General features: G+C 43.3%; 1 protein-coding gene across 1 annotated transcript; it reads left to right on the forward strand.

The window, feature by feature from the left end:
* The first annotated feature begins 61023 nt into the window (after positions 1-61023).
* On the forward strand, positions 61024-120419 carry RBL10 (RHOMBOID-like protein 10). The gene is made up of 10 exons (XM_086485466.1): positions 61024-61345; positions 116344-116636; positions 116763-116817; positions 116922-117002; positions 118438-118534; positions 118632-118699; positions 118783-118881; positions 119707-119748; positions 119834-120062; positions 120176-120419. Exons 1-9 carry the CDS (start codon positions 61181-61183, stop codon positions 119966-119968), a joined length of 1035 nt encoding a protein of 344 aa, XP_086341592.1. The 5' UTR covers positions 61024-61180; the 3' UTR covers positions 119969-120062; positions 120176-120419.
* The last annotated feature ends 16145 nt before the right edge of the window (positions 120420-136564 follow it).

Raw genomic sequence — 136564 nt, forward strand, 5'->3', positions numbered from 1 at the left:
GAAATAGCGAGTAGATCTCCACGGAACAAAAATTCCACAAAAGGTTTTGCGACATTTTCCTCTACTTCCTCGCATCAAGCATTTCTTCGAATGTAATTCCATGGCCGCCATAGCATCATGGGAAGAGGAGAATAAATGTTCGGATGGTGTGCTACGGATTCCTGCAGATTGTGCAGCCCGGAAACATATAGATGGAACATGGACGGATTTTGCCAGGGAAGCTCGAAATTTGCGCTTAGGCCTGGCTATGGATGGCGTAAATCCATTTGGTCAAAGATCAACATCTTACTATGTATGGCCCGTTGTCATCGTCAACTACAACATTCCCCTGTGGTTGACTACGAAGAAGGGGCACCTATGGCTAAGCTTGATTGTGCCGGGGCGATATAAAGTGAAGAATATGGATGTGTATCTTCGTCCACTATTGGAAGAGCTACAACAATTGTGGATTGGCATAGAGGTGGTGGATATGAGCCGACACACAGGTCGACGGAATGCTTTGATCAGAGGCATTCTAATGTGGACCATGCATGACTATCCCGGACTAACAGAATGCTCAGGTGATCTATTTACACTCCTCACTCAGACACTATAAATCTTGCTTTTTCTCAAGTTGATCTATTATCATGTGTATACATGCAGGGCTTCAAACAAGCGGATACAGAGCATGTGTCACATGTGGACCTAGACTGAATGCACGTAGGGCACCCTCACTGAAGAAGAAAATCTACGAAGGTCATCAAGCGTATCTTCCAGAGAATCATGTGTTACGCAACGGCTTTTTGGGAAGAGAGCCACCGAGGATGTCTGCACAAGCATGGTTAGAGCAGAAGGAGATGTGTGATGACGGATTGCCCCCCAGGGATGAAGAGACTATCTCTATGGTATGAGTTACCATATTGGCCCCGACTCATGATCAATCACTTGCTCGATCCAATGCACATATTCAAGAATGTGGGTAATCTACTATGGGACCATCTGACCGGCAAGAAAGATACTTTGGGAGCCAGAGTTGACCTTAGAAATGTGGATCGTATGGAGCAATATTGGCCACAAACAGCGTCCGATGGATTGATAAAACTCCCTAGTAAAGCACCATGGATTTTCACAGGAGCCCAAGAACGCAAAGTAAAAGAGACCATTCGATCTTTGCGGACTCTCACTGGCGTAATGCACTCGCTCCGAACGTATTTTACTAAAGAAGGAAAGCTTACCGGTTTGAAGTCACACGACTGGCATAAAATGTGTCAGGTATGTTCATAGTGGAGTATATCATAGTGAGAATTTCGTAACAAATTCGTGTGTGGACGTACTTTAATATCATTGTTGCACATGTTTTGCAGTTTATTTTACCGGTTTCCATTGAGGGATGTCTGTCTCTTGACATCCGTAACACAATCATGGCAAAATTTGAATAGTCTAGTCAACGACGGTCCTCTGATGCAGATCCTGTGGTGGTGGAACTCACTTACTTCGGCATGCTATAAGAGATTTTGAGGATCGATTATAGAGGATTTTGTGTCGACTTGTTCGACGTGCAATGGTTCAAGATAATCATGGAGGGTCGCAACGCTACTGTGCGTAGAGGAGAGTCTGCTTTTCTTGAGGTGGATTCAACTAAGAAATGGACTGACCTAAGAGACACTTTCGTACTACCCGAGCATTGTGAACAAGTAAGTATGTAAATAGTTAATGTGTGTTTTAGAATTTACGTGCTTGGAAGCTCTCATGTAAGTTATGTGGCTCTAGCAGGTGATATTTCATCCCACAAAGTCTCCATCAAACTGGTGGTACGTCATAGAGGTAGCCCCTCGCAGTGCACGGACGTATGAAGGCTACCATGTGTCAATCACAGCGGCATCAATGGAGGAGATCGGAGAAGATGCCCAGTCAGAAGCCGTGGAGGTGGTGCCAGACGAACATCAAGCTGCTACTCTCTATGGGGTGCATGCAGAGGATCTACAAAATGAAACAGAGGACATCTGTTTAAACGGAGAGCTCTATATAGATATAGGAAGTTATGCTGAGCTATGCGAGGATGAGAGAGAGATCTCTTAAAGCCATAAATATTGTATTTGAACAAGATGGCTCCGTTTTGTAAATTCAGAGTTATGCACTTGCCTCTTTCATCACTCAAGTTGAATAGAAGAAGAACGCTTTCTGTTGCTGCTAGCCTTTGAACATTCCAATGCTATATGCACATTCAAGTTCTTGTACAATTCTCCGGCTCATTAAGTATTTGCGTCATTGCGTCATTGTATTTATATGCATCATTGCGTCATTGTATTTAATGGTCTTTGCGTCCACTCCAGGTACGTATGCTCTAGGTATGTTCTCATTAGCAAAGACGACGAGCACCTCCTCCTCCTCTCTCTCTCTCTCTCTCTCTCTCTCTCTCTCTCTCTCTCTCTCTCTCTCTCTCTCTCTCTCTCTCTCTCTATCTATCTATCTATCTATCTACTTGTCCATGTTTTCTACTCCAATCATTCAATATTAAGTTTAAATATTCGTGTGTTTAATGCAGGTATGGATGATGACGAGTTTCTTTCTTCTTTGTCACCCCAGCAGAGACAGTGGTACGTGGAGCGTCATCACTCTAGCGCACCATCATGCGTTCCTACTCCATCCGCATCTCCCTCTGTTTCGGAGTCCTCGGCGCGCTCCAAAGCTTCGGTGTCGACGAGACGATCTTCACACTCGTCTAGGCACCGGTGCTCTAGTGGTGGCGGTGGCGGTGGCGGTTGTTGTGGGGGTGGCGCCACCGATGCTTCGACACCGCCTCGTGTTCGACGAGGCTCTTTACCCTCCCCTTCTTTGCTCGTCCCGACACCAGCCACGGCATCGCCATTGACACCAGGTTTTGCGCGGCTGAGTGCCGTTCCCCACAGCTACACACCACTAGCTACTCCTCCAGGAGTCACTCTAGTGGACACTCCTCGATTCGGGGCTCAAACTCCAGTGGAGACACCTGGCGTCCGTACCCCCGTTGACATGCCACTAGAGACCCCTGTCAAGACACCCAGGTTCACGCGTCAGTGGCGAGAGGGCTTGCCTTACTCCGTCGACTTCAGTGGCGGCATCATCTTGGATGATGACAGCAAGAAGGTGATTTCGCGCATGCGCGGTCTTTGCTCTCAGGTGTTTAGACACTACATACTAAACACCTAGAGTGAAGTACCAAATGAATTAAAAGACAGATTCATCATCATGCTTCATGACGAGTTTCTCGTTCAAACACGGGATGACCACTTCAATGAAGATGTGATGAAGGTTCGAATGGGCGAATACTGCAATCATAAGCGTTCCGAAGTGCGAAAAGCAATCAAGCATGGATGGAACAGACCAGATTGGCTGGCCAAAGAAGATTGGAAGCATGCGAAGAAAGAAGCGGGCAAGAATCCCGACAAGTGGAAGCAACAAAAGGAGGCAGCCAGAGCGCGAGTAGAGGCAAGGAGCTCGCACCACTTGGGGAGCGGCGGGTGGGCATCATTTGAGGCTGATTTTGTAAGTGTTCGTATCTATGTTCGATAGTTTAGGGTTTATGGGATTTGAAATTCTAACATAATGGATTCTTTGTATGTTTTGACAGTGGTCGTTTACAGGACGTAATCCCACTCCGTACGAACGTGAGTACGCAGGCAGGAAGGGCTTAAACGCCCTTATAGACATCCTGACTTCTCGCGGCGGCATGGTTAATATTAGGGTTTAATTTATTCTTTTCTATTTATTGTATTGTTTTATAAACGTCGCTCGCTATATGTTTATACTTACAATGGGCTATCTTATTGTTTTTTTTTGCAGAATCCGACAGATACGCCGCTTGGACGCGATGAGACGTCTAATTAGATGACGTCGGTTTAGCCATAGCTAGATAGCATTAGTTTCTTTTTGTCCTAGCTTATGTATCATGAGACCATGTAACTATGTATTTTTGAAAACCATGTATATTTTTTAAATAATGACAATGGCCAGTTTGTAACTATTACATTTGCAATGATTAACAATCAAGTGATTTTGCTGTTGTGTACAATTGTCATTTATTTACTTCCATCAATTCACGCTTGTCATTTTTGTATCTTTATTTTGCAAACAATACGTACTATGGATGTTGGAGTTAATGACTATATTGTCTTGTGGGTGACTATTTTGGGTCTATATTTACCTTTGCACTTTTTTTCAAAGGTAAATAGACCAATGAAACATTCAATATGGTTGATGGGTGAATGCCCTGCCCCCAAAAAAATTTAATCTCGGGCGTCGCTATATTAGGCTCTACAGCGTCGCTATCTATGCCTCTACAGCGTCGCTATATAGCAACGCTTATAGCGACTGCAATTGCGACTACTATAGCGACGTTCTCTTATCGACGCTAATAGCGACGCTTTCAGCGATGCCGGGGGTTTAAAAAACCCAATGTATTTTCATCTCTATAAGCGTCACAAGAGCACACAACCTCTCTCTCTCTCTCTCTCTCTCTCTCTCTCTCACACACACACACACACACACACACACACACACACACACTTTTTGTTGTAAATCATGATTTAATTTACAACTGGAAAAACTCTAAATGAGGAAAACCCACAGTAAAAAAGTACAATAGACGGACCGTTGTGATGCTCAGAAAGCTAGAAATACTCAAAGAAAATCATGTAAGCTTCAAGAGAGATATCTCCCACATCATAAACATAATGTAGGGCTTGTCCAAGCAAAAACTTGAAGTAAGGAAAAGGGTCAATTTTTAAGGCATGAAACCCACAAAACCCAAAATCTGACCCAACTGAAGAAGATCTCAAATGGAGATGTGATGGTTGAGGAACTTCAAAAATCCAGAAGCAGATTTTAGATGGGAAACGAAGGCGCAGAGCAGAGGACACTTGCCTGGTGAAAGTTCGAGAGTAGTGGCAATTCATAAGGAAATGCCTGACAGGCTCGTCAGCCGGTAGGGGTGTGTCATACATGCAAGAAAGTACCAATTGGTAGAGTACACACCATACATCTCCACAAGAAAATTTGTTCCTTGAGTGGTAGGTGATTCTTCCAAATGCAAGAGAGTGTTTTTGGCCACCACAATCAAGATCTGCAGACTGACCAAAATTGATATCCATGAGCCACAATCCACGCATCAGACTGCAGCGAGGCATAAACAGACCCAGCGGATATGCAATCCATCCTAATATGGCCTAGATGCCAATCAGAAAGCCGAGAGTCCCCATGTAGTGGAGGCACTGGAGAAACTATGCAAGTAGCTGCTTAATTTGTTGCCACAAACGTCGATAATGAGCTCCCAACTCATAACGAAGAGTAGCAATGAAAAAGAAAGAACCTGTCTCGTAGTATCCACCACCTGATCAACCTGGAAGATCCTTTTTTTTTAAAGAAAGTAAGCTTGTCGAGGAGAATTCTGAACCAAAGTAAAAGAGAAGGCTTTGGTCCAATGAATGCTCTCCAACCGAAGTGAGTTTCCTAGAGGAAATCGACAATCATGCCAAGATAAGTGCGAGGTAACAACCTTCCAATCCGCAACAAGAGACAAAGTGAAGGGACAACCCGGAATATGCATCCAGCTACCCAAAAATGACATCCCAATATGAAGGACGTCAATGAGCAAAAGATTGTGTTTTAATGCCACCACATAAATGTGAAACCATGAGTGTCCAAGGCTGTCATTGATTCACCAGCATGGGCAAAAGCAAATCTTTTTGAGCCAAACATGCCGATGTAAATCTAGAATACTAATCCCTTCTAGTCGCTTAGGCGTGCATAACTTATCCATAGATAGAAACTGCAATCCTTTTTTGTGGGAGGAAGTACGCCAGAAATGTTTCAACATACATGACATAAGAGACCCAAGGCACAACTGGGGCTAGCATAAAAGTGGAAAATAGAAGTGCATAGGGCATCATTATGCATTGGACAATTCTAAGTGGCACATGCAATGGCTAAGTTGACAATTCCAATAACTAAGCTTCAAGTGCATTCTTTGGAGCACCCATTCAAGTTTTTGCACTATGGACACATACCAACCAACCAGATTTCCTAGACGGCATACTATGGTCTAAGGGGGAACAATCTCCCCTCGCCATAGAAGCCTATTCCAATCGTATTCCTTCAGAGGCATCAACTTGGATTTACAAAAATTAACATCCAGTCCAACTGTCAAGGCAAATAAATGCAGAGCATGCATAATTTGTTCTACATCCTCCTTAATGTTTTTGGACACGAAAAGAGAGTCATCAGCATATGCTTGGATGATAAATTCCTTTCCAAAAGGTAGAGCAAGACCATGCAGACGACCCAAGGAAGTGAGGGCCTTATGATGTGAAAACAAGGGGTGCAAAGAAATTGCATAAAGCAAAGCACTTAGAGGACACCCTTGTCTGACCGAACACACGTAGATTCCAAGCATCTATGATAGAACCACCCAACACACCTGTAGGAGAGCTCTAAGCATATAGGAGGAAGATTACCCACAAAATTTTCAGCCCAAATCCCAGCCTTTGCATTGTTTCTGCGATATAATCTCATAAAGCATTATCAAAAGCTTTTTCAAATTCAACTTGCATAACCAACACATCTTGTTGAGTGTATCTCGCATATTCCATGCCTATGATGACGTTCGCCAAATTGTCAGTAATGTGTTGGCAAGGTATGAAACCATACCCGGATTGATGAAGTCCTTCATGCACGTAATACTTAATATTGTTGACTATCAGTGTGGCCATCAATTTGTAGACTATCGGCATAAGGGTGATAGGTCGCCAATGAGAAAATTGATCACAAAAGACATGCTTTGGCAATAGCTTGAGAAGCCTCTCCTTCCAAGAAAGGGGTACATCCTGCTACTCCCAAGCCATCTTCATCATCACCAATAAAGGTTCCTTAAGGTGTTCCCAAAAGGAGAGGAAGAACTCAACAGTAAGCTCGTCCCAACCAGGAGATTTCCATCTTCCTAAGTCTCGCAGACTTGTATGCAACCCTGCCTCAGTAAATGCAGCCTTTAAATCTAGTTCTTGTTGTACAGAGATAACTCAAGTAACATGAGACAGAAAGAGATTGTGTGCATGTCTAGCTTCTTGGGTAATAGGGGGCGATGCTTCAAAGATCTTTCCATAGTGATCAACTAAAGCCTCTGCCAACTATTGGGAGGAAGATCTTCATTCGCCAGGGGGAAGCTGAACGCTTTGGATGTCCGGAGATCGACAAGAATGATGAACGTGCTTGAAAAACTGTTTGGAAGCACATCCTTTATCAACAAAATCATGTTGCCTTGCACGCGTCTACCATTTAGCCAATTTCCGCTCATCATTATTCCGTATAGTAGTACGGCTTGAAATCAACGCAATAAGTTCAAATTCTAAAATTATGGAGGAATTAGCGATATGCATCAATCTTTGACAAGTATCCCTTGCCTGCTATACATCTCCCCTCATTTGAGACATACATTGCTTGACATAATCGTTGAAAACACTCTGAATCCGCATAAAAAAGCGGAACCACGCAGCATCCATATCTATGTTCATATGGGAGATCAAAGGCAGGATTATATCCACAATCATCCCACAAAAAACTTCATGCTTCAAATATGCATTATTGACTAGTAAAAGTCATTTCTTGGGCAGAGAAGTAACATCCGTATATGGACCAAAAGTGTAAAATCAAACATATAGGATCACGATCCAAAAGAAATAAAGTTTAGTCAACCCTCATATAACACACAAAAACATCACACTGCTCTTTGTGAAAAAGATACCAACGGTCAAGGCAAGCTCGATAAGAGGATTGAACATTATGCTAAAATGTAAATTCTGGATCTCCATATGCAAAAGTGGCCACAGATCCAATGCATTAGAGGAGCGCATCATATAATCCCATGCACGACATTCCACATGCAACATGTGCGACTGACAAGTAGTATTGTCTGCAGCAACTGGTGCATCATTGAAATCTCCACAAAGAAATATATCAGAATGCCAACTGTACATGGAGATATCTCTCCATAATCTCGCACGATCATTAGAACCTGTAAAATCATAAACCCCTCCTAATTCAAATTCTTCACCATTAACAGTACATTGAACCATTGTCCATCTTCTAATTGGGTCATTATAAGCAATAGTTGGATGTAACTAATGCCGAACAAGCATAAGCACTCCTCAATAATTGGCATTGTCTACGTAGGCAACCCAATATCCCACAAAATAAGAAGCCTGGCCGGAAAAATGATGTTCATTTTTCTCTTGAATAATTACTACATTCGCTTTACATGTATGTACATAGTGCTAGGTTAGCCTCCACTTGTCATGCTTGCCTAACCTATGCACGTTGAAATGCATCGCAAAGAACCATGCATCCTATGAGGTATATACAGAGGACAAAAAAGAAAGAGAATCAAGTGGAAGTGCCCATGAGCACATCCACATCTGTTGCAGAAGCAACCATGGGTGGATCATAGCCATGGTTATCAGAGAAAGTCTAAAGAGCACCCGACAAAGAAGCCAATTCTTCTATAACCGCTTCCTTATATGATTGGACCACCTTATCCCATGCCTCCATCAAAGACTTATGAGCATTATAAAGAAGCTTCATTTGAGATACAATCTTCAACAAAGGCACATAATTTTAAGAAGAGGCCGGATCTCGAACCTTAATCATCTTTTTGGGAACGATACAAGCATCCCTCATTGTGTTCTTGTCTTTGACCTTTCTTATCTCTTTTTCATTTTTCATTTCTTTTCCCCTCTCTTTTGAAACTGTGGAAGGAGGTGCAGTAGGCATCAACACCTGTTACCCTTTCCCCTTATCCACAAAGGGTGGTAGTACCAAACTTGAAGCACCACTGTGTCTAAATTTTGGAGGGGACTTTGGGGGTGGCGAAGGTTGTGCAGGGGGTAATGCCGAAGGAGGAAGCTACAAATGGGGTTCCGGAGATTTTGATTTCATCTGACCAAATTTACCACATCGAAAACAAGAGTTGAAAATTTTTCCCCATTTCAGCTTAAAGGTGCATTTTACTACTATTGGGTCACCTGAATTCATCATTATGCATGTTGGTGTAGGGATGTATGTCTCTCAAAAGATGCAAGATCTCTTAGTATTTGCATCCAACCTGGGAGGACAAACCACTTTTCCCAACTGGGTAGCCAAAAGCGGAAGAAAGTGACGCTATGTACGAGGAAAGTCCACCACCTCCACACGTACTTGGCATTTAGGTCGAATGAGACTCTGATAATCCTTAGTGATAGCATAGCACTATTGATCATCTTGTCACTCTTTGTGTTCTCATGGAGGAAAGTCGGTTGAAAGGCAAGCAATTGTATTTTTGTTTTGTGGACTTTAAGAAAGCCTTTGATATGATTCCACGTAACAATTTGTGGAGAAGGATGGAAGAACTCCCAATTGCCAAGTGAGTTTATGCTTGCAATTTCTCGAATCTATGAGAAGGTCATGTGTCAATTGCACATGGGAAGAGGAATTTTAGAAATTTTTGTAATCACTATTGGGGTTAAACCAGGATGTCCGTTGTCACCAACTCTCTTTGCTCTATGCATCAATCAATTGGAACAACTCGTACTTGACTTTATGCAAGAAGAAGGCATTGAAGAGGTCACTATTTTCAATGTGGTAATCATGATTTTCTTGTATGCGAATGATGTAGTGCTTATAGCAAAAATTTAATAGGATGCACAAAAGCTTATGGTTGTCCTTGAGAGCTTTTGCTGACATAGTGGGCTGATTGTGAACGAATCCAAAACAAAGGTTATGCTTGTGAAAACCAACCTTAAGGAGAAGCCATGCATTGTGTACAACAATGAGACACTTGAAGTTGTTGAGATCTTTAAGTACCTTGGCCTTGAGGTTCCATCCAATCACAAGTGGCATGAATGTGCTATGCATCATTTGGAAACGGGAAATAGAGCATATTATGCATTTGAGAACATGTGTAATGCAGGAAACATCAAGTGTTGGGTTCTCAAGGAGTACCTTTTTGATGCATTGGTGACACCGGTTCTTCTTTATGGTTTTGAAGTGTGGGGCGGGAGCATCTCAAAGTCTACTTGGAAAGAGTTTGAGAATGTCCAAAAGCGTTTTCTTACAAACTTTCTCCAAGTTAAGACACAAGCACCATATATGCTCCTACTTCTTGAGTCGGGATCTCTTCCAATTGAGGTTATGGGCATGGAAAGGGTTGTGGAGTACATGATAAAGATGCATCAAAACCCCTCACATCCACTTCCTACAATTGCATGGGAAGCAAGCAAAAAAGTTCAAAAGACGCATAAAAGCAAGATTTTGAGCACGGGATGGATGCAAGCCATAAAGAAGTGGTTTGGGAGATGGGATGCATTACACTTGCTACATGATGCTTCAATTGAACTCCCAAGTGAATGAAGCTTTTCTACAATGCCAATGTATTATGGCTTGGGAGAAATCCGGTGGGTCACGCTTCTCACATTACACCACCCATATTGCACCCAACAACAAAACCATGTTCTTCGTTGAAAGAGGAATCCGGTGGGTCACGCTTCTCACATTACACCACCCATATTGCCTGCAACTACAAAACCATGTTCTTTGCTAAAAGAGGAAACCGTACTCACACCTACATGCTTGAGCCTATCACCTTGTTGGCGATACGCACTATCGGAGCCATTCGGCTTAACTCCCATTCCCTTTGATGCGAGACAGGGCATTGGGGAAATGGAGAAGAGTCAAATCAATTGTGCACACTATGCTCACTCTGCAAGTTCGAGAGTCTGAGTACCACACACTACTAAAGTGCTCAACTTTTGGTCACATCCGTGTTGGAATTAGGGTTGCAGAGAAACGCACACAGCTTGGAGAAGACAAAGGAAGCTCAAGGCACACAATAGAGAGTGTGTTACATTTGCACACTTTGTCCTCTTGTCCTTTTATGGCAAAACCGTGAGGCTGTGTTACATAAACTTCTAAAAATATGTCACCATTCAAGAAAGCAGTAACAATGTCTGATTGATGTACGTCCCAATCAAAATGAGCTGCCAATGCACATAGGAAACAAAGGTGCATCCAATTTACTGTCACGCAAAGTGTCCACCAACCATTTTGGCATACCTCTAGCCTCCTCATTTTTAGCCCTTTCCTCATCAAGTACATCATGTACATCTTGTTGGGGTATAAATCCCAATGTGGTCGCCCAGGTAAGTGGGCAGGCCGCCAGGTATGTACACATACTCTTTTGTAAAAACCTAATAAGAACTCACTATGCTCTACACATTACAATAGAGCGAGTTCACCACATCGTCGTGCTCTTCTTCTCGCACACTCTCTCTCGCGTCGCACTTTCGCTCGTACTCCTTCAACAGGTATCAGAGCTCAGATCGAGGCTCGGGGCAGCACTGCAGGAGGCTAGAGTCACCAGCTCAGATTGGAGTGAAATTCAACAGGCAAAGACACGGCCCCAAATCTTGTGGGCAAGCCCGTAGGGCTTGCTGTGCTCAGAATTTCATTCTGAGGTCATCTCGGTCACCGTTCGGCTTCGACAAAGTTCTGTGCAGGCCATTTTCGACTACGTGGTCTCGGGGGTTTAAATCCGACACTGCAAATTTGGGGTTTTTCGGCCTACGACTGCAGGTGCTGAGGATATCGACACTCCCAGAGTGTTGATTTGTGGCCGTCTACACATCGAAGGACGGCTCACAGTTCTTGGAGGCGTATCACATACGACACGGGCACATCTACACACAGACTATAGGCGACATCCACTAGTCCATCAGGTAGCTTTTGTTTGTTGCTTGATATTCCAGATTTCATCCTGACATTGCAGGTACTTCCACATGGGATGTATTGTCAGAGATTATGTATGTCTGTTGAGCGTTTGCTGGCTGTGAATCACGCAGCAAACAACCGCCGCAGCGGTTACAGTATACAGTGGGAAATTTGTGGATGTATGACTTTGTGGGAAGTCTATGTACTGTCAGATTTACTGCAGCCTTTGTTGAGGGTCGAGTGAAGTTTTATTGAGCTGGGGGATTCTCGAATGTTGAGATCCTTTCATGATACAGGTCTTGGAGCGATCCCTCGAGCACCCTTAGATAGGCAGCTAGGATGTATTGACTGTGAGGTAGACAGTTGGGATTGCATCTTTGCTTTACTGCCGTTGAGTCATTGTCGCAGTCTATGCTTACAGGACAGTGACAGGACAATCAGAAACAGTACAGGTGCAGGACAGGTTTACCCACAGCTTACAGTGTTAGAGAGACAGTGGTTTTTTGAGCTGTTTTTTTGTCTGTTTTTAGTACACCAGAGCCATTAAACAAAGGAGACTCTGCCAAAATTTTTGTAGAATCTGAAGCTTTCTTGGTTCATTTGACAGGTTGATATTGGTTCAGAGGTAAGTTTACAGGGGAAACTCTGTCAAATTTTTCCTAGGAAAGTAAACTACTGTGAAGCGTAGCTATGGCTGGATCACAGGACACTGCTCTTTACAATATCAAGAATCTGGATGGAACCAATTTCCCATTGAGAAAGAAGCAGATTTGGCACATGTTGGTACAAAAGAAGCAGATAAAACCTATAAAGCTCAAGGGGATAAAACTAGAAGATATGGACGAAGATGAATGGAGCGAAATGGATGAATTGGCACTTTCTACCATTATGCTGACTTTGGCAGAAAACGTTTACTTCAATGTAGCAGACGAGATGTCGGCTTATCAAGCATGGTTAAAGCTGAGTGATCTTTATGAGAAGCAGAGTGCAGCTTCACAGGTATAGTGGCTTAAGAAGCTTGTTGACTTGAAGATGAAAGAAGGGACACCTATGTCCAATCATCTGAATGAATTCAACACAATCTATAGTCAGTTGTCAGCTCAAGGTGTCAAGTTTGATGAACCTGTTAGAGCTATGTTCATGTTGATCACATTGCCGGAAAGTTGGGACACTTTTCGCACAGCTTTGAGTAATTCTGCACCTCCAGATGGTTTGAACATAGCAGGTGTAGAAGGAAGTCTGCTTACTGAAGAAACCAATAGAAAGACAATCGACAAAGGCAAAGGAACAGCCTTCGTTGTCAGGGGAAGGACCAAAGAAAAGTACAAAGGTGGAAAGAGGAATCAGTCTCATAGAAGGTCCCGCAGTGCTAAAGGCAAGAGTGACATAGAATGCTACCATTGTGGCAAGAAGGGTCACATGAAAAAAGACTGCAGAGAATGGAAAGTAGAAAAAGGCAAAGAGAAAGTTGAAGACCATGGTGAGAAGAACAAGTCCTCAGTAAAGATTCAAGAAAAAAATGTGACAAACACTGTTGCAGAGGATGACAGTCTAGTGTGAGGAGACATCTACTTCTTGAAGAATACAATGGACTCAGCTCTTCTTACAGCATCTGATGAAAATGCACTGAGTGACTGGATTATAGACTCAGGGGCATCACTTCATGTGTCTCCAAACAAGGAGTGGTTTACCTCTTATGTGACCACTAAAGATCATGTTCGGCTAGGCAATGGGCAGACATGTGAGATCTTAGGTGTTGGAGATGTTCAATTGAAGTTTCAGAATGGCTCTTCTTTCACGCTGAAGAATGTGAGACATGTTCCCGCAATTACAAAGAGCTTGATCAGCACAGGTTTACTTGATGATGCTGGCTACGTCACCACTTTTGGACAGAACATGTGGAAGATATCCAAGGGTTCTATGACAGTAGCACATGGAGTAAAGTCTAGAGGACTTTACATGATTTATGTATCAAATGTCTCTAAAAATGTAATCAATGTAACCGAGCAGTCGAACGTTTCTTTGTGGCATAGCCGGTTAGGACATATGTCCAAGAAGGGAATGGAAATCTTGTCTCCTTCTGGTTATTTGCCTGGCTTTTCATTTAATGATTTTGAATTCTGTGAACATTGTCTGTATGGTAAGCAAACACAGCAGCCACATAAGCATAGAAGCAGTAGAAGAGATACACAATTGGCACTTGTTCATAGTGATTTGTGTGGACCTATGCCTAACCTATCTCTAGGGGGAGCTTCTTACTTTATGACATTTATAGATGATTACTCGAGGAAAGTATGGGTTTACTTTCTCAAGCACAAGGATGAAGCGTTTAGTGTTTTCAAAACGTTTGTGACACTTGTGGAGAATCAGAGTGGCAAGAAGCTTAAATGCTTACGCACTGACAATGGTGGAGAGTATGTTTCAAAGGCCTTTCAAGACTTTTGTGAGTCAAAAGGTATAAAACGTGAACTTACTGCTCCTTATAATCCTCCTCAAAATGGTGTTGCTGAGAGGATGAATAGGACCATACAAGAGAAGGTCAGAAGTATGTCGTCTAATGCACAGCTGCCAAATGGGTTTTGGGCTGAAGCTGTATCAACAGCTGTTCATCTTGTAAATAGATCTCCTAGCAAGGTTTTGCAGAAGGATGCAGTGCCAGAGATGGTATGGTCAGGAAAAATGCCCTCATACAAGCATCTCAGAGTCTTTGGCTGTGAGGCATATACTCACGTTCCAAAGGAATTTAGGAACAAACTTGAGCCAAAGAGTAGAAAGTGCATCTTTCTAGGCTATGGTAATTCTAGTGAGATGGGGTACAAACTTTGGGATCCCGAATCCAGAAAGGTTGTCCGCAGCAATGATGTTCACTTTAATGAATCCAAATATCATTCTAAACCAGAGAGGGTTGAGGATATTAGAAGAGTTGTCTTCCAAGAAGATGGACCTACACGTGCAAGACAGAATGTCAAGGCTCAAGAGGAGCAAGGACAGGATAGAGTGGAACCACAGGTTGTGGCTGAGCCTGAGCCACCTATTGTGCGTAGATCTGGACGTGTCACGCGACCTCCTGATAGGTTTGTTCCATCTATGAACTATGTCATGTTGACTGATTGCAATGAGCCTTCATGTTACAAGGAAGCAGTGCAAATGAAGGACTCCGGGAATTGGCAATTGGCCATGCAGTCAGAGATGACAGCTCTGCATAAAAACAAGACATGGAAGCTAGTTAAATTACCACAGGGAAAAAAGGCTCTACCTTGTAAATGGGTTTACAGGTATAAGATCACCGCTCATGATAGTCAGCCAAAGTACAAAGCAAGGCTTGTTGCCAAGGGCTTTAAGCAAGAACAAGGCATTGACTTTGATGAAGTCTTCTCTCCGGTGGTCAAGATGACTACATTGAGATGCTTTCTTGCATTGGTTGCCATATTAGATTTGGTGTTGCACCAAATGGATGTCAAGACAGCGTTCTTGCATGGTGATTTAGATGTGGAAATTTACATGCAGCAGCCAGAAGGGTTTGTTGAGAAAGGCAAGGAAGATTGGGTATGCCACTTGTTAAAGAGTCTTTATGGCTTAAAACAATCACCGAGGGCATGGTACCATAAATTCCACAAGTTTATGCTTTCTCAAGGCTACAAACGTAGTGAGTTTGATCACTGTCTATATACAAAGAAGGCTAAGGATGGTAGTTGGCTGGTCCTTATTTTGTATGTGCTGTTGGGGTTAAGGCCTATGTGCCTTGACCGGTCGCCCAGGTCATGGGCGCCCGCCCACTGTTACACTATACTTATAGTGAGTATACTGTATAGGGAGAGCTGCCACTTCACAGTCTCCCCACCCACATCGTGTGTGTGTCTCTTTCTCTCTCTCTCTCTCACTCTCCGTCTGTGGTGTGCTCCCCGATCCCCTTCAATTGGTATCAGAGCTATGGTGACCGCGGAGAGCACGACGGCTTTGACAGCTTCGAGACGATAGCTCGCTCGCTCTCGACGGTGGAGTTCGATCGTGGAGTTTCACGGAGAGAGATTTTAGCTTGAGGAGCATTGTCTTTGGAGCAATAGGAGCTTGGTGTGGTCAAGCTTGGTCGAGGAGGCGGTTGCGGCTTCCTTGGTGAGAGGAGCTTTTGAGCTCAGTGGAGCTCGTTAGAGAAGTGCTCGGCGGAGGAGAGCTTGACATTCGAGTGCCTGGATGCTGTTGTGGCAGATCTCTTGCGATGGAGCTTGCATTGAGAGGACATTGCATCACGCAGAGTGGAGCAGGAGCAGGTTCAAGACTGTGTGTAGCTCGTTTTTGCCATTTTCGGGCTCTAAAACACAGTTTTTTGCGTAGCTCCGTCATACAGAGTCAGATCTACATGATCCAGGAGTCTAGGTCAGGGTTTTGGCACGCTCCGGACGCGATGGTGATGTTTATTTGCTGAAATTATTCTTTGAATTACAGCAGGTACAGCAGCAGGTTTATTTGTGCACTTTCGGGTCCCAAAAACACTGTTTTTGGTATATCTCACACACACGGAGTATTTTCTGCAGCAACCAGCAAATTCATAGGTGTACACAGGTTTTTGGATATGAATTTGTCCAGAGAGCCACTCATGCGAGAGTGAGCTATGTTGCCATGGTCTTGGCGGTTTATGTATGCCATATATGGATTTGTGTATTTGTTTGTGGCTGAGATTATTTGAGATTTGGCTCAATTTACGTATTGCTTCTACGTATCCGTAGGTTGCTCTTTGACAGTTTAGTGGTTGAGTTTACTCCCACTTTGACAGGTGATTTTCAGTCATCATTTGGTTGGAGTTTGGAGTCACTTGTGTATGCCCTTGTGTGCCGTATTTCGCATTGTGCATAGCGACAGATCTTGCAAGGTTTTGCGAAATGTTGCTATAGTTATCTGGCAAACATTTGGTCATCGATTGAAAGGTATTTTGGCATCAATCATCACTCACATGTATGTCATTTGAGGTGCCGTTGAGTGGTACTCCGGCAAGAGCGGGTATGCTCATATGTATGACTTTGTGAGGTGATTCCGGTCGAGTTTATTCCTGGATTGGCCATTGTGGCATATATTATTGTCTCTTTGAGGTTTACTGTTGAGATTTTGCTCCAGTTACAAAGGAGACTCTGCCAAAATTTTGTCAGATATTTATGCGCGATTGAGTCATATTGACTTGTGATTTTGTGCAAGGTTTTGCACAGTTATTGGTGCAACTTTGCATCAGGTTTTGAGCCATATTTGCAGACTTTTGTTGATGCGATTCGAGCCAGTTTAGGGCTGACTTGTATTGACATTGTGGGAGCTCTATTTTGGAGTGTGTCTCACAGGTTTTACATTGTGTTTCTGGCCATATTGGTAGACAGTTTTCAGGTGTTGTTGGTGAGGTGGTTTTGCTTTCTAGTTTGCTACATTGTGCTCATGGCAGAGACAAGTGATCGATCAGATTGTGACCTCTCACAGATGCGCGTGTTTGATGGATCAGACTTTGCGGCATGGAGAGAGTGTATGCTTGACGCATTGACACAGCGAGGGTTGCATGGACCATTGAGTGGTGATGCAGGTAGACCTTCATGCTTGTCTGACGATCAGTGACAGGAGCTAGAGGAGATGGCACTATCTACACTCTCTTTGCACCTTGTGGAATCTGTATATACTCTTGTTATGTATGAGACTACTTCGAGAGCACTTTGGCGCAGATTACATGATATGTATGATAGATCTGAGTCATCAAGGACTCGTGTGAGACATGTACATTCACGAGCACGCCAACAGGTGACATGTTGGTATTGTGGTCATTCTGGACACGTTAGACGGTGTTGTTTTCATCGTATGCGACATCGTAGGAGACATGGCAGTCTCAGAGATGTATGTAGTGATGCCATGGACTCAGTTGCTTTGACAGCTGAGGCAGATGTAGTGTCGGAGTATACTAGTGACGGGGATGTCACTTTTACCTCGAGCTATGCACGAGATGCTATACATGTGGATAGTGCACTCCCTTCGCAGTGGTTGCTAGACGCAGATGCTATGTTTCATGTCACGCCGCATCGTGCATGGTTTTGTAGCTATTCTAGCGGGATGCTTGGCAGTGTATGTTTGACCGATGGATCAGTGCATGCGATGGCAGGTGCAGTAGATGTGAGACTGTCATTACCGAGTGGTGCATCTTACTTGTTACGACATGTGCGCTATGTACCAGATTTGACAGTGAGTTTGATCTCGATTGGTCAGCTTAAAGATTGTGGATGTCAGATTTCGCTACGAGAGCGAGATTTTGTGATGCATTTGGGTTCGCTAGTGATTGCGAGAGGTGCCAGGAGTGGTACAGGTTACCCATTGCATGTGGATCACGGGAGAGACGGTGTTGTCTCTATGATCATGCAGCCAGGTAGAGAGCGAGAGAGCAGGCGAGTCTCTTTTGCTTGTGGGTTGCAGGATGCTTTGCATGGAGTGCAGAGCAGTGACCTTGTTGTGCAGGTTGCGTCTACGGATGCACAGGTAGAGCGGGACAGCTCTAGTGAGTCACAGCAGGATGAGTCATCAGAGGTGATGACAGAGATGACTCACATGGACGCTGAGATGTCGGCTATTGTGGAGTCATTTCTTGATATGCTTATGCCAGAGCTTGATGCAGATTCAGGACAGATGGATACTCTTGGTACACATGTGATATGTGGTGGGCACGAGGAGTCACTCCAGAGCTCGGAGTCAGAGTGCCATGCTCTCTATGATAGGGGACAGGATTGCCATGAGTTGAGTTCTGAGTTGGAGGTGGCAGAGGTTGCCAGGGTTGCATCAACATTCGGTGTCCTCATGTACGAGATGCTGATCTCGAGGCCCGACATAGCAGCTGCAGTGGGAGCATTTGCAGTAGGGTTGATTAGTTATTCGATGACTGATCTCGGCATAGAGCATAGGGGAGGTTTGCAGGTATTGGACCGATACTTGCAGGAGTGCATGAGCTCTTGTAGACTCTTTGCAGAGCTTGGAGCTAGCTCTGTGTGGCTTCCACAGCGGGATGTTTGTCTATCAGTAGAGCCGGATGCACTAGCTCATCGAGAGTCAGTGGGCATAGCTTGAGAGAATATCTCACCTTCTCTTAGTTGTACACTAGTAGATCTTGCTTAAAGGCACATTGGCCTTTAAGTGGGAGGTTGTTGGGGTTAAGGACTATGTGCCTTGACCGGTCGCCCAGGTCATGGAGCATAGGGGAGGTTTGCAGGTATTGGACCGATACTTGCAGGAGTGCATGAGCTCTTGTAGACTCTTTGCGAGGCATAGAGCATAGGGGAGGTTTGCAGGTATTGGACCGATACTTGCAGGAGTGCATGAGCTCTTGTAGACTCTTTGCAGAGCTTGGAGCTACCTCTGTGTGGCTTCCACAGCGGGATGTTTGTCTATCAGTAGAGCCGGATGCACTAGCTCATCGAGAGTCAGTGGGCATAGGTTGAGAGAATATCTCACCTTCTCTTAGTTGTACACTAGTAGATCTTGCTTAAAGGCACATTGGCCTTTAAGTGGGAGGTTGTTGGGGTTAAGGACTATGTGCCTTGATCGGTCGCCCAGGTCATGGGCGCCCGCCCACTATTACCCTATACTTATAGTGAGTATATTGTATAGGGGGAGCTGCCACTTCACAGTCTCCCCACCCACATCGTGTGTGTGTGTGTGTGTGTGTCTCTTTCTCTCTCTCTCTCACTCTCCGTCTGTGGTGTGCTCCCCGATCCCCTTCATGTGGATGACATGTTGATTGCTGGCAAGCACTTGGAAGAAATTTCAGCTTTGAAGTCAAAGATGGCAAAATCGTTTGACATGAAAGACATGGGTGAGGCAAGTCATATACTTGGTATGCGCATTGAGAGAGACAGATCAAAGAAGTTGATTTGGTTATCTCAAACAGAGTATATTGACAAGGTTTTGCAACGTTTCAATATGGAGAAGGGAAAGGCATTGAGTGTTCCATTGCCACCATATGTGAAACTTAGCAAACAAGATTGTCCTGTGTCTGAGGAAGAACATGCTGAAATGGATAAGATTCCATATGCGTCTGCAGTGGATAGTTTGATGTATGCAATGATTGCTACTCGCCCAGACATTGCATTTGCAGTGGGATAGTAAGTCGATACATGTCAAACCCAGGCAAGAAAGATTGGGAGGCAGTGAAAGGAATATTGAGATATCTGAAAGCTACAAAGAGTATGCGTATATGCTATGGGAGTCAGGAGCTAAGTGTAAAGGGTTTTACAGACTCAGATTATGCAGGTGACTTAGACAACCGAAGGTCTACGTCAGGGTATGTCTTTACATTGGCTGGTGGAGCACTATCATGGCGTTCTAGATCACAAGATTGTGTTACTCAGTCTACTACAGAGGCTGAATATGTTGCAGCATCAGAGGCATGCAAAGAATCAATTTGGATTAATCGACTAGTAACAGATTTGGGAATCAAAGAAGAGATGCCTGTGTTATATTGTGATAGTCAAAGTGCTATACAATTGGCTCTCAATCCAGTTTATCACTCAAAGACAAAGCATGTGGATGTGAAGTATCATTTCATCAGGGAAATGCTCGAGGATAAGCAACTTCAGCTTGTCAAAGTTCACACCACAGAAAATCCTGCTGATCTACTTACAAAAGGACTTCCCTCAGAGAGCTTTGCGCATTTTCGCAAGCAGTTAGGTGTAGGGTAGTACATCACTTCTCTACATCTCTTGTATATTAGCTTGTATAGTAGCTTCTCTCACACTTAAAGTACCACATTGGACTTTAAGTGGGAGGTTGTTGGGGTATAAAGCCCAATGTGGTCGCCCAGGTAAGTGGGCGGGCCGCCAAGTATGTACACATATTCTTTTGTAAAAACCTAATAAGAACTCACTATGCTCTACACATTACAGTAGAGCAAGTTCACCACGTCGTCGTGCTCTTCTTCTCGCACACTCTCTCTCGCGTCGCACTTTCGCTCGCACTCCTTCACATCGGCATCAGTAATAGGTTGATCTAAAACATTTTCAGAAACCCCCATAGGCTGTACATTTTCCTCATTGGAACTTACATTCATATTTCCACAACTGAAAAGAGGCAACAAAGTGTCATAAATGTCCTGTGAGCTTCCATTACTGTCTCTAGTACATGGCAGCAAGGGCTGAACAGAATCTTCCACAAACACCACATCCCGTGAAACTAGAATACATTTTGTTTGTGGATGATACAAACTGTAACCTTTGCTTTCAGCACTATAACCAACAAAAATACATTTGATAGCCTTATCATCCAATTTTATGCGCTGCACTTGTGGCATCAAAGCATATGCCAAACAGCCAAAAACACGCATGTGCTCAATAGAAGGCTTTCTATCATGCCATGCTTCATATGCAGTAATAGACTACAAAGCTTTCGTAGGACACCTGTTAAGTACATAAGTGGCACACATGATGGCCTCAAGCTAAAAAGAATGCGGCAAAGCTTGACTTTTGACCATACATCATGCCATTTCCGTCAGTGACCTGTTTTTCCTCTCAGCAACACCATTTTGCTAAGGTGTATAAGGCACTGTACATTGGTGTTTTATCCACGACTACCCAGAAATGCATTAAATTCATGAGACATATACTCCCCCCCTCGATCGGAACGGAGGGTGCCCATAGTACATTTCGAGACATTTTCAGCCATAGCCAGAAATTGTTTGAAGCACATAAAAACTTCGGACTTCGCTTTAAGCGGAAATACCCATGCATGCCTGGAGTAATCATCAATGAAAGTCACAAAGTATAAGTAATTGCCCAAGGACGGAGTTTGCATGGGCCCACAAACATCACTATGCACAAGCTACAACCTGCATGTGGGCCCTAACTGAACCATCCTTTGGAAACTTAGAACGCTGCATTTTACCCAGAATACAGCCTTCACAAACATGTTTGACAGGTGCTTCAAGAGGCGGCAAAGAAGAAACCATATCAGATTTCTGCAAACGCAGCAAACTGGAAAAATTCAGATGACCAAAACGTGCATGCCAAAGTTTTGCATCTAAAATAGCCCTTGAATCTGCAATTTGCAAAATTTTGTCCACACTTGTCATACAAAGTGAGCTTATACAGCCCACAGCACAAAAGCCTAGATGCAACAATTTCATCACCAAAATTGAGATCATGAATTGTACATCTGTCATCCACAAATTTGACTACAAGTCCAAGTCTTGCAAGTGCGGATACAGACAAGAGATTCTTCTTGATCCCAGGTACATAAAGTACATCAACAAGTGTGAAGGAGCTGCCATTAGCGGCAGTGAACTGGATAAGAGGCTTTGTTGGCACAAGTGACTGAATTCCCATGAGGTAAACAATTCACGATGTGAGGTAATGTGCTTTGTAGCACCACTGTCGAAATACCACACATGACAAGCATGCATCATGGACAGCGGGATTGTAAGTGCACTCTGCGCTAAAAGCCCATTCTCCATCAACATCAACATTACAGTCTCCTTTCACACAAGACTCAACAATGGCTGCATTTGTAGTGGAACCAGCATTTGCAGTGGAACCACCCTCTTTCTTCTTAGCCTCTTTGGCCTTCAACTTAGGACACGACTTGATCAAGTGATCATTAGCTTTACAATAATGGCAACGCATCTTCTTTTTGCCCTTGTCACCAGAATTTCCAGAAGAATTTCTGCCAGCAAAAGCATTAGGAACAGAATTTTTGCCACTCGCAGCAGAACCATAAGAAGTGGCTACATTACTGTTACCACCCTTTCTTTGAGAAGCAATAAAAGCATGTTCAACTGCATGCTGCCTAGTCCTGTTTTTTCTGGAAAGTGACTCTTGCAACAGCAATGTGCATAATGCATCAAACTTGACAACTTCTGGATTTCCTTGGGTCATAAGTCTCCAAGTACTAGCAAAAGTCTGGTAAGAATCTGGTAAGGCATCAAGAACAGTCTGCACAAGGGAACTTTCTGAAATGACTTCTCTTTCAGAAATAATTTGCTCATTGATATCCTTGACACTAGCAAGGAAAGTGTCCATATCATCTTCCTCATGCATAATTTTCTACTCCAACTTTTTATGCAGCAAAGCAATTTTAGCCTCATTGCGACTTGCATAAAGACCAGCCAAAATATCCCAAGCCTGTTTTGCAGATTTTGCTGAACGGATGTGAGGAACAATGGTGCGCTTCACAGACAATGCAATTAATGCATGAGCCTGCGCATCCTTAACATCCCAACGAGCTTGTTCTGTCGTAGGCAAAACAACTCTAACAACAGCAATCCTTGCAGCAAGACCTGCAACATCCTCAACATCGCCTACATCTTCAGAACCAGGACGTACATCAATGCCCTGCACAATGTTCCAGACGCCCTTTGACACAAGAACATGTTGCATCATACAAGCCCACATAGGGTAGTTGTCCCCATCCAACCTGTCCTCAGTAGCAAACATCTTGAACACGTCTGTGTTGTTGTTGTCAGCCATGGTAAATGCTTCACCTGATGTGAAAACTGCCCGAAAATAGGAGAAATGGAGCGGGAACAACACGTGCTATATAGCACAAACCGTAAAAGACTATAAGGCACCTGTTATGCAGAAAACGGCACTGACAAAAATACTGCACAAAATGACGGAATAGCCTATGCAATACTGCTTGTAGTGGAAACGGAGGCCGAAATGAGTCCAAATCAAAAATCTGAGCAGACCAAGCTCTATGAGTTTTCCCCAAGTATTTGTCAACCTGCGAACACTTGCCAAACCTCACTGAAATCGGAGAAAGTGAGCAGGCGTGTGCTGGAATAGCTGGCGACTAAGCCCGGGAGGACGCAACCTGCTCTGATACCAATTGTTGGAATTAGGGTTGCAGAGAAATGCACACAGCTTGGAGAAGACAAAGGAAGCTCAAGGCACACAATAGAGAGTGTGTTACTTAGTGTGCCAGCGTCAGAGTCCGACGAGTTATAATTGGCAACAACTCGATCTATAATAGATGGATCGAACTCGCCAAATTCGCGAACGTGCTGCAAAGAAACACGTCTTGTCCGTCGCACAGCATGCTTGCATTGTTTACAAGGACATAAGACCCTCGTTGAGAGATAGGTGTTTCGGTTGGACGGTCCCACATCCTCGTCACTACTCATAATGAGGATAAAAATCTTATAACCTGGACAACAAATTTAATATTCTATTGGCATTCTTCGTCTTATCTCCTCTCTCTCTCTCTCTCTCTCCTCTCTCTCTCTCTCTTCTCTCTCTCTCTCTCTTCTCTCTCTCTCTCTCTCTCTCCTCTCTCTCTCTCTCCTCTCTCTCTCTCTCTCTCTCTCTCTACCTCTCATTCTCTAGTCATGTCCAATCCCTGCACACCTCGGTCTAGAGGTGCACGGAGATCAGAACCACCGGGTTATAATCTCGTCTTTATTGGTCAATACCTGTATTTGTGGGTACAAGAAATCTACAAACCCACGTCTACATGATACTGCATGTAGTGGGACAAAAACCCTTTGCCTCTTCTCTAGCTGTAGCGCTTCACAGCATCTTAACATCTTTTCACAGTAGATCTTTTCACTGTTCGTCTAACTCTAAACCCTAAACCGTAAGTAATTCTTTGCGTGGACTCGATCTAACGTAAATAAGCGTAAATCTAAATAAACGTAAATCTAACTAAAAATAAACCTAAATCTAATTTAACGTAAGTCTACATCTAACCTAATCTTTAACGTCTTTTGGGATAGTTTCCTACGACGTTAAAACTCTCTTCTTCTTGTGTGTGTGTGTTGTGTGTGTGTGTGTGTGTGTGTGTGTGTGTGTGTGTGTGTGTGTGTGTGTGTGTGTGTGGGTAAACCTAAATAAACCTAAGTCTAATCTAATATAACATAAATCTAAATCTAACGTAAATTATGTTATATTAAAAACAAAGAACTAAACTAACAGGGATTATAAGAACCTTAAAACTGATTTTAACACATAATTTTTCACATAACTCGGGAAGAGTTGGCATTCTCATCACTAAAGATGTGAGAGTTAACTTCCGGCGGTGACGCTGCCTCATCTCCATCCACATCTGACGACAGCAATTGGCCCTTTGGACCGTTCTTGCTCTTGTTACTAACTTTGAAGTTGCTGTTGAATGACTAGAGGTTGTCTAGATGGTCATTGTCAGGGATGTAGTGACTCTTGCCGCCCTGAAGATCCACCTTCTTCCCTATCTTCTGAAGACATTTCACCAGTACTTTTGGATCGACGGAGCCCACCATGAGTGAAGGCAGCAATACCCTATATTCCATTGAGGGCTTTCTTCACCCGCTTCATGCAGGCATCGCAGTCTATGGAGACCTAAATCTAATCTAATATAACGTAAATCTAAATCTAGCGTAAATAAACGTAAATCTAACTAAAAATAAACCTAAATCTAATCTAATTTAACTTAAATAAACCTAAATCTAATTTAACGTAAGTCTACATCTAACCTAATCTTTAACGTCTTTTAGGATAGTTTCCTACGACGTTATAACTCTCTTCTTCTTGTGTGTGTGCGCGTGTGTGGATGTGTGTGCCAATAAAAAGAGATAAATGGTATAACCTTTCTATCACCCATGCCAAGTATGATAGATTGGTTATGCCATTTCCCTCTTGAATAATAGGTCTTGAGTTCAACTCCTCGACGGCTAGATCTTTAGGTCTTTTAATTTTAATTAGTTTCCTACGACGTTAAATTAGTTTCTCTCTCTTTCTCTCTCAATGTGTGTGCGTTTTTTTGTTTATGCATGTTTTCTCTCTCTTTTCCTCTCTCAATGTGTGCGTTTTTTGTTTATGCATGTTCTCTCTCTCTTTTCCTCTCTCAATGTGTACGTTTTTTGTTTATATATGCTCTCTCTCTCTCTTTTCCTCTCTCAATGTGTGTGTGCATTCTTTGTTTATGTATGTGTGTGTGCATTTTTGTTTATGTTTGTACTCTTTCTCTCTCTCTCTCTCTCTCTCTCTCTCTCTCTCTCTCTCTCTCTCTCTCTCTCTCAAAAACACTATGTGTGTGTGTGTGTGAGAGAGAGAGAGAGAGAGAGGGAGAGAGAAAGAGGGGAAGGGAACATGAGAGTGAGGAGAGGGAAGGAGCATAGCTGGCTCTCCTTCCTCTCCTCGTGTGTGTGTGTGTGTGTGTGTGTGTGTGTGTGTGTGTGTGTGTGTGTGTGTGTGTGGAGAAGAAAGAGAGAGAGAGAGAGAGAGAGAGAGAGAGAGCGTTACCTGCTCCTTGCTTGAGGGTGCCGAAAAACTCAGATCTGAGATCTGAGTTTTTGGGCGCTCTCTGTTATTTTTTTTAGCCCAGCCGGCGTCGCTATGAGCGTCGCAAATTTACTTGTAAATTTGCGACGCTCATAGCGACGCCGGGAAAAAAAAAATTGAGCGTCGCTGTGTGAGCGTCGCTAATATGAATAGCCTCTTGTAGTGGATAGCCCCAGAGTGATGGGCGTATATACAATGCACGGGGGGGAAAACCTCCTAAAGAGGGAAAAATGCCCCGGCGGTCCTAGCATGTTCACACACATCACTACCACATGTATATGGCAACAATCCGAACTTGCTTCTCTCACATTTTCAGCATGACTTAGACCTACACACTTTCCTCTCCCGGCCACAGTGTGGGCTCTCCATTGCAACTCTCATCACCACAATTTTGGAGCATCGAGGGTCACTCATCAGCCATACACATGCTACATCACATGTAACTTTGATCCCATAGGTCATATTTGACCTTCGAGGATGATAATAAAATCTCTCTCTCTCTCTCTCTCTCTCTCTCTCTCTCTCTCTCTCTCTCTCTCTCTCTCTCTCTCTCTCTCTCTCTCTCTCTCGTTCTAGGTGTGGACTGTAGTGTGGCAAGGTCCTCAAAGAACATTGTTGGGAGTTGACAAAGTTGTTCGAAGGGCAAAAATGGTGACATGTGGTAGCCTGTGCACTCCGCCATTGTATGGTAGTATAAAATAATAATAAGATATCAAGCATAACTCTTGGAGAGAGAGAGAGAGAGAGAGAGAGAGAGAGAGAGAGAGAGAGAGAGAGAGAGATGGTGATGAATCTAATTGCTTGTGCAAAAATATGGAAACAAAATTCCAAATAAGGAAGATACATAATTCATATATTAAATAGATTATTATATATATAGCATGCTAATGTTCAGTTGGGAAAACATAAAAAGGATATTTTTCTATTATTTTGAGAGCAACGTGCAAGTACCAACTCACTTTGATTGTTGTTGTGCTCTCTCTCTCTCTCTCTCTCTCTCTCTCTCTCTCTCTCTCTCTCTCTCTCTCTCTCTCTCTCTCTCTCTCTCTCTCTCTCTCTCACACACACACACACACACACACACACGTGTCACGCACACACACCCAAGCTTTTGTGCGCACACGTACTCTCTTGGCTTTTCCTTCTACGCACTTCCCCACTTTCCAATACCACACACCTCCCCCCAATGTTCAAGAAATATGTGTCTCAGCTTACATTGCTTCCTTTTTAAAATCCAAAAATGCCGGTTCTTAGCAAAGCAAAAGGGAAAAGGCCACGTTATACTAGCAAAAATTACTCTTAATTATAGAAAATATAGTATATGATATAATTCCTCTTTTATCAAGGGGGAAGCAAATTTGTGTATGCTTGGAAAATACCATTTTTCCCAACAATGCTCCCCCTCAAGCTCTCCACTTAAATGGCCACAGCCCACAACACCACTTCGTGGTGCTCCCACTTTAAGGCAGGAGCTACTAGTCATTGATCAATGTGGATCTCTGCAAAAATGTTATGTACGTCTCAAAATTATGACACCAAGAAGAGCACCCATTTTTGTAGCCAACTGCTACATTCCTCATCATGATTCCCCATTTTATTCTTGCATGGATAGAGATCATCCATTTTTTTATTTAGAGGAGGACATTGCTTAGTTTAAAGACAAACATGATGTTATTGTATTTGAAGATATGAATTCTTGCACAAAAAAATTACAACAAGATACTCAACAATATGATATGCCATACATTTCAAGGGAGTTGGAGTAAGTTCACTCATATGATCGTACTTCAATGGATGAGAAAGAGCCAGATGACTATGGAAAGTTACTTTTACACATGAGCAATAGCATGGGTGTCTCGGTATGCTCATTGCCATTGGTGTATCTTTGTGAAGTGGAACCAATGGATTTACATGTAGAAAATATAATCGGGATAGTGTGATTGATTATATGCTACTCTCCAAAGCCATCATGTATTGCATGAAGAGTTTTACGATTTGCCAATGGACCCTAGAAGCGGCCGCGTCGACAAGAATGGCCAGAGCAGTCTTCTAACTAACTGACTTTACTCCTTGAATAAGCTAACTCCCTGTAAAGCTAACTGTCCTTGTATCTAAACCTGAATATACTATGAAGAAATTTTGCAAGTCAACTGTTTTTGCTGCTGTTAACTGGATTGGGTGTTAAGTGTTGGTTAAGTGGTCAAGTGGTTCGTAGTGATGTCCCAGTGATACAAAGTACTTAAAAGTGCTAGTCAGGTGGTCCAAAGTGGTCCAAAGAGCTGGTCAAGTAGTTCAAGTGGCGCCCCTCACACAAAAAATGTGTGATCGGACTATTGGTCAGCTCCACCTACATGCATGTACACTAGCCGATTTTCAACATTACAGCCAAGTCGCACCCAAGTGAGTAGGGGGAGTGAAATGCACAGAGTTGCACCTAGCCTCCTTCTAACGCAAAAAAGACTATCAAAAAAGGGACCATCTTGTGTGCTTTGCTTTGATTTTCTCACAAATTCCTATGTTGATGAATGACACAACTCACCCTTAACCCTCGCTTAATCCCTCCCTCTCAAAGTGATTGTAGGGTAGGAGTGTTCAGATTTTTTGCAAATCTTTTTGGAGTTTTTAAAAATGGTGAGTATCTTCCCCCCTCCCCCAACCACCTAGCTCATAGCCCTATGTGCGCTACCCTACATTAACATGAAAATTGTGGCAACAAGCATTTGATTGCCACATAAGAGTTTTTAGCGACTGCAGTTTACAAAATTCTGCACGATTCCATTGGTTGTTTCCTTGTTTTGGTTTTGTCTCTCTTGAAGGAGGCAAGTTTGGAGAAGCAACTAAGCATGATAATCTCAGCCAAAGGGAAGAGAAGTTATCACTATGTATGGATTTCAAACAGGCACCAATGTACATTGAAATGGTTGAGAAAAAAATTTGAATGACAAAGCTTCAACATGATGCACCATTAAAAACTAAATGGGAAGCTTTCAAGAAAGGTATTTATTCTTGTACCGAAGAATTCTTTTCCATAAAGCATGTCCATGGTATCAACAAAGATAGATCACGCAAAAGGTGGTATGATAAAGAAGGTCAAGATGCTGGAAAGTCCTTGATAAATCTTGATGCAACTACGGACAAAGAGTCAAAGACAACTATGAAAGTCATTTGTATCCATATAAGGCATTGATTCAAAAGAAGAGAAGAAGATGGGAAGTAAAGCATCATTTTTTTCAATTCCAAGAAAATGCACGTGCATGTGGAAGATTTTGGAGAAACTTGAGGGGTAAGCGGGATAAGAGTTTTGGTAACTTGAGCCTTGTGGATATGTACACACATTGTAGGCAACTATATGAGCAACCAAATGCTGAAAAATTACCATTTTATGGTTCACTCACATGTATACCCTCTTTCTTTACTATTGAGGATATGTGTTGTGGGCTTAAAAAGTTGGCCACTTGCAAAGCGGGAGATCTTCAAGGTATCAAGCTGGAAATTATTAAATGGATGGGAGATTTTACACATGAGTGGATGTGTGATATGTTCAACCTTGCACTTCAACATGGTATGCCTTGTGATTGTAGTACTAATTGGGTCAAGACTTTGCATAAAGGAGGGGATGTAAAGAATGTAAATAACTACCGGACTATAATGATTGGGTCTCTTATGGCAAAGTCGTTTGGCTACATAATGGAGATAAAATTGAGTTATTGGGCTGAAGAGAATGGCAAGCGTGAAAAATGACAAGTTGGTTTTGTTGGATCATCTTGTTACTCTTTGTGTTCTCGTGTGGAGGAAAGTCGGTTGAAAGGCAAGCAATTTTATTGTTGCTTGGTGGACTTTAAGAAAGCCTTTGATATGATTCCACATGGAGAAGGATGAAAGAACTCCAAGTGCCAAGTGAGTATATTCTTGCGGTTTCTTGAATCTATGAGAAGGAGATGTATCAATTGCACATGGAAAGAGGAATTTGAAAAACATTTGCAAGCACTATTGGTGTCAAAAAAGAATGTCCGACGTCACCAAATCTCTTTGGTCTATGCATTGATCAATTGAAACAAATTGTACTTGAATTTATGCAAGAAGAAGGCATTTGAAGAGGTCATTATTAGCAATGTGATAATCATGCTTTCCTTGTATGCGGATGATGTAGTGCTTCTAGCACGCACATAAGAGGATGCACAAAAGCTTATGGTTGTCCTTGAGAGATTTTGCTTACATAGTGCACTGATTGTGAATGAATCCAAAACAAAGGTTATGCTTGTAAAAACCAACCTTAAGGAGAAGCCATGCATTGTGTACAACAATTAATTACAATGAGACACTTGAGGTTATTGAGAGCTTTAAGTAACTTGGCCTTGAGGTTCCGGCCAATCACAAGTGGCATGAATGTGCTATGCATCATTTGGAAGCCGAAAAGAGAGCATATTATGCTTTTGAGAACATTGGTGACACCAGTTCTTCTTTATGGAGTTGAAGTGTGGGGCGGGTGCATTTCAAAGTCTACTTGGAAAGCGTTTGAAAATGCAAATGCGTTTTCTTACACACTTTCTCCAAGTTAAGACACAAACACCATATATGCTCCTACTCCTTGACTTGGGATCTCTCCCAATTGAGGTTATGGGCATGGAAAGGGTTTTAGATTACATGATAAAGATGCATCAAAACCCTCGCACATCGACTTCCTACAATTGCATGGGAAGCAACCAAGACACATAAAAGCAAGATCTTGAGCACGGAATGGATGCAAGATATAAAGAAGTTTTTTGGAAGTGAAATGCATTACACTTTCTACATGATGTCTCAATAGACTCCCAGGTGAATGAAGCTTTTCTACAACACCAATGTATTACCGCTTGGGAGAAATCCGGGAGGTCAAGCTTTATATATTACACCACTCATATTGCCCCCAACTAAAAAACCATGTTCTTTGTTGAAAGAGGAATCCGTACTCACCCTTACATGCTTGAGCCTATCCCCTTGTTAGTGATACGCTTTATTGCAGCCATTCGCCTTAGTTCCCACTCCCTTTGATGCGAGAGAGGGCGTTGGGGCAATGGAGAAGAGTCAAACCGAGTGTGCACATTATGCTCACTGCAAGTTTGAGAATCCAAGTACCACACACTACTAGAGTGCTCAGCTTTTGGTCACCGTTCGAACTTGCTTCCCTCACATTTTCAGCCATGACTTAGACCTACACACTTTCCTCTCCTAGCCACAGTGTGGCTCTACATTGTGACTCTCATCAACACAGTTTTGGAGCATCAAAAATTACTCATCAGCCACACACATATTGCATCACATGTAACTTTGGTCCCACAGGTCAAATTTGACCTCCAAGGACGATAATAAAATCTCTCTCTCTCTCTCTCTCTCTCTCTCTCTCTCTCTCTCTCTCTCTCTCTCTCTCTCATTTTGGTCATGTGTCACCATGGTTGGGAGGTAGTGAAGTAGACATGGATGTAGTCATAGCAAAGCTACCAGAAGCTGTGGTCACTTTGGGAGGCTACCACAGTGTTGTGTATACCACAATAGCAGCTCTGCCTTTCCCACCCTTGCTGCCTTGCACCCACAACTAGCATGTGTGTGAGAGATAGAGTCTCTCTCTCTCTCTCTCTCTCTCTCTCTCTCTCTCTCTCTCTCTCTCTCTCTCTCTCTCTCTCTCTCTCTCTCTCTCTCTCTCTCTCTCTCTCTCTCTCTCTCTCTCTCTCTCTCTCTCTCTCTCTCTCTCTCTCTCTCTCTCTCTCTCTCTCTCTCTCGTTGAGCTCTTAGAAGTTGCTTCATGCTAGCTAAGGATTCTTTATCCATTACCTTCTTGTAAAGTAGTATTCGGTGCCTCTAGCCTTGGAGAAGTAGATGCTCTCAATATCACCACAACCTAGTCTCTTCAACAATCCAAAGTGATTAAGCCCTATTCTTTCATCCTCTAATTGCACATGTTGTATCACCTTCCATTTTTTGTCATGTGCATGATGTGGTTTATGTGTGGATCTTACAAACACACTACTATTGTTGTTGTCATTCATGCTAAGGCTACTCTTGGATCTCTTCGCATCCACATCGGTTTCATCTACTGCTACATTCATCTCTTTTTCACTGCAACTATCATGAACATTGTAAATTGTGTCATCCAATGATGATAGTAGAAAACATAGCTAAACTCGGAGAGAAATGGGGGAAGTAGAATTGGGTTGGCATGTCAAAGGAAGCTGATGATAGAGTGTGTGATTGCGCTAGATGTGAAGAGCATAATATTGAGGTTGAGAAGCATACCATGTGTTTGTGGATTCCATATGATGAGAGGGGATTGCCGAACTTGAAGTGCAATTATCCGGATCCCCCCCCCCCCCTTCCCTTTGCCCCACCCTCAAAAGAAACAATTTTCCACATGGATATCATGTTCCCATGCAAGGTTCCCGTGCCCCTTGCTTGTCCGTCATGCACCTAGAGCCAATCAAGGTTCTATGTTGCACGCCTACCTTGTAGCTACCACCATGCACCTGTGGGTCATCCCTTGCAGACCAATGCATGTCTGCCTTGCAACCACCTCCATACCCCTATAGCTTAGCACGATCATCCATTTCCTCATGTATAAGGAGGTAGTCATAGCATTGGCCAACTCCAACAAAATCATCAATCCGAAGAGAGAATCACCTGGCTAGGGCATGGAAACATCACACAACTAAGAGTGAGAGCATCATTGGACACAATGAATAAGAGGATTTAAGAGAATTTCTCTCCAATGCAAGTAGAGATTTTAGCCATGGCAAGACTAACTCTAATCACACTCTTAATCATTAATCAAGAAACTCCTACACGCATCAAGACCACCAAAGTCTGACTTGCCAATCTTATTCGAGTCATAAGAGCACATCATAAGCACAAGCATCCAAGACCAAAGCACACACAAATTACATTGAATTTGGCCTCTCCAATCATCACATTCCAACCAAGGTACTCTAATCATATCACACACAAATGGCATTGAGCTCAAGGCTCTCAAACCTTCACACACTTAAGCACGTAATTAGGCACAAACTCTAATCACATGACCAAGAGTTCACACACACTACACTAATCAAGAGAGTTAGAGAAGTCATCAACTAATTGAAATACTTGTAATGGAAATGGCCTATGAACTTTGAGAGTAGCAGAATTAGGAAAATTAGAGAAAGCACTTTTGTGAGATTACTTTGTGATCATAGAGGGTGAACTTAATTGATGGTAGCAATGGAAACATAGTACTTAGTTAGCTTGGCATGAACAATACTTTTGCAAGAGAGAGAGTTTAGAGAATATGAGAACAGTTGAGGATCGAACTTATGTGGAGCCGATTCCCCCTCTAATAGGCATTTTTATTATAGATTCTTCCATTAAGAGAGACTTGGTACAATACAATCTTTGTGTTTCTTGTGACCTAGGTGATGCAATGAAGATGGAAAGATTCATGCATCATGAGCATAACATAAAATTTGTAAAAAGCATTAACTATCCCAAGGCTTCAAACACCTTCGAAGGTGGAGAGAGCTAGCGGGGAATGAGGGTAGGGAAGAGGAAGAAAAAACATCCCATAGGAGAAAGAAGCAGCTCCTCACTTATCATCAGTCTTCTTGCTAGTATACACAATAGCTTAGTAATGAAGATGGAGAAGATGGCAAGCTTAAGCATTGAAGTATGGCTCTTGGTTGGATTTGTATTCCAAAGCCAAGAGTGTGGTGTAGGCTCTCAACTTCTCTACTAGCTTGGAGAAGGAGATGGAGCTCTTGCACTTCACACAATGAGAGTGTGTGTGAGTGTGTGTGGGAGAGTATACCCCCCAAGTAGCCCCCCTTCTTGCTTTGGTCGACCCCCTCCCCCCCTTGTAGCTCATGCTTGAAGCTCATTGGACCCTTCCAAGCCTAGCCAATCACATGCAAGAGGCATATCAAGAAACAAGGGTAGCCTTAGGACGAGTGTCCCCCTTTCCCCTTTGAGAGAGAGGACTTGATAAATGAAAAGAAATTAATTAAATTAACTAATTTATCATTGGACCCCTTGGGAGGCCAACCAATAGGCTTTAGGCACACCATGAGGGCAACATGGGTATGGGATTGACATGTGTCCTTGCTTCCTCTTGAGGCTTGGGCTTTCTTTGTGTGTGTGTGTGTGTGTGTGTGTGTTCTCTCATACCCCTAGCTTTAGGGCTCACCCCCTCTTGAGTAGGGATTGTATTTGACTTTTATAACACCTTACCCTCAAGCACCTTAGTCAGCAAGCATGACAAAGCACCTCAAGCTTGGGTAGTGTTCCCACAAGCACCTCAAGCTCCCTGGTCAGCAAGCATGACAAGCATCTCAAGCATCTTAGTCAACAAGCATGACAAGCACCTCAAAAACCCTAGTCATCAAGCACGACAAGCACCTCAAGCATCTCAGTGAGCAAGCACGACAAGCACCTCAAGCTTGGGCTCGGTTCCCACCTCAAGCTCAACCCTAACTTACCTAAGGTCAAAGGACTTTTAACACTAACCTTTGGAGGCTTTTAGTGAAGCTAACCCTAAGGTCTTTAAGCTCCACTAGCTAACCTTGCTCTTTAACAGATCATGTCTCATTTGGGCCCCTTTACCATTGGCCCTGTGTTGAGATAGACCCGAAAGCACATGTCCATATTCTAACCCTTGTTCTCGTCTATTCTCCCACAATAAATGATCAGTTTAATATGAGAAAGTCATTTGGGTTGGTTAGATATTTGATTTTATGACATATTACCTCTCTCTTGAAATCATAGTCGTCCTCGACTATAAGGTAGGAGAGATAAAGCCTTAGTCGTTAGTCAATCTTGCTTAGTGGGTAGAGGATCCCTTTTTACCCTACGCCATCTTTCCAAGATGGATGACTAATCCATTTGGTGCTTGGGAGACATAGCTGCCCGCAAGCATCTTGGTCCTTTAGTCCATTTCATTCTCCTAAGTAGAGTGATAAATTCTACTTGGTGTTTGAGAGACGTCGTCATCACAAACATGATTCTAAGCATGCACGCTGCTTAAATTTGTGCATAATAAAAAGAGAATTAGTCTTATAATACAAAAACATTGGTCATTTAAAAGAAATTTGTACACTTGCTTAATCTAATGTAGCATTGTAAGCATTGACAAGGTTCATACTATCCTTAAGCTGTATTCCTTGCATCCATCTAGCATCTTCAAAAGGATAATTTTTTAACTTAATAAGATACCGTTAGATAATCTTACCATGTCATAGTACCTTGTCTTCATGCCAAAGAAGAGCATCGGGTTGTAGCACCTCTTCTTGGTCTTCGATTTTGGGAGGGTCTTCAATAATTGGTTCACTTGGTGGCTCTCCTTTGTAGGGCTTAAGTAGTCTCACATGAAAAGCATTGTGTATGAGCCAATGGTTGGGAAACTTGAGTTGATAAGCCATCTCATTGATTGCCTTCAATATTTGAAAAGGACCATACTATCTTTTGCTAATTTAGCATAATACTTTTGATGGCCCGTAGGATTTTTGTCCGTCGTTTGCCTCAATCGCACCTTGGGAAACTTAAGTAAGACCCAATCATTTTCTTTAAACGTTAAGGCCCTTATGTGCTTGTTAGCAGCAGCTTTTTGCTTTTGTTGAGAGATGGATATGGCCTCTTAATCTTTTCAAAAGATTCTTGTAGGTCACGGCTATACTCATCGGCGGTGAAGATTTTCCCATGTACTTTGAGTAGCAAGGGACTTTTAGGTCTTCCCTCAATGATTTTGAAAGGTGCTTTTCCCGTAGAAGTATGGACAGTATTATTGTATGCATACTCTACAAGAGGTAAGTATTTTTTCCATTGTGAGCGTTGATCTACTTCGATAACATAAATCTTTAGTAGATCGAGTATTCTAAGATTGGCTATCTCACTTTGGCCATTCGTTTGTGGGTGATAGGCCAAAGAGAAATTCAATCTTGTACCTAGATTTTCAAAGAGAACTTTTCAAAAATTACTAGTCATTCTAGGATCTCTATCTAACATGATTGATGTTGGTAATCCATGGTGTTTGAAAAATATGAGATATGAAGAGAGTTGCCATTTGATGTGCCTTAATAGTCTTTTTGACAAGAATAAAGTGTGCTTGCTTGCTAAACATGTCGACTATTGTCCATATTCCCGTATTCCCATGGATAGACTTGAGTAATCCAAAGATGAAATCCATGGATATACTCTCCCATGGTGAACTTGGGAAAGGCAATGGCTGGAGTAGTCCAAGTTGCTTGCCTCTATCATACTTGGTCTTTTAGCATACTACACATTTTGAAACATACTCTTGTATGTTCACTTTCATGGTAGGCCAATAGAAATACGTCTCTACTCCTCGGAGGTTAGGTTGAATGCCTCTATGCCTCGCATAGGGAGGAGCATGTGATTCATACATGACTTTCTCACGAAGGAAGTGGGTAACACATAATCTATTGCCATGGAGAAGATAACCATTCTGCAAGGTGAATGGTTCCTCTTTCTTCCCCAAAGCAAGGGTTGACATTACCATCTTTAAAGTCACGGTTCAGTGGCATACTCATCTATCATAGAAGACATATCATTGTGAGTTGCTATAGACACCGCATTAACTTTTGGTCATCGTGAAAGTGCATCGGCCACTTGACTGTGCTTAGCAACAATGTAAGCAATATGAAAATAAAATTGAAAAAGAAAATTTGACCACCTCGTTTGTTTTTCGGAAAGCTTGGCTTGCGTCATGAAGGAAAAAATTGCTTTTCTTTTGATTGATAAAAAGCTTGTTCTCCCTCAATGTTTGAAAAATCACTTGGAGATGTTTCTTCTGTTCCTCCAATGACTTGGAGTAGATAATGATATCATCAAAGAACACTCCAATGAATTTGCGGTAGAATCGATTGAACGTGGCTGGTGCATTATCAAGCCAAAAGGCATGACTAGATATTCATAAAGACCAAACATTGTGCGAAACGCGGTCTTTAGGATACCTTCATCCACTCTCCTTATTTGATGATAGCCACTTTTAAGGTCAATCCTACTGAAGTAGGTAGAGCCTTGTAGCTTATCAAATAGATCTTCTACCTGAGGCACGGGAAATCTATTTTTGATAGTGATATGGTTTAGTGCTCACCGATAGTCCACACACATGCGGTATTTACCACCTTTCTTTTGCACTAGAAGGATTGGAGAACAAAAGGGAGAGGAACTAGGCCTCACCATCCCTTTGTCTACCAATCCTTGTACTTGCCTCATGATATCCTCTTGTTGAGCTTGGGAAACTCAATAAGGAGGCTTATTAGGCAGTGAGATTCCTGGTAGGAGCTCAATTCGATGGTCATCATCCCCTCGTTTGGAGGTAAGTCCATAGGGATATCATCGATGAACACATCTTGGAATCCTTTTAGAAAATTAGAGAAATCTATTAGATGGTCATCATCCTCTCGTTTTGGAGGTAAGTCCATAGGGATATCATCAATGAACACATCTTGAAATCCTTTTAGAAAATTAAACAAGTCCAACTCTTCTTGATTCCTACCATTTACATTTGATGAAACATTAGGATCTTTTAGGGACTCTTTGACAGAAATCATGTACGTAGAAATTGAGCTCTTCATTGATTTATCAAAACCAGGTGAATTTACAAGTGGTATAGTACGACCAGACTCACTAGCATCTATATACATGCTCTTTCCCATGTAGGTGAAGTAGATTCTCCTTTCAAGGAACTGCATGTTGGCAGCCATGCGGTTGAACCATGGTGCCTCTAGGATAGCATCCTCATGTTGAAGAGGAGAGATGAAAAATTCTTCTTTGTCAACATAGCTTGTTTCCTCCCTCTTTGAACTTCTTGAGCTTTTGTGACCTTCGCCAAGCCGGGTAACGTTTGCGATGTCCTCCCCTCTTGTATTCTCTAGGAGAATAGCCATAGCTTTCTCGGAAGAGGAGGAAGGTGAAGAAGAAGGAAAAGAGGGTGACCTCTTTCTTGCCCTTTTCTTCCTTTGTTGCTCTCTTCCCTTTTGGAGTGACAAGGAGAAGGACTGTGGGTTGACCGTTTCCTCTTGGAAGGAGTTGGCGATCGTCTAGACCGCCGTCTTCATGGAGCGACATCTTCAGAGGAACTTAGGGATTCATTACTTTCCCATTCTTTGGATTCCTCCTCTCGTATGGGAGAGAGTCTTATTTTGGGGGTCTCATCAAGAGGCCTCCGAAGCTCTCTCTCCTCTTGGAGAGGAAGAGAAATCCCATAAGCAAGAAGTTGTTGAGTAAATTCAGCTTGCAAAGTAGGGTTGCTCATAGCTTATTACAACCTAGTAACAAGATAATTGACAAACGTGGGGGCATCATCATTAGCACCTGCATGTGCAAAACCAAAGTTATCAATGTTCATTCTACTCTCTTAGTTATTGTCAGCCATGTTACTAGACTTTGTGTGTTTACTTAGTGTATTATTTGTTTACTTAGTGTATTATTTGGCAATTCAAAACCTTAGTTTCTACTCCTCTTAGCCTTTGAAAATTGGCACTTAGGTATCTACACCCACGGCTCAAATTGGTTAATTATAGAAAGTAGGAGTGGGTTTAATATTGCAGTATTGTCGAGGGCTAGCTCCTTTTGGACTTCTTATGGCTCAATAATGGTAAAGCCATAGGCAAGTCTAGAAAGACCTCATTATTACGACCAAATCTCCCGAGGTGTGCACCATATCCCACATAGTGGACTCAACAAAACCGATAATACATCCCAATCCCACTTACCCTAATATAATTACCAAAATCAACATTAATAGGCTACTTAAGGACCTCTTATTAAGCAAGAAAAGAGAAACCAAATGCTCTGATACCAATGTAATGGAAATGGCCTATGAACATTGAGAGTAGCGAAACTAGGAAAATTACAGAAAGCACTTCTGTGAGATTACTTTGTGAGCATAGAGGGTGAACTTACTTGATGGTAGCAACATAAATATAGTACTTAGTTAACTTTGCATAAACAATACTTTTGCAAGAGAGAGAGTTTAGAGAACATGACAACAATTGAGGATCGGATTTATGTGGAGCCGCGGTCCCCCTAGGAATTTGTATTATAGATTCTCCCATTAAGAGACACTTGGTACAATACAATCTTTGTGCTCCTTGTGACCTAGGTGATGCAATGAAGATGGAACCTTCATGCATCACAAGCATAACATAAACTTTGTAAAAAGCATTAACTATCCCAAGCCTCAGTCCCAAGGCCTCAAACACCTTCAAAGGTGGAGAGAGCTAGTGGGGAATGAGGGTAGGGAAGAGGAAGAAGAAACATTCCATAGTAGAAAGATCTAGTTACTCACTTATCATCACTCTTCTTGCTAGCATACATAATAGCATAGTAATGAAGATGGAGAATATGGCAAGCTTAAGCATTGAAGCATGGCTCTTGGTTGGATTCGCATTCCATAGCCAAGAGTGTTGGTGTAGGCTCTCAACTTCTCTACTAGCTTGGAGAAGGAGATGGAGCTCTTGCACTTTGCACTTCACACAATGAGAGAGAGAGAGAGAGAGTGTGTGTGTGTGTGTGTGTGCGTGTGTGTGTGTGTGTGTGTGTGTGTGATTGAAAAATCCCATCATTTAGAATCATATACTAAGAGAACTTAAATACTGTTTGCATTTACCATGTTGTGTAGAGACCAAAGCAAAGTACAATCTTTTTTATAAAAAACTTATTACAAGATACTTCGATACATGAAAAAGTAGGAGCTTTTAGCCGGAACTCCTAGTAGATGAAAGTGGGGATCTTTACCTACCAACCAACCACAAGTACAATTAATTAGAATTAATTTTCACTAAATGGGTGACAAGTATATCAAGCAATCCCCACTGCTTGTTATCGTTGTCACACCCTGGACCCCAACCATACTCCTATTTATATGATATGTTCTCCTTGGCTTGTCTATGTAAGTAGGGTCGGTCACGGTCTGTGAAATTTTTAATGGGTTTACAAGGTTTGGAGATGGGGTCTCTAATTGCTATCGGCTTGGTTCGCTTTTTTCCTTTATAGGCTGCCATGAGCTTGTCCCGAATTTGTTGTAGCTTAAATTCATCTCGAGTGATGCTCATCCTAGCTGTCTGCCTGTATCCCTATTTGTCACCAATGGTTACATTTATGAGTTGAGCATTCTTGGATACTATACCAGATGTTGCCGTAAGGGTAGCCCTATCTTTGTGGTTCCTAATTATGCTTTGCAAGTTATATCTAATTTGTGAAAATTTTGGCAGCATTTCGCTTGAAGAACCGTTCCTTTTCCAAAAAAAACCTTCTTATACACTGCTACCTGTTCTCATAAGGTTTGTCATATATCCCAATTGAAATCATTACCCCATTCTTAGATAACACTCTTAAAGAAAAGTAGCTAAAAACTACTTCTTGTTTACAAAAGCCATAAATTCACAGAATTTAGCATATGAAATCTATTCACCAAGGAAGTTGGTATATACCTTCCTTCACCCTCTTAAATGCTATGTAGTAATAAAAACACCAGGGTTACACACATGAGTTTAGTAGTCATAGATCTTTACACTACCTGTTGTACTTATGGGCATCCTTAGCTCTATGGCTCTTAATTAAGCCTTATTTTTCATATCTAGTTTGTGAAATATTCGGAAGCCTTCTATTTGTATACCCACTCTTTTCTCAAAAAAATCTAATCTAATGACTTATATCCTTACAGGAGGTTGTCCTATATGCATCTCAACTCTTTTACAATGTTTAGACCATAATCATCAAACCCCCAATGATTACATACACGAGCTTATGTTTTTTGGATTCTCTACTATATGCTGCCTTCGGGTAGTTCATATCTCTATGGTTTGTAAGTTATCATTCCAATTTGTAACTAAAAACCAAAAATTTCAAAAATTTTGGCAGCATTCTGTTTGTAACTCCTTTCGTTTTTCAAAGAAATCCCGTTTTACATCATGACATCTAACCTCACAAGAGGTTGTCATATATCCTCTTTCAAACTTTTGATACATTTTTATGCAATATAATACTTCCAACAGAATGATAAGGAAAAAAAGGAAAAACCGTTATATCCTTACAAGCGATTGTCCTATATGCATCTCAACTCTTTTACGTGTCGAATGTTTAAACCATAATCATCAAACCCTCAATGATTACATACACGAGCTTATGTTTTTTAGATTCTCTACTATATGCTGCCTTCGGGTAATTCATATCTCTATGGTTTGTAAGTTATCATTCCAATTTGTAACTAAATTTCAAAAATTTTGGTTTGTAACTCCTTTCGTTTTTCCAAAAAATCCCGTTTTACATCATGACATCTAACCTCACAAGAGGTTGTCATACATCCTCTTCCAAACTTTTGATACATTTTTATCAATATAATACTTCCAACAGAATGATAAGGAAAAAAAGAAAAGACGGTTTTTTGCCACCACTGCTTATACTTATTTGTATGCAAGGCTTTGTGTATCAAATCACCTGGTTAGTGCTTGCAGTAGCCATCCGTAGTGATACGCCTTTCCACTTAATGTTCAAGTTACTGTTCCAGTTGAAACTGCTTCTTCAACTGTCAAATCATTATGTATACCATATGAGTAAATGTATGCTTATGGTTATGGCCATCACCATACTTATGGTTCCGTGTGTGTACCTTTTGATGTTGGTTCTATATTTGAGACCAACTCGTTGGTATTTACTTATGATGCTATAATGTATTTATATGCTTATGCTTTAGTATACACATGCCGAGTCGTACACACATACTTATGGCAAACCATATGCGTAAGTGCGTGAGTATGGTCTTGACCATAACTGTATTTACCGTTTAGCGTGTGTACACTTTGATGTTGGTTCCCTATTTGATCCTAACTCAACTGTATTACCTACTCACATCTGTGTATTTAGCAATCGTTTGTGTATGCAGTTTTACCTTTATCTACTATGTGTATGAGTTTTCAAATACAAAAACATCACAACCATTTTGCTACTGTGCATGTAACTTGACAGAAATGAAGGAGAGCCATTGACTATGTATGCGAAAAAAGCTTCAAAGAACCTTTTACCTGCTTGCTTCTTTTGCTGCGAATATAAGGCGGGTACGAGTGTCCACCCTTTGTCGGACGATGTTGTTGCGCAGTGGTTTGCCGTTGGTGTTGGTTATGATTGCTGGCGCTAGTGCTTCTCTGTGGTGTGTTAACACAACATGAGATTTAGCGCAAATAAGTGTTGCTTAATAATGCAACTCATAAGAAGAATGCCAGCGCTAGTGTTATGCTGATAATAGCGCAGTTTTTAAAAAAAGCAAACTGCCTTAGCAAAGCTTCTACAACAGTGTGTTCTAGGCTCTGCTTCACAGCAATAGGGTGTATGCCGTATCGTTCTTATATAGGAAATGGGTATGCGGTGCCTTAAAGGCACTTGTGTGGGTAGCCGTAAAGGCTTGCAGAGCAACTTGCCAGCGCTTCTCTATATCGTATCCAGCTTGGATACTTAACGACCTTAATTCCCAGATTTTGCCAAGTATAGACCTGTACTCCTTTATTGCAGTCTTTTCTTCTCTTTTTATATTACCAATATAAAGTTTTATGCACCAAGTGGTATAAAATGATGAAGCTACTTCCCATACAGTGAGTCCTCTTGACACTGAATCCAGCGATTGTGTCGGTACAAAACATGTGTTCATACACCCCTTAATTTTACGGATAACAATACATTTAATTTGTTATTGTCAGTGAATCCCGATATATGCCAGGTAGACTTGATATATGCCAATTATTTACTTAATGTTGGGTAAACCGAATACAATCAAGGGTGCATACATGCTTTTGAAGATTCAAAATCAGTTACAAAAAAGGCTTGTACATGATAAAAAAGGGGGTTTTTTTTTTTTGAAATCCATTCTAGTTTTAGAGGTAGTCGTCCATCCATTACTCCTCCGCCAATGATGTCGTAGCCTGTGGCATGGTTAGTGGAGGCATGTTAATAACCTTTACTTCAGTTATTTGCTCAGTACTTCATGAGTATGTGTGTGTTTTGTGTAGTTGTGTGTCTATACTATCCCAAGGTGTACCTTAGTCTGCACGATGTGTTCTACATATTATGTGTGTGTGCGCATGTATGTGTGTGTGTATACAAAGATGTATACCTTTGCATATGCAATCTATGAACCGAGTATGGTAAACAAAGGGCAGAACCAAAAACACCGGGCTTGAAGTGTCGAATCATATGTCAGGGTTGACCATTCCCATCATGTGTGTGAGAGAGGTGAGAATTTGAGTGGGTGTTATGTGTGTACCATCCCAGAATGCTGTCATTATGACTATATTGTGTGTGTGTGTGTGTGTGTGTGTGTGTGTGTGTGTGGCCCTCTCCCATCCCTCAGGAAAGATGCACTTGGTGGAGGATAGGCCACCAAGTGGACCTATCCTCTACCAATTCTTTGTTTTAATGTATTAATGGTAAATCTAATGCCTGGGAATTGATTTCCCTCGATGAAATTAGTAATACATGTAATTATCTTTTCTTTTTTGAAACCATTTTCTACAAACATAGAGATTAGTTTATTTAAATCTGTTACCGCATACGATTCTTGGGATGCATTATATAATATGGGAAGAACCTGTGAAATGCATACATTATATGCCATCTTTTTTGGCCGATTACTGGCTGCATGAATAAATGACACATTAGGGCTTGGTAACTTATCTTTTTTCCATGCGGTGTATGTTACATATCCTCCTTCAACTGAATCACACATTTGGATACGTGTATTTAAATATGTGGTTTGGTTTTTCTTATGTGTGGCTTTAATACCAATAATGTCCAAAGGGTAAATTGTAAAGGGGTCCTCTTGGGACAAGGGTTTTTGGTGATCTAAACATTGTGAAATAAATGGGTTATTAACAAACAGCAAATCATCCATATATCTCCATGAATATAAGAATGCCTTCATCATTTCATATTGTGTAAGCCGAGACAGCTTTTTTATGTACTCAATTTCATACCATGCTAAATACAGATTACGCCATAAAGGTGAACAGTTATATCCCATTGGTATACCCTTCTCTTGGCGATAAATATGTGTGCCTAATTTTGTAAAGCAATTATCAAGAACAAACTCATTGATGTTGTGTAAATACTCAAATGTCCAGACCACTTCTTTGTTCTTTTTAGTGAGCATAATTTGTTTGCGGTGTTTCTTAAACCCAAGATATTTCATAGTTTTAATGAGTTTAACAATGTTGTTTAGAACCTCGAGCAGACCATGCGTGCCTTTATGAGGGATAGCTTCATAGCAAGATGTTATATCAAAGGAATGAATGTTCGTAACATGCTTTGGTAGATTAATCAAAAAATCATATTGATTATTAATCATCCAATATCCATTAGTTTGTGTTCCCGAAAACAATTGTATCTTTTTATGTATAGTTTCTGTGTATTCTGTAAACCCTTGTAGTAATCCTTTGAGTAATTTTGTGATTATGGTTGTAGTAGCAGGCGTAAATACGCAATTATGCGCATTAGTAATCCATCTGAAATTCATTTTATGGATTTTAAAATTTCCCGTAAGATATGGGAGAGAGGACATAGAAGGTGTATCTAACCCAATCTCTTGGGTATAAGATCCTATGGCCTGGCAGATTTCCTCCTCTTGCGAAGAAAGAATACAGAATTCGGGGCTTTCCAACCTTTTCTTTGCTGCTTCCTGAATGAGTTTCTTACATATGAATACTGGAGTCTGTGCAGATTTATCGAGTCCACTTATAAATAAAAATTGTAAAATATATTTTATTTCATCCATCAAATCTGTGTTCTTGTACCAGGGGGTTTGGTTCTGCCTATAAAAGGGAAATCTTTGGGAGAACATTTTAATAACTGTACCTTGGATGTAATTGTAATGAGATTTACTATCATCACATCCTAAAAGGTTACATAATGTCTTCCACACCTTGCTAAGTTCTTTTATTATTGACTTAGGGTTTACTGGTATTAAAGGTATATGATTTAACCCTTTCTTGATAAACTCTTGGAAAGTTTTATGTCTAGCTATGCTAGGGTTCGTGGTGATAACATGTCTTCCAAAAGATTCTAAGTCAACCAAAAAGTTGGAAAACCTTTTATGAGTTAAACACCCACATGCTTGTGTTTCATCAATTTCTTGGGCAAACACAGAAGATGGTTTGTATAAAGTATGGTTCAAGTTTTTGGTATACTTCCAACCAAAGCAAATCCTCATCTCATACAGGTCTTTATTGATATGAAAATCATTTATTAATGTTTGAAAAAACTTCTGAGGATTGATAAAGTCCATAAAGTTGTTACAAAATAATATGTAAACAAATCTTCCATGCATCTTAGCAGTGCGTTCAAAATGTAATAATCCATTATTTCTTGTGATAAGTAGACGTACCTGGTCTTCAGAATTTGGGTATTCAAGTGCTTTGGGAGTATCCCCATAATCTTCAGATCCTCTGAATTGTCTTGGCTTCTTGTTTGTTGACGCCATGCTGCTTGGTGTGTGTGTGTGTGATCTTCTTTAGTTGCTCCTTGCCTTTGGGAGGTTTGAGTAGGGTTTCGATTGTATTGGACATGGGTGTGTTGTGTAGTTTTTGAAGAAGAGACATCCCAGGTGTGTATAGGACCAAACCTTTGGCTGCTTCTAGCATGTATTCATGAAATTGATAATAGATGATTAACCGCATGCCTTAATTCAGTTGGAAACGAAGCAACCCATGCAATAAAGGCATAGACCTGGGCAGGTCCGGATGAAAATTGAAAAAACCTTGATAAATTCTGGAAGACGTACCACAAAAACTGATCAAACCAAATGATTAAAGAGGAACAACTAGACTTGGGATCCACCCTTTTGCATTGGCATTTAAGGAAGGGTCTATATGAATTCCAACAGTTTCTTAGAAACCTTTTCTGATCCTTAGCTCTGTCCGTAAGGGAGAGTCCCTTGGTGCAAGCAATAATTGAAGATCTTGGGCATTTTTTGCTATCCACATCGGATAATTTGACCTGCTTGAGCTCGAAGAGAACATCTTGTGCCAAAAGGTGCTTGGAGTGTAAGGCCAAAGTTTTACACTGCTCCACAACGTTAGTGGGAATACTACACAATAACACTAGAGAGGAAATTGTAAAAGGTGCTCAATGGTTAAAATTTCATAATCCCAGAGCTTATGTTCAAGTCGAATAGCATCCAACTCAACCTGCCTGGGTGGTAGTAAAGGGATTACCTCGGAAAAGAGTTTAGAGACTGCTCGTTCGAGGGATACACTATTTGAATCAGCTAAGAAGTTGAGAGCTTCCTTCTCTTCTTCCTCCAATAGCTCTAGATCAAGAAGGGGATTAATCACCTTTTCTGAGTGCTTGATTTCTATAGGCACTGCTGGAAGGTTATTGATAAAATATAACTTGTTTACAATAGTGGGTAGAGAAGTAAAATAAAAATCAAGTTCTGAACTATCTTGTGCGTCAATAATGGGTAGCTTAGCTAAGAAGGTATTAAAGGACTCTAAAAGCTTATCCTTCTCTTTTCTGGAAAGAATCAATAAGGAGAGCCAGTCATTTATAGAAGCAGTGTTTAATACCGATATAGAGTGGGTGCTCAAAGCTTGTTTTTCAAAGTCCAACAATTTTTTGTGAAATTCAACACCTTTGAAACAAGAAATAATACACTGTGTACCAACAGGTGGAATAGGAAAGCCTTCTTCTATTCCATGTCCCAGACGGGTAAGAGATGGAATCCAAAAAGCCTGAATAAATCACAATACACCAAATAAGCGAACAATTATTTTTCACAAAACAAACCGTATTAAGTTTCCTTAGTATATGATGGGTACCCGACCAAAGGTATCCTGGGAAACTTTTGTGTGTGTTTGATTGAAAAATCCCTTCATTTAGAATCATATACTAAGAGAACTTAAATACTGTTTTCATTTACCATGCTGTGTAGAGACCAAAGCAAAGTACAATCTTTTTTATAAAAGACTTATTAAAAGATACTTCGATACATGAAAAAGTAGGAGCTTTTAGCCGGAACTCCTAGTAGATGAAAGTGGGGATCTTTACCTGCCAACCAACCACAAGTACAATTAATTAGAATTAATTTGCACTAAATGGGTGACATGTATATCAAGCAATCCCCACTACTTGTTATCGCTGTCACACCCTGGACCCCAACCATACTCCTATTTATATGATATGTTCTCCTTGGCTTGTCTATGTAAGTAGGTTCGGTCACGGTCTGTGAAATTTTTAATGGGTTTACAAGGTTTGGAGATGGGGTCTAATTGCTATTGGCTTGGCTCGCTTTTTTCCTTTATGGGCTACCATGAGCTTGTCCCGAATTTGTTGTAGCTTAAATTCATCTCGAGTGATGCTCATCCTAGTTGTCTCCCTGTATCCCTGTTTGTCACCAATGGTTACATTTATGAGTTGAGCATTCTTGGATACTATACCAGATGTTGCCGTAAGGGCAGCCCTATCTTTGTGGTTCCTAATTATGCTTTGCAAGTTATATCTAATTTGTGAAAATTTTGGCAGCATTTCGCTTGAAAAACCGTTCCTTTTCCAAAAAAAACCTTCTTATACACTACTACCTGTCCTCATAAGGTTTGTCATATATCCCAATTGAAATCATTACCCCATTCTTAGATAACACTCTTAAAGAAAAGTAGCTAAAAACTACTTCTTGTTTACAAAAGCCATAAATTCACAGAATTTAGCATATGAAATCTATTCACCAAGGAAGTTGGTATATACCTTCCTTCACCCTCTTAAATGCTATGTAGTAATCAAAACACCAGGGTTACACACATGAGTTTAGTAGTCATAGATCTTTACACTACCTGTTGTACTTATGGGCATCCTTAGCTCTATGGCTCTTAATTAAGCCTTATTTTTCATATCTAGTTTGTGAAATATTCGGCAGCCTTCTATTTGTATACCCACTCTTTTCTCAAAAAAATCTTATCTAATGACTTATATCCTTACAGGAGGTTGTCCTATATGCATCTCAACTCTTTTACATATTGAATGTTTAGACCATAATCATCAAACCCCCAATGATTACATACACGAGCTTATGTTTTTTGGATTCTCTACTATATGCTGCCTTCGGGTAGTTCATATCTCTATGGTTTGTAAGTTATCATTCCAATTTGTAACTAAAAACCAAAAATTTCAAAAATTTTGGCAGCATTCTGTTTGTAACTCCTTTCGTTTTTCAAAGAAATCCCGTTTTACATCATGACATCTAACCTCACAAGAGGTTGTCATATATCCTCTTTCAAACTTTTGATACATTTTTATGCAATATAATACTTCCAACAGAATGATAAGGAAAAAAAGGAAAAACCGTTATATCCTTACAGGAGGTTGTCCTATATGCATCTCAACTCTTTTACGTGTTGAATGTTTAAACCATAATCATCAAACCCTCAATGATTACATACACGAGCTTATGTTTTTTAGATTCTCTACTATATGTTGCCTTTGGGTAATTCATATCTCTATGGTTTGTAAGTTATCATTCCAGTTTGTAACTAAATTTCAAAAATTTCAGTTTGTAACTCCTTTCGTTTTTCAAAAAAATCCCATTTTACATCATGACATCTAACCTCACAAGAGGTTGTCATACATCCTCTTCCAAACTTTTGATACATTTTTATCAATATAATACTTCCAACAGAATGATAAGGAAAAAAAGAAAAGACGGTTTTTTGCCACCACTGCTTATACTTATTTGTATGCGAGGCTTTGTGTATCAAATCACCTGGTTAGTGCTTGCAGTAGCCATCCGTAGTGATATGCCTTTCCACTTAATGTTCAAGTTACTGTTCCAGTTGAAACTGCTTCTTCAACTGTCAAATCATTATGTATACCATATGAGTATGCCATACCATATGAGTAAATGTATGCTTATGGTTATGGCCATCACCATACTTATGGTTCCGTGTGTGTACCTTTTGATGTTGGTTCTATATTTGAGACCAACTCGTTGGTATTTACTTATGATGCTATAATGTATTTATATGCTTATGCTTTAGTATACACATGCCGAGTCGTACACACATACTTATGGCAAACCATATGCGTAAGTGCGTGAGTATGGTCTTGACCATAACTGTATTTACCGTTTAGCGTGTGTACACTTTGATGTTGGTTCCCTATTTGATCCTAACTCAACTGTATTGCCTACTCACATCTGTGTATTTAGCAATCGTTTGTGTATGTAGTTTTACCTTTATCTACTATGTGTATGAGTTTTCAAATACAAAAACATCACAACCATTTTGCTACTGTGCATGTAACTTGACAGAAATGAAGGAGAGCCATTGACTATGTATGCGAAAAAAGCTTCAAAGAACCTTTTACCTGCTTGCTTCTTTTGCTGCGAATATAAGGCGGGTACGAGTGTCCACCGTTTGTCGGACGATGTTGTTGCGCAGTGGTTTGCCGTTGGTGTTGGTTATGATTGCTGGCGCTAGTGCTTCTCTGTGGTGTGTTAACACAACATGAGATTTAGCGCAAATAAGTGTTGCTTAATAATGCAACTCATAAGAAGAATGCCAGCGCTAGTGTTATGCTGATAATAGCGCAGTTTTTAAAAAAAGCAAACTGCCTTAGCAAAGCTTCTACAACAGTGTGTTCTAGGCTCTGCTTCACAGCAATTGGGTGTATGCCGTATCGTTCTTATATAGGAAATGGGTATGCGGTGCCTTAACACTAGGTTGGTAATGGGACACTTTTATGTCCTGGGACACTTTTATGTCCTGTTAAGTGACCATTTTCCTTGAATTATGTCAAGAGTTTCAAAATGGATTTTGAGGTGCTATCTGTCTAGAAAGTTGTCTCATGAGCTGAAAAAAACTCGACATTTTTTTGTAATCTCAATTCCATCTTTAACCTTGTCCTTGCACAACATTTCACAACCTAAACTATGTGGAAAAACGGCTCCTGTTTTTGGCTTTTTTCAACTTTTTGCAACTATACCACTCTAGAATTCATGTTTGTGAGGTCTATAATGCTAGAGAACTATCTTTAGTAGTCCTCAACATGTCATGATGCTTCCAGGGAGAAAGAAATGTTAAAGTTGTAAGTTATGACCAAATTACAAAAATTGTCAAATCCTGTTTTTTAGCCAATTTTAGCTCTTCTATGATTTTTTTGGTGGCTTTCATGATATCCAAATGCAGTTTTGATTTTCTATGTCGCATATTGTAACATAAAGCTAATATTCCTTGAGTTTTGGGGCACCTAATACCCTATTTTGCATAGTAGACAACAATGGTTGATTTTTTCAATTATAGAAGAAAACAAAACATTCTAGTATATCAAGTATAGCTTTTTCCATATTGTTAGTTTCTTGTGACAACTACATGCATTTTGTAGGTAGTAACCATATCTAGTCATAAGGATCAAATTTGGCTACATATTGAATAGTTTCTATGGGATTCTACAACTCATAATGTTGAACCCAGTTTTTTCATGTTTATTGTATTTAGCACTTCATCTTTGTCCCCAAGATTCCCGTTAGTAAGAGATGTATTATTCTTTTGACATGCTCCATGGCTCCTTATGAGCCTAAAGGAAAATAGGGAACTAAGAAAACATGCATATATTATTTGTATTGAGCGTGGCTATAGAAACTTTGATGATAGGTTTGCAGAATGGTAAAAATTCAACTTTTTTGTACCTATTTCTTTTGGCAAAACAAAAAATAGTGAGTGAGAAGCAATCATATGTTCTGATCACCAACCCATTGAAGTTAACTAGGGAATTTATCTCAAGTCCTACAAAAATCCCTAATCTTATTTTTATGCAATAAAACGTAAGAAATTACTGTTTTGATGAAAATGTACTGGTCCATCAACTTTGGAGGCTTGGTGTGACCAAAAGATGAGAAATTTTACAAGTTTCTTATTTTTTCCATGTGTAGTAGACCTTGAACTATAACCTCATGAAAGGATTTTACAAACTGAGTGGATCTACTATGGTTTTGGAGGTTTTTTTCAAAACCCTGAAAGGACACTTTTATGTCCTATTAGGTTACCAACCTAGTGTTAAAGGCACTTGTGTGGGTAGCCGTAAAGGCTTGCAGAGCAACTTGCCAGCGCTTCTCTATATCGTATCCAGCTTGGATACTTAACGACCTTAATTCCCAGATTTTGCCAAGTATAGACCTGTACTCCTTTATTGCAGTCTTTTCTTCTCTTTTTATATTACCAATATAAATTTTTATGCACCAAGTGGTATAAAATGATGAAGCTACTTCCCATACAGTGAGTCCTCTTGACACTGAATCCAGCGATTGTGTCGGTACAAAACATGTGTTCGTACACCCCTTAATTTTGCGGATAACAATACATTTAATTTGTTAGTGTCAGTGAATCCCGATATATGCCAGGTAGACTTGATATATGCCAATTATTTACTTAATGTTGGGTAAACCGAATACAATCAAGGGTGCATACATGCTTTTGAAGATTCAAAATCAGTTACAAAAAAGGTTTGTACATGATAAAAAAGGGGTTTTTTTTTTTGAAATCCATCCTACTTTTAGAGGTAGTCGTCCATCCATTACTCCTCCACCAATTATGTCGTAGCCTGTGGCATGGTTAGTGGAGGCATGTTAATAACTTTTACTTCAATTATTTGCTCAGTACCTCATGAGTATGTGTGTGTTTTGTGTAGTTGTGTGTCTATACTATCCCAAGGTGTACCTCAGGCTGCACGATGTGTTCTACATATTATGTGTGTGTGTGTGTGTGTGTGTGTGTGTGTGTGTGTGTGTGTGTGTGTGTGTGTGTGTGTGTGTGTGTGTGTGCGCGCGCATGTATGTGTGTGTGTATACAAAGATGTATACCTTTCCATATGCAATCTATGAACCGAGTATGGTAAACAAAGGGCAGAACCAAAAACACCGGGCTTGAAGTGTCGAATCATATGTCAGGGTTGACCATTCCCATCATGTGTGTGAGAGAGGTGAGAATTTGAGTGGGTGTTATGTGTGTGCCATCCCAGAATGCTTTGTCATTATGACTATTGTGTGTGTGTGTGTGTGTGTGTGTGGGGGGGGGGGGGAGAGTATACCCCCCAAGCAGTCCCCCCTTCTTGCTTTGGTTGACCCCCCCTTGTAGCTCATGCTTGAAGCTCATTGGACCCTTCCAAGCCTAGACAATCACATGCAAGAGGCATATCAAGAAACAAGGGTAGCCTTGGGACAAGTGTCCCCCTTTCCCCTTTGAGAGAGAGGACTTGATAAATGCAAAAACAAATAATTAAATTAACTAATTTATCATTGGAACCGTTGGGAGGCCAACCCATAGGCTTTAGGTACACCATGAGGGCAACCTAGGTATGGGCTTGACATGTGTCCTTGCTACCTCTTGAGGCTTGGGCTTTCTTTGTGTATGTTCTCTCTCATCCCCCTAGCTTTAGGGCTTGCCCCCTCTTGAGTAGGGATTGGATTTGACTTTTAGAACACCTTACCCTCAAGCGCCTTAGTCAGCAAGCATGACAAAGCACCTTAAGCTTGGATAGTGTTCCCACAATCACCTCAAGCTCCCTAGTCGGAAAGCACGACAAGCACCTCAAGCATCTTAGTCAACAAGCACGACAAGAACCTCAATCACCCTCGTCATCAAGCACGACAAGAACCTTAAGCATCTCAGTTAGCAAGCACAGCAAGCGCCTCAAGCTTGGGCCGGATTCCCACCTCAAGCTCAATCCTAGATTACCTAAGGTCAAAGGACTTTTAACACTAACCTTTGGAGGTCTGTAATGAAGCTAACCCTAAGGTCTTTAAGCTCCATTAGCTAACCTTGCTCTTTGATATTTCATCTCTCATTTGGGCCCCTTTACCATTGGCCCCGTGTCGAGATAGACACGAAAGCACATGTCTATATTCTAACCCTTGTTCCCGTTTATTCTCCCAAATTAAATGTTGAGTTTAAAATGAGAAAATCATTTGGATTGGTTAGATATTAGATTTTATGACATACTCATGTTAGAAGAGAGTTAAGATCAAAGCAAGAATTCGTTACCTCTCTAAAATCTAGAATAATGAGAGTATAAAACTACTTCAAGACATAATAAAATGTAAAGAAGATAAGGCTGATGAGAAAAATAGAGATTAGATTAATCAAGGAGAGATTTCATAATTACCTAGGATTAGCACTAGCCTTCTAAGCATGGACATTAAGCTCAAGGTTAGGCCATCCATAAAGTGAACACTCAAGAGTGAGCTCTCAAAAATGAGTACTCAAGAATTAATTCTCTTTACATAAAAGGGTTTCTTATAAAGCCATGCACTACAAGACTTTCTACTATGGGATTAAGGTGAACCCTTTAGCTTATACAATTTGGAACTCCTGAATGAGCCCAAGACCTCATACAATGTGAATAGGAAATATTATGCTTACCCATAGCACATCCCTGTTTTGGTACAAAATTGGTGTAGCATGTGTTAGCAGTTGCTAACATTCCCCCCTTCCTAATTTTTCACACATCCTCATGTGCCGTTGAAGCAAAGCACTATGACATGCTGGAAAGCACTTCCTTGGAGGTATGGTGAGATGTCAAAACATAAGAAGAATCAAAGGCCAACAAATAATAATAGAACATGAAGTGCAATGATTAATCATGCAAAGTGAACTTTTGCTTCCAAAACATGGGGCCTTCATAGCCAAAAGTTAAACAACATAAAGCGAAAAAAAAACACTTGAACTATTATGAAGATTAAACCACTAAAAATTTCAGATTTATGCATGTAACACAAGCACCCTAGGGTGATGCAAGTTCATAAACCTACTAGCCTAAAAACCATATGATCATTCTTAATAATGCATGCAAGTCTATCATGTCTATGGATACAAAGAAGATCCTAATCTATTAGTACACTACCCTTAGGATTTTGAATCTCATGGACGATTGTTTTTTGGTGTTTCATAGAAAAAAGTAAAACACATCACAAGGCGACCACCCGAAGGCAAGTCAAGCTACGACTCTCGGCTCCTTGAACCCTCAAGGAGGTGTTCCAAAAGTCTACTAGCCTACCAAGGATATTGCTAGCCCCTATTAGCCTAGGGAATTCATTTAGGGCCTTGACCAAGCAATTTGAGGTGGTTCCCCTCACCTACCAAGTGCCAATAAGGCACTAGGCCTCACGTAGATAGAAACATAACATATAAATTTCATTTTCATGTGTCTACTAGCATTTGTGCTACTCTTTTTTGGACACCTTTTTTGCTTCATTGTTCATTTTTGGCATTGTTTATTTCTTCCATAATCAGGGTGCTTATGGAAAATGGACCAAGGGACTAAAAGCTGAATCATAGCCCTAGGTCATGTTAGAAATGAGTGATTATTAAAACAATCACTAGGAGTCTAGGACTAATGAGCAATGATCCTATATTAACCTAAGGTCAAAACCAATTACCTATGATAAGCACACATAAAACCAAATTTCTAATGAGTTTAATATTCACAAAGCAAAAGTGTTGAAATCTACATGTATGCTTAGCTTTTGAAAATGAAAGGAACCATAGCTTAGAAGAAAATTCGCTTAATCAAGCAAAGAGAAGTAAAGATAAGAAAGAGCATAGCATGGAAGGATTTTACATATTCGTGCTTTTTGAGCATCCTTAAGCAAAGCATCCACTCTCTTGTAGAGGCCCCTTTATTCCTTTTATTTGCAAGCCAAGCTTCTTGAAGCTAAGTGTTAGCAAACACAAGCTCCAAAAGGCATTTATTGAAAACCAAGAAGAACACACAAAAACATTATTGAAATCCTAATGCTAGGGTCTTAAATACCCAAATATGCAAAGGGAAAAAACCCTACGGAAAAAAACTACCTTTGGTTATGTACGTTATGCTCTTTAGTAGCAAATTTATGCATACATATCAAAAATGAGAGAAGTAATGCTTCTAACATGCACATTTGCAATGTGAAAATAAGTTGAATAGTAGTAGCTTAAATGAAATGTGAATTTTTGGGTCAAGCCAAAAATCTTTCAGCTTTTAGCAAAGTGGATTGGCTCTAAATAGCCACATATTGCACTCATAAAGATCCAAAAAACTTGGCTAAACTAGCTCACATGAAATGTGAATTTTTTTAAGCAAAGCGGTGAGATAACTTTTATACGACCTTAATCAAATGAAATAGGATGGCTCTAAGTAGCCATATATTGCAAGTCAATGCAATGCCGACTCCCTTTGGATCATTAAACGCTCATGCTTATTCTCTTAAGCATATGGTCATTCAACACAAGAACTCAAAGAAATCACAAACCCAAAAGATTCATGCTATATAATGGTCGTCCAAACAAGCTCAATTTTAGTGCTATGTAGGGGTTTTGCAATCAAATCAGCACTAAAATACACAATCAATGCCAAGCCCAAACTTTAATGCAGAAGACTCTTGACCAAGCATGAATGCATCATCAATGTAGCTCTCAAATGAATCTCACATGCACGCCAAGAAGGATTTTTCATTTAGTGCTAGGAGAACTTTAATCAAGCCAAGCACTAAAAATTCGCGTTCATTCAAAATTTCCACTTTTTTTAACGGACTCCATGTAAAATTTACAATCACGCAATGGATGCACTCACATTCTTATAGCCCACATCCTTGCTCTTTAACTAGCAAATCATATTAGGAGAACTTTGGACTCATTTTTGGGCACTGTAAGAAGTTCCACGCAAGCATTCCCTCCAAAAACATAAGCTACAAAAGCTCTATCAACTCTAAACATGGGACTATAGTGATTTCAAATGCAAACTTCCAAGCCTTTGCTGCCAAAACTTGAGATATTTCGTTAGTCATAAGAATGGAAAACACTTCTTTTTTTAATGAAAACATCAATTTGAACTTGCAATCCTCAACCCCTTCACTTTCAACACTTAGCCAAAGAAACAACACACATCATCTTCACGTTGATGCACACCATTGCAAAACATAGGAAGGAGTCTTTCTTATCCCAATGGGAGAAAGAACTTAGAAGGACAAGCAAGGAACATCATTTGGATTTGTGGACCGATGGGTCTATCTACCCAAAGGATCCTACAACAAATGCACCACCTCCCTTTGCTAATATCACTAACCTTTTACATTTCACAGGCGATGGCAAGGATGGGTTGCTGGGATACATTGAACATTTGGAATTGCGAGGATTGAATGCGGAAAATCAAATAAACCTCCTAGCGATGGAGAACATGCAGCTGAAGAAACTTAATAAAGCATGCGCTCAAAAGATTTCATCAAACAGAGAGACAATCCAAAGCCTTGAGAAGAAGACACAAGTTTGCGTATGAAAGACGCCATGCTTGGGAGTCGGAAAAAAAAACAAGATCTATGTAACATAGAGAATATGAAGATTGGTAGTGGAGGCCTGAAAAAATGAATACAAGTTTCAAGGTAGCTCAAAGTTTGGTTCTGCTTTTGTATCATATATATGCTTTACAATTTCTTATTATTACTGATCATGACGCAGGATGCTTTCTTTGTAGGTCTTTGCTACATCCAAACTTGAACAGAGTAGGTTCCAATGCTGGAGTAGGGTCCAATGCCAGTGTGCATTATAGTCGTCTAGTTCCAAAACATGTAATTGAAGAGATGATAACTCAAAAAAATTTTGATAAATTGAAAGGGAGGCTCCTTACCTCCTTCATGAAGAAGAATCAGTTGGAGCCAATGGAAGTGCAAGCAATACTTGATAAGAGTGGCATCTCGTAGATGGGATACATGGCTCTCTTCGAAGCATTAGCTAAAAAGTCTCAAAATAAATTACAGAGAGGATCATTCCAAAGCCATCACATGTAAATGTTGCACGTCGACATGTAAATGATGAGGTGTCTCAAAAACTTGGATCACCATTCCATATTGAAGCAACATTCATTGGCAAGGGGGGGGAGAGGTACACTATAACGAGCATAACAACCTCTTTGTTGATCTTGAAGCATTGCAAAGGTATGTAGTTCACTTCTTTGATATGAGTCGAGAGGAGTGCAATGGGTTTCTCAAGTTTTCTTTGAATCTTGACAGTTGCAAGGTCTTGAAGAACAAGAAGCTAGAGAGAGTCACCATTACCCTCATGAAAAGAGCTTTGGATCCATCAATAACCAAAGAGGACCCACGATATTTCAGTGTGCAGTCCAAAAATAATATTCTGACGCTAGGTTCATTTGAGGTATACTTGGTTCAATCTATAATAACAAAAATATTGCATGTATGGTTCTTGGCTTTATGTTCCTTTTTTACATACACGTCGATAAAGAAGATTTTGAAATCCTCCATTGGGTTTTTAGTCAAACCCATTGGTGACTACAAAGTTGAATGGCACATGGCAGGTGACTTAAAGACTCTTAAGTGCATGTACAACATAACACAAGGTGCATATGCAAAAAATCCATGTTTATATTGCATGGAAAATGCACAATCTCTTGAGAGTGTGCAATGGAGTAGATCTCCCAAGAGACATCTTCAAGATAAATCTTTTTGGTCAGTGCTTGATATTCCTCTGTGTAGAGTTCATGTTTGTACACTCTGTGCACTCTGCAGAATAATTGAAAAGGTGGTTCATTTATACACATGTTTTGCATGAACCTTAAAGCCAGTGAGTGAGTCATAAAGATTCATCAAAGCATTAGAGGAAGTGCTCTTAGACATTGGTTTGCATGGAAACAATGTCAAAAACAAAGAGGACCCTAATATGTCTCAGGTCGTTACGAGGTACCAAGGAAAGCGTCGACAGGCGGCATGAAGGCCAGAAGGTTTCTTGGGTTTAGCCTCAAAGAGTCTGATAGAGAGGAGAAGAGAAACTTGTTCAACAAGTGGAAACAATTTTATAGAGTGATTAAAGACAATGTTGGTGGTGGGGCAATCGAAAATCACAAGGCAAACGTGTGGAAATCACCTGATAAAATCTTCCACTACGTTGAGCAACATTTGTGGTACGAAAGTAAGCTCACATAATTTCAAGCAGCCTTGTTGGATTGGAAGAAGGCATACCTGGTAGGGTGGGGTGGGCAAAATATCACTCATTACATGGTGAATTAGCATGTTCCATATGCAAACAGTATATGCTCCATAAATCCCTACTCTACTCACCATTTTTTTTTACTCCAATGCAGCACATACTGCTCAACCATGGTCCATATTTTGCTAAAACATACGGCTTGTTGTCAATATGGTCCACACAAGGCATGGAAAAGACCCACTACATGGCAAGAACGTATTACTTCAAGCACACCAAACATGGGAGAGGCAAAGATAGAGGCAATAGCCTATTAGAGTTACACCAATGGACTTATAGACGGCTTATACATAGAGCAAGGTATAAGGAGCTTCTTAAGAGCTTAAAAATTACATGTTCTTTACAACTCGTCCACAAAGAGAGGAAGCAAAGGGCTTGGGGAAACTCAAATGCAGGGGAGCACCATGCGAGGTGGCGACAGTCATGAGTCCAAAGCGGGAGAAGATGGGATCCTGTCATTTTTATTCTCTTCACTACACCCCCTTCTTCCTCACTGTGTACCTCTTCAACATGCAGGCCTCTCAGCCAAACTCTTTCCTTTATTGATTGCAACATCCCCGTGGGCGTCAAGCGTCTTCTACCCTTAAAAATATCCTTTATCTTATGGATCCAGGGTCTCTGGGCCTTTGACTCCTGCCACCAGGGCATGAGCTGTGTACAAATGAAATAGGGGGCCCTGAATTCTTGGCACCCATACACAATGCCAAAAACGCATAGAGAAAACTGTTTCGCTATCAGGATTATCCTTTTTGCGTTCAATGGCACAGGATACCCACCACATAATTTTTAATAACTTTCATTGCAAACAAACGGAACTTTGCATTGTCCTTGGAGTCTTCCTTGTGTTATATTATGATCTACAAAACAATATCAAAACATTCATGGGTTTTTATTAAAAACTCACATGTGTGCACATTTTCACATTGCATAGTTTTCCCAACTTGATACTTAAAAAATCAATATAAAGGAAGCACTACCCTTCATCAATTTGAGGAGCGCTAGCAGATCAGCCCCACGTTTTCTATCCTCAACAAATCCCTAGCATTTTTTGTAAACACAAAGCAGGATCAGCCCTAGAGAGCCCAATGTTTGGGATTTTCAGCCCCTTTTCTCATCTCAGAAAAGCCTTTCGTTTGCTAATGCAAACTCTCCGTTGTCACCCAAACCTTTGATAGCCCATTGATCCTCTTCTCTACCATTCCCTCACTGCATCAAATGCTCCCATCGATGTCCATCATTGGCTATGTTTTCAACCTTGGTTAATGCGTCAGATCTGCTGCATTTTTGTAGCCAGCCTTTAGCCCTTCTTTTCTCTCACATTATGAGCACAAATCAGTCCCAAATCTACCCATTGGTGGCCATCAAGGACCCCTCATCTAGAAGGATCCAAAGGTGCATCAAATCAGCTCCGAAGGTGCTTCATTTTAAAGAGTTATTGTGGCAACATTCCCCATTTGAGTCAGTAGAGTATGCATTTGAGATATTGCATGCGCGTTCATTCTATTTACAAAATCAAAGCAAATATCACATCGGCAATGGTGTGGGGGCCCCTTGAGAGGGTTGGTTAGGACCCCATTCAGTGTTGTTCTCCTTTTCTCTTTCTCTCTCTCCCTCTATACATCTTTACCTCTCTCTCTCATTCTCTATCTAAAAGGAACCATCAATCCTATTAAGTAGCACACAGTTAAGCAAGGAAAGAAGTAAAGATTTTTGGAAGTGTAAAGTCAAGATCTTGTCACACCATTTAAATTCCATTGCACCTGACAAGAGAGGATGAGAAAAAGCAAAAGAAGCACAAAAAAGCAAGAAAAGTAAACTTTTGGAAAAAGTATAGAAAAAAATGAAGAATAGTGAGAATTGGCCTAAAATGTTGATTCTAACTAGGAGAAATCTAATTTGTAAAAATCTGCAACCTACTCTACACGACCAATAGGCAACTCAAAATTGGTGAGGATTATAAGAAAACTTTCTTCTGCAAACTTGAAGAGCACAAAAGATTGGTCAAGAATTTTAAGAATTTTCTTGAACAAACACCTTTCGACATACAAAAATAGATTGCAAAAATGTGCTAAAGTTTTTGTTTTTTCTCCTGCTTCCATGCCAAGCTCCAATGGTGCTCTCCAATTCTCAAGCTTTGATATTAATTGAAGTGCGTGAGTGAGAGTGTGTGCATGTGTGTGCAACAATGGAGAAGAGAGAAGAAGAGGAGACATAGCTTGTGGACTCCTATCATAATATGTGATTAGGGTTATGAGTCATTATTGCTTTATGTAGAAAGAATGGTTAGTGTCAGTTCTCGACGGACGCGGCATGCAGGAATCTCGAGGAAGATCGATGTTCAGCAAAAAACGCAAGTCAACGCGGTTCAAACCCACAACCTTGGCCACAACAGCATGGTGAGCTCATCACGCATGCGCGTGCATTTCATTATCACCAAAGCGAGAAATAAATTATATAACATAAACTCCTGCGGATAAAAGTAAACTAAGGCAAAAAAGTAAACTCGGACACGTCCGTTTAAAAGAGACGGCTGAACCTACCTCGTGGTTTGCAAGCATAGCTGTGGTGTTCTTTATTTAGTTGTGAGGCTAGGGTAAAGGGGCCAATAAAAAACCACCCCCCTTTAGGAAGACTGCCGGGGCCAGTTTTTTTGTGCACTTTCGGACCCATTGTGAGACACAAATGGGTGAGAGTTGGGGTGGACAATGTAGCCAACTTGCAATCGTGGCCATTAGATCTTGGGTTCAAGCCTTGTTGGCACAATGGCTCTAAATGCCCCCCCATTCTGGTTTCTTATTTACACCCATTTTTTATACACATAAAAAATGTTGTGCGGGCATTCTTCGCCTGTATAAATGAAACTTGATTCCGGATTTTTGCTGCTGGTAGAGACGATTTCGATCTTCATTTTGAGCATCTAAGCACTCGATTCTGTCTAGCGTGCTTTCCAGAGTGTGTGTTTCCTCTTAGGTGGCCTTAAGTTGGCCCCTTTACTCTAGATCCCAAGGCTTACACTTCATTCAAGACCCACTGTTAGATAGTGCTGAGGCATGCCACCCTTACGATAATTTCAAATCTGTCTCTCTTGCACGCAGTGTCCTAACAATTTCACCAGACTGGTTATGCGTTGAGAGCGGGATGCGCATTTGAGTCGCCATGAATTTGCTTGGCTTTGGAGATGGCGGTTTAAGCGACGGCCTCTTCCTTCATCACAACATACTCTCTAAAGCCAACTCTAACAGACTTCGCGCCTTCGCAGCTGGCTCTCATATGCACATCACCCACATCGTCTTTTCTTGTAGCTTTTTCAATCATGTTCAGGTGAGAGAGAGAGAGAGAGAGAGAGATTGTGCAAGTCTTCAGTTATAATTTCAAGGGAGCTTGTAATTGAAAATTTGCTTTGACACTGCGTATATTGGCATACAGAAAGCTGAGTTCAATTGGTAGTGTACATTTATGTGTGCTTCTTTTGCTTCCAAGAATGTAACTAGGGTGTCTGTGTTTAGAAATTAGAAAATGCTTGAGTTCCACTGATGGGGCTCCATGATGAGTGATATTGATTTCACTTGTGATGCCACATGTACACGTAAAGTGACACATGCTATTGCTGGATGAGGAATTCTGTCACTTGACCGAACTACTGTATGCATTAGATAGCTTAAATCATTGTGGCTAACGATTGTGACTACAAAAGAGATATGAAAATGATAAAGAGAAACATGGTCATTCGAGATTCATTTTTCTTCTTTTAATGGTGCTGATAGGGTTGTATTGGCCCTTCCTTTGGATAACCGAATGTGGTATTGTCACCAGCTTCTACCGCTAGAGAAGATGGTTAGTATTTGTGACGGTTGAATGTGGTGAAGATGGTGTGCTATGAACTCTTGAACAAATTGCTTGAGCAACTGGGACAACTCGGATAATTGAACTTAAAAGGAAAAAGCAAGGTAGTGTGAGAGAATACCACATAGGGAACATAAATTGCTCTTGCACAAGGGAGAGTTGGTGGCACAATCAGAACATTGTTAGATTTTGGCATCTTTGTGTATTTGTCCACATGGTCCAAGTTTCTTTCAGGGGCTGGGAATGGGGAGAGAGGACTGTTTTGTGGCTGTGCCAAGCCTGAGTGAGGTATGTTTCTCGTTTCTTCGTCATGGTTGTGTGACTTACATTACTCTGATGCTTCACAGGTCTACGACATACTTGTACGGCTAGTATGTCTCTGGGCTGGCCACCCATGTATAGGTTGCACCCTTGTCCGTCATGGTTGTGTGACTTACATTACTCTGCTGCTTCACAGGTCTACGACATACTTGTACGGCTAGTATGTCTCTGGGCTGGCCACCCATGTGTAGGTTGCACCCTTGTCCGGCTGCCCGAGTTTGAGGCCGGCCGCCCACTTGATTTGGGCGCCCCCTTGGGCACTCCTATATATGGGGCTAGGGGGGTACTCATTTCACATACAGATCATCATCTGGCATTGTACAAGTCTTATGCTCTGGTAGTTATGGGGGGCTGATCGCCCCCTCTTCCCTACTCCAACGTTTTGGTTTGTGTGTGCTCTCTCTCTCTCTCTCTCATGCTTCCGCACATGCGCACTCTCACATGGTATCAACAGCTAGCTTTCCATGGTCTTGAGACCAGCGCTTCATCTGCATGAGGTTCTCCTCCCAAGGGCTGGATCAGCCATGCAGTGTTTTCAGGCATCAGACGCCAGAAAAAGGGAAGCGTTGCAGAAGAAGGCAATGAATATTCCTTGTGTATCTCAGCCGTCTAGGGGTTGAAATGAGAAAAAAAACAGCAGGTAACAATGGTCATGAAAAGTGTCAGATGACGAGAAAAACCACCTGTGAAAGACAAAGATGCCTAGAGGTAGCAGAGAGGAGCACACGTCTCAGCGTTTCTTTTTTTGCAAGGAGAGGCCAACGCTCAACCTCTAGTAGCGTTCCATCGCGAAGAACCTGCGGTTTCAACCCACCTGCGTTTTGGGCAGCAGAGCCTAGCGTTTTTGGAAGGTTGTTGCGTTTTGCTTTAACAGGCTTACACAAGCTGAGAGTGCTTGCGTTATACAGCAGTTTGGAGGTCTCATTGCTTGCACCTTTGCAAGGATCCCTCCCTATCCCCTCTCCCTCATTGCCTACACCATCGGCTAGGCATTAACCTCTTCTGGAGCAGAAGTTCTCCATGCCGCGTTTTTAGGTTTGCTGCATTTTTTTTCTACAGCATACGAGGTGAGGATCTTTGATCTGGTCCTTTCTGGTACCCCCACCTTGTTCGGTGGTGTACAAGCTTGCTGTTTTTTGCTGTATAGCGCAAATTCAGCCTCTTAGCAGTTGATTTTTGGGTTGACAGCAGGCTGGACATTCATCCATTACATGCTTGTCAGGACACCATCCGGTGGTCGTCTGAGCGGTTATTTGGACTGCTACAGCATTGGAATTACGGTATCTTCGACATCTGCTTGATCAGCTACGGGCGTATGATCCTTGGGAGATCCACTCATGTGGTGGTTACGCACTCTAGAGGGGATGGTGACTTGTGGTTTGTTTTGGACGCACCTATGCATCCATCAGAGGAGTTCACACGAGATATGGCCATGCTCATGGCATATGGGATTCCGACATTCCCAGAGAAGACACCACCATCTATGGTGGACAGACACTTACCACTTGACACAAAAGCATCTACATGAACTTAGGGAGAGGATCTTGGATCTCTTCTTGGACAGGTTCATTCCTTGGATCTACTCGGGTTGTCGCGTTCATCAGACTGTATTTGGCCCGCATGATCTTCTCCGCGCTAAAGGAGGGATCAATGGCCATGCGGTGACAGTCTTATTCGACAATGGCTCTACTCATAATTTTATTTCTCCTTGTGTGGTACAGACACTTAAGCTCAACACGTCACCCCCAGACCATCCGTATATGGTCCGTTATGCGGAACATCGGAGCAATCAATGGACTGAGGTTGTGCAACGACTCAACCTCCGAATCCAACGTTACCACGAAGTCTTGGACTTCCGCTCATGGGCCTTGAGCATGTAAATGCTACTTTAAGCATGCCATGGTTTTATGATAAGACAGCTTCTCTGTCTATCAATTATGCATCGCTTATAGTTTCGTTGAATTTGCGGACGTCTCTCCGCCGGATTTACCATATGGGCTTCCATCGTCTCATGGGCTTGATTTTGATCATAAGATAGAGCTTTTATCCGGTAGCCATCCCGTCTCTTGGCAACCTTATAGGTTTAGTCCGAAAGAGGAAGACGAGATCGCTAGGCAGCTTCAAGCCTATCTTGCTAAAGGTTTTATTGAACCTAGTAAGTCTCCGTGGAGCGCTCCAGTTCTTCTCGCAAAAAAGAAGGACGAAGAATGCGCTTCTGCGTAGATTACAAAGGTCTCAATAAGATCACCATCAAGAATAAGTATCCGTTAGCTCGCATGGATGACCTTATGTATCGACTCTTGGGTGCTCGTTATTTCACCAAGATCGATCTACGTTCCGGGTACCATCAGATACAGATACATCCGTGTGATGTCCCGAAAACCGCATTTCGGACACGGTATGGACATTACCAGTTTTTGGTTTTACCCTTTGGGTTAACCAACGCTTTTGCCCCTTTCAACAAATGATGAATGATCTCTTTCGTCGGTATTTGGGAAAGTGGGTTGTTGTGTTCCTTGAGGACATCTTGATTTACAGCAAAACACTCGAGGAGCATCTGCAACACCTTCGTCTCGTCTTGCGTGTTTTGAGGCGAGAAAAGTCGTATGCGAAGCAAAGCAAGTGCGAATTTTTCCGCACTGAATTGCTGAATCTGGGTCATGTCATCTCGGTTGATGGCATTTGCATGGATCCCGAGAAGGTACGTGCTGTGTTGGATTGGCCCATTCTTTGCACGATTAGGCAAGTAATTTTTTTTTGGGTTTTATTGGCTTTTTTCGAAAATTTATTAAGAGCTTGTATTGCCTGCCAAGCCCCTTACTCGTTTGTTAAAGGGCGTCAAAAGCAAAAAGCGTAGTGTTAGTCCGTCGGATCGATTGACCGATGAGCTCGATCAACGCTTCCAAACATTGAAGCGACTTGTTACCACTGCACCGATGTTGCAGATTGTGAATCCGAATAAACCCTTTGTGGTGGAAACGGATGCTAGTGATTATGCTATCTGCGTTGTCCTATACCAGGATGAGCGACATGTTGCATTTGAAGGTCGCAAGCTCGCTGACGTGCAGACATGCTTTTCACACAAGAGAAGAAATTGTTGGAGGGCATTCATGCCTTGAAGGTTTGGCGCCATTACCTCTTTTCGTGGTATGGACAAACCACCATTCTTTGAAATATCTCTGTGATCAACCCGACCTTTGCGGTCGAAAGGCAAGGTGGGCCGAAGCTCGACTTTGAGATTCGCTACCGTAAGGGTGCTACCAATATAGTAGCCGACGCCCTTAGTAGAATTCTGGAGGTCAATACTTCTTTTGCTATTGACTTCTATCTTTCTCTCAAAGGGCGTTGCCAAAACAATGGTCACTTTGGTGCAATCTGGCAACGGGTCCAAGAGGGAATGCGTAGCCCAAAAAGCTATGGCGGTTCGATCGCCTCTGAGCTGGCTATGGAGAGAAAGGTAGCGGAGAAGTATTCCATTTGTAATGGATTACTTTTCAAGCAAGGTAGAGTGTGTGTGCCAGTTGATGAGGATATCCGCAAGCAAATTTTTTTTGAGTGTCACGATGCGCCTAGTTCAAGATACCCTGGCATACACTGTACTTTGGCCTTGGTTGACCGGTATTTTTATTGGCCGCACATGAAAGCTTTTGTTGACAATTATGTGTGGGAATGCGTGCAATGTTAGCTCACCAAAGCTGAACGTCAAAAGCGTGCCGGGTTATTACATCCTTTGCAAATTCCCGATAGTAAAAATGGTCAAGCATTTCTATGGATTTGGTAGTCGGATTACCCCGAACCAACCGTGAGCTTTTTGTGGAACACTTGTACAAACTATATGGTTTGCCCGATGAAATTGTCAGTGATTGTGATCCGAAATTAACAAGCAATTTTTGGCAAACGGTCTTCTAGAAATTGAGACCCGTCTGTGCATGTCGTCCTCATATCATCCTGAAACTAATGAATAGACCGAACGCACGAATCAAACTATGGAGGACATGCTGCGAGCATATGTCTCCCGACATCAATCTGATTGAGAACGTTATCTCCCACAGATTGAGTTTGCTTATAGCAATACAAAGCACTTTGCTATTGGCTATAGCCTGTTTATGCTTATGTATGATCACGAGTCGAAACCACCAAATGCCACCGGATTCAAAGGGATCAAGATGTGATCAGTAGCCGATTTCTTACACGATATGCAAGAAATGCTTCGGATCGTGAAAGAGAACATTAAAGTTTTTGAACTCTTCAAGAAGCCTTAAGGAGAAATCTTCTCCTTTATGTCTCCAAACTTTTGACTTTACAACGCTATACACGAAGCTAAATTTGGAGGACCTTAAATTTGGAGTCAAGTCTCTTATTACAAAAGTTTTTGCGTACAAGCTTGAGAAGGATAGGTACAAGGCATTGCTAATAGAAAAGTCAGCCTTCAACTTTGACTTCTTATGGCTGAAAAATAAGAATGTAGATGTAGACAAAGGAAGAAAGAGATTCACCAGGATTGTAGATGACATTGACATCATATCTTGGTTAGATTTTCTTTTGGACAATTTATATATAACCATCGGCGACTCTCTTTTCAAGCAAACAATTGGTATCCCTATGGGCACAAATTGTGTTGTTTTTCTTGCTAATTTCTATCTTTTTACTTATGAGTTTGATTTTATGGAGCGTCTTGTCCTTGCTAACACTTGCCAAATATTTTTGCACAAGTTATGCAATGTAAGACGCTTTGTAGATGATCGTTTTGTCCCTGACGTTCCTTCTTTTCAAGATTTTATGTACTTGAATTCGAGTTCTGTAGGCGGAGGAATTTATCCCAAGGAGTTTTGTGAACTTAACTGTATTGTTGTGCCTTTTTAGACCTTAAGATTTTTCAGACTTCTTTGGGATTAGAAGTAGATATCTATGATAAGCGCCTTGAACCAGAATATGCCAATCTAAAAATCATCCGTATGCCTCACATTTCTTCGAACATTTCTCTTTTAGCTAAGTACGGTGTCATTTGCTCTCAACTATTTAGATTTTCTTGTCTTTGTTCTAGTAAATCTACTTTTGTTGTTCAATCTTGCCATCTTATTTCTTTACTAGTTGAAAAAGGATACTCATTCAAAAGAATCATGAAAAACGTTCGTTCATTCTTGCATCGTAGTAAGTTTATTTTCAATGTTTCTTCCTTTGAAATGTTCAAGATAATCAGAAGTAAATTCAATAGAAGTGGGGAGCTAAAAAGCCAACTTATTGTTTGACTTAATAAAACCTTATGTTGTTGTTTTGATCTTTAGCGCTTCTAGTATTTTTACTATAGCTTGACAAATGCTAGCCTTTATCATGGCTGAGTATGCCCATCACCTCCGGAGGGTGATAGAAACTCAGCTCATTGGTTTTGTAGAGTCCGTTCAAAGCATGAATGACCTCTATATAAACCTGCACCTACTCTTGGACACTGACGACGTGAGTAGGGATGTCATAGCTGTTGTCCAAGCTATGCATGATAAAGGTGATAATCTTATTCTTCATGTTTGGACAAGCAGCGAAGTTGAGATCACATATTGTCAAGTTTGGTTCTTTGCTCTTCGTAGGTTTGTAGTAGTATTTATTTTTCGATTTCTTATTTAGCTTACCTGAGGACTTAAGAATGTGTTCCGTTAGAAGTTGTTGTGTGAAGTTTGATTTCTAGGATTAAGTTTTTAAGATGTCTTATCCTTTTTTTGCTTAAAGTTGAGTACTTGTTTTAAGCCAAGTAAGTTGCGTCAACTTATTTTACACATGCCTTCTCTAAAAACATTTTTAAGTTAATAATGTTTTTGTTTTATTTAGTTTTGTTTCGTAGCAAACAAAGTGATTTAGTTTGTTTGTTTGTTTGTTTTTGTTTTTCTTTTCTTTTCTTGTGTCCCTTGCTTTTATAGTTTTATGAGTGCTTTATTCCCTCTTATAATTTGTGAGTTCAGACTAATCTGAACTTATGAAGGTATATACAAGATCGTGCCACTTTTTATGCTAATCAGCATCGACAACCCTGCGAACTCCAGGAGGGCATGTGGGTGTACCTTAGAGTATCGAAGGATTTTGAAACAATCCGAACTGGCCAATGCTCGAAATTGTCTGCTCGTTATTGTGGTCCGTTTCATATCACAAAGAAGATAAGTGGGTGGACCTGCCTCCAGGCATTACTGTTCATCCCGTGTTCAATGTGAGCCGTCTGAAAGAACCGCTGGGGCAGGATGACTTGGTAATTCCTCGTTTGCAAGTCCCGAACATAGAAGACACCACTGGTTATATTTCACTTGAACCGGAATCGGTTCTCGATCAAAGGGTCCGCAAGTCTCGCAAGTCTTCGTACCCTAAATATTTGATCAAGTGGAAGCATCCTCCTGAGTCCCAAGCTACTTGGGAGCGAGTTAGATCGCTAAGGAATCGCTTCCCCGGTTTTATATCCGAGGATATTGCTGAGGACATCAATTAAAAATAAGGGGGGATGTAACCGGCCTGTTCAAAAGAAAAGGGCAGTGATCTACTTTCTATTCAATGCTTTCACCCAATTAATTAGTCGCCCACTTTACCTGTACTTCACACACAGAGAAAGAGAAGAACTCGCAGAAGCAAGATTGCTCTTGCACTGACTCAAGACACCATATAGGCCCCTAAATAGGTGCCCCTTGCGGTATTTCTTTAATTTAGAGAGAGGGAATCACAAATAGAGTCCCTGGAAAGCAACACTTGTATTTAACTAATACGTTCCAGTTTCGGCAAAATTTCGGCAGCATAACAGCACCGAAATTGATCCGAAACAGTTTCCAAGGCTGGCAATGTGTTCCACTAGCATAACCTCAGTCTAGAACGCAAAACAGTAAATTTCAGGTCGCTGTAATTTCTGGTTCAGCTCTGTTTTTGACCTGTTTTGGACTCGTTGTGGTCCTCATACTGTTCCCTGCACCTTGGGCCAAGTGCCCCTTGATTCTGGTAGCATTCCGGGCACAAACAGCCCAAAAACAGAGGAAAAACAGCAAGCAAACAGTGCTGAAATTACTGCGTAATCAAGAGGTTATTACCCTCTTGTGTGCCTGCTTTGGTGCAACAACTAGCTACACCTGTTCCTGTGCAAAGAGGCTCTTGCCTCTGCACGAAAGCATAATTCCCCACAGCTGTACATTAGTCAAATGAGGAGCCCACTTGAGGGGCATAACATAATTGTACGTAGGGGAGAGAGAGAGAGCAGTATGTAGCGTGCAGGTCATCACTTCCAACACCATACTGTGCATAGAAGGGAAAGCAAGCATTCCATAGCTTTGTTCCTGTAACAATCCGCCTAAAAAAATAAGCAGAAATCAGCCCTTTTGTAAAACGAGCACTAGTTCTCTTTCTCTCTTGGTAAGTGTGCCAGAATGTGCCACTTGGCACTCGTGTGCAATTTCCCGTTCTAGCCTTCAGGTCTAAAAAGATCTCAAATGGCGCGTCAGTTGACTTAGCGGCAGAGCAATGAAATGTTCCCCTCGACATTCCGGAGCTAATGACGTGAAGACTTTTCATGGTCCAAAAATAGCAGCTCCCTAAAATTTGGGGATGCGTCATTTGCATTCCTACTAGTCTCCTGATCATCTTTGAAGTCTGCTACAAGACCCAAATCTGCAATGTGGCTCATCTACAGATGATTTTCCATCAATGACACTTCTACTTGTGCATCTTCAGTGTCAACTGGTCAAACATGGTAACTACCTGTCCGACCTAGACTCTTACTGGACATTCCTGTCCGTTCCACACTGGCCATGCAACTCGCGGACGTTTGGATTTCTAGAGGGATATAAACAAAGGAAATAAAATCCCCCAAAAAGAAAACCAACAAAAATTGCCACAGTCTCGTGACGTACCTCCCTCTTGAAATCACAAACGTCCTCGTTTGCATGATTGTCATACATGCTTACGGTTAACTCGGTGCACCCAGCACTTTGTCAACACATACATGTTTTTGGTCAACTTTGTGTACTCAACACATTGTTAACACATGTATGTTCTTTGTGAAACTTTTTCACAGAGTCTTTTTTCAAAACACATGTCCGATTGAGTAACATATGGCATCATAAACCAACAGTTTGAAATGCTGTTACAACATGTATTCATTTCAAAGAAGTAATTACTGTATTCTTGACAACCAGCAAGCCATACTTACTTCAATTGCACTGAAATACTATATGGACACAAGGTAATAGCCTGTACATTCTCTTTCATGAGCAATTGTCACATAACAATATATTACAGCTCAGAGATTCAAGGGGTGAAGGTAGGCTGCAATTCAAAGGCTTCAAGGTAAAGTTTCAATACATTTGGTGGCTGTGCAAGTTCACCTTCTTCCATCCACTTAGCATCCATAGGTGGATAATTCCTAAACTTCACCAAATAGTGCCTTGCAACCTTGCCTTTCACTTTTCTTTCCTTGTGTGCCAATATTTGTTCTGGAACTAAGATTTCATCAAGTTCCTCAACTCCCGGTTGTTCCTCAGCTGACATATCCACTGGCACATCACCCACATAGGGTCTAAGAAGACTCACATGGAAAGCATTATGAATCTTCCAATTCTCAGGCAATTTCAGCCTATAACTGACATCATCGATCTTCTTTGTTACCTGAAAAGGCCCATAATAGCGCATGCTAAGCTTTGTAAACAGGCTTTCTTTGCCTTCGCGTTTCTTTAAGCGTGCCTTTTCAAACCGTAACAAGACCAAATCACCAAGTGAAAACAATAATTCACGATGGTGAAGATCAACAGCTTTCTTTTGCTTTGCCTGAGTCTTTTCAAGGGCATGCTTTATCTTTCTGATGAGCTTCATCCATATTCTGCACATACTGATCTGCTTGGAAAATATTTTCCTTAGTATGCAAGATGGGAGGAACTTTCCTGCCACCTTCAACTATCTCAAAAGGGGCTTTGCCAATTGCCGAATGCACCGTATTTGTCATGTTTGTGACTTAACTACATTACAATACTTACTCATTGATCGAAGTGCCATGCCAAGGAGGACCCCTGAACTTGGATGGTCACACCCCTTCGCTCAAGAGACGTGTCTCTTCGCCAAAAGCCATACTCCTTCGACGACTAGTCACACCCCTTCACTCTAAGGGTGCGACTCTTCGCCCAATGGTTGCAGCTCTTCGCCGAAAGGATATGTCTTTACATCTAAAGTCGTGTCTCTTCACCAAGAGACGTGTCTTTTCATTTATGTCTCTTCATCTCCTATATAAGGAGCCCTTGTATCATACATTCAATCAATCAACACAGAGTATTCTGAGTCTTGTTCCTGAGAATAGTTCAAGTTTCTTAAAGTCTTAATCATGAGTTTAAGTACTTACTTGAGGATTAGTACCTAGAATCCTCACAGTGGTATCAGAGCAAATTTTTACCCGGGACCTGAAGGTTGTGAGCCTCTCACCCTCACCGCTACCCTCTCCCCCCCTTCCGAGAGTTGCATGGAAGCAGAAGAAAGATGGACTACCTACAACATGTATGAGGTAACCCGAACCCTTCTCTTATTAAATACATAAAAAATAATAAAGAGACAAAGATGGGTGTGTACGGCATACCTGCTGAAATATTACCGGATGCCTCTTCGTCGAAAGGTGTCCCTTCGTGCCAAAAGGTAGCAAACTTTCGTTGGCAGGCACCCTTCCGCACCACTGCTGAAATTCAGCAGCCAAGCTTTTGTTGATGGTTGCATCTTTTCATCACAGAGCTTTGCACCTCTTGGAAGTGAAACACTCCACCCTTTGGCATATGAAGCAGTGTACCCCTTGGAGCCAACCCTTCACATGCTCACCCCTTGCGTAGGCAGCTCTTCACACTCGTGCCCTTTCACGTTGGTGCTGCCCCTTCTCTGGCGCACCCCTTGCGTGAGACCTCTTCATACGAGCGCTGCCCTTTCACTGGCGACCCTTGGTCCATACGCTGCGTGAGTAAAAAGACCAGCGATCTGGGTAATTTACGCTATACAGTATATTCAACCACTTATTAAACTTGGCCGGACATCTTCAAATTGACCAGGACCAATTTATTATAAGTGTTTGAATTCGCTATAATTTTATAAAAATAAAAAAAGTTAGCCAACAGGACTCCAGTATATCCACATTGCCCTTCTCTCACCCTCTAGCGCGTCATCTGCTTCTCCGATGCACGCAGTCGGCACCGCACACATGGCAGATGATACGTTCAGGGTGTCCATCCTCTTTTCCGCAGGCAAGATTCCCGAACTTGTATTCTCGGAAAACCTTCCTTGCACTCGAAGTGATAAGTATTCCTGATTCTCAAACTTCAGAGTCGAAACCTGTTTCCGAACATAGTTTCCGCTCTCGGAGCACCCATCCCAGAACCTGCTTCAGCACTTGTTCGAGTTCTCGTTGAGGCATAACCATGCCGAATTCTCAAGATGAAGGTAGTCAATCTGACGATGCCCTTACTCTTATCAAAGAGCAGATGGACTTTCCATAAGCCTCGCATCACTTCACACTCGCTTGGATGAGATGCACATGGAAAGCACTTCTCGAAGTCGACCTGTTGTTTCGCGAACTACTAATGCAGCATCTTCAACACCTTCTTCCGAAGCTTCAGTGGACGAACCAAATGAACCAGATCCAACTGAAGAGGTAGACAATCGCGAACTTCAATTACTCTATAAATTTTTAATGCTGCACAGAAGAAGAAGCTTGATGTTAAACTGCCGGAACCGTATAATGGTCGCCGCGACAAGCGCGTATTGGCTGTTCAAAATGGAGGTTTACTTAACAAACACAGATTTGATCGAGAGTAAATAAGTTGCACTTGCTAGTTCTCTGCTCAAGGACAGCATTTCTTTGGTGGCAACGACAAGTTGCTGATGGTAAACACACACCTTCTTGGGATAAATTCCGGCATGCTATTCGCAAGGCGTTCGAACCTGCCAATGCGGATTTTCATGCCCGATCCTCTCTTCGCCGCCTGAGCCAGACAGGTTCCTTGGTCGCATACATCACAGAGTTCCAAAGGCTAACTCTGGACATAGAGACTCTTAGTCCCTCTGATAAACTTCACAGCTTTATTGACGGACTCGAACCCAACCTGAAGGACGATGTGCACAAATACAACCCTACCACCTTGGATGCTGCAATTGCCTATGTGGAGCGTCTTGGCGATAATCGGTGCCTTACACGGAATTTTCTCCTTGGTGACAGATCTTCAAACAGCGCTCGCTTTTCACAGCGCGATCGCAGAGACAGCTATAGCCAAAGTTAGCAACATCAGTCTCGGTTCAAACAGCAAGCAACGCAACCTTATTCAACTTCAAGGTTCTATTCTCAAGATCGACAATCTGAAAGCAGATCTTCTTGACATGTTCCTCCAATTGATCGTGGTAAAGGACATGATTTTTCTCAAGATCCGCATTCCAATACTCAGCAAGGCTCTTCGTCAAATGGATCTTCGATTTCAAAGAAGGACAGATTATGTACAATTTGTGGTGGTGACCATAGATGGTATCAATGTCCAAAGAGACCAAATCCATCTAATTCGAAAAGAAATTCCTACGCGGAAACATCATCGAATTTTGAACAACCAGATTCTGCTAAGGATAAAGGAAAATCTGTGGTCATTATGATTCGTGTCTCAGAGGATAGGACCGTTCTTATGAAGCATGCTCAGCGCAATTCTTCAGTTTTGGAGCCTCTCTCAAAGCAAGTCTTGAGTCTTTTTGGAACACTCAATGGTCGCTCCATCAATATTTTGGTAGACAGCGGATGCTCGAATAATTTCGTCAGTACTCAGATAGTTCAACAGCTTAGAGATATTGGCCCCAAAGACTGGCGCCCCTTTCGGTATTTCTTTTTATATTAATCATATCAAAGTACAAGAGTGTGGCTAGGGTTTCACTCTCAGACTCTGCGTCCAGATGCTCTCAGAAGTGAAGCCCTCTCCACATATTTAAAGGTACAAGGGATGCCCAAAAGCAGAGCCCCAAAAGCTTTTAAAATAAAAAGCATAAGAGTTCAAAAGCTCTTCTCTCTCAAGTTCTCCTTTTTTTTTTGTTAAAAAAAATCATTCTCTTCAAAAGTGAAATTCGCGTCACTCATCATTCAAAAAAAATTTATTATTATTATTATTATTTTTCAACCTCTACGATTTCCAAAAATTAGGGTTTTTGACAGGAATTAGGGTTTGCAGGAATTTTAGGGTTTCTGGCAGAAATTAGGGTTTCTGCTGTCCGCCACGTCATCACTTTGACATACCCCCCTGTTGAAAGCATTGTAATCGACCGCGATTACGCCTGTCAAACCGACAAAAGCTATAAACCGTCTTAGCAGACACTGATTGTTAATACCTACGTACTAGGAACACACATCTAGCACATGTACAAAATCGACAGTCACATCACACGACATCACAGGACATCACATGACATTCAACATTCATTCGGATCTTAGACCATGATTTATCGGCAATGTAGCTAGCAATCACATCTAGGTCCAATCGGGACCTCATCGATGTCCGATTGACTAACCCCTATTGCAACCATGTCTATTCGAGATAAATCAGACCAAAATGCTGCACTCATTTCGGCTATCAGTTCCTGCACTCACAAGAAGTCAAGAACAAATCAGTATCATTATCAGGAATTCCATTTCATAAAGTCATCCAGCAGAATACTGTCAGCTCTCAGTATCCCTGAAGCTCAAAGAGACATCAGTGACTTTAGTATCAAAATCGAGGCATCTGTTGACAAAGGAGCGGAGTAACTCCCCTCTTGTGCATCCCACTGCACCATATCTTCGGCCAAGCTGAGTTTCTGGGTTCCGTTTGGAGTAGACTATGCTAAACCAAAACATCGAGGTAAAGTTTCACAATCCGAGGAGTATCTGCTAGGTCCTCCTCCATGCACTTCGCATCAAATGCAGGAAAGTTCTTGAACTAAACCAAGAACCGCCTTCGGACTTTACCTTTCTTCGTATCGTTATGTACCAAAATTTGTTCAAGAACAAGGATCTCCTCGTTTTCTTCCACTTCGGGTTGCTTATCAAGCTCCCCATCATCAGGCACATCACCCTTAATAGGGTTCAAGAGACTCACATGCAATGCATTATGAATCCTCCAAGTATCTGGTAGTTTCAATTAGCAGGAGACATCATTTATCTTGTCAGTGATCTGGAAAGGTCCGTAGTATCGTATACTAAGCTTTGGAAAAAGCCTCTCCTTTCCCTTTTTCTTTCGTAGGCGTGCCTTCTTAAAAGTAAGAGCACCCAATCATCCTCCTTCAAGTTCAAGTCGCGACAATGGCGATCCGCTGCCTTTTTCTGTCGTTCTTGAGACTCCTGCAAAGTCTCGCGAACCTTGGCAAAAGCCGTATCCAAATCTCGCGAATATTCATCCGCTTCAAATAACTAATCTTTCGTGCTCAGGAAGAATGGAACCTTCGCAGCACTTTCAACAATCTCACATGGCGTCTTCCCCGTCGAAGAGTGTATCGTGTTATTGTAGGCAAATTCCACCAAAGGTAAGTTCTTTTCCTATTGAGTCTTCTGATCCGAGATACAAGACTTCAATAAATCTAAAATCATTGAATTGGCAATCTCAAATTGCCCGTCAGTCTGCAAGTGGAACGATGACGAGAACTGCAACTACGTCCAATGTTCTCCCAAATTGCCTTCCAAAACAAACTCATAAATCTGGGGTCTCTATCTGAGACAATCGTCTCAGACGTGCCATGTAATCGAAAAATCATCGTGATCATTCTGTGTTCTTGGGAGATCAAAAATGAAATCCATTGCAATACTTTCCCAGGGGCGAGTGGGTATGGGTAAGGCTGTAACAATCCCTGTGCTTTATGCCTGTTAAACTTGACCTTCTAGCATACCAAGCAACTGCGCACAAACTCTTCCACATCCTTTTTGAGTCTCGGCCCAAAGAAGTATCTCTCTACCCCCTTCATGGTGGTAGCAATGCCGCGGTGACCCGTAAAAGGTGGACAGTGGCATTCAGTCATAACCTTATCCCTCAACGGCTGTGTAATACACAACATAGTCTTTTTCATCAAGTAGCCTTCCCGAAGGGAGTATCCAGCTACTGTCTCCCCATCCCGTATCTGTGTGAAAATATCTGCAAAATTTGTATCTGTGGCATACTGATCGACCATATCCTTGAAGCTCCTATGATGTATCGCGGAAACAGCCAGAACCAACGGTTTCCGAGATAAAGCATCTGCCACCACATTCTTCTGTCCGTGCACATGGACAATGTGGAAGTGGAACTTTGACAAGATGTTCGCCCACCGCATCTGCTTTTCCGAAAGCTGCTTCTGTGACAAGGAGTAGCGCAAACTCTAATGGTCTGTAAAGAAAATCCGCTCCGAGTAGGTAATGCCACCACTGAGTAAGAGCATGGATAACCGCCAAAAGCTCTTTCTGGTAGATCTGTGCTGTCATCTCCGGCCTAGAGAACAAACGGCTCTCGTAAGCTATGACATGGCCTTCTTGCATCAAGACCGCACCCAGACTACGACCACAAGCATCACAATATACTTCAAATGACTTTTGCAAGTCCGGCAAAGTCAAAATAGGTCCCGTAGTCAATTTCTCTTTCAATGTCCGAAAGGCAGTCACCTTTGTGGATCCCCACGAAAAAGGTACTCCTTTCTGTGTCAAGGTATGCAAAGGGGAAGCAACCTATGTAAACTTTCGTATGAACCGCCTGAAGTACGAACACAGTCCCAAGAAGCTTCTAACTTCATGGACATTCCTCAAATCGGGCCAATCACGGATAGTCTCTATCTTGGCCGGGTCCATTTCCACTCCTGCTCTGCTGACACAATGTGTCCCAAAAAGTGTATCTCTGGTAGGAAAAATTCACTTTTCTTTTCATTAATCACTAACGTGTGATCTCGTAATGCCTGAAAGACTTGAAGCAGATGATCTCTGTGTTCTGCCTCATTCTTGGAGAAAACAATGATGTCGTCAAAGAAAGTGCCAACAAATAGCCCGTACTCTCGAAAAATTGTGTCCATCATCCAGTTAAATGTCGCAGGAGCATTGGTTAAGCCAAAAGGCATCACCAAAAACTGAAATAACCCAAAAGTCGTCCGAAAAGCTGACTTGTAGACATGGCGCTATCCTGATCTGATGATATCCACTCTTCAAGTGCTAAAGCACGAGGATCCCTGCAACTTGTCAAGTATATCATCGATCCTAGGAATCGAAATCTGTTCTTGATGGTGATTTTGTTGAGAGCGCTATAATCGATGCACATTCTCCAAGGTCCGTCTTTCTTCAAAACCAACAACACTGGAGAGCAATACGGTGAAGTACTAGGCTGGACAAGACCCTTTTCCAAGAGGTCTTTCACTGGGTTCATAATCTTTTCATTCTGTACTCGGCTCACACGATAAGGTGGCCGATTTCGTGGCGTGCTTCCAGGTATCAGATCAATGGTTTGATCTTCAGGCCCTCTGAAAAGCAATCGGCATGAGTGTGGAGAAAAATCTTGGCGTTCTTTTGATCAGGTCAAAACATATTCAACCTTTATCCAGCGTTCAGTTCTCTCCCAAAAGAATGAGTAAGAAACTGAAGTTCATCAAGTACAATCTCTAAGCCCTTCATTTATCAAAGTCGCTTTCTCGGCCCGGTAGTCAACCACAGCGTAGTTCTTGTGGTACCAAGGGATCCTGAGTAGAACGTCACTCGCGTGCCGTGAACACCCCTGTCATTGCAAACAAAGTTTGCCAATGCTCGGTATAATGGCAACATCCCATCTGGGTGCCATTCGAACTACCTGTGCCTGTGGCGTCAGTCTGTCGGGCGTAATTCCAAATCGAGCCGCCAATTCCAAGTGAAAAGAAGTTGGCCTTGGCTCCTTCAAAAGAGCTTCCTGATCCTTCACTTTGCCCCAAAAGCGGCAAAGTTTGTACTTTCATTCATTAGATTCGGTGCAGGTCCCTCGCCATGTGGTACCAATTCTGCTTTTCTATCTGCCTTTTCTGTCACATTCCTCAGCTGCTCTCGAACTCTCAGGCCTGTCGTCGTCTTTATCATTCTGTTCTTTCTGTGCCGTTTTAGGGCACTTCGCGGAGATATGTCTATGTTGCCCGCATCCAAAGCACTCCCCCTCTCTGATGAAGCGAGCTCTCTCCTCAGGAGTAAGCTTGGGTCGTGCATCATTTTTCTCTAGGTTGCTCTTTTTCTTTCTACTTTCATTCCCAGAAGTTTGTTCGGCTCGTTGTGTCATGGCCTCATCTATGGGGTAGGTCAGACTGCCAGAGTGAATGGCAAAGCCCCGCTTCGCATGAAAAGGTAAGAGGTAGCTCTCCGAATCTTGGAGTGCTCTAAATAGCGTCCTCCCGCGAAAGCGATGTCAAACTGCTGTATAAAAGACAAAGCCTTCGAAGCATCTGAGTATCTTGAAAAGTATCAAACTTGATCGAGTGGCCACCTTCCTTAAACTCTCGGACTTTCTTGCTTTTATCTTCGAGAAAGTCATACTGGTTGATTCTTCATCATCAGCATATTGTTCCTTCATTTCATCAAGTTCATGATGATAGGGAATTGACACGGCTGAAATCTGTGGTTTTCTTGACAATGCATCGGCAACAACATTCTTTTTGCCTTCCACGTGAATAATCTAAAAGTGGAACTGTGACAAAATGTTTGCCCAACGCATATGCTTTTTTGACAATTTAGCCTGCGTCAAGAAGTAGCCCAGCGTCTGATGATCTGTTTGGACAACAAAATCAGCTCCTAGAAGGTAGTGTTTCCAACTTTGAAGCGCATGAATTACGGCCAGTAATTCTTTTTCATAAATCTGCATAGTCCGCTCTGGACCTTGCAAAACTTCTACTTTCATAAGCCACTACACAGCCGTCCTGCATTAGCACTGCACCAATGCTATTGCCACAAGCATCACACTGGACAATAAATGACTTCCTGAGGTCTGGCAAAATAATCACTGGTTGGGAAGTCATCTTTTCTTTAAGAAGATTAAAAGCTGAAATCTCCTTCTGTGTCCATCGGAAAGAGACTTCTTTCTTCTGTAACACATGTAAGGGAGAAGCAATCTCTGCAAAATTGCGTACAAACCTCCTGTAGTAAGAGCATAAACCCAGGAAGCTACGGACATCATGGACCATTTTCAAATCTAGCCAAGTCCTTATTGCTTCAACCTTAGCAGGATCCATTCTGACACCATCCTTTGACACTATATTCCCGAGGAACTGAATTTCCTCTAAGAAGAATTCACTCTTCTTTGGATTAATGAGCAATCTGTTACGGCGTAGCTCATTAAAGACTGTTGTCAGGTGTTTTCTATGCTCCTCTTCATTCTTTGAGTAGACTATCGTGTCGTCAAAGAATGTTCCGACAAACTGTCTGTATGGGGAGAAAATCCTGTCCATCATCCGATTAAACGTAGCAGGAGCATTCGTAAGGCCAAAGGGCATTACTAAGAACTCATATAGACCAAACGTGGTTCTAAACGCAGTCTTGTGAACATCTTCACACCTGATCCTTATCTGATGGTATCCACTCTTCAAATTGATCCTGCTGAAAATAGACGCACCCTCCAAGCGGTCTAAAGTATCATCGATCCTCAGAATAGGGAACCTATTCTTAATCGTGTTCTTGTTCAGTGCGCGGTAATCAATACACATGCACCAAGAACCATCCTTCTTCTGCGCTAATAGCACAGGAGAGTAGAAAGGGGATGAACTTGGCTGGATTAGCCCCTTCTCTAACAGCTCGTTCACCTGCCTCATAATCTCTTTCTGCTGGGCTGCACTAACCCTATATGGAGGTCTATTCGGTGCGCTACTGCATGGCACCAAATCTATCGCATGATCCTCAGACCTCTCTGGTGGTAATTGCGAAGGTAATGAGTCGGAAAAACAATCAGCAAACTGTGTTAAAAATTCTGATCTGTCTCTATCTAGCACATATAAATTTGACTCATTTACTTCATTAACTTCACGTGCAAAAATCAAGTACGCAGAAAGATGATTCTTAATTACAGATGAGATGGCAGAAGCAGATACAATAGGTACAGACTCTCCTTTCAGCTTCACATCCAACACATGAGTCTTTCCCGTGTGTTCCAAGGTCAAAGTCTTGTTAAAAGCATCCAGCACACCATGCACTCTGAACATCCAAGGTATGCCCAACAAGACATCACAGCCCTCCAGCGGCATGATAAGAAATTCTTCTGCATCCACATAGGATTGTATATGCAAATGCAGTTTCCCGAGAATGGGCGTCACAGACTCTGAATGGCCAGGGCATGCCAACCCTGCCTCAGGTGTATATCCCATCTCATTAGCTCTAATGCCCAAAGTGGTAGCCAGCTCTGGTGAGATAAAGTTTGCTCTGGAACCAGGATCAAAGAAAATGAGCACATGCTGGTCCCTAACTTTACCCCAAGCTCTACAAAGCTCAGTCGCATCTGTAGCTGGCTTGTCCCCCAGCATATCTGGCACCAAACCTGTTGTTCCTGGGCTTTTTCCCTTTTCTGTCCTCATTGTCTTCCACATCAGGTGGTCTCTTGTTATTGTCTGGACAGTTGGACACAATATGACCAGTCTTTTCACACTTAAAGCATTTTCCCTCAGCCATCAATGCCTTTCGCGCTTCAACAGATTTCTTTACAAAAGGCTTCTTCTGTTCCTTTGGCTGTTGTACATTGGGCTGGCCTGTTTTCTTCTTAAACTGCCATGCTTTACCTGTGTTCTGAGGAGTCTGAGTAGCCTGTTTTCCAAAAGGTTTCTTGGCTGAATTTTTCTCAGACTTGTCCTGTGCATTGGTGCCCTGAAAACCACTCATCTGACCCAGTAACAAAGCATTCCCAATATTAACATTCTCAATCAGCTGAGTCAATGTGGTAACCTTGGTCTTTGTACAGTAATTTCTAAGCTCTTCGGGCAGCCCACAACAATAGTGCTCTATCTGCTAAGTCAAAGGCACCTGCTCAAAGCCTTCCAAAACTTTTTGTTATAATCTTCCAGATCCCTGCATTTAGTTGCATCCAGATTGTGCCATGTTGACATAACCTCAACTTCAAACTCAGCAGTCAACCATGCGGACGCAAACACGTGTTTGAAATAAACCCAAGTGGTAGGAGCCTGTCCCTGTAACAGTAGAGTACTCCACCATTGGCTCGCATTTCCTTTCAAAAAGGTGGCAGCTTTTCTGACCTTAGAAAGCTCAGTAAAATCCCTCCTGCGAATGCGGCATCAAATTGCTGTAAGAAGGAAAGAGCTTTGGTCTTGTCTTCAAATCCACGAAACGTATCAGATTGCACTGCCTGACCACCTTCTTTGTATGGCTTTTGCTTCCCAAGAGCCGTCATTGGGTCCATAGGATGTGCCTGTAACGTAGGTGCACTAACAAGCGGCATTGAAACTGTAGGACCACCGATTACAGGGCCTATGGGCATAGTACTTGCTTGCCGATTTTGAAAACCAGCCGTACCAAAAGTGCCCCACGGCATGCCAAAACTGCCCTGAACGCCCTGAAAACCGGTAGGAGGGAGGTCAGTGTTGTACAGACGTAGGAGGGAGGGTCTGCTGCAAAGCCTGGAAATTACTTCCCTGACCATTAAAGCCAATATTAGGCTGCTGGAAAGTGGTGGGCTGAACTGGCATAGCCTGTGGAACTGGCATTTCAGCCACCTGTTCTCGAACATTGGGAAGTGGTGTAGGAGCCTCAACTGGCTCCACACGTTGCCTAGGGGATACCACTGCATCAACAGTATGTGTGGCCTGTAATTGATCCCCAACCTGTGTCCCAACTTGCTGCAAAGGAACAGGAGGTTGCAGAAGTGCCTGGAACAAGGGATTCTGCATAAGCTGTGTAAACATGGACACTGCGGCAACAAGCTCAGTCCTAAACGCATCCTGATCCATCAAGGAAGCCGAAGGAACCTGTGGTTCTGCCATAGCAGGTGGCTGTCTAGACGACTCACCCACCTCATAGATAGCAGGAACCTCTTGTTTGTCCTGCGACGACGACGCTTCCTCTCTAATACCTTCCTGTCTGTCAGCCATAACTGATAATCTTTGTGTGTGTACACCCAAAACAGACCCTGGCTCACTCTTAAAGGAAAAAGTGATTCAAATCCCGGCGGATGGAACCATGTAACTGGCGTGTTCAAAAGCAAAGGGCAGTGATCTACTTTCTATTCAATGCTTTCACCCAATTAATTAGTCGCCCACTTTACCTGTACTTCACACAGAGAGAAAGAGAAGAACTCACAAAAGCTAGATTGCTCTTGCACTGACTCAAGACACCAGATAGACCCCTAAACAGGCGCCCCTTGCGGTATTTCTTTAATTTAGAGAGAGGGAATCACAAATAGAGTCCCTAGAAAGCAACACCTGTATCCAGCTAACATGTTCCAGTTTCGGCAAAATTTCGGCAGCATAACAACATCGAAATTGATCCGAAACAGTTTCCAAGGCTGGCACTCTGTTCCACTGGCATAATCCCTAAGTCTAGAACGCAAAAAAGTAAATTTCAGGTCGCTGTAATTTCTGGTTCAGCTCTGTTTTTGACCTGTTTTGGACTCACTGTGGTTCCTATACTATTCCCTGCACCTTGGGCCAAATGCCCCTTGATTTTGGTAGCATTCCGGACACAAAAAACAGCCCAAAAACAGAGTAAAAACAGCAAGCAAACAATGCTGAAATTATTGCGTAATCAAGAGGTTATTACCCTCTTGTGTGCCTGCTTTGGTGCAACAACTAGCTACACCTCTTCCTGTGTAAAGAGGCTCTTGCCTCGGCACGAAAGCATAATTCCCCACAGCTGTACATTAGTCAAATGAGGAGCCCACTTGAGGGGCATAACATAACTGTACGTAGGGGAGAGAGAGAGAGCAGTATGTAGCGTGCGGGTCATCACTTCCGGCACCATACTGTGCATAGAAGGGAAAGCAAGCATTCCATAGCTTTGTTCCTGCAACAATCCGCCTAAAAAATTAAGCATAAATACCAGCCCTTTTGTAAAAACGAGCGCTAGTTCTCTCTCTCTTGGAAAGTGTGCCACAATGTGCCACTTGGCACTCATGTGTGCAATTTCCCGTTCCAGCCTTCAGGTCTAAAAAGATCTCAAACGGTGCGTCAGTTGACTTAGCGGCAGAGTAATGAAATGTTCCCCACGACATTCCGGAGCTAATGACGCAAAGACCTTACATGGTCCAAAAATAGCAGCTCCCTAAAATTTAGGAGACGTGTTATTTGCATTCCTACTGGTCTCCTTACCATCTTTGAAGTCTGCTACAAGACCCAAATCTGCAATGTGGCTCATCTACAGATGATTTTCCATTAGTGACCCCGCATTTGCTAGTCTCTTGTCTACTTGTCCATCTTCAGTGTCAATTGGTCAAACATGGTAACTGCCTGTCCGACCTAGACTCTTATTGGACATTCCCGTCCGTTCCACCTTGGCCATGCAACTCCCGGGCATTTAGATTTCCAAAGGGATATAAACAAAGGAAATAAAATCCCCCAAAAAGAAAACCAACAACAAAAATTGCCACAGTCTCGTGAAGTGTTACGTCCCCAGACATCGGATGGGCGTCTGCAGTTATGTCCGGCTAGTGTGAACATGGCCCTTTGGTTATAAAGTCCTATAAATAGGACTTGAGCCTCATTTGTCAGACATCTTGTGTGATCACCACACTTGGACTCTTGGCCCTTGGCAGCTCTGCCCGCACACCCGTACTGGTGTGGGTATGGTGGTATGGGACACCGGTGCTTGTGGCAGAGGCTAGCCCGCTTTGCTGCAGGCTCCCAGGCTCGGGGGTGAGCCCATATTGGCTCTATGGCTGGGAGGTGAGCATGATGTCCGCTCACTACGCATGTCTAGGTGTGAGTTTGGCTTGTGTCATGTCATGTGTGCAGGATGGATCCTGCAAGGGACTAACACTCTCTCTCTCTCACGCTTCTGCACACGTGCATTCTCACAAAGCATCTGCTTTCCCAAAAAGCAACTCGCTTTCTCAGAAAGCAACTCGTTTTTCCTCAAAGTTTCCTCTGAACCCATCTTCATTCAAGTGCTTGCTCATCCTTGTGCACAAATCTAACATAGTTCGAAATGGAATATTCCCTTTCCGATGCCCTCGTCACCCACCATGTGACGCGAGGAATACCCATGACCTAGTTTTTTCTTGCCGAACTTACGGTACACTTTCCTTCGCGATGCTCTATGTCACCCATCCTATGACGCATTAGAGATTTTCGTTCCCCAATGGTCGAATACTTGTTCCCGATGCTCCCTGTCACCCATCCGATGTGACCCATCAGAAGTACCCATTCGTGGTGGCCTTACAGATATTCCCATTCACAGTGCTCTGGTCATTACTCTAAATGACGCACTAAAAATATATGTACTCGTATGTCTTCAGTGAGAAAAACCCTCTCACTTAAAATTCCAATAATTCATTTAGAATTATTTTCCTTGGTGTCCCAAGTGAGAAAACCCTCTCACTTATAAATTCAATAATTCAGTTACGTTTCTGTCAGATAAAGAAAATTTAGCAACATTATGTTCTCTTCAACACAAGTACAAAGGAAGGAGTTGTAGATCGCTTTGTTCCCAGAGTTTCTTGGGGTGCTAGTCAGTTGTGGTCGAGCCCGTAGTCTCATGTGCAGGAGCAGTTGGCAGTGTCAGTAGTAGTCACAATTGTGTACCTCGAGTCTATCCATTGGGCATGACAACTCTATGCCGGACCACCCTTGGTCACTTGTTTGAGTAGCTTGTTATTTGCATGGAGAGCCTTTCCTAGACCCCTCTCTCTCTCTCTCTCTCTCTCTCTCTCTCTCTCTCTCATTATTACCTTGTTCATGTATGTGGCATTGTAGGTGTTCTAGATCGGAGTCGAGGTGTCCACCGGATCACGAGCCAATACTTGTCTTCATTGCATCTTCTACTGCCACCTTTGTCATCTCTCTCTCTCTCTCTCTCTCTCTCTCTCTCTCTCTCTCTCTCTCTCTCACACACACACACACACACACACACACACACACACAGTAACCCTGCTCAATATCGCTGAATCTCCAATAGATAGAGGCCAAGACATCTCTGATCTTGGTATCTCATAACTCTAGATAGAGGCGCAAAACCCTGTCTAAAGAGGCAGTGAAAGTGTCCACGTATCTCATAGTATGCGGTAAAGTGGCATATATAGTGAAGCTCTGTCTCTGGCTCTCTCTGATACAGCTAGCACAACTTGGCCTCAGTTGAAATGCCTCAATATCGGCCAATCTCAATCTCCAACTGATGTGGTGATGTCCGAATCTGTCCATTAGCACATTTTAATCCATGGGACAAGTGTGTCCATGTAGGTAGGCCTAGATAAGAACTCAAACCTTTATGGGATGGAGAAAATGCTCTCTATATGTAGTCATCTCTATGCCCTGTATAGGCGGTATCCATGTCCTTTGCGTATCCAACTGAAACAGATCCTGCCATATAAGTCTAGTGACCTCCCTCTGTGTTGAGAGAGAGAAGGTGCATCTAGAGAATATTGAAAGGGGGGGGAGCTTGTCCATAGAGAAACCATGAAGCTCAAACCATGCTGCCATCTATGCATACCAACGTGATGTGTCTCCTTGTGCTATCAAGTGCCGAGAAGACTCCAAGGCCAGACGAGCATAACGATCTCGCGAGAACTCCCATAAGCTGTGTATGAATGCTGTGGACCTCATAAGAGCCTCAAAGGAGGGGCAGCCAGCTCTGCTCATATGATCGCATGGAGAATTGAGGCCTTAGCTGTGATCGTCGTGGAGATCATGGAGATAATGACCTCTCCATGTGTTGTCACCCATCTAGCCTTAGCTGTGATCGTCGTGGAGATCATGGAGATAATGACCTCTCCATGTGTTGTCACCCATCTATATGTCCATGCCGACGACTATGAAGATCTACTAAGGGTCCCCATATCTGCACTCCATATAGCATAGTTGAGGCAACCAGAGTATCAATGAGAGAGAGAGAGAGAGAGAGAGAGAGAGAGAGAGAGAGAGAGAGAGAGAGAGAGAGAGATTGAGATTTTTTAACGTCTATAAAAAGGCCGAAGTCGGCCTATGAGGCAAATCAAAGTACATGAGGTGGGTGTCCTTTGTGTATCCATAAAGGATAAAAGGTACAAGAGTAAGAATAAGCTATCCTGTGTAATGATTGGGAGGTAGGTGATACAAGAGGGTGGGGGTGGAGCTCCAAGAAGACTAGGGGGGAAGATGCAATCCTATATGCTGGGGTAAATACAATCATGAGATGCTATCCTATCTCTAGCTCCATCCAGTCCCATAATCAGGTTGTAATACATGATGCATGGGTAGGTAGGGTGCGAACAATCCGCGTAAGATGGCGGTTGGATCTGCAAAAGCCCGAGTACGTCGCTCCTCCAAGGATCTGTAGTAGTGCTCTTGGATGTCCTGGCCTATGGATCTCTCTGGTGTAGGTGGGGTGCCCTACGTCCATGGGTGCGTGGGCGTCTGCGAGCTCGGACCTCCTCAGCCTGCTGTAGAGTCACTCCTCTCGGTGGCAATAAACCCAAGGAAGGAAAGAAGTTTTGCGCTATGGTCCTCTGGAAAAAAATCCGTGAGTTGTCTGGCGCTCGTCTCTCACCCTGATGCTGCCTGGAGGTGGGAGTCCCGATGCTGCTGTGCCTCTATGAGGAAACGGCCGAACTGTTGCTGGTCTCTGGACTCAAAAATCTTATGTACAGTGGGCTGATCTGCAAACAAGGTCGGATATTTGCCTCTAATCTCTTCATATGCTCTACATCTACATACATAATGCTCCTCGCTCTCAATCTCTATTGTGCAAAGTCTGCATATCCTTTCTACTCTGGGGACATGTGCAACTCTCCCTGCCTCAATCTCTAGCTGGTGTGATGATACTCTGAGCTGTTCGATGGCGACCCGTGTTCTATGTGGCATGTAGACATCCATGTATCTCGGTCTCTGGATGAAAAAATCTGCTAGAATGGTGAGGAAGTGGTCTCTGTAGTACTGCCTCTTCGTGGGAAGAGGCTCTCTGGGTGTGATCCATGTCTCCCTGATGTATAGCTGCTAGAGATCCTGTCTGAGAACTCGATTCCTCTCGGTGTGTGAGAGGCGTATGTGAGGGGAGTCGAGATCATGCTGAAAAGGAGGCAGATCCGTGATGTCCAAGCCATGGGATGTAAAACACTCTATAACCTGTGAGGACCATGCCCTCGTGTACCCCTCCTGATGCAGCTGTGTCGATGCCTCAAAAGCTCTGCGGGTGAGTCTGTTTGGTGGGAGCTCTCGCATGCGCTGGATGAAACAAACTGTCTGAAAGAGAGCCTCTACTAGCATCGGTGGTGCAGCTAGCTCTGCTCTGATGATATCATGTGGTACTGAGGGTTTGCTGTGGAGCAAACGGGAGATCATGATGATCTGTGGATGCTCTATCTGTGTCCATAGGGATGCGGATAGCCCTGGTGCCCATACTGCGGCTGCATACATCATGGCAGGTGTGACTAGAGTGTCGAAAAGCCACCCCTTGGTGCGGGGCTCCTAGAAATGGGCCTGATGGCATCTGCGCTTCAAGGTGGCCAGCACTGCATACCCTCGTGTAAGCCGGTCTCGGGCTGCCTGTGCCATGGAAATCTACCAGTGGTGCCAGTGAAAGTCACCCCCAGGTATACATATGAATCAACCACATCGACCTGCTCGCCTGCTGTGAGTACTGCTCTGCTCTGAACTGTCCTAGAGGTGTGGAAAATCATGACCTTGGTCTTGCCAAGGTTCACTGTGAGCCCTCTATGTGTGCAGAAATCATCCAAGGCTCGTAGGTGGCTCTGTAGTCCCTCCCGTGTCTCAGAAACTAGAATGATATCATCAGCATAGAGCATAATATGGACTGGTATACCTGCCAAGTCTGATCCCGCCCCTCCTTCTCGTAGAATGTTATCTGATATCTCGTCGATGTAGAGACCAAATAGAGTCGGAGAGAGGGGGCATCCTTGCTTCACACCAATAGTGCTAGCAATGGAATCCGATAGTCCACCTTGGAAGCACACTCTACCAAAGACCTGTGCATATAGAGAGTGAATGGCCCAGATCATCTCATATGGTATCTGTAGCTCTTGAAGGCGCTGAAAGAGTCTCTCTCTAGGGATAGTGTCAAAGGCCTTGCCGAAATCCACAAAGCAGCAGTAGAATCTCCTCTTCCGTGCTTTCGCTCCATCGATCAGACAACGAAGCACGAAAATGTGGTCGAAAGCTTGCCTGTCCTGGTGCTTGTATACCTGATGCCTCTGCATGTGTGCTAAGCTCTGCCTCAAGAACAGCCCCATATAGTTTGGCCAATGTGTGGCCAATCATGATAGTCCTGTAGTTCCCTGGGTCCAGGGTGTCCCCAGAGTTGTGGATAGGCACGATGGTGTGCATAGTCCACTCCTCTGGTAGTCCCTCAACCAAAGCCCGGTTAAAGAGACATGCTATCAAGGGGGAGAGAGTGTCTGCTGCATATATCAGGTGCTCACTCTGTAGTCCAGCGTGGTCCGCTGATCAGCCATGCTGAAGGCGTCGGATGGCCCTCTCCACCATGCTAGATGTGAAGAAAGTCGAGGTGGTAGATCGAGGATCAGGTGGCTCTGGGATCATAGTTACATGGGACGGCGGGTCGGGGTCGGGAACGGGGTCGGAACGGCAAAAAAAAAAGAGAGTTTTTTTGGCATTTTTTGACCTACACACATGCCACACACATAGAGCATCACTTTGACCATAAGTTTATACTAAATAGACCAAAGAACACGAGTCATATAGGCTAAAATGTGCTAATAAAACATCGATGATCGATGGATACAAAATGAGAAGTGCATGCCACAAGGGCTCAAGAGTCAAAAAGCCTAAAGGACTTAGGACAAGCCTGAGGCCTCAAGGATAACAAAAAGTACAAAGGGCTATGTAGTAGGTAGAGTCGTAGACTCAAGAGTCTAGACTCGAGAGTCGAGTGATCAATGATCATCAAACTCAAGAAGTGCTCGCCTGCTGAATCTCCACATCGTCGTCGTAGTCGAGATCGTGAGCGACGTATGAGGGCTCGGGAGGCTCGCATTGAGGCTCGAACTCCTCCTCTAGCTCCTCCAAAAGAGTATCGGCCATAGATGGATTCTCTTGTGCCATCTCCCACTCAGTGAAAGGATCTGCCTTGTGTGTGACGCTCTTGGCAAGCATGCGCAAGTTAGCGCTCACAAACACCAAATCATTGGCCCTCCTAACCCCAAGGCAATTCCTCTTCTTAGAGGCAATGTGGCTGTACACACTCCATAGTTGCTCCAAGCAACTAGTGGTACATGCTTGGCTAAGGACACGAACAGCCAAGCGCTGCAAATGTGGGCCATCTCCTCCATAGTCCTCCCACCACAAAACCGAGCCAATCTTGTTGCGATCAAGCTGTGCATCTACACATCCATAGGAGCCCTTCTTTTGCTTGTAGTTGAGTAGCTCGTCTCTAATCTTGCGCCTAATGTCACTGCTAGGCTCAAGGCGCTCCAATGCAAGCCGCCATCCTTTGCTCACCTCCTTGTTGGTCTCTTGACGCCTTCCTTGAAACTCAGGGTCAAACACATAAGCTACCGCATGAAGTGGAGAGTAGTATCCATTCCACCTCGACTCACACAAGCCATGAATCTCTGCATACTGAACAGGGTCAAGCACAAGCTTCTCAAGTGCCTCTATCATCCGATCCATGGCTTCATAGACTTTGCCAATGCATGGCTGCAAGCCATCCACCACTCGAAGTAGGTGTAGAATAGGCTTGACCATGGCGTCAAGAGTCTTCACCTCCTCCCACCAAGCGGCGTCGTCGGCCCATTCTCGGCATTTCAATCCTACTGCTGATGTAGACTCCGGCATGGCCTGGAACTCATCACTGAGAAAGAGGCCCCTTAAGGCTCCGCCACATGTAGACAAGCGGCCTAGCATAAGCCAATTAAATGCAAATCTTGTCTCTGAATATTTGAGCAAGGACAAGTGGCTCCTCTTTGAGAATTCATGGCGCACTTTTTGATGGTTGAGCACAAAGGAGACAATTCAAGAGGCGTCACCAATGGTGGGTGAAATCCATGACAAGTTCTCTATGTCCTTGAGGAGGTTATTGAGGCAATGCGCCATGCAAAATGTGACATGGATGCTGGGATACATGCCCTCAATGATAGCTCCGGCTGCCCTATTTGACGCCTCTCCATCTGCAACCATACAAAGGACATTCTCCGGGCCGGTGATCTCTATGGTGCTTGTCCACTCCGCAGCAAGCATCTTGGCGGCCTTGCCACTATCGGATGCATCATGTGACTCCACAAAGTACATCTCCCCCCGAGAGTAGGCCACCACCCCGTGGATGGACCGCTTGCGGGTGTCGCTCCATCCATCTACAAGAAGAGAGACGCCATTGGTCTCCCACAAATCCTTTGTTGCTTGGGCCGCATGCTTCACGGCAAGCTTCTCTTTGTCAAGGAGGGTGGTGCGAAGCCTCTCCGATGAAGGTGGCACATAAGAGGAGCCATATTCCCCTATTTTCGTAACCATTGTTCGAAAGTATGGAGACCTATCCACACAAAATAGAGCATGTTGTGTTAGTATGGAGAATCGAGAGTCGAGAAGTTATAACCCATTATGAATACAAAATGGAAGATTGCAATGTGCATACGCCAAGAGAAACTCACCGCGAAGCATGGAAGGCAATGTGGTCGTGGAAGAAGAATCGGGCAACCGACCTATCCACCTCTTCCTTCAATTTAGGATTCCAATTTTCATTGAGAGTGGTTTGGCGATGCGGAACGGAAGAGGACGGTGTAGATCCATGGCTCTTGAAGGTTCGAGCGATGTCGTCAAGGTTGGCTTCCCTTTGCTCTCGCGGTGTCGCCGTGGCAGAGGGATCAACGGCAACAAAACGGCCCCTCTTGGCCGCTTCCGCAACCTCATACACCGTGAGCTTCTCAAGAAGATCCAACCTCTTCTCGGGAGCTACATGAGGGCAAAACTTCACCTCGTGACCGGGTTCATGAAGAAGATGGGCTTGCACTTTGTTTGAACCACCTGATCTCTTGTATGGACATAGCTTGCACGTCCATGGTCTTGCACCGCCACCTTTGCCACGCGAGCTAAAGTCGACTTCATCCCACCACGACCACGTTTGCACGGCGGGCCTCCTTCGAGAAGAAGCGGCTTGAGAAGTGGAGTTGGCTTGAGATGACATGATGGTTAGAGACTCGAGAGAGTAGAGCTTAGAAGTTAGAAGAGTTAGAGGAGAGCTTGTGTGGAGAGAGAGTAAAGGAGAGCTTCAAAGTGGGTAGAAGAGGGAGAGGAGAGCTTCAAAGTTCAAACTTGAGCCTTGAGCTTGAGGGAAATGGAATGAGCTTGAGCCTTGAGCTTAAGGGAAATGGAATGAGCATTGAGCATTGAGACTATGAGTATTAAGAGGCCCAAGGGAGCCTTTTATAGCCTCCCAAGGGACAAGGCTCCAAAAATATGGCAGTTGGGGCTGCACAGAGCCGTTGCAAACGGTAAAAAACGGGCATATTTTTGAATCCGACCCCGTCTGGTCCGTCCCCCCTGCGACCCGCCCGTCTGGCCAGTTTTTCGTCCGTCCCTCAGCGTTCCCGGCCCGGATACGGCCGTCCCCCGGCCTTAGGGCCCGTCCCCCCCGTCCCCTGTAACTATGTCTGGGATCAGTGGCTGCTCAGGTATCTGGTACAAGCGCTTGGCATAATCATGCCAGATGTGGGGGTCCTCCAGGGGGTGGTGGGGCGTGGCTCTCTCAGAATCCTCCATGCTGTTACGCAATCTGTACTCATGAAGAGATGGTGTAGCTCAAGCTCCTGTGCCTCCTCGAAGGCCCGCCGTTTACGGCGTGTGATGGCCTTCATCTGTCGTATGACCTCGCTCTCAGTAATCTCCTCTAAGGCTCGTTGAGCCCGTAGCTGTCTGTATAGATCTTTGCACTCCCCGTCGTACCATCGGTTTTGGGGCATCGTCCCGGGGGGGGGGGTTCGGCCACTGTGAGTAGTGTGTGGAAAGCAGCTGAGGGCTGAGGTGTGTAGAACTGCTGAGAGCTGGCTAGTGAGTGTAGAGAGTGGTGTGTGTGGATCGAGAGTGTAGATCCCTCATATACATGTGATGAGTAAACGCGGGCTAGCTCATGTGTGAAGTGTATAGTGGTGTGTGGTGTGGATGTAGGTGGTGTATGTGAGATGGGTGAGCCGGTGAGAGAGAGGGCGAGATATGCGTGGTCAGCCCCAATAGGCAATGGTGGGATGGTGAAGGATGTGAGTAGATGGGCTGTCTCTCTGAAGCCAATGATGTAGTTCACTGTACTACCTCCGCTGGCTACTGATGGTGGTATACAAGTCAGGCCGCCGGATGATGGCCATTGCGCCATCCCGTTATAAATAACGAGACGGTGCTGTGATCCCAGGCGAAGTAGGTGCCTCCCATATGGTGTGGGTGTGGTGGTATCACTAGAAATCCTCTCTGCCCCTGTGTCCTCCATGGTGGAGAGTAGCTCTGGGTTGTCGAAGTCGTAAATGTCACACCGTCTACTCTGTGTCTAGGCATTGAAATCCCCCGTGAGGAAGACTTCACCCAGTCTAGAGTACTCCATGATCTCCTCCCTGAGACATGCATATGGTGAGTGTATATCATCCTCTTCCTCTCCTCCGTGTGTGTGTACCTCCTTTGTCTCCCCTCCAGCTATCTGTGCAAACCGAGAGCCGCTAGGTGCAAAGTAGCATATGGCGATGTAGAGGATGTGCTCCTCAGATAGCTCAATCCATATCCACATGTAGCGTGCCTCTGGATCGCGTGCTACTATCTGTATCCTGCTATGAAGTGAGCAGCGGTAGAGGACTGCTACTCCGCCAGATCCTCTAGAGGTGTTGTGCCGTGTACACTTCCTGTGTGTAGACTCCCACTGGTAGTCCTGAACTCGAGGTAGACCTCTCTCTGAGCTCTCGTGTGTCTCTGTGAGGAGAATGATGTCTCGACCATGCATCACCTCTTCCAGTCTCCCTGGATGTGTCCACAAAAGCCATTGCAGTTCCAAACTTCCATGTGTATCTCCTCGTATAGTGTCTCATAGGCCGCGAGTCCCTATGCTACGGCTTTGCCATCGATGATGACATGACCGTCGCGATAGGAGGCTCGTTTTCCCTCTTTGCGCGCTTGTCGTATCCAAGGCATGCATGCTCTTCTATGCTCTACTTGCATCTTTGTGAGGTCATCATCTAGGTAGATGGGGGGCCCAATGAGACCTCGTAAAATTACCCTCTTTCGGATGAAAAGGGTGCGCGCTTCCTCCGATGAAAATTGGAGGATAAGAGGCCTCTTCTTGGTAGGGTCTTTGCCGGCTCGCCAAGCTTTGGTGAAGGGGGTTAATTCCTCTATTTTGTATCCAAGAGTGGTGCATAAAGTCTTGCCATCCTTCTCGAGGGTGGAGTCCTTCCCTTCTTCGATGCCGGTGACTCGTATGTTGAGGCGACGGGCATGGCGCATTTTTTCCTCTTCGAGGGTGGTGTGTACAAGGAGAGCTTCTTCCTTGTGAGCATCTTCCTTGGCTTCTTTTTTTAAGTTCTTCTTGACCACCTCTACCCACCCCTCCTTTGTGGCCTTGAGCTTGCCTTCCAAGCTTTCGGTGAGAGCTTTGGTAAGCTCTTCCTTGATGGCCTCTTTGGTTTCATTGTTGATCTCACCTTCCTCGGGGGTAAGAGATGCGATTGAGGCCTTGAGGATGGCCATTTGTTCTTGCATCTCCTCCTTCTCCTTCTTCCTTCTTGGGCCTCCTTCCACTTGTCGAGCTCCTTCCTTTTCTCCTCGTCCTTGGCTTCTTTTTCCTTGATCCATTGTTCCTCTTCTCTATTCAAGGCGTCTACTTCCTTCTCGAGCTTGGAAAGACGGTTGATAATACTATTGATGACGGAATCTGCCGTCTTCTTGTTCTCCTTGATGGTGGCATTGAGCTTGTCATCCATCTTGGCTAATTCTTCTTTGGTCACTCCTCCTTTTGCCATGTCGGGGCTTTCTTGGTTCCCTCGTGGCTCAAGTGGCTCGAATGGCTCAAGTGTTGGGGGGGGGGAAGGGAAATGTGTGTGCGTGTGTGTGGGTGTGTGAATGTGTGTTTATGTGTGTGTGTTTGTGGGTGTGTGTATGTGTATGTGTGTGGATGTGATTGTGTGTGTGTGTGTGTGTGACTGAAAATGGGTGTGAGTGGAAGGGGGTGTGTGCGTGTGGGGTGGGGGGATGTGGCGGGTGTAGGTGGTAGGGGCAGGGGGTGCAACAACAGCGGCGGCAGCGGCAGCGCGGCAGCAGGTGCGGGCTGGGCAGGGTGCAGGCGGGACGCGCAGGCACAATAGCTGCAGAGAGAGAGAGAGAGAGAGAGAGAGAGAGAGAGAGAGAGAGAGAGAGAGAGAGAGAGAGTTGATGTGTTGGTGACGTAAACGTTAGATTTGCATTCAAACCCCGATGACGAGTGAACTTGGTAGTTCTAAACATCTTTTATTTCGACTTTTACATTGAAAATCATGGTTTGTTGTCAGAAAAACTAATCTAGAGCTCCGCAACCAGCTTAGTGAATTTCGCTAGATAGAGCTTTTTTATGCTCATCTTTTGCATCTATTAGTGCTTGGATTGTTGCACATAAAAGCTCAATCGAGTAAATCACGTTAAAAGTTCGTAAACTTGTGCTTTAACCTTATGCATCATTTTTGTGATGAGTTGTACTAGTGTCACAAAGTGATGACGAGGCATTGACCTACAACCGATGTAAGGTGCAACGGAATGAATGGTGTACTTTTCTCAAGATGAGTGCTCCATAATGTGCTCAAGGTTCCTTTTGTTCTTAGGGAAGGGAGAGCCTTCCATTCGTGATGAGAGAGTGCAATGATCACTAACAAAATGAATGGACACTGTGCATGAGAGTGTGTGAGACTGAGAGATAGAGAGAGAAGAGAATACGACACCAGAGACGTTGTAAAACCCTCCTCCGAAGGCCTCACTCTCGTTGGCGAGAGTGGTCTACTAATGATTGCACAAACCGGGACAAAGTGGATGCATGTGACTGATGCAAATCTAGGCTAGGTCGATGTCGACGACGGGGATGACGAGACCGATCTAAGGGCTGAAAATAGGTGCTCTTGTCCTGCTGTCCAAAAACGCCAGGGGCTGAAATCTGCTGCTGCTGAAAACGCAAGGAAAAACGCTGGTTTGCTGGTCTTTACTTGCTGAAATTCTGCTGCTGTGCTGATGCTGAAAATGCTATGGAAAAGGGGGCGACAATGACTTGCTGAAAACGCCAATGGCTGAGATCTGTGGCGAGGGCTGCTTGGATGAAAAACGCCAATGGCTGAGAGGTGTGGCGATGAAGCTATGGCTGAAAACGCCAGGTACTTTGGTCCTATGACGATGATGACCTGCTGATGAAAAACGCTAGGGAAGGGGGGGAGTTGTGGCGATGGATCCTTGCTGAAAACGCTGAGTGGAGGGTGATGATGGCGATGAGCATCTGCTGAAAAATGCAGCAAAGGGAAGGTCTTGCTTGAGAGGGAATCGCCCAAGGGTTGGTCTTGCTGAGAGAGAGGGGGAACCTGCTGCCCGTGGCATGTGTTCTCTCTCCTACCTCTTCTGCCAATTAGTGCTAGCCTTGGTTTGCTTATATATTATCTTACCCAATTTGCCCTACTTAGTTCCCATGTAACGGACGTGGACACTCCAAGTCGAGAATCAATCACGACAGCACCAAATAACCACTTCAAAACAATTCACAGATCACAATAGATTTGCACTGGCCCGGCGGAGTTCCGTGCCTAGAGATATTGGCCCCAAAGACTGGCGTTCCTTTCGGTATTTCATCAATTCAAAGTACAAGAGAGCCGGTTAGGGTTTCACTCTCAGACTCTGCGTCCAGATGCTCTGTAGAGTGAGCCCTCACCGCTTAAGTTTACAAGGGATGCCCAAAAGCAGAGCCCCAAAAGCTTCAATTAAAAGCAATAATTCTCTCTCTCTCTCAAGAGAGTAAAAATAAAGCAAATCATCCTCTCCCTTCTTAGCAATTTGCGTGGAGAAAAAGCAGCCAAATCCGTTGCTCAGCTAGAAAAGCGCCGCAAAATCCTGGTGCTGCCACGTCATCATGCCAGCGCATTATCCGGAAATCTGTACTCTGCTGCTAGGGTTAGGGTTAGGGTTAGGGTTAGGGTTTCAGGCAGATTTTAGGGTTTGCAGGTTTTAGGGTTAGGGTTGCAGAATTAGGGTTTTCAGCAGTAGTCAGGCCTAGGGTTTCCCGCATGCTGTCGGGCAGTCACATCATGACTTTGTGACATACCCCCCTCTTGAAAGCATTGTAATCGCCCTCGATTACGCCTGCAGAACAGATAGAGGCCATAAACCGTCTTAGCAGACACTGACTGTTAGTACCTACGTGTTAGGAACACACATCTAGCACATGTACCAATAGACAGTCACATCACACGACATCACAGGACATCACATGACATTCAACATTCATTCGGATCTTAGACCATGATTTATCAGCAATGTAGCTAGCAATCGCATCTAGATCCAATCGGGACCTCATCGATGTCCGATTGACTAACCCCTATTGCAACCATGTCTATTCGAGATCAATCAGACCAAAATGCTACAGTCATTTCGTCTATCAATTCCTGCACTTAAAACAAGTCAAGAACAAATCAGTATCATAATCAGGAATTCCATTTCATAAAGTCATACAGCAGAATACTGTCAGCTCTCAGTATCCCTGAAGCTCAAAGAGACATTAGTGACTCTAGTATCTAAATGAAGGCATCTGTTGATGAGGGAGCTGAGTGACTTCCCTCTTGTGCATCCCACTGCACCAGGATAGCTCTTGAACTTAACCAAGAACCGCCTTCGGACTTTACCTTTATTCTTCGTATCCTTATGTGCCAAAATCTGTTCAGGAACAAGGATCTCCTCGTTTTCTTCCACTTCGGGTTGCTCATCAGGCTCCCCATCATCAGGCACATCACCTTTAAAAGGTTTCAAGAGACTCACATGAAATGCATTGTGAATCCTCCAAGTATCAGGCAGTTTCATTCGGAAGGAGACATCATTTATCTTTTCAGTACTAAGCTTTGGAAAAAGCCTCTCCTTTTCCTTTTTCTTTCTCAGGCGTGCCTTCTCAAAATGTAAGAGCACCCAATCATCCTCCTTCAATATCAAATCGCGACGATGGCGTTCCGCTGCCTTTTTCTGTCGTTCTTGAGACTTCTGCAAAGTCTCGCGAACCTTGGCAAAAGCAGTATCTAAGTCTCGCGTATATTCATCTGCTTCAAAAATCTTATCTTTCGTGCTTAGGAAGGGTGGAACCTTCGCAGCACCTTCAACAATCTCAAATGGCGCCTTCCCCGTCGAATAGTGTATCGTGTTATTGTAGGCAAATTCCACCAAAGGTAGGTACTTTTCCCATTGAGTCTTCTGATATGAGATATAAGACTTCAATAAATCTAGAACCACTAAATTTGCAATCTCAGATTGCCCATTAGTTTGCGGGTGGTACGATGACGAGAACTGCAACCGCGTGCCAATGTTCTCCCAAATTGCCTTCCAAAACAAACTCGTAAATCTGGGGTCTCTGTCGGAGACAATCGTCTCAGGCATGCCATGTAATCTGAAGATCTGGGCCACAAACAGTCTCGCTAAGTGATCCAGCTTGACTGTTTTCTTCACTGGAATGAAATGAGCCTGTTTGCTAAATTTGTCAATAACAGTCGAGATACCATCGTGACCACTCTGTGTTCTCGGGAGATCAAAAATGAAATCCATTGCAATACTTTCCCAGGGGCGGGTGGGTATGGATAAAGGCTGTAACAATCCCTGTGCATTACGCCTGTCAAACTTGACCTTCTGGCATACTAAGCAACTGCGCACAAACTCTTCCACATCCTTTTTGAGTCTCGGCCAAAAGAAGTATCTCTCTACCCCTTTCATGGTGGTAGCAATGCCGTGGTGACCCGTAAAAGGTGGACAGTGGCATTCAGTTATAACCTTTTCCCTCAACGGTTGTGTAACACACAACATGGTTTTTCTCATCAAGTAGCCTTCCCAAATGGAGTATCCTGCTACTGTCTCCAGTCCACGGAACATCCGAGCAGCACATGCCCACTTTCGACAATGGAGACATGGTTTCGACCCTGCTTCGGATGTTCTAGTAGAGGAAGCAGACATCCCCATCTCGGTCTGCTTTCCGGGTTTGCGGAGGGAGTACTTACGACTTCTATCCAGGATCGGCTTAGCCATTGGGACTGTCCTGGAGACACTTCGTACGGCAGCATCAGTAGCTGCCAAGGCGGCTGGCATTCCCTTAGTTCGAGTTTTGGTCAGAGACACTCACACGCTCCCGAAGGTTATTCTTTTGCCTCGACTGAGTGGGGGTTGGTTTAGACAGAGTGTCGAGTATTCGGGCCTCTCGAACCAGTGCTTCATTTGTCGACAGATGGGCCATTTAGCGAAGGCCTGTCCACGGAGGAGGCCTTGACCTACACCACAGCCTCAACCCCAGCCTGCCAGGGCTGGCCCGCAGCCAGAGACAGAGACACAGCGCACACATGCAGAGCCACCCTCCGAGCCTATGGCTCCAGCGGAGGAGGGATGGCAGCAGGCCCGTGGTAGACGACGACAGGGGTCACAGCGTCCGCCTGGCACTCAGAGTGGCCCTCAGGCGCCAACAGTGGGTTCCCACGGGGAACCGCTTTGGTCCTCTTGAGCAGGAGGAGGTCCCTGCTCCAGCCCCCACCCCAGCTTCACCCTCGACAGCCTCTCCCCCCCCAGAGTTTCCCCCCTCTTCCTCATCCTCCTCCCTGCCTTCTGCTCTCGCCGCCTCTTCATCTCGCCCCTCTACCTCTATCGCCCCCTCCCGCCCCTCTTCTCCACCGCTTCCCCCAGCTCCTTCTCCCCTCCCCCTCCTACTCCAGCTCCACAGTCGACCCAGGGGGCAGGGCCTTCTCCGGCGGCTAGGAGATCTCTTGGCAGCGCCTTTGCCACGAGTCGCCTAGCGAGAGAGGGTCAGTCTTTCTTACGGCCCCCTCTGCAGGTACAGACATCTTCCCTTGCAGCTATCCCTCGTGGTCTGACGAGCATTGACATCCGGTGCCGCTGGGACTTCTTCAACTACGGCTTCATTCGTTTTCTTGGTGATCCCTTAGCAGACCATGAGGCAACCTTCTTCAGGGTCCATGCTCTGTTCCTTGCCGCTAGGGGGACAGAGGCCTTGGACTCGGCAGTTGGTTTCTCCTTCCCCCTTTGCGGTAGGGCCCAGACAGAGTGGACTCTCGACTCAGTGTTGGGATGGTTGCATACACAGGTCCTAGAGTTCTCTCACCACATGGGAGAACTAGGAGTTACAGACATGCTACAGACTTTGTGGCCATTGGCCAAGTTTGCGGTGGCACCCCCAGACTCAGCAGGATGTAGGCACATTGTGGTTTATTTCTTTGCTGATACACAGTGTTTGCCATGCTATGTATACATTCATGAGGACTCCTGGACAGAGGAGGTTGCTTTATGCACGGCTCACTCTGCTTGGGCTTGGGCTAGGCACTCATTGCAGTCACGCCTATCTAGAGGACGCTTGGATGCTACAGACTTTGTGGCCATTGGCCAAGTTTGCGGTGGCACCCCCAGACTCAGCAGGATGTAGGCACATTGTGGTTTATTTCTTTGCTGATACACAGTGTTTGCCATGCTATGTATACATTCATGAGGACTCCTGGACAGAGGAGGTTGCTTTATGCACGGCTCACTCTGCTTGGGCTTGGGCTAGGCACTCATTGCAGTCACGCCTATCTAGAGGACGCTTGGATGCGGATTACTCCCCATCCAAGCCAGCCTCGAAGATAGCCCGTCTAGCTGCTGCAGCAACATCTGTGCTCCCTCGCTCCTCATGAGGATCGTCTCATGGAATGTGTAGGGACTAGGTGGGCCCCAGTTTCAGCGTCAGCGGGGCCGATTGCGTCAAGAGCTTCAGCATTGCCTTGTGGGTGGAGAGATTGATCTCCTTATGCTTCAAGAGCACCATCTGTGTGAGAGCCGCATTCGGCGATGTGCTCAGCTTTTGCGTGGACGATATGATACTTTTTGGTCAGCTGCTTTTGGACCTGGAGGCATCCAGGGTGGGGTATGTATGACTATTGCGGACTCATTGCAGCAGACCATTGTGGGCAGAGGGATTATTGTGTCAGGCAGGGCTCAGTGGATTACTGTGCAGGTTCAGGGTGGCCTAGTAGGTTTCCTGAACATCTATGTGCCCAATGTGGCGAGTGCTCGTGCAGAGTTTTGGTCACAGATTGTTGAGTCTCTGCCGCAGGCAGATCATTGGTGCATAGGAGGGGACTTCAAAATGTTGGAGGACCCTTCTGATAGGATTGGTGGCAGCCATGCTACTGTGCATGGAATCGAGTTGGTTGCTTGGGAGAGGTTTTGTATGACTCTGAGGGTCTCGGATACATGGCAGCACTCTGGTTTTGTGAGGCCCCCAGACAGTCTTGCCTTCTCTCGATCGGACCACAGAGTGGGAGGAGTGAATCTATCACGGATAGATCGCTTCTACACTAGTGACCACTTCAGTGACTTGAGAGGGTCAGTGGGCATCTTGGCAGGGACCTCCTTCTCGGACCATGCACCTGTGATCCTCACAGTGGCAGACGGGCCGAGGAGTGGGAGCACGATGCTTCGCATCCCAGAGAGGGTCTTGTTGGACTCAGCACTCAGAGAGAGGGTAGAGGCTCTCTGGACAGAGGGCATGGACAGGCAGGATTCTCCTGCTGACAGAGTGGCCTTAGGCCTAGCTCAGATTAGCCATTTTTTTCTTCAGGAGTCTCTGGCTCGCCGGGCTGCAGCGAGAGAGGCGGAGCAGCGTCTCAGACGGAGCATTGCTTCATTACAGAGGATGCAGGAGCAGCATCCAGACAGTCCTTGGTTGGAGGAGCAGTTACAGCAGGCTCGACAGGAGCTTGCTAGCACAGAGGAGAGGCGACATGAGTTTGCTTTCCACCGACAGGCATCTCAGTGGACTGAGGTGGGCGACAGAGTGATTGGTGCTTTCTTTGAGACAGTGGGACCTCAGCACTCGCATTCCAAGGTCAGTCAGTTGAGGAGGCCCAACGGGTCAGTTCCTTGTGAGCCCGAGGATATGCGTGTAGTTGTTACTGACTTCTACCATGAGTTACTATCTGCAGAGCCCCAGTGAGAGCGGCAGGATGCATGCAGGGAGCGGGTTTGGGCACAGATGCCTTGTCTTGTGACTGAGGAGATGCGTCAGAGGCTAGAGATGCCGCTTCAGCTTGAGGAGCTGCACACGGCTCTTAGGGCCCTCCCCCGTGGTAGCTGTCCAGGTGAGGATGGATTGACTCCTAGCTTTTTCTTGGAGTACTGGGAGTGCTTGGCCCAGATCTCTGTAGTGCTTTTCAGTACATTTTGCACACAGGAGTGATGCCTGACAGCATGAGTGAGGGCCTGATCTACCTCATTCCCAAGGAGGGTGGCTCCTTGGATGAGATTCGACAGTGGCGCCCCATCACCATCCTCAACTCAGCCTACAAAATTCTTGCCAAGGCTCTGAGTTTGAGGATTCAGCCACTTTTAGAGAGTCTTATACATGGGACCCAGACAGGTTTTGTCAAGGAACGCAGTATCCTTGACAACATCTTTACTTTTTGGGAGGCTTTTGCCCTGGCACGGCTCCGTGGTGAGGACCTCGTGATTCGTCTTCTCGATTTTGAGAAGGCATACGACAGAGTTGACTGGGACTTTCTAGAGGGCACTCTACGTAGGATGGGCTTCTCATATGCTTGGATCAGAGGGGTGTCAGCCTTGGACAGACAGGCTCACAGTCAGGTACTTTTGGCAGGAGGTAGAGGTGATCGCTTCATGCTTACACGCTCGGTCAGACAGGGCTGTCCTCTTGCCCCCTTCCTCTTTCTGTTCTATGCGGAGGCGATGAGCAGGTTTGGTTTTTGGTGTCACAGCAGGTTGGTCTACGAGGCTTAGCACTCCCTATTCGGGGAGATGAGCTACTGGACGCTGAGTTTGCCGACGACTCAGCCTTGTACTTAGATGGCCAGGAGCCCAACCTTCACAGATGTGAGCAGGCTTTGGAGACCTTCTGTTGTGGATCGGGCGCACTGATCAACTGGAGAAAGACAGTGGCTTTCTCGGTTGGTAGTGCTCCTGTGCCAGATTGGATACCAGGAGAGGGTTTCAGGTGTATTCCCCCAGGGACTGCAGTTCGGTACTTGGGTTGTCAGGTTGGTTTGGACTCGTCTCTCGAGCAGCAGATTGCTCCCCTTCTCCTGTCTATCAGGAGAAAGTTGTTACATTGGAGCTCAGCACGACTTTCTCTGGCTAGCAGAGTAGTAGTTGCCAACCAGGTGTTGTTGGCGACTATGTGGTACATCACTTCCTACTGGATCTTCTCAAGTTCTTGTATCAACCAGGTAGAGAGGCTGATCAGGAACTTCCTTTGGTCAGGACGTGACACTCAGATAGCCCGAGCCAAGGTGGCTTGGCAGGTGATCACGCTTCCTTGTTCTCAGGGAGGGCTTGGGATCATTGATCCAGCACAGCAGAGCAGAGCCCTTCTTGGGAAGTTCATCGTTAGAGGACTTCTTCCAGGTGAGGAGCCCTGGAAGGAGTTCTTGCTACAGCGGCTTCGTGCCAGGGTGCCTCAATCAGGAGGCCCTTGGCAACCTTCGACGAGATGGATCTTTACAGAGATGCGCAGAGTTGGTTCGAGCAGGAGACTGGAGGACCGCTTCGCTGTGAGTTTGCTTCGATCTTGGGAGCTCCTACGGCGTGGCCTGGAGCAGAGACAGCCGACGTGCACGGAGGAGCGCCTGCGGCAGCCCCTCATCTGGAACCCCATGGTTAGCACTCAGAGAGGCCACTTGGTTGGTAGTCGGCCTCATGTTTCTTGGGGTTCCATGGCAGCAGGTCCAACGCGCTCTCTAGGTGACTAGCTAGAGTTCACAGGTTTGTTGGAGAAGGTGCAGGGGCTCCAGCTACAGGGCATGAGAGGGGTGCAGAGCATGTGTCAGGACATCTCAGAGTCAGTTCCAGCTGAGTGGCTCACGCCTCTCGAGCCAGTAGCACCCCGGTGAATGGGAGCCTTTACACGACTGGAGGTTCTCATCTCAGTCAGGGCCTGCTCAGAGACTGTCCAAGCCGTGTTCTTCGAGCTTCAAGGTGGGGGACGACTACAGCGAGTTGCAGTAGAGGCTCCGCAGGTAGCAGAGTGTTGTTTTCAGAGGATCCGAGTAGTGGGCATTTGTGGGAGGACTTGCGTCATAGACCCTGACCTAGCAGCTCTTGAGACTGGACATTGGAGGCTGTGGGCTTGGGAGTGTTGTCCACTGGTACGAGTACAGTGGGATCCTGGTGAGTGGCTATGGAGGGACCCCTTCTCTTCTGCAGACCACCCAGGAGTCCCGTTCTTTCAGTACACTTTTCGACTAGGACGTCATATACTAGCAGCACACAGAGAGGCCCGCCCCGCTGCAGCACGTCATTGGCAGTAGGAGGGTCTCACAGTCGAGTTCTTGGCAGCCTTTTGGGAGAGGTTGTGGGACTCCAGACAGCCGAGGCGAGTCACCTTGTTTCAGTGGCTGGTCGCACACAGAGCTATAGCAGTAGGGAGCTGGCTAGTGCATAGTGGTCTCTCGGCCGCATGTGCAGCTTGTGACCATTTGGTGGAGAGTCAGCGTCACTGTCTTTGGGACTGTCCCTCGGCCCAGCAGGTATGGCTACGAGTTCTTCGGTTGATGCTTGCTCTCTCCACGGCTCGACAATACACTTGGGGGGCAGCGGCTTGGTCCACCCTCACGGGCCCGGCACTTCAGTTTGAGCTATCTTCCACCAGCAGGATGATAGTGATGCAGGAGGGGCGACCTACACTCCAGCCTTCTAAGAGCTTACGCCACAGGAGTGGTGCAGTGAGAGGAGTGTTGGGAGCTCATCAGTGGCCAGACACTTTGGTTCATTTGGCGGGCCTGCTGTTTCCGCATCTTTGAGGCTCGCCCTGTGCCACCAGAAGAGACTGTTCGTGACTTTTGGCTAGAGCTGATCCATACTCTCAGAGGACAGCTTGAGGGACTACAGGGCAGCTCCGACTGCATGCGGGAGCGCCGCAAGGCTTTCCTTCGACTCTGGCGCCCTGGGCCTTTCTACCTCTTCCCTCCTCCCATCTCTTGATTTAGCCTCATTGTATATATGCTGTTTTTTCATTGGGAGAGTCTCCCCATCATGTTTGTTGTAGCCCTCTCTTGCAGAGGTGGTTGTAGCCCTATGGGCAGTTTTCATTAACTAATAGAAGGATCTTTTTCTCGGAAAAAAAAAAATAGTAGACTACTCGCCAACGAGAGTGGGGCCTTCGGAGGAGGGTTTTACAACGTCTCTGGTGTTGTATTATCTTCTCTCTCTATCTCTCAGTCTCATACACTTTCATGCACAGTGTCCATTCACTTGTTTGTGATCTCTGCACTCTCTTATTAAGAACGGAAGGCTCTCCCTTCCATAAGAACAAAAGGAACCTTGAGCACAGTACTGAGCACTCATCTTGAGAAAGAACAACATTCATTCCGCTGCACCTTACATTGGTATCTATGGCTGAAAATTCTTGAAACCATTTCCAACACAAAACCATGAACATACCTATTCCCTGTAAAGTGAGTGGAAAAAATGTTGTCTTCCTAAAAGACTGTGCATGAAATGTAGATGAACAAAGAGACCGAGTGCCAAACCGTTCACCACACACACGCAAACAATGAGATCAAATCTTTCTCTTTTGATCTAAAGCAATCAATTGTGGCAATTCACAACGGAAATGCCCATGCTTGGTGCTCTTACTTTCATATGCTCTTTCTACATTTGTGTCGTGCCAAGGAAGAGACATGGACTGTGACTTCCTTGAATGCATACTTTTCAGCTTTTCATGAACAATCCGCATACATTCGTGCTCATTCATGAGTGAAACGTGCTCAACGTACAATATGTCATGCTTAGGAAAAGGGATCACATAAAGATGTTGACGAAAATACAGGAAACGATCACGAATGACACACTCGTATAATGCGTGCTGACTAATCATGCGAACACATAATACTTCTTGTGAGGGTTCTTTGGACCGAGGCTCAAGAGCCAAGATCGGTTCTTCTTGAAGGGGTGCTTTGGACCTAGGCTTGGGAGCCAAGATTGATCCTTCGTGATTGATCGAATCTGCAACGGGGTTAGCTTCGCTAGAAAAAGCATCAACTAACTCATCATCCTTGTGAACAATCACGTCATCTTCATGCAAATCATCATGCTTGTGAGAAATCACATCTTGATCATGCAAATCATCATGCTTGTCATTGTCATCCAAATCATCATGCTCATCATTATCATTCAAATCATCATGCGTATCATCCTGCAAATCTTGTGTGTCATGCTTTGGAGAAGAAGAGACTGAGAGAGTCACCTTCTCCTGAATCCGTTCAATCTTCGCCTGCACATTAGCAATGAGAGAGGGAGAATGAATAACTTGCTCTCCACGAATGACAATGGGAGAGTCACTTTTGGCATTAAAAGCGAACGTATTTTCCACCCAATCAATGAGAGGGTTATGCTCACGAAACCATCGAATGCCCAAAATCATATCACATCCTGAGAGAGGAGAGAGAAAAAAATTTCTACGGAAAGCAGCTTGTTGAACTGTAAACAGCACATCAAGGCACTCTTTCGTGATGAGAGAGTCCATACCGAGAGCAAAGCCAGAGACCTCGAGAAGAGATTTCTGACTAACCTCTAGGCGGGCTCTCTCAACAAGAGAGTGATTGATCACATCATGCATACTGTCTGGGTCAAACAATATGACAAAACGCTGCCCCGTCATATGACCATAACATTTAATGAGAGACTCATCAATGGGAGGGTAAGGAGAAACTTGGGACACACTCGTGTTGTCATTGATTGCATTGACAGAGGAAGTGGGTTCTATGGATTCTTTAGATTCATTAGAGTCAAGCTTAGGACATGTTCTTTTTATTTGACCCTTAATGTGACAATGAAAACAATGACCTTCCTTAGAATAAGTGCTTTGCTCTTCCGACGTGATGTATCCTCCTAAAATTCCTTGTGCTACCTTTTCATCTGGAGTGAGCTTAGGTTTAGCAATTGTGTTAGCTTTACCCTTAGGTTCATTTTGAGAGTTCTTTTCTAAGAGACTGTTGGAAGATTGGTCAGAAGAGTTACCATTCTTACCATTCGAAGGGTTCTAAGACGTCTGGGAGGTACTTGTCGAAGTTTTGTTTTCCTTAGGCTTTTCCCTTGTTGTGCTTCATCTCCTGTGCGAGAGCAATCGCTACCGCCTTGTTGAGATTGATTGGATCGAGCACCTCCTGAGGGGGGAGGGTCGGAAAAACCTCCTGAGGGGAAAAATTCTTCGTCGCCTCTCTCATGCTCGTCACCTATATGCGAAGTATCCATTCCGCTTCGGGTGATGACCATGCACTATGATCTTTGGTTCTTAAGTTCAAGAGGAACTTAGGTTCTTGTGGGTCTTGGGTTCTTGGGTTCTTGAGGGTCTTGAGTTCTTGAGGTTCTTGAGGTTCTTCTTTCGCTTGCAATCTGTGTTCGAGAAGGATCTTCTCTTCACCCGAGTTCTGCTCTTCTTCGCGGGCCGCACCCCTTGGCGGCCTTGCGCTCACACCAAGGTTGCTTTTTCCCACCTCACGTCGTTTGGCCGGCCGCTAAGTGCACGGTCCGCTCTCAATGAGTGAAAAGAGGCACAAGGGGAGGCTGGACAAGCCCTTCTTTCTTGGATTTCTTGTCACTCTTCAAAACACGATTAGGAATCGACACGCCCAAGTGAACTTGGGTTCGTGTAACCGCAACAAGCAAAAAATATTCTTGTGATTCTTGTGGTTCTTTCCTTGAGTGATAAAGAACACTGTCAAAGCTCTGATACCAATGCAAGGTGCAACGGAATGAATGTTGTACTTTTCTCAAGATGAGTGCTCCATAATGTGCTCAAGGTTCCTTTTGTTCTTAGGGAAGGGAGAGCCTTCTGTTCTTAATGAGAGAGTGCAATGATCACTAACAAAATGAATGGACACTGTGCATGAGAGTGTGAGACTGAGAGATAGAGAGAGAAGAGAATACGACACCAGAGACGTTGTAAAACCCTCCTTCGAAGGCCCCACTCTCGTTGGCGAGAGTGGTCTACTATTGATTGCACAAACCGGTACAAAATGGATGCATGTGACTGATGCAAATCTAGGCTAGGTCGATGTCGACAACAGGGATGACGAGACCGATCTTCCCTGACGAGACCGATCTAAGGGCTGAAAATAGGTGCTCTTGTCCTGCTGTCCAAAAACGCCAAGGGCTGAAATTTGCTGCTGCTGAAAATGCAAGGAAAAACGCTGGTTTTCTGGTCTTTACTTGCTGAAATTCTGCTGCTGTGCTGATGCTGAAAATGCTATGGAAAAGGGGGCGACAATGGCCTGCTGAAAACGCCAATGGATGAGAGGTGTGGCGATGAAGCTATGGCTGAAAATGCCAGGTACTTTGGTCCTATGGCAATGATGAAAAACGCTAGGGCAGGGAGGACTTGTGGCGATGGATCCCTGCTGAAAACGCTAAGTGGAGGGTGATGATGGCGATGAGCATCTGCTGAAAAACGCCAGCAAAGGGAAGGTCTTGCTTGAGAGGGAATCGCCCAAGGGTTGGTCTTGTTGAGAGAGAGGGGGAACCTGCTACCGGTGGCCTGTGTTCTCCTTCCTCTTCTGCCAATTAGTGCTAGCCTTGGTTTTCTTATATATTATCTTACCCAATTTGCCCTACTCAGTTCCCAACAAAAGTCACTTAAAATAATAAGTGAAAAATGTCAAAAATAGGTCAAATACACTGGAAGATTCCCCTGAAGGATTCTGATGGATTCTGATGGGAATGCTTATGATCATGTTGTGTGCAACCAGAGGATATGCATCTACACTAAGTGCCTGGGCATGCACGGTCTGCAAACAGACTCACAAAAGTGCTAGAACACTTGCTAATCTAGACTGACTGGACTGACAGAACCCTTATTATGAAGTAGCTTGTCCATGGACACATAGGGTTGGATGTGTCACGTGACAACCGAAGAGGAGTCAAAATGGCAACTGAAACGAGATACTTGTCTCGGGCACACGCAAAATTTGCGGCGCTAACGTGGTGAGTTTTGTTGCGGAAAACGCGGGTTGCCGTACGACAAATGCATATGTAGCATTTGGAACGTGGACACTTTTTATTTTAAATTGCTTCTTGAGGCCCAATGTCTTTAAACATGGGCCTTTTGGGGGAGCTCCCAGTAAATGGTTGCTGACCAGAGCTTTCCCGACCAAATTGTAGACAAGAAATTGTGGAGCGTAGTTCACTTAGACCTGGTGGTCCCTAAGGTAGACGCCTCTTGCAGTACTTTTATATTGATTGTAGTTGTGAGATCAATCAATATAAAGTACTGCAAGGCGGTGTCGGGGATAATGGGTTCGTGAGGTGAACCGGGAAGGCACGGGGCCTCTGGCTGTGAGAGATGGAAGAGAGAGAAAATAGTAGACACCGATAGACAAATGCCAATGGAACCCAACAAGAGTGCTATTTCATTAAAACTGGAATAAATTGTACAGGACGCGGTCTAACTGACCTCTAACACTCATCATGATGGTAATAAGAGCTTGAGTAAAGCTTAATCAATAGCGTCAGCTTTGAGAGTCAATCCAAACCGCCATTGGCTCCCAATCGATCATGATATTGGAGTCTTCTCGATGCATGTCCAAGCCCTCATAGCCGCATGCACTCGAACCCCTCAATGAACATAGATTGGCCCTGCTCCAAACCTCAAAAACTGCCCATCTGCTGCCAAGCTCACCCTTTCTTTTCCAAAGCCTCACTTCTTCTTTGCCTTTAGCACTCCCACACCAGTGATCATTGAAATTTTCCCCCTAGATTAAATCCCCTGCAACCTGATGCTCTTGTATCTCCCAAGTATAACAGGCCCTGATCACTGCTCAATTGTTAGGTGTGCCTAATATATACATAATCTGCATCCTTTAATCTTGTTTCTCACTGTGGAAGCGGAGCAACACGACAGCGGGCATGCCTTAGGGTCCACTAGATCTGAGTGAACTACGCTCCACAGTGTTTTGTCTACAATTTTCTGTTATCCCTTTTCAGTTTCTGTACTTGTGTTTCAGTTCAGTCGTGGTGTGTTGCATATTTTGCCACCTTGTCAGTGACTCACTGGCTACAATGGTATCATAGCATGAATCGACTTTTCTTTTACGGATCCTATGTTCTACAACCACCATGGACGTAGCAAAATTACCTAGTGATTTGGAGAAAGAGTACGAGTACGCAGAGGAGGAAGTTGAAGTCGAGGAACAAGCAACAGTGCATGAGGAAGAAGCAGCAGATGAGGGGGCAAACCCAAAGGGGAGCGTGGATTAGCTGCAGATAACGCGGAGCCTCACGATCAGAAGCATCAACAAGAGGCCTAGCTTCTTAAGCAGCATCTTCTCGTATATTCTCATGATTCTTGCTACGTCAAACACATGAAGTGGTTACCAATGGATACAATGTATCTGCAGCAGAAAGGTGCTATCAAGTCCAAGGCTTTAATGAAGACCAAAGCAAAGAGATCTAGCACAAGGAAGGATCCACTTCTCCAAACAGATGAGGAGGGCGAACCCAAAGGGGAGCGTGGATGAGTTGTAGATAACGCGGAGCCTTACGCTCAGAAGCATCAACAAGAGGCCTAGTTTCTTAAGCAACATCTCCTCGTATATTCTCAGGATTCTTGCTATGTCAAACACATGAAGGGGTTACCAATGGATACAATGTATCTGCAGCAGAAAGGTGCTATCAAGTCCAAGGCTTTAATGAAGACCAAAGCAAAGAGATCTAGCACAAGGAAGGATCCACTTCTCCAAAGAGTTAGCATTTGATTAAGGAAGAAGTGAAGCAAGCAAGTACAACAGCTACGGAGCTTGGGGCACTTGTCGAGCAAGCGCCGAGAGGCATTACCTTCGTGTGCTTTTTGGGCGGAGAATTTGCTTTTTTCGACATGGCAACCAAAGGAGCTCTAGGTGCAAGCGTTGACCTAGCGGCATTTCAAGGGCTGCGACAGGCATATAAAGAGACATACGGATATCCAGCTAGGAGGACCTCCGTGTTGTTCTTCCACAACAGCAACATCTGCGTCAAAAATTGCAGATTTCGTGCACAGAAGCTTGGAAAATTTTGGGGCTTTTCTAGAGCACATGGCCACACTGGGTTGCAGGTTCATGCATTGACAGGCTTGCGGTCATTTTCATGACGGTTCCTGGGCTTCCCTATTTTCTCTAGACGGTTTGACTACAGACACCACATATCCTATTGGGCAGGACAATTGTAGGTCTATTGGCACTCCTTTCACGACAAGGAGTTGTTTTCCCACTCAGTTCAGGACCTTCACGCAGTACCTTCACAGTGCATCAGCAGAGTACAACAGTTTGCTACACTGCTCGTGACGGCACTTTACCATGGAGATTTCTCAGAGGTAGGGACACCCGAGACTGCTGCTACACTCATGGAGTATCCTTCAGTGGACATCTCAACAAACATCTTCATCATCTGCCTCACATCTTCGGCTTCATGCGGTTGTTCAGAATCCGGTGCTGAGAGGGGTGTTGGACTTACACCACTCTACTGCTTCACAGGTCTATGGCATACTTGTACGGCTAGTATGTCTCCGGGCTGGTCACCCATGTAAAGGCTGCACCCTTGTCCAGCCGCCCGAGTTTGGGACTGGCCGCCCACTTGATTTGGGTGCCCCCTTGGGCACTCCTATATATGGGGCCAAGGGGGTACTCATTTCACATACAGATCATCATCTGGCATTGTACAGGTCTTATGCTCTGGTAGTCATGGGGGCTGATCACCCCCTCTTCCCTACTCCAGCGTTTTGGTTTGTGGTCTCTCTCTCTCTCTCTCTCTCTCTCTCTCTCTCTCTCTCTCTCTCTCTCTCTCTCTCATGCTTCCCCACACGCACACTCTCACAGGTTGGTCATATTTCCCAATGTGCCCTTTGGTGCTCTAGGGGCCTTGCTTCCACCTCTCTCCTATTTCAACTCATATTCTCCATGTCATGCATCTTGTGTTTTTGGGCAGCAATGGGTGGTGCTTTTACGACAATTCTCTAGGAGCAGTTCCATCATAATTAAGGATTTTAGATGCACCTCACCCTGCGTTTTCCTTAGGGCAGCATTGTTAAAGCTATATCATCTCAAGTGAATAGCCCAATGTGATTCAAATATTTATTTTGGCTTTAGGTATTTATTTTACTTATTTGTCAAAGTCTGGGTAGGGCAATTTGCTAAGGCTAGTATATAAGTCACCGTGTATAATCACTAATTCATTGCCCAGTTGGTTGGTTCAACAGTATAGAGACACTTTACTGGGGAGAGCTAGAGAGAGGCAGTCCCAGAGACACATTACAGATTTCTTTTCACTAGATATGGGACAGCCAGAGGAGCAGCCACCACTGCAGAGCTCGTCCCACACTCATTCGACCACTACTGGCACTCTCATCGACCGAGCATTGGAGCTACAGAGATACAGACGACCGCGACTGAGGAGAGGAGCTACACAGCATCGACGGAGACTACAACAGAAGATTCGAGCCATACTCTCTCGACATCCAGAGTGCAGATGAGGATGGATCCTCACCATTTCTTCCATCTTTGTTTCTCACACTGTTACATCCAGTTTACCGGGTACCTATTGTATCAGCTGCTACACCCACGTAGTTTTAGATTGTAGTAGTAGTAGTAGTATTTTGTTCCACTTCTAGTTCTTTTGTACCCAGACATGGTATTAGATTCACTATTTTGTAACTGATTGGTCTCATAGGTCATTTTGGCCTTTTGAAGACGTTAATATAACATTTCATTTCATTTCATTTCTCTCTCTCTCTCTCTCTCTCTCTCTCTCTCTCTCGTGTATTCTCTCCTGCTCATTGTACACTTCCGCTTTGACATTATATCAGAGCCCGAGGCTCGTTGATCATGCAGAGCATCGGCTCGAAGAAGAGGAAAGGAAGGTCTTTGGCGTTTTGTGCTCTTTGGATGTGTCGTGGATTCTCCCCACACTTGCGTTTTGGGATAGGCCCCTGACATCCCTACGTTTTAAGCCCGTCACTTGTAGCGTTTTAAAACACTGCCTCGTTGCCTACAGTTCCATGCTTCATAGCCAGCGTTTGTGAGACACGCAGGACTTGGGCATCAGTGCTGCACTTGGAGAGCGCCTGTTTTGACAGCTTCTTGAGACGCCTAGTGGAGAAGCTCCACTGGTTGCGGCAGGGAGGACTAGCACAGAGATGATGAAGAAGAAAAGGGAGATAGCATGAGGAAGACTTTTAGCAGCTAGTGCAAGGGCAAGCTTCATCGATAGTTTCTTGCCATTTAGCAAGGAACCAATGCAACGTATAAAAACACTATGGATATGTGCACCAATCCATTGTTGTTGGCCGGATTATGAGGATATATTTCAAAGTTCATTGTCTTGGAATGTTTGGACGTGATGTGTTCACAGTTCACAAATGGGGATTCTTGGACGTAGTGTGGTCTACAATTCAATTTTCTATGAGGCAAACAGTGCTCAAGATGACATTCTCTTAAGGTAAAAGTCGGTGTCGCATAACCGAGGTGTATCCAGTAGTCGGCCGCTTCTGGTGTGTCCATCATAGCTTCATCGACTTGGTCTTCCTACATATGTCCACTATGAGTTGCAGAGAGGGTTTTATAGTTATAGCATCTCAAGTGAATAGCCCAATGTGATCCCAATATTTATTTTGTCTTTAGATATTTATTTTACTTATTTGTCACAGTTTGGGTAGGGCAATTTTCTAAGGTTAGTATATGAGCACACGTTCCCCCCATTGTGTATAATCACTAATTTATTTCCTAGCTGGTTGGTTCAAAAGAGTCTCTCTCTCTCTCTCTCTCTCTCTCTCTCTCTCTCTCTCTCTCTCTCTCTCTCTCTCTCTCCTGCATATTCTCTCCTGCTCATTGTACGCTTCCGCATGGTCGACTTTGACAAGCCCTTGATCAGGGTGAGCTCATCATGGAGGCACTTCTGTGTTCACTTGAGGATGACTCCAGTTCTTCTCGTAGCTCCATTTCCAATGAAGAAGAAAGGTGGAAAACGAGAAAACAAAAGCACTGGAAAAGCAAGGCAAAAAAGCGTCACAAGAAATCACATCGTTCAGATACGATACTCCTTGATCTTTTGACGATTCTGATGAAGTCTCTTACGCCTTCGAAAAATCTTTTGGTGAAAAGCACAATCATCTAATTTGAGAACTGAAGTATGACAATTTAGAGCGGAGAAAGGGCAAGAAAGAATTGAAAGACGGTGGTCGAAGCGTAAACTTTGACACTTTTTAGGGCCACAATGATACAAATAAAGCATTGTCCTTTATTTAGCAGGTTGACACCGCTCTCTCTGGATGTCACAGATAGGAGCGTGCATGAACAACTAATAGGCTGAAAAGAAATAGATTTTGATAGAGAGAGGGGAGAAGACCGACATAGTATTGGGGACTAGAAGATCGGCTGGTCCCTCCCCCCTCTCCTTCAAGAGAATCTTTATTAAAGCATGGGGAGAATCTATTACAAGTACAAGAACTGGAGTAAACCCCCTTCGTTCTAAATCTCAGACTCGATGGTAGTTTTCTTCCCGTTCGAGAACTCAAGAGACTAGTTCTTTGCTTAGTTATCCTCCGATTTTCTCTGAGAGCACGTGTCAGGTGTAGGGGAATTGAAATGGTGAAGATCTAGACTTTACGCTTCCAAAAATCTTTACTTCTTTCCTTGCTCTAATGTGTGCTACATAGCACGAATGATGGTTCCTTTTAGATTGAGAATGAGAGAGAGAAAGTGATGTGTGTGTGTGTGTGTGTGTGTGTGTGTGTGTGTGTGTGTGTATATATATATATCTATATATATATATATATATATATATATATATATATATATATATATATATATATATATATATATATATATATATATATATATATATATATAGAGAGAGAGAGAGAGAGAGAAAGAGGTTTTAAAGCCCTTCTTTATAATATATAGAGAGAGAGAGAGAGAGAGAGAGAGAGAGAGAAAGAGGTTTTAAAGCCCTTCTTTATATAGGAGAGGATGAGAAGAACATCCCCCCCCCCCCCCCCCCCCCCCAACAAACTTCAAAGAGTTGCCCCAAACAGCCATTTTTTCAAACTTGACCATTCTTAATGCTCCTGTTCGCTTGCCGTTCCTAGGCCCCATTCCGGTTATGCCTTGGAAGGGTAACGGTGTTCCGTTCCTATTTCCGTTGCGAGGAAGTGCCCGCCTTGGAAACGTGTTTCAAAAATGGGAGGATCCCATTCCCTGTTACTCTGGTCTAAAGTCTGTTTAGTCTCTATCTGTAGGTTGACGTAGGAGTGATTTCTCTCTTGAATTTGTAGAATCTCCATGTTCTCCATTCATGTTGTTAGGATCGTGCTTCGATACCATTGTAATACACTTCCAGCGAGTGATGAGATGGAAATACAAATAACTGTAATCTGCACACTTGGCAACACTTTTAGTACTTCAAAACAACTGAAATAACAGAGAGTAGATGCTACGGTGCGGCGGAGTTCCGAGCCAAGAAGCGTTGGCCCCAAAGACTGGTGCCCCTTTCCGTATTTCTTTATTATTGATCTGCAAGAGTACAACTCCCATTGGACCCAAATCTTCCAGCTCTGCTTTCAAATGCCTCAAAGAGTGGCCCATGGGGCACTTATAAAGAGTACAAGGGATGCTAAAAACAGAGCCCCAAAAGCATTAATCTTAAAAGCACTTAAACTTAAAAGCAATTATTTAAAAAAGCTAGCGCTGAAATCTGCCCAAAACAGCCAGCACAATTTGCAGAAATCCATACAGCAGTGCCACATGTCAAGTCAGCGCAATTTGCGGAATTTCCGTATAGGAGTGCCACGTGGCATGTCAGCACGACTACGAAAATCAGCTTCAGAGTTCAAGCTTCTGATAATTGGGTTTTAGGCCCCTCGGCCAATGCTCCATAAGTTGGTAGTGCCATATCACTGACTTGTCACATGTGGTGATCCTTATGGCTGCCCTTCTTGAACTTGGGTTTCTCTTTAGGGTTATGTAATGTAGTAGGTGCTTTACTCTTAGGAGAGGGTTTAGATATTGTATAAGTAGTAGTAGTATAGGCTGGAGAATATGACGGAGAATAGAGAGATATATCTTTACCGTCATTCAAAAGAAGTCAACTTGTTTATGCCATGGCACTTGAGCCTCTGGAAGGTTTGGCTCTGTCTTTCAACCAGTGTCTCCCTAGATTTAGAACCGTGCGTTTGATGATGCTGTTGCTGCAGATAACAATTTAGTAGCCAAGAACTGGTCACTGGACAGAGTTTGTAATGAATAGACTCTAGAGCTGTGAGTTTGATGATAAGCCTTCCACAAAAAGGAATGTAAAGGACATTGAATGCCACATTCTTTCACCTTTTCATTTTTTGGCCTGCAAGTTGAAAGTGTCTGGTCTATGTAGTTATTTACGTTCCAAAATGAAATGTGGTAATATTCAATATTGGGCATTGATGAAACGTTGATATGAATGCCATAGTGTTTTGTGAATACTATGCATGATGGAGGTGATGGTTTTATTATCTTGTGGATGACTACCATGAAGCTGTAATGCACTCTTTATAGGCGACTTTGGGCTCACAAACAAAACAAAAATGATAAAGATTGCTTACAGGACAGCCAAAGCTTTGCTTTGGCTCCAACTGCCCTCAAAGAGAGGCTCATGACACGGTTTTCCCTTTAAATAACTTTATTCATTTTTTAAAAACATGTGGGTTCCTGTTTGTCTGTATAATGGTCCTCCATGGTTAATGTCTAGCAAGGCTATTGGTATGGCTTTCTGTTTTCGTGTTTTGAAACTACCATGTTTCTTTGGGGTCATCAACAAACATTTGTTATACCTAGCTTTATGAATCTACTGTTGCCTCAACAATCAATACTCGCTAATATCCTGAGCTTGTTATTTGACAGTCTGGGAGACATTCCCTTCACAGTCAAGAGATTAAAGCTCGGAACACCACGTTTCCTTATACCTGTGGAAGAGACATGCACGCACATCATGCATTAAAGTTTCTGGGTGGCTTGCAATTCTCCATTGGTAGTTTGGGATCTTCGTTTTTATGGTCTAAAGGTTCAAACAGAAATAAGACAAATGAAGACGAGGGTTCTAAAACAACAATGGCTTTCTTTGGGAGTGCCCGCAATGGGAATAACAACATAAATGGAAGATTTTGGACAAATGTGCTCATTGGTTTGAACGTACTGTAAGTTGCTAACGCTATCATCTTCCACCTACAAGTGCCATTTTTTCTCGTCTATAGTGTAGAAAGTGCTGCCGACATTCAACTACTTTATCGTGTTAAGCATATGCTTCTCTTTTTGTTATACAGAATGTTTGTTGTCCAGGAGGCTACTCATGGAAAGCTTTTGTTGTTGGGGGCCAAGGTTGTGCACTTCACACTATCTAGTTTTAGAAGATTTTGAAGAGTGCCTGCTTAGTAGTTGCTATTATGATTTCTACCCTTGAAAACTTTCGTTTTTTATGGTAGGTCAACAGTTTGATCGATAGAGGTCAACTGTGGCGGTTTCTCACCCCTGCATTTCTACATGCCAGTCTTCCCCACCTTGTGGTTAGTCATTCAAATTTTGTCTTTTTGACTTGGACAGATGTTGACACTGTCATCACTCTTTTGTATAAGAATAGTTTTCTTTTTTTTCACGAGTAGATAGATTGTTGTATTGGTTTATCAAACACCCATAGGGATACAAACGGGCCTACATCTTACAAGGGGAGGTGGAAGAGCCACGCTGTTGGCTTGTCTGAGCTGATTGGATATTCACTTGTCTTCAGTGCTTGACTGCAACTTTTTTTTGTTTTTCTTGAGGCTTAGCTTAATCTTCCTTAATTTAGCATGTAGTATCCGAGTCATAAACAAATTTGTGTACTTCAAATATCTGAACTTGTGTATGAGAAAAATGGTGGTACTTCGTAAGCTCCTTCAATAATTACAAATGGGGGCCTTAAATTTTTACAAGTGGAAAAGTTTCTCCAATTTGGGTTTCTGATTTGCAATGAACATATCTAGTAAATCTAGTGCTGTAGATTCTAACATTTTGTGATTGCCTATTGGTTTGCGGATGGTAAAGATGGGACGTATTATCTATATTTTTGAACAATGCTTCTTAAAAGAGGCTAGTCACTGTTGGATCTTGATCACTGAGAATGGATGTAAGGATTTGAATGAGATTTGAAAATTTAGAACCAGAGTAAGTGTGGCATTGAATCGGCCTTTGTGTTCTCTGAATTTGAACGGAGTTTGCTTGTTCACTAAATCTATCAATGATAGTCCAAGTTCCATAGCTAGCAGATGATTTTGACAAGTCCTTTTTTCCATGGTTGAGGAGAAATGGATTGTTTCAACTTCACAGTCTAGTGATCCATACATCTGTTGTCAGTCGTTCTTCACTTTTTGACATGATGCACTCAAGAATATACTTGTCAACATCTTTGTGGATTGTAGCCGATAGAACATTTTTATTAATGTCTTAATAGTCAGCAGAATGTGTTGATGTTTAGTGTAAGGTGGAGCTTGTGATTGTAAAACACTTTTTGTAGGAGCTTTTTAATGGATTATCTACCGTGACGAAGCAAAATTCATCCTTGAGAGAGTATCGAGGAACAAATGTCTCAGATACAAGCTTGTTATAGACCTTAGAAAATTGTCATTGAAAGCTTACAGTTTTTCCAAGGCTTGATGTGAACTTATAGTCACTGAAGCATGTTGACACAGCCTGTCTTCTGGACCCAGTATTGTGCAGTTTTACCCCTTCCTTCGATTTAAGTCACTGTCATGCAAGCATGCAATTTTCAGCTCCTATCTTTCTCCTATTCACATCTCTCTGTGTTGATTATATTGTAGCGTGAGACTCGTTCCTTTTGAGCCATCTCATTTCTATTGATTTTGCACTCTCCTGGTTCTGTTGCTGCTGTTTTGCATGTGCCATGTTTTGTTGTTATTCACTTCAATCCTAAGGCATTACATAAATGATGATTGGTTTAAGCAGACAAACTGCTACTCCCTGCATTCGATTGGTCCAGTCATAGAAGCTCAAGGAGGTGCTGCAAGGTTCTTAGCTGTCTATTTTGGGTCGGCAATCACAGGTAAGAGTAGTGAATGTAGATGGACTAGGGTCTTTTTGGATCATGTGCCCATTTCAATAAATGTCATTTACTGACTTTCAGTTTACAATGTAATCAGGATTTTTTTTGAGCTATTCTTTCACTAGAGCACCTGCGGTTGGTGCATCTGGTGCTGTGTTTGGTTTGGTAAGTCACGTGTATATTGTATTGTGGGATGCTATCTATAGTCAGTATGGATAGTGCTTTGAGGTGCTCACTATGTTTTGCAGGTTGGATCCTTGGCAGTTTTTCTTCTGCGACATAAGGACCTCTTAACTGGAGCGCAACAAAGCCTGTCGAACCTTTCACGCATGATTGTTATAAATCTGGTATGGGACTGTACTCAAAACGTGTCTACAAGGCAAATGAGAAGCTAGTGCAATAATGTTATTGTGGATGTCATACTAGTGGTGATACTATGCATGATGGAGCTGACAGTTTTTGACTATGAGTTCGTAACTCGACCATTCCTTCAAAGGTGAAAACAGATGCCTTTTGAATGACTTGGGTGTTAGATAGTAGTCTACGCTATCTTCATTAACAGCTAGAATGCTGTGGCAGTCACGAGGAAGAGGTCAGCTCAGCTTTTGTCCCTATGCAGGACAACCATGCTGATTTTTTATCAAAGGCTCTGCCTGGTGAGAAGTTCAAAGCTTTTCACAAAGCTTTGGGCTTCCTCTCTTTCTGGACTGATCACATGGGGTTTGACACTTACCCATACATGAACACACTTAGGACCTCCAAGGCACTTTTTTCCTTCATGAGGAGGTTTTGAGTCATCTAGGTGTATATAGTGTGATACGCATCAAACTCAACTGCAGCTAAAGGCTTCTATTACCATTCTGATGCCACTTATTATCTCTTTGAAGGCCTAGGACTATTGATCTAAGTCATGAATGAGGTGCCTTTCCAAATGTTTGTGCTGCTGCTTGTTCCATTTAGGCAAGGGCTATATCTCAGGGACACCTGGGTATTGATGTGAAAGAGTGCCCTTCTATAAATAGAAGACTGGTTCAGAGCTATTATTGGCCAATGAACATGAATCTCTACCAAATTCTCTTGAAAATCAGCATGGACAAAGGACATTAAAAATCAAAGTGCTTATAGTATTTCCCTGAGTTCGAGCTGATTTAATTGATTGGTTGGAAACACAGGTATTGGGGCTTGCTACCAGCAAAATTGACAACTGGGGACATGTAAGTAGTTTTGGTCTGCAGCAGTCGAGGCATTTTTCTGTCGATTGTGTTGTTTTACATGAATGATGCATTAAATTGACTACAGCTGGGAGGACTGGTTGGAGGAGCAGCCATTGCTTGGCTTGTGGGTCCTTCCTTTTCTTACAGACGCGTATCTGGAGAGCGAAAAATGGTACTTGTGGATCGCCCACCAGTCTCTTATTTACTTCCTCAAACGTGAAAAGATGGGCTTTGACTCTGCTCATCTCATTAACACCTGGCTACAATTGCCTTGTGATCCAACTGCTGGCACAAGCAATCTGCAAAAAACAAGGGTAAGTGCCATTGTTTATTTACATCACAAAGACGCAAGAAAGCTTACAATTGCCCTTGACCTTGACCACCTACCCATTAGAGCATTGACAATTATTATTTCTTTCTTTGCCAGAATATGTAATTTTGTCATATTGAAGTGGTACTAGGTACCATAACTTCAAACCTTGAAGTACCTCTTTCACTGCAGCTTTTCAAAAGCCGAGAATGACGTAGTCTCACCTGCAGAATAGCTCATGAAAACTTGTATCATAAATTTGGTCACCGATCTCGATAAACAAGCCTAATCGGACAAGACTGGAAATATTGAACATTACAAATGTGCTTGATTAACTAGTTTACAAAATGTCTTTGTAAAACTCACAGAGTCACATTTGCCTGCTTCCTCTTTCCTGCTGCAGTGCATTATGGTTTTAATTTTTCCCTGCAAAGTCTAGAAAACTGCTGATAGTACTCGGAGTGTCTGGTGAGTACTTTCTTGCCTCCAAAACGTTAAATGCTCTGCATGGAAAACATATGACTTTACACAGTTTGGTTGATTTAGAAGATTAGGCTTGGTGATCGTTGGCCCTGTGGTATGGTCTCTCGAAGGTGCGATACTAACTTGCTAGCTTAACAAAAGATTATGAATTAATTATGACCATCAGTTACCAAATATTTTTTGATGACAACTTTCATTACTAGACCTTGGAATCTAGTTCTAATCTAGTGACCTGCATGTTGTTTTGATATACATGTATAACTAGTTTGGTAACAAAGATGTGGGGCACCATGCTTTGCACAAGCGTGATTCCCATGCATCGTCAATCCTCCTCTTCATGCCGACTTGTCACTAAGATAACACCATGCACAGTGTATCCAACAATCTTTAGTTGTCACACTGTTAGATAAACATTCTCTCTCTCTCTCTCTCTCTCACACACACAATCAATGAATTGCCATGCAAATAGAGTGCACTTCTAGTAATGGAATTCCTTGGAGATTCCCAATCAGTGGTCGTGAAAAAACCTTTTTGCTAACCATGCATAAATCCTTTCTAACCTTTTCCAAAGAGGAAATTTGCTATTTTTGGCCTACCCAAAGGGCAAAGGCTATAGCGATGCAATGTCTTTTTGTTGACTAAAATAGAAAAAATAATTGAGTTATATTTTTAAGCATTTTTTGCTAAATCAAAAATGTTGATTGGTTGAATTAAGATAGTGGGTACTCATTTCAATGAACAGTGTGTAACTCTAATGATGACATGTCTTGAGTTTTGAAATATTAAAAATTTTGAGCTGCCTCTAATGAAAAAGGGAGGTGGTTAAAAATGGGCCTGCCCAGGGCTGAGGTCTTACTGAAGCCTCCTGAAAACAATTTTATTTGATTTATGATAAAGAAAAGGTTTAGTGGTGGCCCGATGGGTGATGCTTTCTAGGATGTTGAATGAATAGTAGTTGGAGTGGAGCCTGGAGGGTGATGAATCATGATGGTTGTCTTAACTTTGTGGTGGGAATTTGGAGCCTTCACGCAAGAGCCACATTAGTGCATGCTGATCACTCTGCACATTCATGCTTGTCGTCTTCCATGCTCGTCATCCTGCATCTCCTTGTCTCCCTCCTGACCCCAATTGTGCCCCACCCCCCTCTTCCTCTTCCTTCAGCCTGCGTGTGCGAGGCGACCAACTAGCCTCACGAATTATTCATTCGTGGGCACTGCCCTGTGAGAAAACCAGCCATTGATGCATATGAATCCGACCGAGCGCTGCTTGCAAGGATGTGTGTGAGAGAGAGATCCGTTCCCTGTCCGCCATTACACACAGACACACACGGCCAATTCTTGATCCAGCTTTGAGGTAGGGAGTATGTGCTGCGTGGGAGCTCGAACTTATCATGGGGGACTTTGCAGTGCTCGACTGAGAGTGCCAAGTCGCCAGTCGCATGAACCTGAGTACTCCTTGTTGCACTGTTAAACTGCCCAGCGTGGCAGAGAGCAGCTGCATGAGCCATGGAGGATCACAGCTCAGGAGTCAGCATCATGTAGTACAGTCTTCCACCTTACTTACTACATTAAAATTTTGTTCATCCAAGCTGGCATTGCGCTTCTGCAAGCCACACTGCTCTGGTCCTCTACCACATTGCAACGACCAGGTGATAATTAATCATCATTTTCTGCAGCTGCACTTGCAAGTCCAGTTTAGCACATTAATTACCCTAGTCTCTGACTAATCAGTTCATTTAAAGACTGCATGCAGGCTCCCTCAGTATTGTCTGCACTTCTGACATAGAACAATACACCGATCACTATGGAATCCACTAGATACCTGACACCAATCTTATCAATGAGGGCAGTAAGATTGAGCTGAGAAATCCGGTGCATCGCGTGATGAAAACGATGCATTTGTTCGACGAGGACGACGATGGTAATGGGTCGAGTAGCGCCATGAAGAAGTACTACTACCACTTGAGCACAGGCAATGTGCATGTGGGGACCTTCTTTCTGGTGAGAGTGGGGATGTGGGCGGGGATTGCGCCACCCCCCATGCCAAAAGGCGCTGATAACCTGTTTTAGTTCAAGCTCATAGTGGATGCAAACAAGTGGCACCATGTGGAGGCATTGACGTCTGCTTGGCTCGCAGCAGCCCCACGGTGACACGTCCTTCATCTCTTCACTAGAGCTTCGACCCCTACCCCCCACTGTCACTTCTATCTCCCTCATCAGTGCCACCAATTGCTTTCTCATCCTTCATCGCCGTCGTGCCTATGTCCCTGTGAAAGGACCTTTTTAGCCATTTTAGCCCTGTGCTTCCTGCCTTGACACCTTAAGCTACAGCTCTGCCAGTGCTGCCTAGTCCCCACCAACCCTTCTGTGTCACTGCTCCAATGTCATACTTACCTTTATAGCCAGCTTGCGAGAGGCTAGTTTTCAAAAAATCAAAGCATCTAGTTCTTTCGGATATGTTTGCTGGCAAGTATCTACATTTGTTTGCACCTTGACTTGGCGGAGAACAATGTTGAGCAGCTAGGGGTTTGTCTCTCAAGGAGGGTTCTTTCTGTCACTTACACTCAAAAAATGCCTTTGTTTTCATCGATTTAGTTTTCCTGATAAATATCACAATTTCACGTCTCCCCATTACGGGCTTCTTGCGCGCAGAACTGAGGTCAAATAAGCCTCGATTTTCTTTGGACTCCTTGCATGCAGACTTGAATATAATTGTACTTGACATTGTAGATTTGTGCTCTAGGGGCAGAGGATACTGCATATCTTCCCGACAATGTTTTAATCATATATATCTTGATACTGCAGGCATGCAAGGAGTCCATAACAAAATATTCAGTCAAGTACCTCTGAAATGATGTAAAGCTCCTAAATTCAAGTCCTTCGAGGTTGTTTTATCTATTCAACTTGTTCCTTGTTTGTTTTTTTTCTGCACCACAGCTCCCATGGATGCTTGCATCGAAACTGGACAAAACCTAATCACGAAACTCTAGTTTTGCATAGCTTTTGTTTCTCAAAATTGTACTCCCTACTGAAAACATCCTTGTTACTATTAGAGGTTATTTCGCAGGCCTCGTGATTTTATCACTTGTTAAGACAGTTTCACACTTTTTTTCTCAATTTCTAGGGGGATTGCTTCCTTTTTCTCTTGATCCTAACCGGCAGTATTGAATTTTCAGGCAGCACAATTATGTGCTGAGAGACACTATGCACTAAGGGTATTATTAGAATATATCACTCAAATGTGCTCATGTAATGTGTTCTTCAATTTAGTGAGATGTAGGAGAAATCCCCTTAAGGTAAGTTTACTCTCTTTTTGCTTGGTATTAAGGGCCAAGTTTACTCTCTTTTGGCTTGGCATTAAGCCAAGTTTACCATGTTATCGACGTAGTAGCTACGTTACCGACGTAGTATCCATACAATGAGCCAATACTTACCACAAGACATCATATTCCTTGCATGACAGAGATGATGCCCTCGTGGTAAGTACCATTCCGTAGAATGGATAATGCACAGATGCACATTGTGTAGTAAGATATCCTGTTATTGTCGTACAATGCGACACAAGGCATGCTACCACACAACGCATACGCAACACAAATACACGAGTTGTGTGGTCAGGTACTTTGCTACTTCCGTGCATTGTGACGCAGAGCACGTTCCTACACAACCCCCTCACTCCCTCTCTGTTCTCGACATACCTACAAAGGTCGTCTCTCTCTCTCTCTCTCTCTCTCTCTCTCTCTCTCTCTCTCTCAGCTAAGTTTACTCTCTTTTGGATCGATATTAAGGGCCAAGTTGCACCCAAGGCCAGCGAGGGAAAGACTTCTCCAATTCACTGTTTATAGCAATGAGGCGCATTTCTCGTAACCTTGCAAAGATTCCATTAACCTCTTCATTTTTTAAGAGAATACACTATCATCATGGTTTGGGAAGCATACTATCCAACGAAAATTCAAGCATGTGCTCTCCCTTTTAGCACGATTCATATGATGTGTACCTCTTTTCCAAATTTTAGAAAGATTCTCCAAAATTCTCTTCTTAGCAAAAGTCAAACGGGACTACTCCATAAAAGTAAACATTGATAAACCTATTTAGTCATAGGGTGGTTGAGCTCTAAGAGAAAAAAAGAATGATTAGCACGAGGTGGAATTGTGAAAAAAGTCACTGCCAAATTCTAAGCAAGAGGTGGGACCACAATTGTCCACCAAATTTGGAATCAATGTAATGGCACATGCCTTTGGCAATGCCAAAAAGAGAAAAAGACCCGAGGAGGTGGGATTAGGTGGGAATGCTTGCCTTGTGCACTCGCCTTCAAATTCCTTATTCTAGAGCTAGGTCTCACTAGCGTTGAATGAGATTAGTGGTAATGCACTAAAATGTCACTTTTGTGTAATCACACTATTTCATTTTCATATTAAGTGTATTTAGGAGACAGTCCCTAGAAAGTAGAAGTACACCTAATACAAAGTTTTTTCCATGTATTAGAGAATTTTTACTATCACTAATGAATGGAAGTTCCCTTGTGAATTCAGGGTTACCTAAGTAGGGAAAGGAAAGTCTTAATCTATCTTTTGGAACATCGTGCAACCAATCATTCAATTTTCATTCAAGTCATTTACTTTTCCTTAAAAGATGTGGGATAACATACTTAAGAAATTAAACCTTCTCATCCCACTAATATTGCTAATCATAAGTGAGACCCGACTCTTAGTTGCTTAAAGGTCAATAGCAACCTCAAAGACCTATTATTCCAGAGTGATAAGTGGCATATCAAGCTGTTGAAAATTGAAACCACTCAATACTCACATCCCTACATACAAACATACATGAATGTCCACGCCTTACAAGGCATCAAAAGTGCTATGGATAGATTTGCACCTCTTCACATGAGCTTAGGGTGGAGAGATGAGGATATGAGGCTATACATGAGAGGATTGCATATATGCTAGTTGTGCCATGCTAAGAAGAGTACTAGAAATGTCATTCTATTTTGGGTTTGCCTCGCCAAGGCCTATGCAATGCATCTCAAAGGAAATTCAATTCCTTCTTTTCATCCTTTTTCTCAAATGCTCTCTCTCTCTCTCTCTCTCTCTCTCTCTCTCTCTCTCTCTCTCTCTCTCTCACACACACACACACACACACACACACACATTTTATACATATACTATCTATCTATGACTTAAAAATTACAACAATTGGTTCCTTGACCTAGCCTTCTTGCATGGCTAGATTAATCTTGGGAATACCTTGCCTTGTGCAAGATCCCTATCAAACTTGTGCTTGACGTTGCCTATCACTGATCTACTTCCATAAATTTACAGGAACCATCACTTAACTAAAAATAACTAACTTTGGGATAGCTTATACCTAAGGGGACATTTCATGGGAACCCACCCTTCCTTGTCTTGGTGAATTTATGGACTTGTGTTGTGTGGAATACCTTCTTGAGGGAATTTTAATCTCGCCTATACAAAAATATGTGTAAAAAGTTGAATAAGCCTTGCCCATGGTTGGCTTTGTCACTTGAATCCCTTATGGGAACCATTGCTTAACTTAGTAATCCATGGCATTGGGTGGCAACCACTGCTTTGGTATTGCTTGACCCAAAAGGGGGGCCCAACCTAAGTCAAAACAAGTACACCTCGCATTTGAAATACCCTTAGGTGTTGGTAAAATGTGTGGCCTAATCAAAAGGTGGAAACCTTCCCAAAATACCAGATTAGAACCAAAAAACTTAAGAGAGCAAGAGAACTCTAAGGCCACCCCTTGTGGGAACTAGCCTTTCCATGGCTTGGTGGTTTCTTTGGCCTTGGTGGGAACTCACCTTGTCTTGGCCTGATGGTTGATCAACTTGGGCTTTTGAAGTGAGCATTAACTGTCACCCCTCCCACGGATACCTGTGGAAGAGTAACTCTTTGAGTTGTGCTATGGTTGATGAGCTTGGGCTTTTGGTGTGAGCATTAACTGCCCACCCCTCCCGTGGGTACCTATGGAAGAGTAACTCTTTGAGCTATGCTATGGTTATCTTGTATAGAGATTTTGTCTTTATGCCTTTTGCAAGGGGTGTCTCAAATTGATGCAATGTTCCTCTAATGGCTAAGGCTTATTGCTTTATCTATCACAAAACCTCGCTTGATTTTGAATCTTTGAAGGCATTAATCTCCTCTCTCATTGTGAGTTACATGGCCTCTATAGGGCATGATATGACCATGGAACCTTTTGTGCTATTGGGACGACTTCTCATGTAGGCCTTGTTGGGTGATTCTTGGATATGGAGAGTACATGCAATTGATAAGACTTTTTGGACCTAACATGGAGAGGAAAAGGATGTCCAATCTGTTCCCTTCAAACTCTATTTAAAGGTGAGGACTCTTGCCCTCGCCTTTAAAGAGGTGAGGTTTGCACCTGCACCTGCTCACTATTCACTGTCTACTTGTACTAGACGTAGTGAGCAGTCATCTTGTGGCCTTGCTGATTTTTATTACATCATGAAGATGGTTGATGATGCTGCCACTTCTTTGGTTCACTTTTGTTCTTTTTTTTTTTGCTTGATGGTTTCTTTTGCTCATTTAGTCTTTCTTGCCTTGTTTACTCTAATGGATAGACGATTGATTGGGGATAGTTTGAGATGTTAAAACTTAGAGATACTTGCTCTCTTAAGTTTTTTGGTTCTAATCTGGTTTACTTCTTGTAAGTTAGTACTTTATCCCAAAATGTGTAAACTCGAAAACGTGCCTTGATGATTCCAAGTTTGTAAAATATCTTCTATTTTAAAATTTGGATTTTTGGAATTTGCCTACCAATATGGTCCTATTGATTTTGTTCCTCCTAAACAAAATCCAAGGTATAATACTCTGTGATTTTTGGTTATCTGTGTCTCAATGTAGTTAAGGAGGATGACCTAAACTCCTTGTTATGACCATTGACGGTTACATGGCTATCTATGTGTGAATGTAGTTAAGGAGGATGACCTAAACTCCTTGTTATGACCAATAACGGGTACATGGTATTATAATGTTGCTTATCAAAAACATGTACGGCTTCACATGCAATTTATATTTGGGATTTCTTGTGAGGACAAGGGACTAGGCAAGGGCATGTCAAGGGACTAGGAGCCCATGGTCTAGGAAAAGGGCCTTATATATCTGTCTTGGAGATTATTTGACAATTGCTTATTCTTTTGCTAGATGTTTTAACATGTTAAAAAATATAGTATGATGAGATTGGGTTGCTAATTTTTGACCTTGTTAAGAAATGTTGGTGTTTAAAAATTGAGGAATTAAAGATGTCTCTTTGTGTTTGATTCTATATGGGGTAAAATTTATGGCTTTGTTGAAGTCATATGGTCTTGTGAAAAATGGTATTTGGTGCTCTTACCACTACTTGCAAGGAGTTGGACTACTATCCACTTGTTTTTTTCTCTAACAAATGCCATACAAATTCTGGTTGGGTGGATTTTTTGCTACAAAGGATCTAAAAACGTTTTCTTTCTTTTGAGGATATTTGGCATCATGGATTTTTTCAAAAAACTAAAAATTCACTATTTTTTGCTTAAAAACTTTGATACAAGTTTTTATATTAATACAAATATCAAAAGTCTTGACACTTATTAAAATAAGCAAAAAAATCTAACGAGTTTATTTTTATAAAACCACTGATTGCCATCCCATCAAGAGGGGGATGACTTTTTGATGGAAATCAACACAGGTAAAGACGTATAAATTTATAATTACATAAAAAAGAAGAAAAAGTTGAACTTAGATTATAAATGGAACACTCTTTAGAACCTTTGAGGATGTCACTTCCAAGACCATTTGTTTTGACAAAAAGTTTGTTTTTTACCAAATTCTTTATTTTGACAAGGATAAGAGCCAGCTAATAGGCTCTTTGACATGTGTAATATGTATCCAAGGCTAACAAAATATCATGTTTTGTTTATAGGATGCAAGTGAGATCCCTATCCTTGCTTAAAGGTGTTTAGGTTAGCAACACTCAACGACCTTGAAAATGAAGATGCAAGTGAGATCCCTATCCTTGCTTTAAGGTGTTTAGGTTAGCAACACTCAACGACCTTGAAGATGAAGACCTAGTTCATCTATAGACCCGATTCTTGTCCACATGGATAGAATCATTGGAATGAATCTTTGTTCTGATTTAATTGTATAAAAATTCTTAGCATATAGAAATGTTTTTTGTGTAGATACTTTCTTGATGTCTGGAGCCAATTGTCTTTTGAATATGGTGTTCTTTTGTATTTAAGTACCTATTTAAAATGGCAACACACACACACACACACACATACACACATGTTGCTGTTTATATGCACTTTAACTCCTTCTGGTATATAGGAGTGGCTTGTTGTCACTTCTTAGGTATAATTAACTGGGGACTAGTCTCAGTAACTTGTATTGGCCTGGAAAATCTCTTGTGAAAAATGGTTTGAATTCACTAGGGGAAATTAGTGGGTGGATTCTTAATGTATGGTACTTAACATTTTAGGAGTTAAGTTGGATAATGGGGTTTTGGGCGGGCTGGCTTGGCTCTGTATACGTTGTCCTCATCCGCTCGATGACGTGGTGGCTCCCTCCTGGTGGCATCTACTCTACAACGCTTTGTGTGTGTGTGTGTGTGTGTGTGTGTGTGTGTGTGTGTGTGTGTGTGTGTGTGTGTGTGTGTGTGTGTGTGTGTGTGTGTACGAGGTGGCGCTGATGGTTCTCCTCCCTCGTGAAGTTGGACCCACCATACTGTTGTGGAAGGAATGTGGCTACTAGCACTGAACCTTATAAAAGGTGAGCTTCCATGCTCACTTAGCATTGGTACCTATGTGCTTCTGTGGGGTGTGTGTGTGTGTGTGTGTGTGTGTACTAATGAAAGGTTGTATGTACCTTGAGATTGTGAGAGTTTTGCTCGCAAGGGTGTGTATTGTTAGAGTCATTGGCTCTATGGAAAAAGGCAAAGACAAGCAAGCTATTGTGGAGCTGGCTGCTCTGACTCAATCTCAGGTGACTTAAGACACTCATATGGGACTATTGTTTGAGCTGCTTGGTTGTGTTGTGATTCACCTTTGATATGGTAATAGAACTCATGCATGTTCTTGGCTATACTAAGTCAATGTATGACTATTATGTTATGTTGATGGTTGGCGACTTCTACTGATCCTTAGGTGTTTGCGGCATGGTTTTTTTTACTCCTTTCGAGTTCCGTGAATTCTTTCAATATGTGTCTACTAACCTGTCATAGGCATATATATGAGTAGTAAAATACATTGATAGGTTTCTTCAATGCAGGATAATGGTTGCCTTGTAATTTTTTTAGCTGAGAAGGTAATGATTGATGTTTTCTCTTACAACTTGGTGGATGACCCTTGGTTATATGATAAGTATTGGCTTACTTTGGGGGTTTAAGATAAGTGGCATGGTCTATTTTTTCGAGGGCAGTTGTTGCGGTTATATTTCTCTGATGAGGTGGCTCTGGGGTTTGTTTTTGAGCTTGCCTTTCTTGCTCAGATACGGTCTATGTATGTTGATCGTTGTGTGACAGATCTTTGGCAAAGCTGCTCATGTGGCCGAATATGGTTGTGAATGATTGGTTGTGAATATGGGTAAGAATGGTTGTGGCCGAATATGGTTGTGAAATGTGGCCGAGTATGGTTGTGTGTGGTACCTTATAGCTGATCATGTGGTCGAATATGGTTGCTTATTGCATCAATTTCATGTTATTTAATGGGCATTGTCGGCACACTCCCTTGGCTTCTAGAACAACTGGGGGATTATGGAATGTCTCACCTCTACGTGTTTATGATTAAGGGGAATTGAGCATTCATACTATCTTTTATGTGGTTTTTCGACTCCATCTAGGAAGGTGTAGTACACACTTACTAACATCTCTTTGTGTTACATGCGACTCCAAAGTATAAATTGATTGCACGTATGAAAACTATTATTGACCCAGTAAAAATAGTGGCAATTAATGCCAGACTCTCTAAAGTTAAGAAACATGTATATGTGACCCACTTTGGGGCTAAAAAGCCTCATAAAACTCGTCTCCTGCCTTATCTCATGAGAGCTTGCAAAGCAAAAGGGGCCCCACTTGGTTTCCCTACAACCCCTTGTAATGAAACCATCTTTGAATATATGGTATGTTTAGCTTTACCTTTCTTATTAATTGTCTTTGAAAGCAATCTAGTTGGGTGACATCTATAACATGTGGGATACCCATGCATCACCTGCATACGGTGCCAATGCTAACTATATGTTGTGTTGTTTCCATGGGTGCAGGTGAGGGTTACCTTCTCAACTATGATTTTCAAAGTTCCTTCGCTTGAAGATGGCGGACTTATATATCTTCAAGCTCTAGATTCTCTTGTACTTGTGTATAAAGACTGTTCTATACTATGAATGGGAATTATACCACCTTTTCATTGATGTAGTTTCTAGTTTTTTTTGTAATTTGAAAGGATTCTTTGGTGTATATGTTATATTTTTATTGGAACACACACACACACACACACACACACACACGAGCAACCAACAATAAGGTCCTTGTGAATTTGTCATACGTTCTTAACCTTCTTCATTATGAGATTTGAATGAGTCACCCTATGATGATCTATAACTCCTACTAGCAACAATAGGGCAATTGATTGAAGCCAATATAAGACCAGTCTAAGTTATTCAACGATGAGATAGTGAACCACGAAGGCTCTCAAAGACAAGAACATCACTTGATCAAGGGCCTTGCCCAAAATAACCAAAGTGGTTGGATATGAGATCTATCTTACTAGAGTTTCAACGAGCTCTTTGATGATGTTCCCATGTCTAGATGTCCCAAATGAATATGATATTTCCCTCCAAGAAGCAACCTCACATCAATTTCATAATGCAAAGGGTACTCTACAAGTAAATCCTAATGATGTATGTGCCATATATCTCACTTCTTATCCCTTCAACATTTTATGTATACAGTGACAAGTTATAGGCGATGGTCAATGGTCTTCTCATTTCCTAGAGATTGCAGATGTTGTTGGCACTTATTGGATGTTTTGGGTTGAGAGATTCATGGGAGCTTCAAAGGGCTCGTCAAAGAGCGTGACCAGAGGGCTCAATGGCCGAGAGATGGGTACTTGAAGAGTGCATGTATTACCTTGAGCGTATTGACAAGGATTCTCTTTGTAGATGGACAATAGAAGAGTCTCTTATACTTTTACATGAGGTATTATGTGACAAGGGCATTTTGCACAAGCTCACAGTTATAGAATGCTATAACATTTTTACATTTGTTATTTGCAACTAATAGTGTATGCATAGATTTGTCAAAGAGTGCCACAAAGTTTGCTAGCCATAAGGAAGACGAAGAGGTGGAAAATCTACCAAGATTAAACCTCCAGTCATTCTTTCATGGTTATCTAAACATATCAAAGATGGAATTATGGAAGGAGAGGACATTACTGATGAGCAAAGAGAGATTTGTTCGTTGCTGCGATAGAGAAACAATAATTCTTCTATGAATGTATAGCTACATAATTGTTTGAATTTCTAATATTATTGCTTAAAATTTATGTACTCGATTCTGTACTTTTAGGTATCTATGTACAACAACATGTGGACCTATGGACAACATCTTTTAGTCGACAAAATTGATCAACAATGCGTTACTCAAGAGTCTTGCATTGTTTGATCATTTGAACAATAATTACATTTAAGTGTAAGAGATACAAACCCTATTGATGACGAGCTTGAACCATTTATAAACTGAACTTTCGTGTTTGCAAGCAGGTATAAGAATTTATAGAAATACAAAAATGTTTGACACTGTTGACTTCAAATTTTCTTTGAAGGCATTTTTCATACCTTATGATAAAACAAATTATATTGGAGATTGATTGGTTCCGTGATGAATATAAAGGGTCTAGAGACAGAATGCTCAATGCAGACCATACAGCTAAAGAGCTTCAAGAAGCAATGAAGGACAATGATGAGATCGAATTGATCATTGATCTCTTCTCAAGTTTCATTCAACCCTAAAGACTAGAGTATTGCAAAAGAAAATGAGTATCTTATGTTAAAACAAACTATATTGGAGATTGATTGGTTCCGTGATGAATATAAAGGGGCTAGAGCCATAATGCTCAATGCAGACTATATAGCTAAAGAGCTTCAAGAAGCAATGAAGGACAATGATGAGATCGAATTGATCATTGATCTCTTCTCAAGTTTGATTCAACCCTAAAGACTAGAGTATTGCAAAAGAAAATGAGCACTTTGATCTATTTAAATGAACAAGCACTTGGATCCGGGGTTAGATGGGGAGTCTTGTGGTGATAGCCTTGTATGGCTACTTGGGTTTTGACTCCTGTTAACCCTCACGGCTCACGGACACCCCATCACCTACGACGGACGTGTATTATGTATTTGGTAGAGTCACGTACCGGGCTTGTCGGACCAATAGGAAAAGGGTAAGAGTGATCGCCGATGAGAGGCGCACTCTAACTGGGACATTCAAGGGATTAGTTGGCTAAGCATGGGCGCCCAAGTGTGAATGGGGTGAGCTCATATAAAAGCCAACTAAACCTAAAATTCACTCATTCTCTCATTTGTGCAATAGAAGAGTGCTCTTGCTCCATCTCCATCTCCATCTTCTTCGTCTTCACCTCCTTGTGTGTGTGTGTGTGTGTGTGTGTGTGTGTGTGTGTGTGTGTGTGTGTGTGTGTGTGTGAGAGAGAGAGAGAGAGAGAGTGTGTGATCGAGCATTGCGGCGGCACGACGGCGATGAAGCGGTTGAGCGCGACGTAGCAGCGTCTCCTTCTTCTTCGCGGCGAGGAATCCTCCACGGCAGGAGCATAGAGCGGTGAGTGACACACCATTGCCCTCTTTTGAGCTTACTAGTTAAGCTAGTTGTGTGCTTGGAGCCGTCTATGGCTCGCACACGGTGTAACGGCAAGTCCCTTGCTTCGACAGTGTGGCAAGGAGTGCGCATTATTGGCGCCGTTGCCGGGGAATCGCCCTGCACTAAGCCCAAGAGGCACTTTGTGCTTCTCCTATGAGTTGTTTGTAGTAGGAAAGAAGAGGAAGAGGAAGAGGAATGAGTTGTTTTTCTACAAGTTGTTAATTTTTGTATTGTCTGCAAGTTCTGTGATTTCTGCATAATGTTGTGTTTTCTGTTTGCACACAGTCTTTGCACAATTAGTAGTCGTTAGCTTGTTTGCAGTGAATGAATACGTAGGAAGGCAGTTAGCAATTTCTGTTGCACACAGTCTGTACACAGTTTTCTGTCAAGGTTTGCCTGCACACAGTCTTTGCACAGTAAGGTAGTGAGAGAGGAAGTAGGTGGACAGTTAGCTCCAGATTAGTTAGTAGATTAGTTAGTGGTTAGCAGCACTGTTAGTAAGTAGATAAGGTAGTGAGCTGTCTGTGAGGTGTTGACTGGGAGGTTAGGTAGGTGACAGTGTGTGTGGCCAAGAAAGGGTCACCAAAACCGCGCACGGTCGTCGCCCAAAAAAAATAATAATAATAATAAAGAAAAAAAACCGAAAATATTTAAGCGTGAGTGACTGGGGGGCTACACTAAAATTCTGATCGGGATCGGGATCGGGAGCCCAAGCCCAGGCCCAGGCCCAGGCCCAGACCTCAATCCTCAATCTTATGATATATACTAGACTCACTCTTATATATATACCCTACCCCCTCAAGAGGGAATGAGAGCATGTGGGGCAAGTCCTCCACTCTCCTCCCTTCTCTTCCCACTTGCACCCTTAGACTTTCTAATTTGGGCCTAGTTCCCTACTAGAAATTGACGGTTTTAGGGATTCCGAGGGCATAAAGTGACCAAACGGAGGGCTGTAAAGCACGGCATGTCCCTCTGACCGAGACGCTCGTTTTAAGCTATCATACGTTCTATTCTATAGCTGGGTCAAAGAAAAAAGAACCAAAAAATCAAAAAATAAATAAATAAGAAAAGACTTGGGTTGCAAAACACCCAAAATTACTAGGTGAGCAGCCTTCACGGGCCCTCACTGACACTTCTAGGGGATCCAAGTCATATGAACCTACGCTCTGGACGAGTGTTAGAGCACGAGCATATTGGTAGTGCCTCCATTTACGCGGGCACCCATTATTCCTCCACCCTAGGTTCTGGACCTTCGGTCAGGACTCAAGGTAGCGCGACCCAAGATCCTCATATCGCATCTAGTGATTCTTCCTCTAACTACGAAGTCATGGAGGGGTATCCTACACCAAACCCTGATAGTTCAAGTCAAGACATGCATGCCATGGGCCCACGGCCCGGGTCTATCGTGTTTATCCACTTAAAAGAGACCCTTAGTAGAGCTACTCGCTCCGAACATGCGGTTAATGAAATAAATGAAGAGAGTGGGGAAGTAAATTCGTCATTCATGCCTAAAATGGACCCTATGCTTCTTGAGAGTGTGCATGTGAATGTTCCATCCACTGCACCTCTTGATCGACTATCTCCCTCTGAGGTTTTACTACCCGATGGTAGGAGTCTTGCCGAAGTGCAAGAGATCGAACGCTATATGCAAGCAACAAGGGAGAGGGAAATTGAGAACCTACGAGGGCTAGAACAAAGTCGAGCCCTGAAAGCAAAGGCTCCTATGACAACAATCATGCCAACCGAGCAACCGAGTGCTCCCAAGGTAGCAGTCACGGAAGGGCAAGCTATGGGGAGCAATAATGCTTCCACTTCAAGGGAAACCTCCAGCACGCCAGGCCTAGATGGGATATTCCTAAACGAAAATTGGGAGTATGACCTACAAGCAGAAGCTTTAACTGATCGGTACACAGGCACACCTATCATGTGGGTTGGTTAGATGTTCTACAATCCACATCGGGTGCTACTAGCATAGATGAGCAACAACAGAAAGTCTGTGATGTCCTCCATAGGATTGTCGAGTTAGAAAGACAGAACACAGGGATCAACATGCCTTCAACAGGCCTAATGAGATTCTTGGATACGGGAAAGGCCAACCAACCAACCCTATCACAAATGGAGACTCCCTCAGTGAGCCCCATTGATCCTCCATATGTTGTTTCGCCAGGAGCCTCAGTACAATCTGAGCCCACAAGTGGCAGCTTTACCTTCCTAGATCTAGCTCATCTTTCTCTTAATGACACTACGGCTACCATGCATATCCCAGTGGTGAGCATGACAAGAAATACACCATGGAGTTCATTTGTTAACACTACGCCGATGCCTGGTAGCACAGTGCCCCCAACTATACCTACATGTATGTATCAATCATGTGCACCTGTCGTACCTCAGCCTCATGTAGCTCCTACACCTCCGATTATTCCAAGAGCTTACAATCCACAATGGAATTATCCAAGCTCTTATACAAGTGGAGCCATGCCATTTAATAATAACATGCCATATCAGGCACCCCCTATGCCTAGGGCCACGCCTGTAAACTTTGGACCACCGTCTGGTACACCACCATACGAAATATGGGACCCAAGAGCCACGCGTATGCCAAGGCCAAGGCCAACTCCCATCTCACATGTGGTTCCAGGAGCACATACACCCATTATACCTGCTCAAATAGGAGATTTGGCAGCATTTGCTCAAACTATCGGTCGCTCTATTGCGGAAAACATGCGTAGTGCACCTGATAGAGAGCCTAGGAGCAAGGGAGTTCAAGTAGCTAAGCTCACACAGAACTTCGAGACGGAGATACTAGAAAGCATATGGAAGACTTTGAACATGTGTGCGATTCCTTGGAAGAGCACAATGAGCTACATAAGTGTAAGGCTTTGAGTTTGACCCTAAGCGGAAAGGCTGGAGATTGGTATAGAACCTTAAGAGTAGAAGAGAAAACGATCTACTCTACTCTTAGGAGACTGTTCTTAAAAGAATACATACGAGAGGGAGTACTTTGGGGTGTAGCCTCTCAGCTCCAGAAAGCCCAACGAGAAGAAGGTGAATCCGTGAGAGACTTCATTAGTCGCCTAAAGAATTTGAATTCTCAATGCAATCCAAACGAGCGATTCAACAACAACCAATTGCTCGATAG

The sequence above is a fragment of the Adiantum capillus-veneris genome, chromosome 16 (assembly GCF_014529385.1).
Source record: "Adiantum capillus-veneris isolate H3 chromosome 16, ASM1452938v2, whole genome shotgun sequence".
NCBI lineage: Eukaryota > Viridiplantae > Streptophyta > Polypodiopsida > Polypodiales > Pteridaceae > Adiantum > Adiantum capillus-veneris.

Bases quoted from the DNA above. Each gene is read 5' to 3' on its own strand.
- RBL10 (XM_086485466.1), top strand. From the start codon at position 61,181: ATGAATTTGCTTGGCTTTGGAGATGGCGGTTTAAGCGACGGCCTCTTC. The intron at 118,535-118,631 runs GTAAGAGTAGTG...CAATGTAATCAG, and splicing joins TTTTGGGTCGGCAATCACAG to GATTTTTTTTGAGCTATTCT. The intron at 119,749-119,833 runs GTAAGTAGTTTT...AATTGACTACAG, and splicing joins AAATTGACAACTGGGGACAT to CTGGGAGGACTGGTTGGAGG.